This window comes from Panicum virgatum, chromosome 7N (assembly GCF_016808335.1).
Source record: "Panicum virgatum strain AP13 chromosome 7N, P.virgatum_v5, whole genome shotgun sequence".
NCBI lineage: Eukaryota > Viridiplantae > Streptophyta > Magnoliopsida > Poales > Poaceae > Panicum > Panicum virgatum.
In genome coordinates, this window is record NC_053151.1 from 32,810,703 (window position 1) to 32,947,958 (window position 137,256).

Genomic DNA, 137,256 nt, shown 5'->3' on the forward strand with positions numbered 1-137,256 from the left:
ACACTGTCAGGCGATGCCGCATTGCACGCACAAGGTTGTAGATGGAAGGAAAACATGCGATTCGTACCGGCGAGCATCATCCTCCGCACCCGGGTGGTCAGGTTTTCGCCCACGATGCTGAAGAAGTAGTGCTGGACGAGGTACGCGACAACGGCGTACAGCCCGGTGCCGATGTAAATGAACACGTACTCCCTGGTCTTGCTCTCCATCTTGCTGGGGTTCCGGTAGTAGAACACCTCGATCATGTTGCTCATCACAATGGCGAATGTCGGGCCGATGAACCCGGACAGGATGGACCCGATGGCACCCAGTATGGTGTAGGGCCACTCCGGTGCGTTCAGCTTGAGGAGCTTGAAGAAGTAACCCCTTGGCGCTGGGTACTTCCGGTCATTGTCGGCGTTGGAAACCATCTCAATGCGACCGTCGGCGCCCGTGCTGTATGAGTAGCTCAGGTTCCTCAAGCTTCCTGACCTGAGGCTCAAGGAGCGGGTGGACAGGGAGTTGCTCAAGCGGGATGACCGGGACTTGCGGGTTGATGGGCATGCACGGTTTCTAGATGTCTCTTGAAATCTTATGAGAGCAGCGTAAGCTCCTGAGCTACCCTTGGCGAGGAGTTCATCATGAGTACCGGTCTCCACAACCTGCCCTTGCTGGATCACGGCAATCATGTCGACACACCTTATGGTTGATAACCTGTGTGCAACCACAACGGTAGTCCTGCCGACCATCAAGCGATCAAGCGCTTCCTGAACAATACTCTCTGAACCAGCATCGAGTGCACTAGTGGCCTCATCTAGGAGCAGAATCTTTGGATTCTTCAGCATTGCACGAGCAATGGCAATACGTTGCTTCTGACCACCAGAGAGCTGAAGCCCCCTCTCACCCACCTGTGTTTTAAAAAGAAATAGTTATTGATCATGCATTCAATGCAAGAAGTTTGCATAACTTACATTAATAGAATATCCACAACTATGATGAAAACAACAGAACTAACCGAAACAACTGGTTGTAATTTTAAAAGAAAATTGCAAAGTAGGTTGCATAACAATTAAAGTAGTAGTTTTAAACAAGAAATTATATTACAAGGCAATAAACATATAATTAGATAAAAGTAGAAGTAGAACCCACATGAGTGTTGTAGCCATTAGGAAGCAGAACAATGAAGCTATGGGCATTAGCTGAAGTAGCAGCAGCCTCAACCTCGGCCATTGTAGCATCAGGCTTGCCATAAAGAATATTCTCAAGAATTGTAGTTGCAAAAAGTGCAGGCTCTTGATTCACCAAACCAATCTGATCCCTGAGCCACTTCAATTGCAGCGTCTTGATGTCCACATTGTCCAGCAAAACTTGCCCTGCAGCAACAATCATGATCAGCTAAGGCAAATTAAATAGACTGGCAACAGCATCAGGTGTACGTTTCATCTACTTACCTTGATTAGGATCATAAAACCGCTCAATGAGAGCAACAACGGTGCTCTTTCCAGACCCACTGCCTCCAACAACGGCTGCAGTTTTTCCAGCGGGGAAGAAGAGAGAAAAGTCACGGAAAATCATGACATCCGGGCGGGAAGGATAGCTGAAGGCCACTTCCTTGAATTCTATGTTGCCATGAACTTCTTCGAGGCACCTTCCATCTGCCGTGTCCTGAACTATAGTTGGCCTCTGCCTTATCACTTCCAGCAGCTTGTAGCCGGCAATCTTCCCTTTGCTGAATGCTCCAAGGTTTGAAAATGATTGCCCCAGGCTCCTGCAATCAACAAATAAACGCATCGATTAGAATGGATCAAGCTGTAAAACTATTGGAAAAATACAGAGCGATTTAGTACTGACAGGCCGCCGACGATTGCTGAGAAGATTGCAGTGAAGGCCTTCCCTCCATCTGTCTGACCATTTCGGATGAACACGCCGGCATACCAGAACACCAGTGCCCATGACATACAAGCAATTCCGTAGGTGCAGCCAATGCCAAGCCCCTTGGCCATCCCGGCCTTGTACCCCAGCTTCAGGGTGTTCTGAATCGCCTCCGAGTACGAATTCAGGGCCTTGGTCTCCCCCACATAAGAGTAGACCGTCCTCACCTGGGCGATGGCCTATGCAACAAAAAAGTGGAAACCTCGGCATGAAAATTACTCGAAAAATTGGATCAAAAGGGAGCAAGATGTAGCCTTTCCTACATTTGAGCTTGTCGCCCAAAGAACAGGTAGCCAAGTACAGCATGGGTGAGAAGAGAGCTACTTCATGAAAAGGTGCAAAACGACATGGACCGAGAGATTATCCATCGAAAAGGGCTGATTGGATCTAACAAGAAAGCTTGAAAGTATCCAAAACGACATCACACTGGTGCCATGGCATTGGCATGTGCCCAGCTACCTCCGCTGCATTGGACTCTTTGACCGGGACGAGCTGCTAGAGCCCACACTCCACAGTCGTTCTCTTCCCCACCCAGCCATCTTGATTTGTTGGCATGGAAAGCAGTTTCCAGAAATAGTACGTGCCCGTATCAGTGGTTGGGGAAAGGGGGGGAGTCTACCTGCTCGGCTATGATTCCGGCGTTGGCATACGAGTCCCGGCTCTTGGAGGTGAGGCCGGTGAGCGTGTACGCGTACAGCCCGCCGGCGAAGGCGATGCCCGGGATGACGGCGATGCTGAGCAGCGCCAGCCGCCACGCCGAGACGAAGCCGACGACCAGGCCGGCCAGGAACGTCGCGAGGTAGTGGATGAAGTTGCCGACCTGCACCCATCATCCCATTCCCGTTCCGTCCGTCAGATCTTTGGGCACGCAGGAGACGGACATGAGCCGCCGGCCTGAGGTGGCGGGTTGTTGGTCACCTTCTCGCCAATGGCGTCCTGGACGAGGAGCGTGTCCGTGGAGACGCTGAAGACGACGTCGCCGGTGCGCGCGTCGGTGTCGAAGAAGCCCACGTCCTGCCGCAGCACGGCCTCCAGGTAGCGCCGCCGCAGCGCGCCCACCTGGCGCTCGCCCGTGTACATCCAGCACGCGATCTCTGCGCGGAAACAGAGCACGGGATAAGACCTGGATGCCGCGGCGCCGGCGAGAACGGGCGCGGAGGGGCCGTGCGCGCAGGACGAGATTACCCACCCAGGTACGAGGAGGCGCAGACGACCAGGCCGAGGTAGACGAAGTAGAGCGAGTACTGGAGCGCGTAGAGGAAGTGGAGGCGTAAGAATCAGTATTCACTCATGGCAGCAGCAGCAGCAAGAAATCAAACAGCAAGCGAGGCTGGAACGGGTACGTGCCTTGGACACCTCGTCCGTCATGCCGCGGAGGTTGTGCTGGTTCTTGCCGAAGCCGTTGACGAGCTCGCCGAAGAGGAGGAAGAAGACGGGCATGGCGGCGCCGTGCACCACGGCGCCGGCGCTCCCGGCCGCCATGAGCAGCCAGTCGAGCGGGTCCGCGAAGCCGAACAGCTCGTGGAACGCCACGCTCTGCTCCGGCCGCTTCTTCACCGCCTCGCACCCGCCGCCGCCGCCGCCGCCGCCGCCGCTGCAGCTCCCGGACTCCGCCTTCCCCGCGTCCTCCGCCATTGCCGCGACGCTCCCTCTTCTCCGCTGGCCGAGCTCTTCCCTCGCGACACGGACGAGAGGTGGCGCGCCCTCACCGCCTTGGCATCGGATCTAAACACCCGCGGAGGCCGGCGGCGTGGTAAGCTCGCTTGAGGCTCAAAAGCCGCTCCCCTCTTCTTCCTCCTCGAGCAGCACCCCGCTGCTCGCCTTTGATCTTTATACCGCAGGCGGGCGAGCGCCACTGCCGTCGCAGAGTGCGCGGATTATTTTGGCCGGGCACTTGGCCTGCGCTTGCTTAAATTACGAAGGAAAAAAAAAAAGAGCACGCTCCGTTCTTCGGGGCGAGTGAAGTAGGGGTGGCAGCATAGGAGTTTGTGGTCGAGCTCGAGAGGGGTCAGGTCACGCGCGGCGAGCGTAGGCTGCCGTGCCGACGCGCCCCGGCGTCGGCCGGTCTGAGCAGAGCCCCGGGCCGCTCGTCCGTTCCGGCGGTTTCCGGCGCGGCGCGGTGAGCGGAGCGGCACGGGAGAGAGCGCGGCTCGCTGACATCTCGGGCCCGTTTGTCAGTGAGGGTGGGATTATCCACGGAACGGAACGGAACGGAGAGCCCTCCGACATGTTACGCTGATGTATTGCAACGTGTCAGGTACCGCAGCGGCCGGACGGTGGGCCCTCGTGGCAGTGGCGTTAGCAGGATGCTGGGGCATACGGGTGTCCATGAATGCGTGTGCAGCGTTCGCGGCGGAAGCGGAACAACTGGGTTATTTTGTCGTATACTTGCTTGTACATGTACGCAGTGTACGCGTACGATAGATTACACGTATAGGCAGCGTAGGCTACACGAATGCAATCGATTTTACTTTTCCCCCCACGATTCAAAACAAGGACACGGGTGGCTTGTTTACAGACGGTTAAAAAAAAACGAGGCAGCAGCAGTCTGCGTCTCTCTGAGTCCGCGCCGCACCGCACCCACCGAAAAGTTACCCGCTTCTGTTACGGCCCGCAGAGCGCGGGGACCACGCCTCGGGAGGCAGCGCAGGTGGGGTCCCACGAGCGTGGGCAACAGGTTCCAGAGCGGGTGCAACGGATTTCGTAATTCCGTGTGTTTATCATTTATATGTTTGCTAAAAAAAAGAGAAATCGATTCTAATAGAATTTTTTAATTACACAGTCCAACTTAGATATTTACAACACAAGTACACTCACTCCTATTGGCTATGTTTGATTATCTCTCTTCTCTAGCGCACACGTTTTTCGAGAAGGGAATCTCGCATGTATGGTGGCTTGCTAGTCCCAACTAAAGAAATCACTAGTAGTTTCTATATTTGCCATGTCATATAGACACTAATCATAAAAACTATACCTCCAATGGATAGTTTCTTCAAAAATTATTACTATCCAATTATATCTCTTCTCTCTCATATTCCTCTCCAATCCTCTCTCTTTTTGTCTTGGTTTTCGTGTAGACATAATTTTTTTGCATGAGACTTGATTTCTTCAGATTTTATCTTCACTCCTCATTAACTTTGCTGCCACCTCAGTTTTTTTGCTTACGTGGCAACGTATTTAATGCTATGGAAACCAGCTGAGTTGGAGGGTTGGGACTGCTCTAAATGAAGTCTATTTGCAAAACCTTTTCAGGGATGTGTGTAACTTTTCGCAACGAATCTAATCATTCCTATACCCCTTTTCCGACCGAGCCCTGATCTTTCGAAATTCTTCCGGAAATATTTGCCGTCCCATCCCATTCTTTCCCTCGTTCCGCGCAACGCGCTGCGCGTCGCCGACCGGCGCGCGTGCTCGTCCGGCCACGGTCGCCGCCAAGAATTCCGCCGGCGCGATCTCCCTTTCTCTCTCTCTTTCTTTTTCTTCCCATTTTTTCCTTTTTCTTCCTTTCTTTTTCTCCCTCCTCCTCCTTTCTCCCTTCTTCTTCCTGCTCTGCCGCGCACGGCCACGAGCTGGCTCATTGCCGCCGTGCCCCCCGCGCCGCCCACCCCCCCCCCCACGCGCACCATGCCGCCGTGCCGCTCGCCGCGCCGCTCGTCGTCAAGCCCAGAGCCGCTCATCGCCCTCCCTCCCCTGTCCACGCGTGCGCTATGCTCCCGGCCGTCCCCACGCGCTCTGCGTGCCCGGAAAGCTCGCCTCGCCGCTCGAGCCCGCACTGCTCGAGCCGATCTCGCACAGAGCCGAGCTGTGCCGCTCCACCACGCCACTGCCTGCCAGGACACCTCGGCACGCTCGCCGCGTCAGTGCTGCACCACCCCAACGACGTGACCGCTCCGGCAGTAACCGCCCCCACACCATTAACGCCGCCCTCGGAGCTTGCCCCGCCGGCCGCTGCGTGCACCACTGCCCCTCCCCTCCACCGCCTTCCAATGCCTATAAGTAGGCCCTCACGCGGCCCTCCACCTCCACAACTCGACTGCCGCCGCGCGCCCTCCTCCCCAAGCTCTCTGTGCCGCCGCCAGAGCTTCCTCCGCCCGCCGCCGTCGGTCCTCGTGGCCCGGCCTCCTTGCTCCGCCTCCGTCCGAGGTGAGTGGGGAGATAGGATCTCCTCGCCCTGCGCCCCCTTTTCCCCTAGCTCCGGCCACCGCCAGGCCCTGCAGCGCCGCCGCCAGGCCCTGCAGCGCCGCCGCCGCACCGGCCAAAGCCGGCCGCCGGCCGCCGCCTTGGCGCCCCTCCCTGCGGGCCCCCTTCATTGAAATCGAGGGGGGAATCGAACGCCCGCACCTCCCTGCCCCTTTTCCCCTCCTCCCGGCCGCCCCCGTGGCCCAGGCCGCCGACCCCATGCCTCCCCTCCTCTGTTTTCCGTGGAGGGAGGAGGAAGAAGGTGGTTTTTTGCCAAAAAAAAAACCCCTGCCTTTTTCTCTTTTATATTAAGAACCCCCCTTTCTATGTTCTTTTCTAAAAGAAACCCCTCCTACTTTCCTATTCGCAAATAAACCCTCCACCACATAAGAAATAATTCTGAATATACCCCTGCCCTTTTCAGAATGACCCATGTATTCCCAGAAATTATAACCAATCCCTTGTCATCTCAAAAATAATTACAAAGAGGCCCCTAAACCCCGGTTTAACCCCTAAACCCCCTATTCGACCTATCTTTTCATGCGCCAAAAATCCTCCAATCGCCCCGAAACTTTACCACGCCATTTCTAATATATTTTCAGCCGTGCCATTAGAAAATCTCTCGAAAATATTATTTCTATCTCCGTATCTTAATTTTCTCTGATTCGAGCTCAACGATAAAACCTTTATTTCTGTTTATTTATTATGTGTTCGTTGTGTGCGCCGTAGATACCGGTGTGAACGAGGGAGAACCTGTTGAGGAGTTCGCTGAGCAGTACCGCGAGCCGGAGCCCGAAGAACCGTACCGCGAGCAGGAACTCCCGGAAGGATTCGAAGACGGCAAGTTCAATCTCATCCTTTGATGCATGTTTTGTCCCAGTTTTATAAACACAAACTATTGGCCTGTTTTACAAAACTGCATATGTTTTGCTTACTGAAAACATGGTTGGATAGCCACCCCTTGATTTGTTATAATCATTCCTTGACCACCTAAATTAATATCTGAATATGATTTATTCTATTTGGATGTTAATCGCTGCTAGAACGCTTAGGACCTCGAACCCGGTACAACTTGTTTTATAAAAGGAAAATGTGTGAGTGTGTGGGAAGGGAAAATATGAAATTTTCGAAAAATGAGTTAGATGGAATGGATGGCACTTCTGTGTGAATTGCCGAATGGTGTGCTCGTACCTGTGTGGTTGAGCAAGGAATGGAGATAACCATCTTGTCACAATTAAGGACCGAGTTGGTGTGTCATATTGCCTAGCTCCACTATCGTGCAAACCACTCGACCGTTGTATGCGGCAATGACTTAGCATAAATCCCACTAGTTAGTCTGGTAGCCATCAGGAGAGCTGAGAGCAACGGGTGATCAAGGAGAAGGGATAAGCTCTGTGTGATTTATGCCCCGGTTAAAACCTCTGTGATAGGTCAATGGCCCCTTGGTGGATCTCGTGTTGGCTAGTCAGGTCTAGCTAAGGTGGGTAATAGCTATGTTGGGATCTGCATCGACACTAAGGTGATCGTGCTGTGGTACCCCGCTTGTGGGTAAAGTTGCACACCTCTGCAGAGTTAAAATCTATTCGAATAGCTGTGCCCACGGTACTGAGCGAGTTATGGTTTGGTCACACAACTAGTGTTTTTTCTGGAAATGGATGGGTTGGCGTGAGTTATTTTGGAAAGTGTCCGGCAGTTGAGCCATGTATTACGGCTTATGAGGCGTCCGGTAGCAAATTTAAAACTTGGATCCTGTATGGATCAACCCTACGTGTTACTCGGTGCGAGAAAGTTGCTTTGAAAATATTTTTTCTTTCAAATGAACCCCTGCATAAAAATTAGCTTTCCGCAAATTAAACCCTAGCCTTATCCTTGATTTACTCTGTGCATTATATTCTGTTTATACCCCTCTGTGGTTGGACTTGCTGAGTACGTTTGTACTCACCCATTTCCTAATTTTTACAGAGGAAGATCCAGACTTCGTTCCCGAAGACGTTGAGTAGGGGTTCCGTCCTGCACCCAACTCTGCTTGTGGTGTTGGCCCTGTTCAGGATGCTTTCGCTGGTGCGATACTCTGAGCCCGAGCTGGATCCCGTGTGGGTCGTGCTCTGGTGTATCACCGTAGCCTTTTTACTTTTTGTTATTGTCTGTCTCGAGTGTCCACCTCCTCGGAGGATTGTACAGTAATGTACCATCTGATATAATAAATGTGTATCAGCCTCCTGGGAGTGATATTTGTATCACATTTAAATCACCTCTTATGAGGGGACGCTTCACTAACGCGGGGGTTCTGAGTTGGTTTTGTAAACTTGTTTTATTTGACACCGTAATTAGTGGTCAAAATGTTACTATTCCTTAGCAAGAAATAAACCAAACAAGGTCATTAACGCACGTAAGCAAATCCTACCTCTATGAGAATCTTCAAAAACTGAGCCAGCAAATCCTCAAAATTGATGTCGATGGAACATCGTCTACCACTCAAAGCACAACGCTGTTAAATTCTCGAATATTCTCTCCCACGGGGAGTCGAACCCATGATCTGAGATACTACCGAGGGTTGAGATTGTTTGTAACCATTAAGCTACATGCTCTTTCGCATTAAAAATAGCTAATCTTAAATTCATATTTTTTAAAACTCGTCATTTTAAACGTAAGAGTGAGGGATATATTTCTAGTACCTACATGGTAGAAAAGTTTTGATCAACATTCTAATTGGCGTGTTGAGGAGGTATGTATCAAAGTATGTTATTTCACATGAATCTAGAGTAGGTAGTGAGTGATTGAGAAACCAACGGAAAATTAAAGGTAGGTGATCAAATGAGGGGACATAACTATGAGAACTGATCATCCGGCGTAAAAGCCACCGATAGCCGCAGGTGTGGAGCATGTGGAACTAGAAGGAAAGATCGTGGTGTCACTAATCGAAGATCAATAGCTTCTCGGTGTTTATTGAGATGTTGCTAGCTCTAACCAATAGTGTCTCCCAGATATCGTAATAAGTAAATTTACATTATTCATTCTTTTTAGTACGCATTACCTGTTAGATATTTATATATATCAGCGGCGCTTTAATCGTTGTGCGGGGTAGATTGTGATCTTGAAAAGCAAACATAGAGGGGGGGGGGGCATATGCATTTGGTTTTGGAAGCTCATTGACATTTGTCTCACTGTCTGCATTGAGAAGAAAATACTGTAGGAGTGTTTTTCTTTCCATGTCTGCTATTCACAATGAATGATGGTATCATAAAAACAAAAAAATTGGTTCTAGTATCTTTTAATTCCCATGTCAAACCCATTGTTCTTCTGATTTGGTTCAATACAGTTTTGTTTTAATCAAGTAAGCTAGCACATAATATTTTGTTGGAAGCACATGGCCTCATGAAGATGGACTGATATGTTGTCACTCCACACCCAAGAACTTGATAAGCCATAACCATAAGAGACAACCTTCTTGTTTTGATTTTAACTAGCACAAGCCAGATGAAATGAAATTAGTCAACTAATAGCACTTACCGGCGCTCGCAAGATTAGGGTGCGGACTTGGATAAATAAAACCAAGGTAAGACGAGCTGCACGGCACGTGAGGCTGTGGGAAAAATAACCCAAGAATATAATAGAAAACACACCGATTCAAAACCGTCATCACGCGGGTGCGTGGTTGTCAGATGTAATCGCGCAAGTCAAGCGTATTTTGTAGCGTTGCTGAGTGCAGAGTGTGAAGAAAGAATTTGGATTAGTGGATGGGAGAAAGAAGATTATTTGGGGCGAAATATCAAGGTGCCGCGGTGGCCGGTGGTTGGGGATCAGACTTGTCCTCTTCTTCTTCTCGTTCTTCTTTCCGTTTTACATTAATGAACGATGGATCAGACTTTGCTTTCATCTCTTCTTGATTATAGTTAGTTTTTCCCCGTCGGCGGTCAAAGAATCCTAGGAGCACGAAGCGGAGCCCGCTAAACGCGGCGGAGAGGGAGGGAATCACGGGAACCCCTGCGGTGCCGGTGCGGCGGTGGGGGCGCCGGCGCGGCGCTGGGAGAGGCCCGCCGGCTAGTTCCATGACTCGGTACACGCTGAAAAGGCGTGATCGGACACTGAATGCTTCAGCGTTCGTGCCGCCGTACCCTGCCTGCCACAGTTTCTCAGCTCCGGAGCTCCATCGCCATCGAGCCGCTGGGACTGCCGGACTGGGAGGATAAGGCTTGTACGTAGTACGTGCAGCATCTGCGTCCTCGATCAATGCTGGGCTCGCGCCGCCATTACGAGCACCTCGCCGCCGTCTTTACTCTGGCCTCCGAGCGGGTAGCGACGCCGGCAAAGCGCCAGGCGCGTGGCGCGCGGTGTCGCGTCGACATGAATAAGGAAAGTATGAATCCTCCCCGGCGCCGCATTGAAGAGGGCCAGGAGGACGGTGGGTCGGGACACGGACATGGGGTGCGTGTGGATGCCGAAGAAGGCGGCACATGTCCGCGGGGAAGACGGCCGGAACGGTTCGAAATATTTGGATCCGGTTCGGCTAGTGGCCTGGCCGGCTGGCCGCCGAGGGAGGGGTAGCTACTAGCTCGCCGTTGGAGTGTTGGACGATCCGACCAGCTCGACGCGCGCGCGCATCCTGGCCACCTCCATGCAATGGCTGACCCGTACGTGCAGCTCAGGGACCATCCGGCACCTGCAGCCTGCAAGGCTCCAGGAAGGGATCCGCCACGCCTGCTAACAATGCAAGGTGAAACAGTGGAGGGAAAGAAAAGGCGAGTGCTCGGCCAAGCCGTGGCGGTAGCCTGCAACGTGCTGTGGAAAAAGGTAAGGTCGAGGAAAACAAACAAACAAACAAACTTCCTCTGTCACATAGGAGTAGTACTTTTCATGCTGTACTTAATTACTTCCATGACGCCACCGACTGTCACTCAACCTAGTACTCCTATGTACGATCGTGCATGCAAGCACGCTGCGTTCCACGCAACCATGGGGAATTCATCCGGTACTAACTATAGGGATCCTGCCACGTCACGGCGCGGGCCGTGCCTCGGAGAGGATCCGGTTCGTTACAACGGGGCTGGCGCCCGATGCGGCGCGCAAACGGTTTCCGGCCGGTGCTCGTGGGGCCGGGGGAACAGGATGGCGAGAACGGGGAGCGAGCTCGCCGCACTGCCGCGCTGCTGGTGCCTAGGCTCGCGCGCGCGATTTCTTTTCCGTTTTCCGGCCTGGAGCGAAGCCGGCGCACTGGCCAGCGGCCTCGCTCCACGGCCACGGGCCCAAACTTCGAAGCCGGCCGGGCAGGAGCGCGGTAAACGCCAGCGCGTGAATCTCCAGGCAGAGACCGGCAATGCATAGTATGCTCTTTGCACGACACCGGATTCTTGGCGTCGACTAGCAAGCGCTCCCTCACGGTCACTCCTCTGTTCTCAGCGGGAAAGCGGAGCAGCGAGGGCGAGATGGCGGTCAAAGCGGCTCCGGCCGCGGAGCTCAGGACACGTCGCGTCCAACAGTGGCGTGACTGGGAATCTTCGATCCCGATGAGACGAGGCGACGTGATCCGATCACCTATTCCGTCCTGTTACTAGCAGCTACTAGCTCCCGCTGGCTCGAGCCTGGGAAGCAAAACGGCGAGCTACACTAGCAGCGTGGGGCGCGCCGGCCGTCGCGGTGCCGGTGCTGCGTCGCGCGCATTGGAACCGGGAAACCCTCCCCCCAGCCGTATTCGCATTGCTACTTAACTTTGCTGACAGCCTCCGTAGCCCGCCTCGAAGAAGTTGATCGAGCCGAGGGCGGGCAGCAGGCGCTTCGTCAGCACCTCGGCAAAACTGCGCGCGCCGGAGACCATGCCGCCGGTGGTCGAGCAATGTGAAAACTGCCCTGCGCTCGCGGCCGTCTTCTTCGCGCTCGAGCCGCGTGCTCCCCCCGCGTCGCCAAGTGCACGTTGCCATCGCTACGCCTGACGCGGCCACGCACGCCGATGGGCTGGTGCCCAGCCACTAGAGAGAGATGTACTCCCGCCCTCCAGCTTGGTATATAAACGCCTCGTGCATGCGATCGAGCAGCTGTGCGCACGGGACAGGACAGAGACGGCAGCGTTATTGCTCGACGAGACGATCCATCATTTAGTAACGGCCACGAGAAGCATGAGGGGCTATTAAAAACTACCCCGCCACTGCTGCTCCGGACATGTGGGCTCGTACCCTTCCACGCTGACGCGCTCTGGCGTTGTAACGAGCATGGCACCGTTTATGGCACTATTTACGCTATTTCGAGTGATTTTGGTGATCGTATGACAACGCAATCAATAAGACTAATAATTTTGTTAAGTGAACATTTCTAGATCCCAGGGATGAAGTAAAAAGGCCATACAAAGCAAAACATGAAGAAAGAACTCAAAGAAACGCTGAATTGGACGAGTTCTACTGAAATCAGTAGCACCGGAAGAACTAAGCATCGGTGCATCCGATGGTTGTCGGAAGATCCGACGCCCTGGCATTGGCACAAGTCTGTGCGCCTCTGGAGATCAAGTGAAGAAAGAATGAAGCACCGGTTGAACCGACGGTGTAAAGAGAAGCGCCGGTGCATTCAACGTACTATATTCCAGAGACGTTGTCAAGCGTGCAGCAGCCAAGCTTTCAGCACTTGTTGAACCGGTGGTGCGTCGGAGCAAGGCGTCGGTGCAATGACGTCAGCAAAAACAATGGCTATCTGCGGATCAAGAGTCACCGGAAGAACCGACGCCTAAGCATCGGATCAACCGATGGTCCCTGAAGGTGATGCGGCCGTGTCAGAGAAGGCAACGGCTAGTTCAGAGCGCAGAGTGATCGGAAGAACCGATGCACTATGCACCGGATGTTCCGATGCCTACGCAAAAAGCTGCTGACGGCTACAAATGGCTAGTTCGACTTGGAGCCTATATATATGAGCTCCCCCGGCCATTTGAAGTTTGCTGGAGTCTCAAGACATCTTATACACATCCAAGAACACCTCCAAGCCATCCAAGAGCATAAAGATCAAATCCTTAGTCCTTAGCACAAGCTTTGTGAGTGTTAGTGCTAGGTTAGCTCTTGAGTGAGTGATAAAGTAAGGTTTAGATCCTTGTGCTGTGGTTCTAGAGTGAACCAACATTGTATCTTGGTGCGCCGGCCATCCTTAGAGCTTTGGTGGCTCGCCGGCAAGTCAACGACCCTCCGGCGTGGTGTGGAGCGGCGTCGACGACATTGTGCGGGGGACGGAGACCCCTCCTTCGTGGGCAATATCTCTTAGTGAAGATCGGGATCAAGGTGACCGTGATTGTGTTCACGGAAGAGACTTGATTGCCGGGAAGCGATACTCTTCGTGAGTGCTTCAACAACGTGGATGTAGGGGCGTCTTTGTGGCAATCCGAACCACGGGATAAATCCTCGTGTCGAGAGTTCGCATTATCTCATCCCTCCCTTTAAGCTTCCGCATTTCATATTACAACTTGTGTGCCTTTACTTTCTTAGTGTAGTATCTTGCTAGGATTGGCTATAGGTTGCAAAACTCTTTTGGGATGAGGGTTTCACACTAAGGTGAATCGTAGTTGCACATCTAGAGAGCTTGATCTAGTTTAAGTTTTGTGCAAACTAGTTGGAGCCATAGGTTAAGATTTTATAGTGCCTAATTCACCCCCTCCTCCTCTTAGTCTAGAGCACCCGATCGCTTTCAGGCGTACAGGTGCTACGTGCTACTAGGACCTCAGAGGCCGGCGTACTCGGGGCCCTGTTTGGTTGCTTCACGCGCTATAATTTTTTTTATGTATGGAGTATTAAATAAAGTTTATTTGTAATTTTTTTCATGGATAGGTGTAACATTGCGCGACGAATTTAATGACGGTAATTAATTTATGATTGGCTACAGTGATGCTACAGTAACCATCCTCTAATCGTGCGGTCACAGGTTTCATTAGATTCGTCTCGCAAAGTAGTACAGGGGTTATGGAGTTAATTTTATAAATTGACTTTATTTTTATTTAGTACTTCTAATTATTGGTCAAAGTTTGTCCTGTACTAACTATTTAGTACTACTTGTGCAAACAGGCCCCGGTCCCGGGTCGGATGGACATGCCGTGTCGATGCCACGCACGTATTGTATAGTAGTAGACTAGCTAGGCAAAAGTACACAGGAGGGTGTAGGTACGTACTGCCCTTTATGGACTAGCCAGTGACAAAATTGACAAGAAAGGAGCTAGCTGAGGGGGTGTTTAGATTGAGGGACTTCAAAAAAGTCCTAAGGACTTTTTAGTATTTAGAAGTATTAAATAAATATTAATTATAAAACTAACTGCAGAACCCTGGGGCTAAACTGCGAGACGAATCTAATGATGTATCTTAATCTATGATTAGCGAATGGTTACTGTAGCATCACTGTAGCCAATCATCGATTAATTAGGCTCATTAGATTCGTCTCGCGAAAAAGCACTCAGCTGTCAAAAAACATTTATAAACAGATTTTATTTAATAATATAAAATAGTAAGATTTTTTTTGATGTGATAGGGACTTTTGGAAAAAGTCCTGGAGCCAAACAGGCCCTCAGCGCGATGAGCATCTGCCGCTGCATGGATGGAGCCGTCCAGCCGGGCGACGGGAAGGCATGCGTGGATACGCGCAGCCGCGCACGCCTGCTGATCGAGCCATGAATCCATGATAGCCGCCACGGGGGCTAACAGCGGCCGGTCAGTCACGCGACCATGTAGTCCACGGTAGGGGGGCCGGCCCGGGTGGGGATAGCGCCAGCGGCCGCGTCGGGTCCGATGGAGCCCGGCCGGCGACGCCAGCTGCAGGGCCGGTCCCATGGTGGCACGGCAGGGGCAGGCAGGCGAGCGTGGTGGCAGGCCCTCACATGTGCCGGCTCTTTGCTCCTCCTTCTCCTCCAACCCTGCGCCCCGTCACGTGGGCGTATGGCATTGGCATGGCAGCAAGGCCCGGGGCGGCTGCATGCGTAGCTCGCGCACGGCCGAGGCAGCGGCTGCGGCTGCGGCTGCGTCTGCGTGTCGAGGCCGCCGCGCGCCGCTCCGTTCACACGCCCACGGGCGCGCCGGGCATGGGGTTCTGATGCCCGGCACCGCCAGCGTGGAATGTGGTCTGTCGTCGGGCGTTGCGTGGAACGGCAACCCGTTCGAATTCGCGCGGGCCGGAGGCTTTGCGGCGCCTCAGTTCCAGAAAGATTCCGGCGTTAAAAACTCCGGGGGGCACATGCGATGATGCCAAGGCTGTAGCCTGTAGGCGCGTCCAGATACAATAGTGTTTCGAGGACTTTGCATAGGGTTGAAAACGGACGGGAATATTCCGGTTCCGACCCGTTTCGTTTTCTATTTTTGTCCGTCCGTTTCCATATTTATGGGATCCCGTTTTTGTATTTACGGAAGTAGAAATGAGGTTTCTCCGTCCGTTTCCGAAAAAATCCTGTTTTTACATGGAATCGACCCGTATTTATTCCGTTTTTCATCCAGTTTTTAATCTACATAAGATATGCCTAAAAATTGATATGTTCAAAAACATACCAATCACTAAGTATGTATGTTAACATGTTAACACATGGCATACTAGTGAATATTAGACTAATAACTTCGTACGTGTATATTATTTTGTGACTTTGTTAATGTATACTCGAGAATATTTGATCGCGTTATTCTTTCCGGCTCAACGTCCGTATTGGTTCGCCGTACCCATATTTTCCGAACCCGATCCCGTTTCCGCCAAAAAAATATAAAAACGAAAGTAGAAATGAGATTTTTCCGTCCTTTTTCATAACTAGACTTGCAACAAGTTGCTGCATGCTTTGCTTTCCCAGACTATTCTACTCGTCTCCGTGAGCGGTAAACGGTGCGTTCGAACCGTATCCGCTTGCAGCTTCGCTATTAGTGCTTCTTTTTATTTTTATTTTTGTTGCGATGATCCTTTTTATATTTACTAACTAGTACACCAGTGTCTATAGATCTGCTGGGCTTGCCTTTCTCTGCGAGGCAGTGGTTCCAAGTCCGGTTACTACCAGTATACATCCCTGCTTGTGCTTCGTTAAGATTGAGAAAGTTTTCCTCGATAAAAAGTTTGAGAGAGAGAGAGAAAAAACAGAGCAGGGTGACATGCACGGCACGTGTCGGGCCCGTTTCGTTCGTCACGTCGCCCGGGCCGATGCACGCCGACTGGGCTGACGGCACACGCACCAGACGTACGCGCTCGGCAGGCCAGGCCGACCCATGTTCTTTGTGGGCTTGCCGTGCGGCTCACGGCCTGGTATGTGTCTGTGGGCGGAGCAGCCTGGAGAATGTTGGCGGCCTTGCTTGCGCGCACGGAAGCAACAGGCTTCCGAGCAGCAGCATTTGATTCTGAATTTCTGATACCACAACTTGATCCTTGTTTAGTTACATCTAAAATTCCAAAATTTTACAAGATTTTCTATTACATCAAATCTTTGAACGCATACATGAAGTATTAAATGTAGCTAAACAAAATAACTAATTATACAGTTTGTCTGTAATTTGCAAAACGAATCTTTTAAGCCTAATTAACCCATGATCGAATAATAATTACCAAATACAAACGAAAGTGCTACAATACTAAAATTTCAAAAAATTTTGCAACTAAACAAGGGCTTGGGATTGCAGCCCAACTCTGGATCTCCCTTGATCTCAGAGCAGGCCAACCTACAGCTTCCTAGTAGCAGGCAGGCAAGCAGCAGGCAGAGAGCGACGCTTGCCCGCACGCACACCCGAGAACTGGAGGTCAGCTCGCGCCGCGTCGGCCACAGCTCAGAAAAATCACACGACCACCTCACAAAATCGGGAGGCAGCTGGCCAGTAGCCCACCCAATCGCGCAGGCTCCGCGGAATCCAACGACGAATATCCATCCAACGGGGACGGGAGGCACCGGTTGTACCAGTATATGCTTCGTTGAAGTTTGAGAGAAAAATCAGCGGAATCTATTTATCACGCTCGTTACTGCGCGCGGTAGTATCTGCAGAAGGGCGGAAGGTTGTGTTCATCTTCTTCCTCGAGTCGAGAGAGGGAGAGCGGTCGCCACGAGCTAGGGGAGGGAGGAGGAGGTGGAGCGCGGCCTTGGCGAGAGGTGAGAGGGTGGGGGGAGGGCCGCCGCCGGCCGAGGTGGTGGTCGAGGCAGCGGAGCTTACAATTCAGGAGCTCCTATGGCCATCGGCTCTAGAGACTGGAGCAGGGGTGGGCACACTTGGTATGCAGGGTATTTCTTTAATACCCATTGTTTTTGCTAACTATAGTATTTAAAAGTATAACCAAATATATATGCTAATAACAGGTATAAAACAGTCATTCTGCTTTGCCTTTTGTATTTTTGAATACCCAACCTTCAAATCCTGGACCCGCCTTTGGACTGGAGGCATTTTTTTTTCTTTGAGAACGCGCCTGAAGGCAATGTACTTAGCCTAACACACCGCCACGAGCAAGTGCACTTATCAATGTTGGTGGTGGAAGCAAGCGGCGCGAGCTCGGGACGTAACGCGACAAGCTCCAAAGCGCCAAGCAGACAGAGAGCGACGCTTGCCCACATACCCTACCGGGAAAAAGAAAAGATCCCGAGAACTGGAGGTCAGTTCGCGCCGCGTCGGTCTAGCCGCGCGCTTAACAGGCAGGGCGGCATTGCCGAAAGGCCAGCGCGGATGGCCACAATTCAGAAAGTCCCAGCTCCTCACGCTCTTGCCATCCTGTCGACGAGCACGACCGCCTCACAAAATCGGGGGGCAACTGGCCATCAATCGGCGTGCGTTGCTTTCAGGTTCAGAGCCTCGTTTCAGCACCTTGAGGCCTGGAAGAAGCTCCGGCCCAGCAGCACAGCTCCTGCTCCCCGGCCGTAACAAAACTTCCTCATTCCTTACCGGCTTACCGCTCGCTACTTGTACCAGCAACACGCCGCGACAGAGAAAAAAGGCCACGCATTTTGATGGAGCGGCGGCACAGTGAAGGAAGGGTGTGGCTGGGTGCCGCCGCGGTCATCGGCGACCATACGTTGGGGCTATCCGAAATCTGATCCCCCGGCCAATGGGGGCCTCACGATCCCGCGCCGCGCCCCCGCGCACCACAAACGCGGCCACCCCAATCCGCCTACCCGTATATACGCCGTCCGCCTCCACCTTGCTGGCTGCCATCCTCGTCAGCTTTGATCCCGCCGCCCCTGCTGCTCCGTGGCCGCCATGGCGTCGCCCATGCTCTCCGCAACCACCGTCCCGCTCCAGGGCGCCGGCCTCGGCGAGTTCACCGGCCTCCGGAGCTCCGCGTCGCTGCCGCTGCGCCGCGGTAATGCCGCCGCCTCCGACGACTTCATGTCCGCCGTCTCCTTCAGGACCAACGCGGTACGCGCGCCCTGCTCTCCCGCACCCGGCTTTGGGGACGGATGAATGACCAGCACGCTCACTCACTCTCACTTGGCTGCGCGCGCGTGCAGGTCGCCACCAGCGGCGGGCCGCGGCGGGCGCCGGCGGAGGCGAAGCTCAAGGTGGCGATCAACGGGTTCGGGCGCATCGGGCGCAACTTCCTGCGCTGCTGGCACGGGCGCGACGACTCGCCGCTCGACGTCATCGCCATCAACGACACCGGGGGCGTCAAGCAGGCGTCGCACCTGCTCAAGTACGACTCCACGCTCGGCACCTTCGACGCCGACGTCAAGCCCGTGGGCGACAACGGCATCTCCGTCGACGGCAAGGTCATCAAGGTCGTGTCGGACCGCAACCCCAGCAACCTGCCCTGGGGGGACCTCGGCATCGACCTCGTCATCGAGGGGACGGGGGTCTTCGTCGACCGCGAGGGCGCCGGGAAGCACATCCAGGCGGGCGCCAAGAAGGTGCTCATCACCGCGCCGGGCAAGGGCGACATCCCCACCTACGTCGTCGGCGTCAATGCCGACCAGTACAACCCCGACGAGCCCATCATCAGCAACGCCTCCTGCACCACCAACTGCCTCGCGCCGTTCGTCAAGGTCCTCGACCAGAAGTTCGGTGCGTGCGTGCTCCTTTCTGCAAGCATGCAATCCGTATAATCAATTATTAAGCCACCAAGTTCCGCTCGGATCTAGCTAGCTCATCGATCATGTAACTAACTAATGGTGCGCGCATGCATGCAGGCATCATCAAGGGCACCATGACCACCACCCACTCCTACACCGGTGACCAGAGGCTGCTGGACGCCAGCCACCGCGACCTGCGCCGCGCCCGCGCCGCCGCGCTCAACATCGTGCCCACCTCCACCGGCGCGGCCAAGGCCGTCGCCCTGGTGCTCCCCAACCTCAAGGGCAAGCTCAACGGGATCGCGCTCCGGGTGCCCACCCCGAACGTCTCCGTCGTCGACCTCGTCGTGCAGGTCTCCAAGAAGACCCTCGCCGAGGAGGTCAACCAGGCGTTCCGCGACAGCGCCGCCACCGAGCTCAGCGGCATCCTCGAGGTCTGCGACGTGCCGCTCGTCTCCGTCGACTTCAGGTGCTCCGACGTCTCCTCCACCATCGACGCCTCGCTCACCATGGTCATGGGCGACGACATGGTCAAGGTCATCGCCTGGTACGACAACGAGTGGGGCTACTCCCAGAGGGTCGTCGACCTAGCTGACATCGTCGCCAACAAGTGGAAGTGAAGCGTTGATGCATTGTAACTCATCATCCTCGAATTCAAAATTTTCCCCAGGCTCTTCCCTGATGATAATTTGTAATGAGAAATCGAGGCCCCAAACTCCCCAACAGTTTCTCCCCCCCCCCCCCCCCCCTCCCCCCTTCTCTCTGATTTTTCATTGTCGAGGGACGGATTATAATCGAGTTCCGGCAAAGGAAATCGCAACGCTGTATAATGTGGATTTGTAATATATACTATCGGCTGCAAGAATAAGATCCTCTTGTAGATCTCAAATCCTTTGTTCAAATTCAAAGACGTTCAAATAAAGATGGCAATTTCGGAACCAGTTTTCTTTGAGGTGTTCACAACACTCAGATCGAAGCAGATCAATCCAACTGCAGTCATCGTACAACTCAACAACTGAAATGTTGCGGTGCTAGCATGATATACCACATGTTCAACTAACGAATAGCAGGCTGCACATCTTGTTCTATGAATGAACTTGGTGTGAAAGGAGCCAGAAACCAACCTGTCGACGATAAATCTCCAAACAGATTGGAGGCGTCAATAGGAAGTAGTGAAGCATCAGTCTAAATGTGCGACGAAATGATCCAACCAACCAGTATCGACCCAGTTTGTCATTTGGCAATTGGCATTTCCCAATTCCCACATACTTCATAGTTCACATGTTCGTCATCCTGGATCCTTGGTGCAGGGTGCAGGGTGCAGTGAGCGATCAGTGACCGATCAAGAGTATATGGTATCATGTAGGACAAAAATTGTCAGACCATACAATGAAATGCAAGGTACGTTGACATCTTTCCCTTCTTTGTCAGACCATACAATGAAATGCAAGGTACGTTGACATCTTTCCCTTCTCAAACATCCAGCAAAACTTAAAAGCATCATCTCCCTTACAATTTTGATAGGTCTCACATCGGATATCTCAATTCAAATGCCCCACGTTTAGCACAAAAGACAGATTTGGCTCCACTGATCAAGCAGGTTCAGTTGACTACATTCTACTCCAATTTAGCTGACAAATTCTACTGATGCCAGGATGAATGTCCATAGGGGCGTTTGTAAGACACTACCTAGTACTAGATCTAAAACAAGAAAACAGCTACTTCAAGGGCCTCCATTGAAAAGGCTCCAATCATGCACATTGAAATTCATCACGGCAACTTTGAAGATCTCAGACATCAGTAAGCATCCAGCTTGTTCAGCAGGTATGGCTGGACCAGCAGCAACTGCAGCAGCGCTTTCACTCAAGGGGCTGAAATAAAATCAGACAGAATAAACCAATTAGGGGGCAACAAACACAAATCCCTCATTTTACTAAATAAATAGCACAGCTCATGTTTTGAACCTTTAGGACCATCATATTTCTTGCAGTATCTTAGAATGCTGTTACATCTCCATTTATTAAATTATATGGTTTTTGATATTTTGCATCTCCCAATTCTACTGCACTAGCATTCACTGTGCAAACGTAACAAAGCTGAAATAAGTTTTTATAGGGGGCCAGAGGATATAGCCCCTTGTGTCATCTGGACACTAGGCACCGGGGCACTCTATCCCCGGCTGGACCGCCCTCCACCCTACCTGAAATAGGTTCTCCTATCTGAACATAAGGGTATTCCATAGTGTGAAGCTGACAGTGACTTGCAAAAAAAGGTATGTTTAAGAATTAAGAAGAAGAACATCCAGCCATTTACTAAATTAATGTCCTGTTTCAACATTATTGACCCTCATTTTAACATGTCAAGATGTATTATGCAAGGATGCAGAACAATATACTAATATAATTTCATACACAGGCAAACAAATGCCAGTAGCTGGTAATTGTGTTATTTTTAAAATCAGAACAAGCTTTTCAGCCTTGAGGAAACATGAAACGGTTTAAAATATTTTGTTCAAGAATAGTACAAAATACCCATTAATAGCAGGAAATATGCGATACAATCTACAGGACTTACTTTATCAAAAGTGGCTCGTATGCGGTGATAAGTACATCAGTTGCTGCATTCTCGAGACGTATGTTTGCCAGGTAAAGCTGTAAAGGGAACACATGATTCAATTTGAAGAGCCAATATATCAAATGTTCATAACAATACTCATCAAGGGTGGTACTCACTCGAACAATGTTCTGTGCTTCTCTGCCCTGCCTCCCTTTTGAGACGGCCTACATAGACAACAAAAAGAGGGCATGAGATCCTACCATGCATTTTTCTGACACTACTTACTCAGTTCTATTTCTCTACCATTTGAATGGATATCAAGAAACTGAAATATAAATGCCAACAATCATCCATGTGCAGTTGAACATATGTTTCATAAAGCACAACATTTCCTGGATAGCCACTTCTCCTAATTGAAGGCTAAAAAGCCTTTTTTCTCTCTCCCACTCTACTTTTTTTGTTACCATGAAAAATGAGAAGGATGTACTTCAACATGCCTTCATATCTAAATTCTGAAGGTGCGGTCACCATATGAGAATACTTGAGCAAACCAAACTCCTCATAATGTCTGCCTGACTTAGATTCACAGTTGTTTCTTAAGGATGTTTAATCCCTAATGAAAATTTGTATATTTTCCTTAATATGAACAAGAGGATTACACTACACTTCTACAACACTAGAAATCTTTTTATCATCTAATCCAAGGAAGCACGAACAGAAACCAATAGACGAGACACAGATTGATCAGGGTGGCAGTGTGGCACACGATACTGATATCGGTAGAGTAAATAAGCTTACCAGTTGGGCAACTGAAGTTTCAGCCACTGCAGGTGCTTCTCCGAGACGCAAACCAGCTAGCTCGAGTGTCCCAGAATGCTCAACCACCTAGCGAACAGACAAGCAATAATTTACCAACACGTCTTTTACGTTAATCTAGTTCAATCAGGTAGCATTGCCATCCAACCTAATAGCACACTGGGAATTTGGCAAATGAGTCTGACACATGGCTTAGTGGCACTAATTAAACTTGTTGATTTTTGTTTACCAAGTTGTCCCCGGCGTCTTGCTCGTTGGCGATGTCGCGCAGGAACCAGAGGGCGCTGCCGGCGTCGTCCACCTCGCCCTTGAGGTCGAGCAGCTCGAAGATGAGGCTCTCGTCGCGGGCTGGATCAACAAAAACCTCCTGCGCGGCACAGCCCGTCAAACAGAGAGCAAACAAATTTCTCCAAACGCACGCAAACACATCCTACAGAATCGGAACTGCAATGCGAGAACAGCACGAACCTGATGGTCGGGGACCTCAAAGAACAAAAAAACGAAGCTCAAAACAAAGCGTAAGCGCCACGCGCACGCAGAAGAGGAAGGTAAACCTCGGGGGCCAAGGAGGAGGGTGCGGGGGGAAGGCGGAGAGCGTCCAGCCTCGTACCTGGAAGCGGGAGGGGAGGGCGGTGGAGATGGCGCCGCCGAACAGGGGCCGCGGGACGCAGCTCTCGCCGGCCATCTCCCGACCAGCTCTTCTCTCGGTCTCGGCTCTCCGGAAAGGGGGGACAGCTTCCAGAGCGTGGTGGAAGGCGGGCGCGGGGGGAGGAGGGGCCCGGCGGCGATTCGGGCGCCGGTTATATAGGCGGCGGCGTGGTGGGGGCGGAGTCGCCGCGCGTAGCAACGGCACCGCGTGGAGGCTACGCACGCCGAGGTGTCCCCGCCGCGGCCGGTTTCGTTGGTAGCTAAGGGCTGGCCTGGTTCCAGGGATTTTTTTAGGCTCTGTAATTTTTTTATATTTAGAAGTATTAAATAAAAGTTAATTATAAAATTAACTGCAGAACCATAGGACTAAATTGCAAGACGAATCTAATGAGATATATTAATTTATAATTAGCAGATAATTACTGTAGCATCACTATAGCAAATTATGAATTAATTAGGCTCATTAGATTCATCTCGCGAATTAGCACTCAGCTGTCAAAAAATATTTATAAATAGATTTTATTTAATATTATAAAATAGTAAAAAATTTTTTGATGTGATAGAGATTTATGAAAAAAGTCTGGAACCCTCGTCTTTGCTCGCGGCGGTAGGGAGGCGGGCAGGCTGTGTGGGCCGAACTTCCGCCACGAGCGGTACGCCGTCTGAGCGGCAGGTGTATAAAATTATTATAAAACTAAAAATATATATTTTTAAAAAATATAAAAAAAAACCGAGGGAGACAGGACGAGGCCCACAATTGCTGTGGGCTGCCTACCAATACCAGCCCATGGGCCATTTTGACAAGCACATACCTTAAACATAACCTATTCACTTCAGAACAACACAATTAGCAGGCCGCAGACTTTTGGCCTGTTCGGTTGGGCTATAAGCCAGCGCTGGCTGGGCTGAAACGTACTGTAGCTACAGTAGATGCGAGAGATAATGGTAATAAGCCAGCACTGTATAACGGTCGTCAGCCCAGCAAAAAATTGTCCAGCCGAACAGGGCGTTTGCTAAAAAAAAAGCAGGTCGCAGACAAGGAAAGAAGACCAAATAAATAAGAACTCGAAAGACCCGCGGCTTTGCCGCACCGGCTCATATCCCACGTTGATGCGAAGTTTAGTTGATACATATAGTAGTTTTTCTAAGCAACGTAGTTAACATAAATCCGCAGCTTTGTTATTCTCATGTAGGTGGCCTAGTCTACAGCCCGCGGTTGCACTTGGTATATATTTTTGGCATTTTATTATTGTGATGCTATTGTTTAAATAGCATATATTTTGGGTATCGAAATAGGACTACGACATTTGTTGTTGTATTTATTGTGGTGAAAGAAATGGGTAAAATAATTTATTAGGTAGGGTGGAGCACAATTAATAAACGTGTTATATTTTTTAAGGAAGTAGTGGTTATATTAAACTATGACTCGTTATTGTGGAGGTAGTATGAGGGCCCATATAAGAACAATGGTATGATATTATGTTGTTAGCAAAATAAGATATTATGTTGAACGAATTACAAAAATGATTTGAATTTATAAAACTTTGCTATAGTAAAGTTGTAGGTTTTGAAACCTAGGCAACTTTTGTGTTGACTATTTTTTTATTTGAAAATATTTTGGTGTCTAAATCGTAGGTATAACGGGTTGTATGTAAGCATTTGTGCAAACAAATTGTGAAAGTGTTTGAATTTTAAAATTCACTCTATAATAAAGTTTGAATTCTTGATCAAATTCTATGTTGAGCAACTTTCGATTCGAACACGTTTTGGAGTCCAAATTGTACGTATAATGTTGCTTGTGTAGAAGTAACGGATGAAACGCGTCGTGGTTTAATTTAATTAAAATTCGAGGGTTCTTCTAAGAAAATCATAAAAGAGGACTAGAGTGGGGTTTGATTTTATATAAAAAAATAAGGTTCTTATTGCAAATTTGCCTTAATCTGGAATGTTCAATTGTGGGTTGATTTCAAGAAAAATTGAGGGTTTTTTTCAAAAAAGTTCATGAGAGAGGAGGTCGAACCACAGGTTGATTTCTCCAAAGTTTGAGGGCCTTTTTGCAAAATGACCGAAAAGCGCACGATCTGGACTGTCCACCTGCCCGATCCAACGGCCGTGAATTGCAGGTGACGTGCCACATCCCCTGCTCTTCTTTTGGTGCAGAAATCATATTGCAAGATTAGGAGTAGAGCCTCGAAAAAAAGAATTAGTTTCTCGATAAAAAAAGAATTAGGAGTAGAGTGCACATCCCACCGCTTAAACACAGTCCAGTCCAAAACATGGAATTCATTTCCATCAGCAAAGTCCATAGGGAGCAAGGCCTATCTGTTATGGTCCTATACCTCCAAATCACAGTATGAAGAAAACTTAGGTATTCTAGGTACAAATTTGGAAAAGAATCGAAAAGATTGGGTACGGAATAGCAAGAACTAGGGATAAGGATCAAAAACAGCAAGACAACAGAGGGACAGTCTTGAGGAGCAAGATGATGTCGCTATCATGTCCGATGATCGTTGAAGTCCATGATGTGTCTTTATGTATTGCTGCCTCTGCCTCCTTCCAGTCCATAAGCCGGGCCGTTCACCTGGCGAGCCCACACATCGGCCCATCAGATAGCCACTGATAGCCTGGACCATGACTCCTCCCTTGGAAATCGGCTTGCCCCCAAGCCGATATCAAGTAATTCTTGGAGTTACGCTTTACACTACCTGGATCCCACGATCCTTTCACATCTCCGATCATGGTTGCCGTATCAATGTAACTAAATCTGAGCTCCACCCAACATGCATGTGTGCCGTCGAGCGCAGCTATCATGATGCCAACTAGAAAATAAGGTAGTTGATCACATGGATCATCAATTGGTTCATAGCATGCAAGCTGAAAGATTGAATTTGAGAAGTAAATGAGGCTTCCCCAAAAGCATGCACCTAACTGAAACCGATCCATCCTCTTCGAGAGGGCGTCGATGGAGGCATACTACGGGTTGCCAACGGTGAGAACGGGTAGAGCCATGGCACTCTCAAATTCAGCAGCGTTTGGATCTAATTTTGGGAAAAAATTTGGTGGATTCCGAAGAACAAGACTCTAATTACCAATTGCTATGATCCTAGACCTCCAAATCACGGTATGAAGAGAACTTAAGTATTCTGGGTACAAATTTGGAGCAGAATCGAAGAGATTGGGTAGGGAATAGCAAGGACTAGAGATAAGGATCAAGAACAGCAAGACAATAGAGGGGCAGTCTTGAGGAGAAAGTTGACGTCGCTATCATGTTCGATGATCTTAAGTCCATGATATGTCTTTATGTATTGCTGCCTCTGCCTACTTCCGGTCCATAAACCGGCCCATTCACCTGGCGAGCCCACACATCGGCCCACCGGATAGCCACTGATAGCCTAGGTCGTGACACTATCCAAACAGGTTGGAAATGTGAGTTCGGCGCAAGCAAGCAGGTGACGCTTTGCATCAACAAAAGACCATCACACGAGATGGGATTAACAAGTGCAAACCATGAAACAGCTAGTGCCAAAATGACGAGTTTGGAGATAGACTAAACAAGCAAAGAGTAGCTCGGTTAATGTGACGTGCTATCAGATTTGTCATTTGTGACACCCATAGCCATAATTGGGACCCCGTGGCTTGCGTAGGCTGCAATGGCGGTCCAAATCCCGGCTATTAGGGCCGGTGGCGGTTGGAGGAGATGGATGCCAAGGGAACGGATGGAGGATAGCGGGGAAGGCGGCAAGTAGGACAAGCAGGATGCCGGGACATGGCGCTCTAGGGTCGGCGGGCTATTCTCGTTCAAAATATAGCGCCAACCATCAACTGGATTAGCATTCCAACGACCCGCGCGTACAGTCACCAGCAGGCATGAAGATCACCGTGCACTCGTCCAAGGCCGTCCGGCCCGCCTACGGCGCCGGCCGCGTCCCGTTCGCGGCGGCGGGCGCCGTCCCGCTCACGGTGTTCGACAAGGCCAGCTTCGACCAGTACATCTCCGGCATAAGCTTCTTCCGCCCGCCGGCCCCGCCGAACGCCGCCCTCGAGGCGGGGCTGGCCAGGGCGCTCGCCGAGTACCGCGAGTGGGCCGGCCGGCTCGGCGCGGACGCCCGGGGCGCCCGCGCGATCCTGCTCGACGACGCGGGCGCGCGGTTCGTCGAGGCGACGGCCGACGTCGCGCTCGCCGCCGTCATGCCGGCGCTGGAGGAGCCGGCGCCCGCGGCGGCGGGGCTGCACCCGAGCGCCCCCGGCGACGGCGGGGAGCTGCTGATGGTCCAGGTCACGCAGTTCGCGTGCGGGTCGCTCGCCGTCGGCCACACCATGAGCCACGTCGTGGCCGACGGGCGGGCCGCCTGCAACTTCCTGCTCGCGTGGGGCCAGGCCACCCGCGGGGTCCCCGTAGACCCGGCGCCGGTGCACGACCGGGCGTCGCTCTTCCTGCCCCGGGACCCGCCGCGGGTCGAGTTCGAGCACCGCGGCGTCGAGTTCAGCCCGCCCCGCCGCCCTCACCCTCGCGGCAGGAGCAGCGACGCCGATGACGTGGTGGTCGTGCACCGGGCGCACTTCAGCCGGGAGCTGGTCTCCGAGCTCAGGTCGCGGGCGTCGGCACGGGCGCCGCGGCCCTACGGCACGACGCTGTGCCTGGTGGCGCACCTGTGGCGGTGCATCACGAGGGCGCGCGGGCTCGACGGGGGCGCGGTCACCGCGCTGCGCGTCGCCGTGAACGGGCGGGCGCGGATGACCAGCGCCCCGCGGGTGCCCGAGGGGTACACGGGCAACGTCGTGCTCTGGGCGCGCCCGGCCGCCGCGGCGCGGGAGCTGGTGGACGGGCCGCTGTGGCGCGCCGCGGAGCTCGTGGCCCGGGCGGTGGCCCGCGTCGACGACGGCTACTTCCGGTCGTTCGTCGACTTCGCGTGCTCCGGGGCGGTGGAGCGGGAGGGGCTGGTCCCGACGGCCGACGCCGCGGAGAAGGTGCTCAGCCCGGACGTCGAGGTGGACAGCCTGCTGCACGCCGCGTTCTGCGACCTGGACTTCGGCGGCGGCCGGCCCTTCTTCTTCATGCCCGGCTACCTGCCGGACGAGGGCTCCGTCTTCCTCGTGCGGTCTTTCTCCGGTGACGGGGGCGTCAGCGCCTACGTGCCCCTCTTCAGCCGCGCCATGGAAAGCTTCAAGAGATGCTGCTACTCGCTGGGAACCGTGGACGCACGTCTTTAGAATTTAGATCCATGTCTGCTCTCTTTGGCCTTTGCTCGTGCTTGTTGTAATCCAATATCTGCCCTCTTGAACTAATTCAAAACCTTTGCAAATAGAATGATGCATGCTAAAATGTCTCACATATTTCATGCAGCTTCGGTCGAGTGACTTATCCTTCAATCATGAATCACCTTCTTTCTTTTGCGCATGACAACGGTGACGCTGTTCACTGTTTTTTATTTTATTTCCTTTTTTTCCCCATCTCTGGACTTATCCTTCAATCATGAATCCACCAAAGCTCTACCATTTTTGATGGTGCAAATTTAGTCTGGAAAACATGGGCACCGTTAAAGATTAAGTTGTTTCTCTGGCTTCCCTTTAAGGGATGCCTCTGAACTGCAGAGCGACGACGGCGCCACGGCCTTGTAGCTGCCGCAGCATGCCACCTCTGTAATCTGTTCGTCTCTTGCACATTCACCTCGCAGGTTTGGGAGACGATTTGGGGGAACAACTCCATTCAAGATCACTGGAGACACGTACGGCTTTAGTTTCCGGCAAGTGTTCGGGAAGGCGCGGGTACACTCTTTGTGTAGGTAAAAGAGCGGAATGGCCGCCTGTTCCGAGGTAACTCACGAGAGACACGCACATGGCTTTAGTTTCCGGCAAGCGCGGTTATACTCTTTGTGTTGGTAACTTGACAAGTCTGGAAAGAGCGGAATGCCTGCCTGTTCCGAGGTAACTCACAAGACCATCAACATCTGCTGAAGATCAAAGCCGAAGCTGACCTGTGGATTGCAGCAGGAGCAAAGAACCTTTGGTAGTCTCTTTGGCGGGTAATCCAATAACATCTGGACTCTACTCTACTCTACTCTAGTTCCTATTTAGGCCTAGGAGTAGTGGTGTGAACGCGTTCGAGGGTTGTAACAAACTTTCTAACTCTTCTTCCTTAATGCAGGTTGTAACAAACTTTCTAACTCTTCTTCCTTAATGCAATGATGCACATTCCTCCTGCGCATTCTAAAAAAAAAAGGGCATACTGGGTCAAGAACGCAAGAGTCTGAAGCTGACCACATTCACGGACGGCAATTTGATAGACCGAGCCCGCCATCAAAGGTGCGCAGCAAAGGGCTGAACTTGCATTGTGCACAGATACTACATGTACGAGTAGCTATGATGTTTTGCAGTACAAGCTATCAATACTTTCTGCAACGCTAAGCACAGCAAATAATTTGCAGGCCAAGTACAGAAATCTTATACAGTAGAGCAAAGAGTTGCTTCTCGACCGATAAACTGAAGTTGTGAAAATAGCTCCTAAACCTCCAACTAAGGCAAAGCACTAAAACACCGCAAAAGGGGACGCCTCGGTTTCATCAGCCCTTTGGAGGGCCCAGTCTCACGCATTCTGCAGACATAAGTTATCAGACCCAATTGGAACAGGAGGGCTCAGGTCTCCTCTTCAGCCCCCTCATCTTCATGTCATCTTTGGCTTCCTCATCAGATCCCTAAAAACATTACAGGAGAATGGTCAATACAATGGATACGGTGAAGCAACAGTTCTCAATGTCTCCAATCTGCATATGCAAATAATAGACACATATTGACTGATATAACAAGCATGACTAAATGATATATTAACCACGATACATGACATGACAGCAGTATGATTAACCTAACAGCCAGGTGCAACAGAATAAAATGGGTAGCTAGGGACAGAGAAAGGATGCAATGCCCGTTTGCTTAAGGAATACAATCACACAAAAAAGGATTAAATTACCTCTTCATCACTCTCTTGTTCAAACTCACTTTCTAGCTCCTGCATTGAGATATTTCAGCACAAGATATATAAGGAAAAAGAAAAAAGAAAACGAACAAAATCACTTCAAAAGAACCACTAACATTGTTGAAATACTTCAAAGGATTAGGCCACAAGTCTTCCTTGATGATATCTGCCACCTATGTAATGGAGGTTATCAGAGAACATCCTCATCTGGAACATGTTATGTATTTTAAATATTTTTTAGGCCTCAATCTCAACGGTAAGACCTGGAAATTGTTATACCTGATCCATCTCACCATGAGCAAAACTTTCATTCTCTGCACCATTGAACCAAGTGAAGAAGCTGCAAAATAAACGGAAGACAACTTTACACTATCTCCAACTTGCAACTCAACTGATATAGACATCACTATACTGAATAAAAGATATAATGCAAAAACCAGGTAAAAAAAAGAAGAAAAAGAGAAGATTTCGAAGCACACAGACTGACGATCTTGCAAATAGCAACAAAAAAATATTGGATACAGGAGTATTGATGCTTCTCTATTTTGAAAGAAAACCAATGCATACAGATACATCAGGAGGAACAACCTTGTGAGGGATTCTCCAATAAACCACACAAGTATATTGGATTAAGAGTGTTTTGTATGCCAAATCACAAGACCAAGCAGCCACTAAACCTATAGGCACTAGTATAAAACATATTTTCATGAATATTTTCAACTATTTCATGAACTGTTGGCAAGACAACACGGAAATGGAAATGTGCTTGATTGTAGAATCCCAATGGAGCCTACAGAATAAACAGAGTAACATATACACATCTTGACTACACTGTAGAATCTCAATGGCAGAAAGAATGCTATCCTCTTGGAGGCTTGGACAATATTGACATAAGAAAGAAACTCCATGCATAGATTGTTTAATTATGTAATTGTGCATCACTTACAAGATACTAACAATGGGAAAATTTTGTGCTCAAATCGAAACTAGATACCTTTGATCAACCAGTAGTCGCTTTTCACCCTTCTTGGTGCATGCCTTTCCGTTGACAATATCCTAATGTATAAGTATAAATTAGATACATTCTCTTGGCAGGAACTTGGTATGTTAAACATATAGTTTGATTGTCAAGGCACAATACCATTCCTGCCTTCCACTTAATGGAGGTAGCCTTTACTGTGACTGTTCCATCATCACTCATGGAATATGTCTTTGTAAGCTTTTTATCTTCAAAATACGGATTTGAAGAAAAGGTCTTCCAGTTCAAGGTAGTTAGTAAAAACAAAGTTTAACAGAAAAATTAAAATTAAATTGTAGAAGGTCCAAAAGAAGCTTACAAGAGTAATAGAGCAGCCCGATTTAATATCCTCTGACTCGTCCACAAAAACGGACTCCAAGTGTTTGCAAATCTACAACAGAATGAACAATGAAAATTCCTGAGTAAATAAAATGCTTCAATTTGCCGACTGGTTTCAGAGAGTTTTATAATACACAGTGTACTGAACTACTGATTATTTGATTTTATTACTCTGCTAATTTATACTAACAAATATCCAAAGAGCTAAAAGCATGCCAAGCAAGCAAGGGTACCTGTTGATCATCCTCGGTTAAAAGATCACCAAGCACAGGATGGCTAAGGAACTGCAAGTCAGCACACAGAAGTGTCACAATTAAATACTTAAAAGAAGAGCCTGTAAGCACTTCCAGTAAACGAGAGGAAGTAACATAAACCATAATAGAAGGATATTACAGACCGCTGTCAGCCAGAAGTCTGGAATCTTCTGGATAATTTCATTGCATTGAACATAAACTGGTCTGCGAATTTTATTGTATTTCTGTTCCACCTCTAAAACCTTATCGCTTGCTTCCTCATTTACCTGTAACAAATTGATGCCATTAGAGAGGCCTGCTGCTAGAAATACATTTAAACAGCCATTATAAAAAAAAATTGCATACGAACTAGCATTTCGTCATATACATGGGGGTAATGCAGATTTAGCCAGTGTGTTTCTCCGATCGCATCCAACATAAAATTTTAATTTCCTAAAGTATTCAGCAATTACAACAATGATTGGTTTTCTAAATCATAAGCCAAGCTAAAGCTATGCAATTGCAGGCTTCTACACTTGCCTATGCTCACAAGCAAGTAAATCCCGACTTCAGAGCCTGCTGACATTAAACCTGAAGGCACGTGCCTTTTGTGCCTAATTTTTCATGATTCCACTAAAGCACAGAAAGTTTCCAATGCTTCCTCGCACTAAACGCGTAGAGAGAAAACCCTCCATACCCTCTCCCCCAAACAAATTTGTCGTGGTTTACAGACCCACAGCCGGGTGGCGGAATGCACCCGCCTAATCCTAACTGTAGGATGTGCTTGGGGGCAGTCAAGGAGTGCTCGATCTAGAGGCGTAAGAACACGATGAACACAGTAGGTTTAGAGTGATTCGGGCCGCCGGAGCGTAATACCCTATGTCCACTGTGTGTTGTATTGCTTGTGCTCTCAAGAGGTTGAGAACGGGATTGCTTGGAGTGAATCCGAGCTTGTGTTGTGTCTGGCTTCGTGTCTGTGTGAACCTGTGTTCTAGCGGGCGTGCTCTCCCTTTTATATGTCCAAGGGGAGCACGTACACCAAGCGGGGCCCCGACAGGTGGGCCCGGCGATGTATTATAAACTACATTTTGGCCTTCAATGCCTCAGATCTGGAGATCTTGTCGTCGGCTTTCGTGCGTATCTTCTGACCAGGAATGGTCTTGAGCTGTCTTGTCGGAGTAGAGTCTAGCCTTTGCAGCCGCGCGTCGAGGTCATGATGAAGCGCCGAACTACTGACTCAGTCCACTGTAGCAGCGTGCACTGTTGCTCCAGTCAGTAGCTGGTCATCATGACTCGTCGCCCATGCGCGCGGCGCTGAGTCTTTAATGCTTGCCTTGATAACTGACGAGCCGCCTCGGTAACTGGCGATCCACAGTGTGGACTGACAAAAGCTGCCCCGTGCCCAGCGGCAGCAGAGCACGCCTCAACCACTCGCACTTAATGCGGGTGGGTGAGGGAGCTTCCAGCGAAAGGCTTGCGCCCGCGCCCGCGCCTGCGTGACACGTGGCGGCTCCGGACCCCTCCCGAGCAGCTAGCTGAGCCGATAGCTCACGGGGTCCGGATAGGCATGTGGAGGTCCCGGACCCATCTGCGGGAGTCCTGATGGCACGTGGAGGTCCCGGACCCACCTGTGGGGGTCCGGGTCCGCGGCCACAGGTACTGAGCATTTCCACCTCTGGGACACGTGGGGACACCGGACCCGTCCCCGAGCGGGAAGCGGGTCCGGGACAGTTGGTCCGATGAGATGGAGTCGGACCCCAGGGGTCCGGCTGCTCAGCTCCTTAGGGCGTAGTCTTAGCACAGTAGGAGTGGATACTCCAGTTGCAGGGTACCGACAAAATTCTTCCACCCAGGCCACAATCAACTAATCAATCACCCAAAGCTGAGCCACAGCGGAACCTCCACCAAATCTCCCGCTGCAAACCGCTGCTGGAAAGACGAAAAAAATTCCAACAACAACCTAACCCATCGAGCCGAATTCCAGTGACTGAGCGATCACAATTCACAGCGTGCCACTGCCAAATGAGGCGGGTAAAAAATCCCAATCGACCTTGGGAAACAAAGCGACTCACCTTCTCGATCTCGTCCTGGACCTCCTGGAGCTTCTCGATGGAGAGCAGGAGGGCGCGGTCGATGGGCTCTCCCCCGTCGCCCTCGGCGCCGTCGGTCCTCGCCCTCTTGCCCTTCTCCTCGGCGGTCCGCATGGCGAGCGAGGCGAAGAGACCCTTTCGCGAGGGGCTCTAGGGTTTTAGCACCCTCCTCGGAGAGGGGAGGCTGCCTGCCGCTGCCGCGCGCCGTGGGGAGAAAAGGGAGGAAACCGAAGGACTGGAGGCGGGTGGTGCGGCCAGGGCTTTGGACGGTTACCTGCGGGGTTTTTATACCGCCGGTTTGAGTACGGTTGGGCTGGGCCGTGTGAGTCGTCGTAACTTACCAATGCTTTGAGCAGGCCTAACGAACAGGGCCGTATTGTCGTCTCAGAAAATTTCAGCGAATGGAAATCTCTAAAGAATGTCTCCCCTAAACAAGATACCTCTAAAACCTTATTACAGCCTTGCTTGGTTAATCCCCAAGTCCGGAGATTACTGTGCCAAGCAAAAATGTCGCAAGTTACTGTGCTCTCCAAAGAGTACAGGCAGTACAAGGAGCGTCAGGGTAACTAAAAAGCCACAAAAATAGTGTAGCATACCACAAAGTAACTAATTTAACTGCAGTTAACTTCCTGACCCTTTCCTTGCCGTGCGATCTACTATTGCACAGCAAATACTCAGCTGGTTGTCCCGAGGTGGCTGGTGCCATTGGAATAGGGGCATGTTGATGCAAATGTTGCAGCACAACTGGTAGGCTTCAGTTTCGTTCTAGGATAACAAATTTGAGCTCCAAAAGAAAATAGCCATGGCATGCCATAGGCAAGCAGTTGGAGTTGTACGAGCTGTCCCAACTTGGCTCAACAGGTTCTTTTTGTAGCATCCGTCTGATCAGCCCATGAGAATTTCAAGCAGCAAAGTTCAAGGGAGGAGAGTTCTGGTTAAACTTATCTTGCCATTTCCTGCAAAAAGAAAGAAAGCATAGGTAACTGAGATATCCCGATGAAAACATACAAGGGAAAACTCCTCAACTGGTGCAACAAAATTCTGAGGCACCTACCTCTAGTCTGGGAAGTATTTCTCTCAAACCAATGATCATGGGAAATGGGTAATGAAGGTTATCCTTTTGGGAAGTGATCAGGAAATTTTTGTTATCTTAGTCATCACAACCCGGTTTATTAAATGTTGGCTGTTTCATTGATTGGTGCACACTGAAAAGAGTCAAGTGTATATAGGATAGGGAATTTGGCATACTGCAATTTGTTTAACCTACCAAAACTTGCATAAGAGCATGGTACTTGTACAAAAACCACCGAGTTCCAGATATGAAAATGATATAACAATATAAGTTCACCAGTTAACTGAAAAGCTAATGCTACTTACTGATGGAATTTACAAACCATGAGCAATTAATGTTTACCAAAGTAACAGTTTCTCAAAAGATTTTTCAACCAGATGCATCATAGATACATGGCAAATATTTTCTGGTTGTTAGCAACTTCTCCTTGAATGGTAACATCTCAATTAGCTCCAATCAACAGAGTACAAAAGAACACTAAGCACATCTTGCAGTTAGCAGCTTAGCGCAATAGCAACTTGAAGCTTGACAACGGTGTATGGGCATAATATTTCAGTTTGAACTCGTCCACTGAACCTCTTTTCAGCATTGATATGCCCCATTGATGTCACACAATATGCATTTTACCATAACAAACTCATGATCAATATCAGCAACAAATGTACTTCAGGGCATCAGGTAAACTCATTTATCTAAGGATGGACACAAAATTATTATTAGTGCTTGTTTTCTGGGACTAGAGCACTAAGCAACCTCACAGGCAAGAATCATACAAAGAACAAGCTCTGAACATATTGTAAATCAAAGAACAATTTCCAGAGATAAATCAGGATGGGGAACAGGAAAGTTGGCTAAGAACACACCAGATCAGAACTATAGATACAGATACTAGATAGTTCATATTTCAGATCCTCCAACCAAGGGGAGGCAAAGAACAAAATCCATAATATCTGAAAGTTAAGTTCCAAGTATTCTTCCTTATTGATTTACTTGGCAAGCCACTTGCAAAAGCTGGATTAGTTAGGAAGATGGGTTGGAGCTATTACCTCATGATTGTCTTAGCAAGTGCCTTTGGGCGTTCATAACCATCTTTAGAAATATCTTCGGCACTGTCATTTGATACCTGTTCCTCATTGCGCTCATCCTTGTTTTCTCGTTGCTGCTTAGGTTGTTGTCTTGATTCAGGCTTCCAGCATGCTTTTGCAAGTGATTTTCCAAGTAAATCAGCAATACTTATTGCCATTTGCTCAGCTTGCTGCACCTGAGGAAAGTTATCTTCCTCAAAATGGTGAGAGAGCCACAAATACATTGATAGGACCTGGTGCTTTGTCTCAAGGTCCAGAAGCTCAGTGTCATTTCTTGCAGAGTCCCTTGGCACTCCCATTGCAATGCTAACACGACGTTTTTGGCTATAGTGAGTGGCAAATCTCAGAAGATGGTACATGGCTTTTGGATCCCTTATATTAACTGGAGCAAAAATAAAATTGTAGCGATCCTTGAGGGATAGCCCCTGGACTCTCTCAAGCATATTAGCAACCTTCTTGATACTTTCCTGCTGGCACATAAAATATGTCTTATCAATGCGACAATTATCACGAAATTTATCCAACAGGTCATTGAAAGTAAGGTCTGGGAATTGGCTGGCAAACATTTCCACTTGCTCAAAGCAAGGAAAAAGACCAACTTTCTGTGCCTCCTCAAACGGCTGCTGCAGGCACTGGATCAAATAATCCAAATCGTCCTTCAAGAACGTTGTTGTGAGTCCATCTGGGTAAACACTGCCCCTCCGACCAGCACGACCAGCAATCTGCTTTACTTGTGAGGCAGGAACTGGTACCATCCTGTCCCCATTGTATTTGGCCAAGCTATAGAATACAACTCTCCTAATGTTAAGGTTCAGCCCCATGCCAACTGCATCACTTGCTACAAGCACATCATACTCATTACCCTGCTCATTGAACAGCTTTGCTTGTTGTCGTCGTGTCTCTGGTGGCAGAGCACCATAAATAACACAACACTTGTGCTTTGTAAACTTCTCAATTGCCAGCCTCACCTCAAATATCTCCCTTCGTGAGAAAGCAACAATGCAATCACCAGAGCGAACATTCTTGAGGTCCCCAAGAAGTGTCTTCGCCTCAACAACAAGCGGCTTAAATCGCTCATACTGATGCACCTCCAAATTATCTCCAGTATCTGCACAAATCCTCTGGACAATCTTGAGCACGCTAGGGTCACCACAGAGGTGTATCTCGTCTGCCTTGAGCCCAAGCACCGCGCGTGTCCATGCAAAGCCCCTGACGGGGTCAGCCATCATCTGTATCTCATCAACCACGGCAACTTCGTAGAGCTCCTCGGTGGACACCATCTCAATAGTACAGGCGACATGGTTGGCGAAAGGCACTTCCTTGACCTCCTGGCCGGTGCGGAGGGTGCAGTAGACACCGAGGGCATTAACCTTGTCGAAGACTTCCATGGCAAGGAGCCGGAGCGGGCTGCAGTAGACCCCGGACTTGGCGGTGGCGAAGCGGGTGAGTGCGTTGTGCGTCTTGCCGCTATTGGTGGGGCCGCAGTGGTACACGATCCGGCGGCGCATGGCACGCGCGAAGGGGTACCAGGTGTGCGGCGCCGTGAGGTCGGCGGCGGTCATCACCGACCTGTGCTGCTTCAGCTCGTCCGCGAAGTTGGCGATGCAGAACTCGGCGAAGGCCGGGAGGAGGAGCGCGTGCGCCTCCTCGGCAGGGAGGGAGAGGAGATGCGCCGCTGAGTCCCGGGAGAGGCGCGGGAGGAGGAACGCGCGGAATTGGCGGACGTAGGTTGGGAAGGTGGAGGAGGGAACGTAGAGCGCGAGCGCCTGGTCGCACATGGCCGGGCTCTTGGCGAAGCCGCGGACGAGGGCCACCACGGCGTCCCACGTGGCCTTCGGGAGGCGGGAAGAGCCGGCGTCGGGGTCCCAGGCGGAGAGCTCGCTCCATAGCTTCTTCGGGTCAAGGGGCGGCGGTTTCGGGTTGGGATCACCGGCCGTGTCGGCGGAAGAGAAGAAGCGATGCCGGGGCGGGAGCCATGGGAACGGGGGTTGCGGCGAGGGGCGGTGGAGGTGGGAGAGGAGCGGGAGGATGATTCGGCGGTGCGGGGAGGTGGTGGAGCGGCGGAGCAGCGCCGCGGCGACGGCGGCGGCGGCCATTGGGTTGGTTTGGTTAGGCCGGCGACATGGCGGCGCGGCGGAGGAAGAAGGGAAAGGGAGAGGCGGCGCGCGAGTGGCGGGCCTGGTGGGCCGTAGTGGGCCGGTGCTCTGAAACGGAAGGACTAGTTCACAAATATAGAACTCCTTGTGGACTTGAGTGCGAAAGGCCACTCTCCCTCCATCCCCAACCGCGCAATTCCGATCACTTGCAGCTCAGTCGCCACACACGGAAACACCCCCCCCCCCCTCTGGAAGTGGAAACCCAGGCCTCTCTCGGATGCGGTGCCAGCCCTGCGCCGCGTCCACCACCGCGCCGGCCGCGGGCGCCGCTGTCCGGAGCGTCAGCCGCCGGAGGGTTGTCGTCGAGGGCGCCGCCTCGGCAACTCACGGCGGCGAGGAAGCGCCTCCGAGGTTTGGCTATATCTTTCCGCACACTAGGATTTGATTTTTCCGGAGACATGACATTGGATGACAATCAAGTAGCGCTCGGTTGCTACATGCTTTCCTCGTGTCAGTAGTTGGTGGTTCGGCCTTTATCCCAACATCCATTTTTTTGTTCGTCTCAGTCAGTGTAATGGGTGCTGGTTCAGTGGTTCGTACAATGCGTTTAACTTGTGGCACCTAGGAGTCCCTTTGGCTCTCATAAGTGCAAGATAAGAGTTTAATTACAATTCACGTTAGTTAACAACTGGCGCCTCAGTAGAGCAAGTGACGGTGCTCTGCGTCCTTCATGTTTTGTAATAAGGAATTAATGATACACAAGTACCTCTGTGTACCTGCATCTAGTCACTCTGTGTACCTGCATTAGGTGTTGCTAGCGGATTGGATAAGTTTTAGTTTTTTTTAATCCTTTTCTTTTGCTTATGAGTTATGAGTTGGATGCTCACTGTTCACCAATTTTCTTCCTATTTTGGTTTCATGAATCTTTTAGGTCATCGAGGGCAACATGTGATCTTGGTCAAATGTCAAGCAAAACCTTATTGCTTGTGTCAAAGAGGCAGCTTATCACCTTGTCAGCCTTTTGTTTTAGCTTACATTATTCTTCAAGGTACTTATCAGGTTCGGACTAAGTGACATAGTAATTTAGGTGTTCATAGAACTTTATTTGGCACCTTTTACCTGACCACACGTTTTTTTTGTAGCATGTTACTTTGCAATTGTTCATGGTTGGGATCTTTTAATTTGACATTTTTTACTACAGCACTTGCTTTGGGTGAACCATCTGTCAAAATTGAGGATGTGACTCCTAAGATTTTCCCATCTGGTCCATTATTTCCAACTGAGGTCAGTGCTCAGTTGAACCTACTTCCTTCCTTTATCCTATAAGCATGTTCTCAAAGATATTTACACCTCTTTGGGTCATCTTCCTGAATGGCAGAAACGGATCGCTGAACTTTTTGAAACAAATACTTACTCAGTCGTCAATATTTTTGATGCAACACTACGGCCACAGCTTAATGTAACTGGCGTTGTGGAGGTAAACTAAAAGCATTTTCATGTCCCAACTTCAGACTCAAGAGTATTAGTTAATTGTTGCATGTTCCCTAGAAGCACTAGAATCATGTACATTATCGTTTCTTCTACTTATAATTTGATGAAGCTAAAACTAGAGTATAGACAAAACTTTCTGATTTGTTGTTTCATTATTGTTGGTATATTTTGTAGATAGTGTTTAAATGACATATTGTTAATACTAATAAAGGTTTGATAAGCTCTTGTTTGAATGAAACTTCTTATCCATTTTAGATCCCTGAAGGAAATGGTTCTGGTGTAGTGTGGGATGATTCTGGACATATTGTTACAAATTATCATGGTATATTAATCTGAGACAATCACACCTCCACAGTCCACTGTATATGAGGCTATGAGCAATATGACTCCAATTTTTCTGTGCTTCACAGTGGTTGGCAGTGCTCTTTCAAAAAACCCCAAGCCTGGTGAAGTTGTTGCACGTGTCAACATTCTTGCTGCTGAAGGGTAAATACTTACTTAACTGCACTGGCTTGGATACATTTTGTTAATTAAATATGATGAAGGTACCAGCATTCTTGTTTATGGAAAACAACTAATAGCCTTCTGTATCTACTTGAAAGGATACAAAAAAGTTTCGAAGGCAAATTGGTTGGTGCTGATCGTGCTAAAGATCTTGCTGTTCTTAAGGTAAGATGTATTTTGACTAATGCTGTGTTCTGTAGAAATATAGTCTACAAGTATTGTCACCATATCTCATTCTAACCTCACTTTCAATGTATGGCATCATAAAGAGAGCATAAAAAGGCCATATTGTTCCCCACCTTTTCACCCTAGGATCAGAAATTTAGGCCCTTCTCTTTCCTTGTGTTTGGAAATTAAAACCCAGAACTTAACTAGATGAGGAGCTATGTTTTAGGATATGGTTTATACTTTTTACTTTTTTCTTGTTGGTGGGATTTTGAATATTTTTATACTCTGCAATATAATTCTCAATTGATTTCATATACCATTTCAGTCTTCTAAATGTGTCTCAACCAATTGTTTCTGTCGTTAACCATTGAATTATCTGTCTAGTAATTTAGTTCTTTAGATGACTCAGATGGCATATGGCGCAGACCAATAATCTTTGAAAAAAATAGAAATACTTGAGAGCCTTTATTTCCACAAAGTTGCATCTCTCATTTGCCAACCAATTTAATCACACTCCTTTTGTGATTCTCACCCGAGTTTGATAATTGTTTATTAATTGGAAAAACTATTGCCAAACATTTTCTTTCAGTACCTAATACATGGACATGTAATAGGTCGATGCTCCTACAGATCTCTTGAAGCCAATTAATGTGGGGCAGTCATCAGCCCTAAGAGTTGGTCAGCAATGCTTAGCAATTGGAAATCCTTTTGGTTTTGACCATACTCTAACTGTTGGTGTCATCAGTGGTTTAAATCGAGACATTTTCAGTCAAGCTGGAGTGACGATTGGGGGTGGAATTCAAACAGATGCAGCTATTAACCCTGGTAACAGGTTTGTGGATATGTTTCAAAGTGATTTCTATACTGATTATCTTCTTCAGACGAAAATTGCAGTTTCGATTTGCAACACTTTAGAAACTATTGTTCTGCACTAATGCTAGTACCCAGCATTCTTCAGTACTGATTTATGTTTCAGTTATAACTGGTTTTTATTTTTTGTTATTCTGAGCCTAGCACTTAGACAATCCTAAGCATACCCATCAGTAGTTTTCCACCTAACTTTCATATGGTTTCTACTCGATACCACTTTACACAATGCTTCTAGAGGATTTTTATCTATTGCCAAAGTGACTATACAAATGAGGAAGTGCTACTCACTTAAGTGACTAGCATTATGTACCATGATGCAAACATTACGAGCCAAATTCCTGCTCTAACAGTTACCATAATGATTGTATAAGTGGCTAGCATGTTACTCTGAAACTTTGTAACATCATGGTCAAGTTGTGAGACTGACAAACTTTAATTCTAATATCTTTGTGAAAGCTATTCAGTTAACTATTTCTCTGTACTTGATGTTTTGGCATTTTAGTCTACAACATTTGATATACATGCTTGATCTTTTTTAAAAGAACTGCATACATATGCTTGATCATTTGATATACATGCTTGATCATTATTTATACCCTTGTTTTAATATCCATTACAGTTTACCTAAGTTGAGCACGTATGCAATTGGGGATTTGTATACATTAGGTCTTGCTATATCAAGAACCTGTACTGTGTTACTGTATTTCTTCATTAAATCTCAGGCACTATGCTTTCTTCAACACAAGGTATTACAAAACAGGTTGCTAACCATGTATTTTGATGAACCTCATGCAGTGGTGGTCCTTTGCTTGACTCAAAGGGGCATATGATTGGTATTAACACAGCAATTTTTACACAGACAGGTAAGTTTGTTGCATTGCTCAAAACTGTGCTAGCAAAACATGATCAGGTACCTTAATCCATAAAGTAGTCCTTACGATTAGATGTTTGTTTCTATCAGATGTTTGTTCTTTGTATGCACATAGCTCAGCATCTATACTCTTTAGTTAATAGCAGTGAGAAAAGCATATGGAACAGTAGTCTCACAACTGTTGCTTTCATGATCTTAACTAGCTGATACGAAGTTTAGCTACATATATTTCTGTTTCATTTTCTAGATTATTTGTTCATTGTACTGACGGTTGTTGTGACAATATTGAATGACTTGCATTTTGTAGTTTGACATTGGCTTAGACACCTAGAGGCCAGGAGTTTTTTTTATCTGTTACTATTCTATTAGAAAAATAAGACAATATATAATTGTATATTCTGCGAATCCTAGCTGCTAACTAGACCATAAGTTTATTTTTTCCCCTTCTTGTGTTGACCTGGTAGTGCGTAATCACATTCCACTATATTTAATTTAACCTACGCTTATGTAGTTTCAAGGGTTAGCCTAAGATACCCACTGTTTTCTCGATGTTGCAGGAACATCTGCAGGTGTTGGCTTTGCCATCCCATCGTCCACTGTACTTAAAATTGCTCCTCAACTAATTCAGTTTGGAAAAGTATGTTGCCTGCATATCTTTCAGTTACATTATCAACTTCATACTCCAAAGTTTTCTGAACTTGGCCTTGCAATTACCTGCTAGCTGTGATACCACATGTCAGACAAGCTTTCTGTCATGCATAAAACATTGTCCTTCAGTGAGACATATCTATCAACAAACTGTTGCCACTTAAGATGTTTGCATGCAATTTTTTATGTTCCAAAAGTCCCCAATACACAATTATTTCCCTAGCAAGTTTATTTTCTTTTTTTCTTCCTTTTTTTAAAACTAAGGTATGGAAAGTTGTCCATTAAGGAGGAAGTTCAGCTGGTCAGGTCTTTGAACAGTATAGTAACCTTTTCAATGACACTGAAATTGTTTTGGTCTGAGTTTTTCCTAACTACTAAAACCAATTATACTGGCTAGATTCTGCCATGCCTTGTACTGTATATATTCACTTGTACTAACCACTCGTAGTGTATATAATTCTGCCATGCCTTGAAGGGTCTTCTAAATTAACTTGTTTTCTTATTCGATCATTTGTGTCTGTTCATTGTTGAGGCATATGCTTAGTTTCTTTCATTTGCTTCTGTCTAAGTTTTGTTTTGTTTTTCTACATCTATCTCTTAAGGTCCGCCGTGCTGGCTTGAATGTGGACTTCGCTCCGGATCCAATTGCATATCAGCTTAATGTTCGCAACGGAGCTCTTATACTGAAGGTAGAGTGAAGCCGCTGCACTCGTCTGTTCTGTCTGCCAAATCAGCAATGCAGCCAATGTTTCATTTGCACTGCTACTCTTTGGTACCGCCTGATGCCGTCAGATCTCTCTCTTTAGGTTCCTGCGGGCAGCGCTGCAGCCAAAGCAGGCCTAGCTCCTACCGGCAGGGGTTTTGCTGGCAACATTGTTCTTGGAGATGTCATCACCGCGGTGGACGGCAAACCTGTAAGCGCCTCTCGATGAAGTTCTGTTTCTGTAGTCTCACGGGAACAGTTTTATGAATCCCTTCTTCTGATCCTGCTTGTAACGTCATCTATGGAAAAGGTGAAGGGCAAATCCGACCTGCTGAGGGTTCTGGACGACTACGGCGTCGGAGATCAGGTGACTTTGACGGTCCGGCGAGGCGACGAAACCCTAGAGGTAACCTTGCCCTTAGAAGAGGCAAACCTCTGACGCGTTTCTGAGGACAGAAAAGAAGTCCATGCATCCAATTCCAACCCAAGCTGTCGCGGTGTAACTTGTAAGTTTGTAGCACGGACCACCAAGCTGGGCACGCGCCCATCTGAAGCGATCTGGCTAGGAACGAGCTAGTCGATTCAATTCAGGGCTCCTCTTCGCCATAGGCACATGTGTATTTATGTTCTGATGCATGAGCTTCACTTCCCCACGCCTGCTTTCTTAGCATGATGCCGCGATCAGCCTGGTGCTTCTGAGCCCGCGGGAGCGTCGTGTGCGAGCTGCGATCAGTCTGTTGTGTTCATCTTACGGGTCGCCATCGATCGAGGTTCCGTTCCGCTGCTGCTGCTCTCTCTCTTTCTCGGCTGGACAAGAGACCGTGGTCTTGTTTGGTTAGGCGCGCTAGGATTCCAGCGTGCTATTCTAGTCTCCGCGTGAAAGACTAAATCAAGTCTATTTGCAAAATTATTTTAGGAATGGGTGTAATTTTTCGCGACGAATCTAACGACGGTAATTAATCGATGATTTGCTACAGTAATGTTACAGTAACTATTCTCTAATCGCGCGTCAAAGGCATCATTAGATTCTTCAGGGTCGCTAGCGCGGGGGTTCTGAAGTTGGTTTTGTAAACTGATTTTGTTTGACATTATAATTAACAGTCAAACTGTCACTATTCACTAACATGCTGCAAATCAAACGGGCCTGTGTCACGCCGCGCGGGTAAGTTGCCGCGGCGGGGCACCTGCTCGCCGCCCCGGAGAGGCAGAGACAGGCAGGCGAGATGCCGGGAGCACGCACGACGCCACGGCTCTTTTAGGCCCTGTTTGTTTCCGCTTATTTCTCGATTCTGGATGGAAACAATCCAAAATCCCACCCAAACGCCCTGCTTATTTCTCGATTCTGGGTGCCGCGGCTTCTCCCGGAATCGAGAATACAACGTGAGAGAGGATTCTCCCCACCGCGTCGTGCGAGTCGCGCATCCCAGAAGCGAGGCGATTTTCCTCCCCCTACCCCCGATACCCCTTCGGTCCCGAGCGCCCCCTCCCCTATCGAGCGACCCGCGGGAGCAACACGCCGGCGCCGTGGCACCCCTGCGCCGCCGCCCCGCTCCTCGTGCTGCCGCGCCGCCCTCCCTCCCTCCTCCCTTCTCGGAGGCCGCTCGCCGCCCACGCGCCCACGCACGCCCTGGCCGCTCGCCGCGCCGCCATGGAGCCGATGCCGGAGGCCGGCGAGACGGCGGCGAGCGCGTCCGTAGCTCCGCCTCGCCGGCTGAGGGAGCAGGGGAGGGGGTCGCTCCGCCCTGCCGCGGGATCCGCCCAGCCGCGCATCGCCGCCGACGCTCCGTCGCGGGATCTGCCCAGCCGCACGTCGCCGCCGATGCCCCGTCGCGGGATCCACCCAGCCGCGCGAGCGAGCGCCACCGCGGCCGCCCCGCCGCGGGATCTGGCCAGCGCGTGAGCGCACGCGCCGCCGACGCCCCGCGCGCGCCCCCACACCGCGGCGAGCTGGTGGGCGGCGCGGCCCACGGTGAGCAGGCGGGCGAGCCTTGCGGCGAGCGGGCGGGCGGCGAGCCTCGCGGCGAGCGTGGCGGCCAGGCTGGCGGGCGCGCAGGCCGGCTGCGGAGCGCGGGCCAGCTACGCCCACGGCCGGCGAGCGTGCTCTGGAGGCGACCGCCCGAGAAGGGAGGAGGGAGGGAGCAGAGGGCGGTGGGGGAGGAGGAGAGGGCGGCGGTGGAAGAGATAAGGATGATAGAGTAGGAAAAGAAAGTAGGAAGGGTATTTCAGACATTTTACTATTCAACTCAGAGAATCGGATCAAAATAATCAGGATTGCCAAACACCCTGCTTATTCAGACAGCCGATTCTTCAGGCAGCTGGCTTATCTCAGAATCCTGATTCTCAGAAAAGCGAGATTCAAAAAAGCGGAAACAAACAGGGCCTAAGTTGAACCAGCCACAGCCAAAAGCAAGCTAAAGAGGTGGAGGGGGGAGTAGGAAGGAAGGGGAATGAATGTCCCAGCGGCCAGCGCGCGGCAAGGTAGGCAGTTGTGCAGTGTGGCAGCAGGGCCCTTTCGCCGCCGCGCGGCGTGGGCGTGGCGGGCTCTCCGCTTCCGCTTTGGATCTTTGAACGGGACAGGCTTTCGGCCTCGGACCCACCCACAATCCAATCCAAGAGCCTCCAGCACAGGCAGGAGGAGGAGGCAGTGCTGCCTGCCTGCCTTTGCCCCTCTCGTCTGTTTGCCGCGCTGTTCTCGCGTGGGGAAGGGCGCTCCGCTTGCTTGCTTTGCTAGGGAAGCTTCCAAAGTAGTACTCGCGGTGGCGCGAAAGCGGCAGTTTGGATTGGATTTGGATGATCCGCGGCCGAACCAAGAGGAAACAAAAGAAGTGTAGGCGAGCCCCCCCCCCCCCCCCCCCCCGCGGCTTTGTTTCCCACCTGGCGGAATCTTCCAAAACAGCGCTCGGTGAGTGATCCGCACCCACAACTGCATGCGCTTTTCTCATCTTTCTTTTCCTTTTTTTTTCTCTTCGCGGCCTGCGGGCACGCCCCCGCTTCCCTTTCCTTCATCCCCTGCGATCCAAGCGCTAATCCTTCAGAATTTCATTTTTTACCCGCCGGTTAACACTGCCCCGTACTCTGCTTCTGTTTCTTAGCACCAAGCCGAGCCACGGGCCGGGTTTGCAGGCAGATGCACAGCAGCACAACCTCACAAGCAATGCAAGCCCTCACAACCACAAGTGAAGTATAGTACGAACTACCAAGGAACCAAAAATAAAAGTAGCGTGTTGCCTTGATGGGTGTTCATCCCTTTGGGCTTTACGCTTTTGGACCGGCCGAGATCTCCACCTCCTCACCCCGTCGCTCGTACAGACGCCGGCCTAGACGAGAGGACACTGGACGCCCCCTATATCACCGGAGTAAAAGCGCGCACGGCGGCGGCGGGGCATTGTGGAACAGCTTAGCGGAGATGCATGCCACGGTACGGTAGCCGGAGCTTTCCTTCCGCATCGCCATTGTTCTCATGTCGCGAGGCTAGGCTCCGGCATGCAGTAGCGCGCCGCAGCTAGCAATCCGCTTGGAGCATCCATCGCCCCCGGCCGCCGGTTGTTGCAGGAGTGAGTTCGATCGAGGAGAGAATGGGAGTCCTTAGCCTCGCGGCGCTGGCGGTTCTTGTCCTCGCCGCGCTCCTGAGCTCCGGCCCTACCGAGGTCCGCGGCGTCCCGGTGCCGGCGGCCGCTCCCGCCGCCGGCCGGACGGGAGACGGAGACCGGGGCGCCTTGCCGCCAGAGCAGCGACGACCAAGGAGGAGCGGCGGCCGCACTGCCGCTGCTGCTAGCGGCGCGCGCGCCAGGCTCGACGCGTCCAGCGGGGAGGCCGCGGCGGGCGGCGGGTCCCCCGCCTCCGCGGTGTTCGACCCCGACAGGATGAGCAAGCGCCGGGTCCGGAGAGGCTCCGACCCCATACACAACAAGTGCTGATCGCTGCCCCTCGTCGACACCAGAGCTTCCAAGTGTCGATTCTCTTGGTTTTCTTCTGATTTTTTTTCTCTTCTCGAACTTTTTCCCTCTCGATCCCCCCGCCCCCCCCCCCCCCCCCCCGCCCCCATTTAGCACTCGTTTTTTTATCTCTAAGGCTTCAAGAGCTCTTCTGCCTAGGGTGTGCAAACGATTTTGCCACAAAATGTAATACTAGCTTGTACAGAGAATGCATCATGCCAATCAAAGACGAGTGGGCACGTTGAGATCCACCTCTTGCATTGTATGTAACCTCGTGTCTAGCTTGAGTTGCTTGGCGAATGTGTAACCGAGCTCCAAATAAAAGTTCATAGGAGTAGGACACGCGCAGTTTTTTTATATGAAGAGAACTCTATTACTCTTCTGTCACAGCTAAATCGCTGGACAGTGGACACCAAACCCTCAAGAGTTTGAGGTACAGAGTCCCAGATGGTAAAAGTTTCCACCTGGTAAATTACATCCCAAGGCAGCAAGTTCATGCGCTAGCCTATTACAAGTTCGCGAACAATAAAAAATATTCACAGGATGCAAACTCCATAGCCTTCAGTATTTTGATCTCTGTGACAATGCCCCCCATAGCGGAGAGTCTATAGTCTTCCCCTTCGATTGCTGCCTTCACCATTAACTCGTCCGACTCCATCACAACATTGGCCATCCCCAAACTGGCTACTGCCCTGAGATCCTCCCTGCATGCAAGTGGCTCTGCGTGGAAGGCGCTCTGTAATGCTTCTTCGCTGCCTGCACCCGCATTTCGCACAACCCCTTGGCCATCTCTAATCACATACCCTCAGCCGTCCGCACCAGTTAGCTGAGAAAATGCGCCGTCAACATCAATCTTCAGTTTGCCTTCAGTCGGCTTGCTCCACTTCTCCCCCTGATGAACATCCGACAACAGAGCTGGGTCAGTCATGCTATCAGCGCGGGCCGCCACAGCATACACCATTTGTTCCTCTCATTCCACCAGAGCCACAATAACGTAACCACAGTCATTTGTTGCTCCTCTGGAAGTTTCAGGATCTTTATCATTATTTGTATTGGGGACATGGAAAAAAATTTCGGACGGTAAATCCGGTTTACCGGGAAATTTACCGTTACCGGTTGTGTTCGAGAAACGAATTTCGGTGTAATTTCGCATTTACCGGTTTTAAATTTGAAAATTTCAAAAAAAATATATATAATAGGATAAAAATCTGATAAAAAACTAGACATTTTTATGAGCATTTTGGACTAATATTTTTTTGAAATGTAACCTCATATGTTGTGTAAAAAAAAAGAAACGGACATTTTACTGTTGTAGCACTCACCTTATCCATTTGCACACCCCGAGCTGCCGGCCATCCTCCCCATTTCTCCTCCTCCCACGCCCGAGCTGCTCCCTCCTTGTCTCCCGGCGATTTCCGACTGGATCCCACCAGTTTCCACGCTCCTGGAGGCGGTTTCCGACCGGCAGAAGCGGTTTCCGGGCGGGCGCGGGCGCCGGTGCCGCTGCCGGCCGCTCCCTCCATTTCTCGAACCCTACCCGGCGGCAACGGCAGCAGCAGGAGCTAGGGGTGGCGGCCGGCCACCGGGGCGCTAGGCAAGCAGGCTGCAAGCGGCGGTGTCTTGCTGGTGGGCAGGCTTGGCGGGGCGCGCACGGCACGAGGAGGGCACAGGGCAGCTGAGCAGCGGCCGTCGCGGGCGGCGGGTCGGAGCTGAAGCCAGCCGCGGCTGCCGCGCGGGGAGACGAGAGCGGAGCGCCGGGGCGGCCTGCAGCGGCGCGGCGCAGCAGCAGCGGGCAGTGGCGTAGGGCGGCACTGCGACACCGGGCACGGGCGCACGGCGACCGCGGCACCGCAGCAGGCAGCTCGCGCGTAGCCTCTGCTCAAAATTGGACCATTGCTAAGGTCAATTTCTCTGAACACAAATTGTTATTTTCTACCGTGGTCAACATTTTTCGGTACTTACGCAGAGAATTCCACCGAAAATACAACAGAAACCGGTCGGTATAGCCGGTAAACCGTGATTTCAAATTTGAATTCTTTTACCGGCCGGTATATCCGGTAAACTGGCGGTTTTCGGTGATTTACCGTTACCGGTAACACCCGGTAAATGACTTACCGCCGGTAAGTTTTTCCCTGATTGGGGAGCATTCCTCTATCAGGTCGAGCCGGACATCCTCCAGGTTGAGCTCGCGCCAAAGTTCCTTGACCTCCTTGCATCTCAACATCAGGTGTGCACCATCCTCATCAAGCCACCCACACATGCAGCAGCGTGTATCTAGCTTCATTCCCCTCCGTTTCAGTATAGCCCTTACAGTTACAGCCAGTGTGTTATTGCACATCCTCCACAGGAAATGTTTGATCTTCAGCTGATATTGGATACCCCACATAGTTTTCTCCAGAAGGGATCATCGCCCTGGCTTGTGCCAGCTCCTCCCGGCATGCTAGCAAATTGGGCCATGTATGCCGATTTAACTGAAAATTTCCCTTTGCTATCATAATGCCAACCCACAATATCTTCCAGCTCCACATGGATCGGCAGGGGCTTGATAATTTTGACATCCTCTTCCCAGAAAGTCTAGTTCAGAAGCTGGTCGTCCCATTTTTCAGAGGCTGGGGCGATCAGGTCTGCAACTCTTCTCAGCAAAGTTCGGCCTTTTGGAGTGATCGGCCTACGTGTCACCTCTTGATGCCTTGACCATTGCCCACTCACCAAATAATTCCCTCCTTCAGAACTTCAACTCCCAACATAATGCTCAATAATTTACCGGTTTTGATTTTGTTTGTATAAAAAATACATGGGGGTTCAATGATGCTTGATTTGGCTATTGTCATGATGATTTGTTTAATATTTTCAGGCTACAAATTTCAGAGTATCTGTAAGGTATGTTTCACTCAGTGTGATAGTACAGTTAGGTCTAGGAATGGAATGATGAGCAGTTGATTCAATACTTAAAATGGGTCCGCGTCAGGAATTTCTTACACATGCTTCCTGAAAACAACTTCTGAGTATATGTTTACAAAAACTGAGAAGCTGATATACGTATAGTTGATGGAATCAGTGGGCATCCTGCTAGCATCCCCACATAGTATCCAGCACTTCTTGGCACTAAAAAAGCAATTGTTTTACACTGACCACATCCTGGTAGAACAAACAGTTAATGTGAATTGTTGGAGTGCATTTGTTGATTCATAGTTGTAGGTTGGTTCGTGCCAAACTACTAATAACGGTGCAGAGGTTGGTGAGGCAGATTGTGACACAGCACTTCTCCAGAAAATCCCATGGGCAAACACCAGAGTACATGATGTTGATAAATAAATAAATTGATTGCGAAATGTCTGGAGTGACCTGGGAAAAGACAGTATTTGGTGAGGGCCACGGGCTTGTCACAAGAACAACTGAATTTTCAGCATGCTCTGTGAAGGTCTTCTGAAAAAAAAATAAAGAACTTTGTTGTATATGGTAGATATGTGATGTATCACCAGATAAGAAATAACTATTTAGACTGGGTGCATATTGTTATGTTATGGGCTTATAAAAGAAAACAAATGCATCGTCCAATGATCGAGTTCACTAGCCGGTGACTTGCGATGAAAAATTACTGTACACACATAATTCTAAGCAAATTAGGGTTCTGATCATCCCTTCCAAAGTTCCCTAAATCATTTGAACTCCAAACATCAATCAATTCCTTTGAAATTCTAATGTTTTTCCAAACCTCTGTTTTATCATCCACCCTTCTATTCCTTCCTTTTTCTTCCATTCCTATATTTTTATTTCCAGACTACTGTCCAACCCAACAACACCCCCGCTCTCTCTATCCGACCCTGCTCTGCCCTGCTCCCCCTACCCGACCCGGACGCATTGGCTGTGTTTGGTTTTCTAGAAAGGAATCTAGAATGCATCTTCTAGACTCCACATAAAAGTCTCAATGAAATCTATTTGTTAAACTTTTTCAATGATAGATGTAACCTTTCACAACAAATCTAATAATAATAATTAATTGATGATTACCCACAGTAATACTATAATAACCATTTTTAATCACGCGGTCAAAAATCTCATTAGATTAGTCTCATGCTAAAGTACTTCATTCTGGAGTTGGTTTTTTAAACTGAAACACCATAATTAGCGGTTAAAGTTTTATTATTCCTGCAATTCCAGTTAACCAAACAAGCCCACTGCGCCGCCACCCACGTGCCTGCCACCCCGCCCGCACTACCGCCGCCGGAGGACGCACCTGTGCCGCGGCCCGCCGGCGAAGGACCTCCATCACCGGCACACCCGCGACGATCTACAGCTCCGACGTGCCTGCAAGGCTACAAGGGTGCTCTGCGGCTCTGCCACAGTGCCACGCCTGCGGTGGTGACTCAGCAGCAGCCCGGCGACCTCCAGTGAGTTCCTTCCCCTTCGACTTGTTCGGCGGCCGGCGGCCCTAACCTCTATCGATCTAGTCTTTTTAATCTTGTTCTTCGATTCGGTTCTTGAATAGGTCCTTCGGTCCTAAACACCCCCTTCTTGTTTGTTTTTCCTTGCTCCTTCGGTCCTCCATGATCTTCCCCCAATCTGCCGATTGTTGATTAGGTCCGCAGAGACGATCAATCAACTGTATACTTGTTTTAACTGTTATTTATTTATTTAAAAAATGTGATGAAACGTATCCACGTTTTTTTTTTGGAAAAATGCCGTGTTCGCGTGTCCATATCCGTGCTGGATCCGATCCGGCCAAGAAGCACATCTTTGCTGATGTTTGGCAAGTGCTTCTGGTGGTTGTTATCAGTGTCCTGAGAGGTCAGTGGTTCTGCTGTTCTGCTCCTGGGTTCTGTAGTGACCCCAGTGGCATAGCTAACATCCACGGCAGGAGTGGAAGCCTATGAATATACGGTACTCTATTGTCTCTTACTCTCTTCTATACCACAGCATAGTTATTAGGACCGGACCGGACCGGAGATTGAACCGGTTAGGCCGTCGGTTCACTGGTCCAACAGTTTAGAACCTGTTGAACCACTGGTTCGATTATTTTGTCACTAATACTTTGAACTGGTATAGAAATACCATATGAACAAACATTATGTACAGCTAATGAGAAAGAAAGTTTCACAAGAGCTACAATAATTGACAGCTTAACACCCATATTTTGATCAGATAATTGAATCATGATTCTACAACTACCATGACGCTGCGTGGAATTGTTTTAGGCTAACATGATCAGATAATTGAATCATGATTCTACAATCTCATCTCTACGTTTGATATGATAACTCACATCATATAGAAAGTATTTAGTATGGATTTATCATGAAATCATGCTGTTACAGTTACTTAGCTCAAACAGGGGATTGAGCCCCTAGCATATTAGTAGTAAGGACTGCACAAATAGCTGCCAATTTTCAGTGATCACATATGGGTGAACAATGAACACACTTTATTGAATCCTCCACCACAACACCCACACTCCATCTCATCGATGCTTATTTCATTCTCTTTTACTTGTTTCTGAGAAAAATTGATTTTTTTTATTTTATTTTCACAGTGCAGATAGAAGTGGGGCTTGTGTGGATATGAAGGAATAAGTGGCCATCTTAAGAGAATTTGGAACAACAGAGGGCATGGAAAACCTGCTACCTGAAGATGTACTCACCAACATCATCCACCTTCTCGCACCATGCTACCTTGCCATATCCCGTTGCGTCTGCAAGGCCTGGTGTACCATCATTGATGCCCACAACCTGCTGCGTATGGACCTCCTCCCACGGTCGTTGTGTGGAATCTTCATTAACTTTAATGAGTTAAGTATGTCAGAGTTCTTCTCCCGCCCCTCAAAAGGCCCAATGGTATCTGGCAACTTTGACTATTTGCCTCTCAGCTCCCGCATCATAGGCCACTGCAATGGGCTTCTCTTATTTCACAAGTATGTGGTTAACCCAGCCACACGACAGTCGGCGCCACTGCCCCCATGCCCAAGCCCAAATATGGTCGTAGAGCACTTTTTCCACAGGAAGTACCTTGTCTTCGACCCCACATTGTCACCGCATTATGAGGTATTCATGATCCCTAAGATCCAACAACCCAATGTGAGGTATAACATGTTGAATTCAGATGACAAGTTAGACCCTGCAATAGAGGAATTAGATTGGCCACCATCGCCTTGCATCCTGAATGTGTTCTCATCAAGGACAAAGGTGTGGGAGGAGAGGTCATTTGTTTGAGAAGGGGAGGCTGCAGGGAATGTTGCTGACATGCTTTTGGATCACCCATATGTTCCAGACACTTCTGTCTCTTGGCGGGGAGTACTTTATGTATATTGCCAAAACAAGTTTGTTATGAGGTAAATACTCACTTCATTGGCATTGGCATTCATCTTTGTACCTAGTAATGAAATGAAAATTCAAAAGTCGTTTATTAATATTTCTCAAATATTTGATTCTTGTAGAATATCATTATCCAATGGGAAATATCAAGTAATCAAGCCACCTTTAGATTACGAGGGGATGTCATACACAAATCTTTATTTGGGAAAATCAGTGAAAGGGGTGTACTGTGCTGTGCATCACTTGACATCCCATTTTGTGATATATATTCTTGATGAATCGAGTGGCAAAATGGAGTGGGTATTCAAGGATTCGTGTAGTATTGAGCCATGTCAAATAATTGACGGGCCTGGACCCTGGACTTTACAAGATATTAACAATCAGGAGCAGGGATTTGAGTATGAAGATGGTAACAATGAGGCAGTGGAAGAGGACAGGTTTGAATGGGACTCAGACAATGATAATGTTATTGAGAGCAACAGTAGGGGCAAGTATAACTCTGGTGGTTATATTAATTTTCTTGAAAGGTGGGGCAGCTATAACTCTGGTGGTTATATTGATTTTCTTGGATTTCACCCTTAAGGAGGTTATCTTCTTGAGTCATACGTTGAGAAGAGGATTGGCCTACCACTTAAATAGCTCAAAGATTCAAGACTTGGGCAACCTCCATCCAACAAATTATGGAACAGAGGTGGGCATTCAGCCATTTATAGAAGAGTCTTTTCCATACACACCTTGGATGGGATGGTTTCCAGAGGACAATTAATTTCGTCTGGAAGATTACGATGTAGTATTGCATATGAGGCATTGGTCACTACTACAGAACCCTCAATTTGTCTCGGTTGGAAAACTCCTGTTGTCCTGGTTTCCCAACCGGGACTGCTAGGTCGGGACAAAAGGGGTTTTTTTTTTGTCCCGGGTCTGGCAACCGGAATCAAAGGGTCTGCCACCGCCCACGTGGCGGGAGCACCCTTTGGTCCTGGTTGGTGTTAACAACCGGGACCAAAGGTCCTTTTTCTTTTTCCTGTCATCCTTTTCTCATTTCTTTTTCATTTCAATTCAATTATACTTTTCATTTCAATTATATATATATGTGTGAATTCCTTTACGTATGGAAATTATTCAGGACAAATTATATAGACAAATATCTATGTGTGTGTGTGTGGCGCGCGCAAAAGTGGAAATATTAATTGCAACTCTTTTCAAAATGAGTTCAAACATTGACAAAGGTTTTTACTTACTTCTAGCTCTCAATCAGCATATGCCTCCCAAGGACCTCTCATAGCATGAATGTTCTCGCAAACATAGTATCCGCATAAATTATTGCCTTGTGCCTGCCTCCGACACTTTAAGATAAAAGAAGTCATCAGGTATCTATATGAATATATAATAAAAGTATTGAAATGTACAAAGCAGCATCTCGTATGTACTAGAAAGTCTGTCTTCCATTTTAGTTCGTTCTGAAATTACCTTTATGGTTTTTAACGAATTTATTCCAAATCGTGCACGTGATTGAGAACAATTAAATTGAAGTAATGAATGATTTCAAAGTAATGGTGATTGAGGGAGTAGTACTAGAATTAGTTTTTCAACATGTCACGCATGTCTTTGTATTGGCCTGGATCTCTCCTCAATAAATCCATAACTATCACTAAGCTCATGTTAGGAAGTATGACAATCAGTATCCAGTGATCACTACAAGATTATATGGAGGTGGTCGTTGTTAGGGTTTAGTCTATACTCAATTATACGGAATTAGAAAGAGTTACACGGCAGAAAACACTCACGCAAAGTTGTACGGAAACAATATTTTCTACTTGTCGTGATGAACAGATATGTACTTGTATAAGCTTCGGAATATTTCATCAGGTTTCTCACGTAGATTCTTGCAATTCACAACGATTGGGTCAACGAAGCCGAGGTGGGAGTACCCTTTTTCTGCAAGTTTGAGTCTCCATCTACATGATACAAAATAGAACAAGAGATCAGAAGATTGAGGTCCTGCAATAATATACGTTACTTATATTTGTTAACGACGTAAAACTTAAAGAACACCACTTACAGAACCCATAAGACGAGCATAGAGATGTCGAGGGCATCCTGATGGTATAGTTAGTACACTTCTTCCCAATTTATCCATATAATGGCCTCCCCACAAAGGAACTCTTCATCTTTAATCTTTGTGCCCTGCATGAAGACGCATTGCGACATCGCAAGCATGTACAGGTCATGTAGCCTTTGCGTTTGCGTTGGCAGCGCAGCCACGATTTGGGGAGGGAGTGGGGGGAGGGGACAAGAAACTTCCCCAGCTCATAGTGACATCTAGTCACTTTGGCCATTGGAATTTTCGTTTGCCCTGCAACCTCAGCCGTCGTGAGCTTCGATGTTTGCAAAAAGGAATAAGTCTATTTTTGACCCCTTAATTATTGGGTTTGTCCAACTTTAACCCCCAACTACGAAACCGGACACAATGGACACCCTAAGTTGTAATACCGTGCAACTTTGGCACCTGTGCTCATTTTCAGTGGTTTTGCGCTGATGTGGCGGCGGTTTTGGACACGTGGCGCTGACGTGGCGGATAGAGGGAGAGACTCAGAGAGAGAGAGAGCAGAGCAGAGCCATTGCCGCCGCCGCCGCGTCCGCCGCCCGCACGCTCGCGCCACCGCCGTCGAGGCCGGCTCCTGTAGCTCCTCCCCGGTCTGCCCGGCCTCTGCTCCTGCTCCCGAGCGTCGCGCGCCTCCAGCCGTGTGCAAGCCTGAGCGCCCGCACCTGGTCCTCCTCCTGCACGCCGTCGTACGCGCCGCCGCCACGCGTCCTGCACACGCCCGTGCGCCACCGCGCCTGGCAGTGCTGCTGGCTACCGCGCCGCTGGGCCCCAGGCCCCTGCTGCAGAGCACGCAGCAAGCCTGGCCATCTTGGGCGGCGCCTCGGCGGTCGGCGGCGGCAAGAGGACATGATCTAGGTGCGCCCAATACAGGCGTCCTTCCCCTTCACCGCCTTGGTTCGCACCCACACCAGAGCATGCCGCGGCGGAGCGTGCGCGTGCCAGCAGCGAGCGCGGCGCGGCGTGGACGCCCTCAAGCCCAGCACTCCTACCGTGGCGGACCCCAAGCCCGCTGCCACTGCTGCCGGACAGACCGGGGAGGAGCGCGAGGAGGAGGACCCGCCGACGCGCCCGCCCGAGGCGGCCAGCGCCACAGCGTGCGGCCCGGCGGACGCCGCCGCGGCGAGCAGCGCGCCGGCCAGGAGGAACGCGAGCGCAGGCTGCTTGAGCACCGCGAGCGCGTTGAGCACGGACCTCCTGAGCGCGTTGAGGGCGATGAGCGGCTGGGTACGCGCCAGCTCGCCTTCCTCCTGCCTCGTGGCGGGTGGCGGGAGGCGGCGGTGGGCGCGGAGGGCGGGTAGGCGCACGGGCCTGAGGAGGAGGAGGAGGAGGAGGAGGCCGGGGCGGGGCGGGAGGGGGGCGGGCGCGGGAGCAGGGAGGAAGGAGGCGCGTGGCCTCGAGGAGGGAGGTGGCGGCCATCATCGGCGGCGCGCGGCGTTCGGCGAGCATGGCGGGGCCTCGTCGGCCGCAGGGGCGGCGCGCGCGAGGAGGCAACATGCTCTGCTCCCTCTCTTTGAGTCTCTCCCTCTCTCCCCCCCCACTATGGCACGTGGGCCTCAGGCCCCACCTGACGGCCACCTCAGCGCCACGTGTCCAAAACCGCCACCACGTCACCTCAAAACCACTGAAAACGAGCCCGGGTGCCAAAGTTGCACGGTATTACAACTTAGGGTGTCTATTGTGGCTGGTTTTGTAGTTGGGGGTTAAAGTTGGACAAACCCAATAGTTGAGGGGTTAAAAATGGACTTTTTCCTTGCAAAAAAGCAATTAAGTCTTGTTTTTCCGGCTGTTGCAGTCTGAGGGGCTCTATTGATTGCTTCTTTTGGGCTCCGAACTGTGGAACCTCGGATGACGACGACTTTGATTTCTTCTTCTTATCATAAGACTTCATAATCTACCAGTCGTAGTCTGAAGGCCGTTCTGGCGGAATGAATTTTTTCTTATTTGCTTCGGACATTTGAATAAAAAATTTCTAATCTGCTGGATTTATTTGTTTTTCCTTCTTCTCTGGCTTCTTCGGTTTTAAGAGCTCTTAACCCTTTCAGCAGTGCCCTTCTCGCATTCTTTAATACGAGTCTCCTTTGTTTTTTTCTTCGGTTGCTTCTTCTTCGGAGGCTCCTTAACCAATGCTTGCTTCTTCGGTGGCAGTTTTTGCTTCTTTGACGGTGGCAGTGGAGGTGAGCATGGAGGCGACGGTGACGCTTGAGTGTTCATCGGCTGCCCATGAGATGATGGTGATGGAGAATGTTCCGGTGAATCTCGTAGAGACGGTGGTGCCCTTTGAGAGGGTTGCGGAGATGCCAGCCTTGTTGTCCGATCATCGGACTTGAGGATGATGTAGAGCTTATCCCATAGGATGTAGCTATGAATGGCCTCTGCTAGTGTCCTCTCCCCGTCGCCTCCAGGAATATCAAGCTCGAGCGTCCCCCAACCCTCGCACTCCTACTCCACGCCGACTCTTGCGTATCCAGACGGAATCTCCTGCCCATGGTGCATGTCGCCTGGTTGGGTTGGCATAGCGGTACCGTACGCAACCATGAACGTTAAGTTCTTGACGGCACTCTGCAGGTCACAAGGTGTTCGCTGGGTGATTTCATCCACTAGATAGCGCTGCTGGGCCGTCGCTTCAACTGCGGGGATTGCCTTCGTATCGACAGGGACGTCAGTTTAAGCGCAGTTGCTTTTCCGCTGAGATAGATCTGTGGTGACATTAGGCTCTAGAGGCGCTGCATGTGCTTGCTGTTGGTGGTCATTGCTAAGGCCACTGCGCGTTGAACCTCATCCGCCAGTCTTGCATCATGTGAGAGGACCTGTTCCTCTAGCCTTCGCAAGTGCTCTCGCTTCTCATTCTTTCTTCTTTGCTGATTTCTATATAATTCTGTGTAATCCCTGAACCCATACTTCCATGGAACCAAGACTTTGCCTCATGTGTGCCCAGGATGTTCAGGATTCTCAAGGGCGTAAGTCAACTTATCCCTTTCTCTATCAGGCTGGAATGTTCCCTGGGCAACTGCTTGTATGGCCTCCTATAGTATCTGGGATGCGCGCTAAATTTTTTGGCCATAACTGCAGGCCCCAGTCATTGGGTCCAAGCTTCCGCCATGATCATAAAACTAGGTCCTTGACCGTTCAGGCCAGTTTATGGTCGCAGGTGTGATACCTCTGTCAAGCAGATCCTGCTCCATCTTGTCTCATTTTGATTTAGTGAGCTTGTAGGCTCCTTGCCCTAGAGTGTGATGGTATACTTTCTTCGATGTATTATTTTTGGGCTTTTGCACCTTCTGAATCCTAAACTCGGACACTTGTATTGCGCAAATGCTTCCCAGTGGGTGCTCAGGACAAGCTGTGAGGTGCAACTTGAGAGTTCATACCAGCTGAGTTTCTCAAGTTATTCATTGTATCCACTAAGATACTATTTGATGTTAGACTACAGAACATGTGACCTGTTTGCTGTTACTGTTACATGAGCTCCTGCTATTTTCTGCTTCCGTAGTTCCGTATGCTTGCTACGATGGAAGTTATAAATCAACAGTTATGGTCATTCTCATGAAGAAGAACGTCCCATTCATGATGTGCGATAAGTCCCGTACTCAAATAACAGTTGACCATGGCAGTGTTCAAGTTTCTAATCCCACGTTTAGCTACGTAATGTGAAATACTTAATTTTTATTTACAGGAAACAAAGCTGAGCACTATTGACCAGTTCACAGCCTCCTACCTGGGAGGCCATCGCCTCAATAGCTTCATTTACAAGCCTGCAAGTGGGCCTAGTGGCACACGTGGTGGGATTCTTTTGCTTTGGGATGATAACTTTGCTGACTTATGTGATGTTGTCATTGGGGAATTTCTTATTTCTGCTACGGTCAAACTGCGGGAGAATGCAATTTCCTTCCTCCTCACTACTGTCTATGGGCCATCTAGGTGTACAAGGAAACAAGCTTTCCTCCAGGAGCTATCCAACGCCAAACCGGCAGGAGGAATTCAATGGCTAATCCTAGGAGACTTCAATTTGATTTTGAAGGCAAGCGACAAGAATAACCGCATTTTAAATCGCAGGCTCATGAGACAATTCCGCGACACGCTTGACGACTGTGAACTTAAAGAAATCAGCCTACAAAATCGCAAGTTTACCTGGAGCAATGAGAGGACAAATCCCAGCTTGGCAAAGTTAGATCATGTATACTGCAATGCCGAGTGGGATACAGTTTTCGACAAGCATGTACTACACGCTCTGTCCACTTCTCTTTCAGATCATTGTCCAATTCTCCTCTCCAACCAAAGCGGTCCACGCCGGCCACGCTCTTTCAAGTTTGAGAATTTCTGGACCAAATTGCCGGGCTTCCATGAAACGGTGGCAGCGGCGGAAGGAAAGTAATTCAGACCACTACGAGCCGTTTCACGTACTATATCACAGATTGGGGGAAACTGCTAAAGCACTGAGAAAATGGAGTAACTCGCTTATTTCAGATGCAAAGCTGCAGCTACATATGGCTCTTGAGATTATTTTAAGGCTAGACAGCACAAGAACACCGCCAACTGTCCGAAGAAGAACTACAGTTGAGAAAGAAACTGAAAGTTCGGGTCTTGGGCCTAGCGGCAGTTGAAAGAGCTAGGAAAAAGCAGGTGTCAAGAATAACAAATCTCAAACTAGGTGATGCCAACACAAAAAAATTTCACAGGAGGGCAAATGCAAGACGAAGGAAAAATTACATTCAGAGACTACAAAATGGGAGAGGCTGGGCAGTTACACATGATGAGAAGGTCGCGGTGGCCCAAACACACTTCGGCGAAATAATGGGACGACCACCTCAGCGATCCACTGATTTGAATTGGGATGCCATCGACATTACACAGCATGATCTGAGAGGTTTAGACACACCATTCACAGAACAACAACAACATAGCATTTTTTCCCAAGCAAGTTGGGGTAGGCTAGAGATGAAACCCGAAAGAAAAAAGTTCAAGGTTCAGGCACATTGATAGCTAGTCTCCAAGCGCTCCTATCCAAAGCTATCTCTTTAGAGATATTCCAATTCTTAAGGTCTCTCTTAACCAACTCATCCCACGTCAGTTTAGGTCTACCTCTACCCCTCTTTACATTATCGACCCGCTCAAGAACCCCATTACGCACCGGCGCCTCAGGAGGCCTTCGTTGGACATGTCCAAACCATCTCAGCCGATGCTGAGTAAGTTTCTCCTCAATTGGTGCCACCCCGACCATATCCCGAATAACTTCGTTCCGGACTCTATCACTCCTTGTACGCCCGCCATCAACCATTCACAGAAGAAGAGTTAAAAAATGCAATCAACCAAATGCCATCCGACAAAGCACCGGGGCCGGATGGATTTACAGGGGCCTTCCTAAAGTCGTGCTGGGACATCATAAAAGATGTCATCATTGCTGCAGCAAACTCTTTCCACTCCCTCCGATGCTCCAGCCTGCAAATTATCAACTCCGCCAACATTGTTTTGCTGCCAAAAAAAGAGGGTGCAGCTGCTATAACTGACTTCCGGCCAATTAGCTTGATTCATTCCTTTGTCAGATAATCACAAAGGCACTTGCTCTGCGCCTTGCCCCTTTCATGAACAGCATCGTTTCAACGAATCAAAGCACCTTTATCAAGAAGAGAAGCATACATGACAACTACCTGGCAGTGAGGAATATGGCAAGGCGTTTCCATAGAAATCGAAGCCCAACCCTTTTCTTCAAGCTTGATATTGCCAAGGCTTTCGACTCCGTACGATGGGATTATCTGCTAACTTTGCTGCAGAAACTGGGTTTCCCTGTTAGATGGAGAGAAATGATTGCACACCTACTATCAACATCGTGCTCACAAATCCTACTCAATGGGGTTCCAACCCGGCCAATTCAGCATGGCCGCGGCCTGCGTCAAGGCGACCCCCTCTCACCGCTTTTATTCGTCATTGCTATTGACCCCTTGCAAAAGCTCCTCAACCTAGCAACTGAAAGGGGGATTTTCAGCAAAGTAAGAGGCAGTGCACCAGGAATTCGAGTCTCCTTGTATGCGGATGATGCCGCACTCTTCCTTGCCCCAGCTAAGAAGGAAGTATCCTCCCTTGCAGCGCTACTCACTTTATTTGGAGAAGCAACTGGACTGAAGACAAATTTTCACAAATCTACAGTGGTGCCCATACATTGCAATGGTCTAAATTTGAGACACGTGTTAGCTGAGTTAGCTGCAAAGAGCGCACACTTTCCGATCAAGTATTTGGGCCTCCCTCTGACCACTGGCGCGCTTGCGGAGGGTTGATTTCCAGCCTCTTCTTGACAAGACAGTGGCAAAGCTTAACAGTTGGAATGGAAGAAATTTGAACTACACTGGAAGGTTAACTCTGGTCAAATAGGTCCTCACTTCACAGGTTGTTTACTTCCTGACGGCTTTACGTGCACCAAAGGCAACCTTGCAGGATATTGATGCAAGGCGCAAACAGTTTCTTTGGGCCGGCACAGAGAGAACTACGGGGGCCAAGTGCAAGGTAAATTGGACAAGGGCTGCACGATCGAAGAAGAATGGAGGTCTAGGTATCGTACACCTCGGCAAATTTGTGAGAGCTCTCAGTCTTCGTTGGCTTTGGCGTGACTAGAATCCAGAGGGCAAACCTTGGGTCGGCAATGAGCTTCGTTGCAACAAAACAGATAAGCATCTGTTTGCGGCAGCAACCACCATCAAAATTGGGAATGGGAAGAAAATAGCCTTTTGGAATAGTGCTTGGATGCAGGGCATACGTCCAAGGGACCTAGCACCATCAGTATACACTATCTCCAAGAAAAAAACAGAATGCTACATGAAGCACTCGCTACAAACACTTGGATAAAGGATTTGGACCTGTTACATTCATCCTTCTCCGTGCAACTCATCATAGAATTTGTGCAACTCTAGAAAATAGTCCAACAGGTGAACCTCACACCGCACATCCAAGATGAAATTTGCTGGGAATTCAACGAGTCGGGCCAGTTTTGAACAAGCTCCGCCTACTACGCACAGTTCCTTGGGTCAATGAGCACCAACTTCAACCAGATCATTTGGTCGGCCTGGGCACCCCCAAAATGCAAATTTTTTAGCTGTCTAGCGGTACAAGATAGAATTTGGACGGCAGATAGATTGAGCGCATGGGGTTGGCCACATAACCCAACATGTTCTTTTTGCCGTAGCTGTCCGGAGACAGGAAATCACCTTTCTGTCGACTGCAGGTTCACCAGGCGCATTTGGGCTGCCTTATCATCTTGGATTGGGGATCTGTCTCTGCACCCGGCAAACTGGACATGCACAAACTCGGTCCATGAGTGGTGGTCGAAGATGGCTGCGATAAGAGGAGTTTCGCGCAAGGGTTTAAAATCTCTTATCATTCTAGTTTGCTGGGAGATTTGGAATGAGCGTAATGCACGTATCTTTGACAGTACAGAAGCGCCTTCATTTACAGTGGCAAGGAAGATTAAGGGAGAGGCTTCGGCTTGGATTTTGGCTGGGGCGAAACACCTGGCGTGTCTAATTAGTGGAGCTTGAGTTTTCCTCTAGCGAGCTCGAATGCGGGCCTCTCTTTGTATAGTGTAAAGTTTTGTTGCTTGTTCTAGTTTTGTACTCTGGCTTTGGCCCTTCCTTTTTAATACAACAGGCAGCTCTCCTGCCGGTTACGTTTCAAAAAAAAAAGAAATAGTTAAATCCATCGTTTCATTATTGGATGGTCTTGCTTCTTTTTTCACTTCCATTTTCACTTTACTTTTATGCTCCTCTTAATGTAATAATGTGCAGATATTGTGTGTTTTTTTAGAAAAAAAATGAATCTAAGTGTCATAAAACAAGAAGAAAAATATGGTTTTTTCATGAAAAATCGAACTGATGAGAATCGCTCTGTTCGGTTTGGCTTCTTTCGGCTTATTTTCTCTCACAGAATACTATTGAACCTGTCAAAATCCAACCTGCCGAACGCTATGAATCAATTTGCCAGAGATGCATGCTCTAGGCTTACAAAAGCAATCCACACAGCCACGATATGGATTTGACTTGAGCATCATTTTTCTCTATTTCTAGCCATAGTTCCGCCAAATAATTATCGATCCCTTGCTGATTCAAGTTCCAGCATAACGAAAATTCAAACAAGGCTATATATACTCCACAGCTCCCTCCTGCTATGTTTTATTTTGTGTCAATTTTATATGTATGAGTGTATATTAGATTTTGTTTGTACTAATTTATATCTTATTTGTGTGGCAACACATGCGTATAATAGATTCTATTTTTTACAAATTTTTATTTAAATATGTGACAACTTTTATTTTCCGACAATTTGTATATAAACTTATGTGTACAACAACTTACTCCTTTTTTCTACTAATGTGTATGGCATCTTATGTTTGTGTAAACTTTGGTATATGACTTGTTTTATTTTTATGACAAATTATGCTTGTAACAGAATATTGGGATGGATGCAACCTACCAAGTACCAAATCTGATGGAGTTTGACGAGTTAAAGCTAAGGAAGCAAGTTCTTGTGGAATGGTTCAAAGCGCAGCCAACAAGATATAATATAAGAGTGCTTTTCATCTTCAAGGGAAAGGCAAAGATGGCACAACACTAGGCAAGAGGAAGAGTGGGTGAAGGGTGGAGGTGGCAATGCATTTTTGATGATGTAATGAATGATTTTGACCATCATAAATACCGAAGTATCCCGCTGTAATATAAAAAGATGGTCATGGCTCCTACATATGTTTTTATCTTTTTTTGTAATATATGGGAATCTTGTGTGCACACTAGCAACTTGTGCAATATATAGATGAGTCAAAGTAGCAACATGTGTGTATTTTCTTTTTGAAATAGCAACTTGTGTACCTCACATTTGCATATGTTCCTGACAACTTACGGATTAATAAATTACCACATCATAAATTTTGGATAGAATCAAGTTGCTCAATCGTGGTTTAATAAATTAAAAATGAAAAAATTGTTGGTTGCATTTCTAACACATTATCCATGCAGCAGCAAACCTGTTTAGTTATCCATCTAAGAGCTTTTTTTTCTATGCTTCCTAGCTGGCTTGGCTGGGCGAGGTGATGTGGCATGTTCAGCACAACTACAATAGCCACACGATGTTTTCTTTGGCGGAAGAAACCCTCCTGCTTCTTTTGTTAATGGTGGGTCTTCAATCTAAGCACCAGCAACATGCGAGCCTGGAACAAGTTGCTAGTCACAATAAGTTCAAGTTGCTAGAAATAATTAATATAGCTTGCTAGGACTAAACAGTACAAGCTGCTATCTGCAGCTATGACTGTATGATTTTTTTTTTTAAAAAAACTATTTGTACCACTAAGCTATTGAGCCACATTAGGATCCCCAACTCATGGATGATGAGCTTGCTTTCTTGCACATTGGGATCCCCCAAACCTTCAATAGTGGCAGCACGACACACCATCTCTCTTAAACTTGCAACAAATGCAACTATATAAGAACTTGTTGGGGAGAGCTACTGCTAGGCACTTGCAGACCATCACCGATACTACGCACTGACGGCAAAGTTGTATCAAGAACTTGTTGGGACTCCAGAACTAAAGGCACCATAAGAAAATCTTGCTCTTCGAACAAGGAATGACTTACAAGATCTACATCCGGCACAGCAAGAGCACCTATTGGTTGATTCTGATAAAAAACCGAAAAGATATTTTGAACTTGTAAAGGATAAATATTAGACAGAAGTTTTGAATTTTTTATGCAACAATATAAAAAATTGCTACACCATAAAATACACAAGTTCCAGTAATAACCAGGACAACTTATATTTATTATTGCTACACGTATATAAGTTGCTACAATAATGAACACAAGTCATCAAACGAGAACAAACTTAATACATATAAGTTGCCATCTCAGGACAACAATCTATACACAGATGGGGAATTCCAACAATAAGAACACAAATTACTATGCACACAAGTTGTTAGCAATTTTTTTTGTCAAACAGCAATAAAAAGAGTTGGGGGATGGATTTATTGATGAATTACCTCCAATTCGAAGCACCTAGAAAAGATTTACGAATATGGAAGGGGAATAGATCATTTTTCCCACGCAGATCAAGGGAGGAGGACTAGAGGCACAGAAGGGAACCAAGGAGGACGAGGGAAGGTGCAGATTGGAGGATTGGGACCATGAGGGGGATGCAGATTGCGAGGAAGGAGAGGAAGAGGAGGAGGAGAAAGAGGAGGCAATTTTTTGGCAGGTTGGACATGAGGCGAGATCCTGTGGTGGTTTGTAGTGGTTGCGGCTGCTATGCGGTGCGTTCATGGAGTTGCATCTCGGAGGAGAAGAAGATTTGCCGGGGGGGTGCAGCCACAGCAGGGGCAGCGCACTCTCCTCCCCCTCAAGCACGCGGACTACTGTCGGGAGGAAACAGGGGTCGCGCGCTGGCCTATCGTGCGATAGGTCGTGCGTTATCCCGATCCTTTTTACAAGGCTACCTCGGTGGCATTCGTTTTTTAAGAAAAAGGAGACTCTTTGGCCTCTGCAACTACATACAGATAAGCTTTTACAATATTCTTAGCACACAAGCTGGCAAAATAGAGAAAAGTGTACACATTGAAGGAATTAAAAGCAAAGTTTATTATTGCTTCTTCATCCATTCTTGGTAAAAATATCCAAGACGACAATCTCCAATAACTTACTCACCAAATATGCGGTCTTCCTTATATCTTCAAGTATTCATGCCTTTTAAAATGGCTAGCTGGCTAGCTGAAACAGAATATAAATAAATAAGCCGACGGGAAGGAGAAATAAATTTTGGGAGATTTTACTTGATGACACTCCAAGCATGCTTGAACTGCAGCAAAAAAGTAAGAGTGCATTCAAAGTTTTTATAGCTGATTCTCTCGTTTTTTTAGAGAGAAGTGATTCTCTGCAGATTCTGTGAAATGATTCTCTAAAATAAACTAAGGGATGAAGCTGAAATAAGTAGCTTTCCGCGAAGTAAATCTCCAGCCTATCTTAAGGATTTATGTTAAATAATAAAAAAATCACTAACATAAAATCGTTTCTCTTCAGATAATCAAAATCAGATAAAGCAAACAACATGTCCTAACAACATGTGGGCCAGGGGCAGCAGGGTGCTCCACTTGGTAGCGCTAAGAACAACTCCAACAGCTTGATTTTCCCCTATCCCCTTTCCACTTTTTCTCAATATAGGGAATTGATGCTAAAAAAACTCCTCCAACAGATTGATTTTCCATCTCTCTTTCCCCTTTATTTTTTCTCAATCCCCAATATTACATCTCCAATCCCCAATAGAAAGAGAACAAACCGCATCTCCCTTTCCTCCCGACCGCCCCCCGCCGTCGCCTCCCGGGGGCCGCCAGGGCCGCGCTCCCCGGCACCACCGCGCCCAGCGCCGCCAGGGCAGCGCCCGCCGCCGCCGACGAGCCTCAAGCCTCCGCCCGTCTCGTCCCCCTCCACCGATGCTTCAGTGGAGACCGCCGCCCATGGAGGCCGGACCGCCGCCCTTGGAGGCCGCCGGGACGGTGCGCTGGCCCGACCTCTCCCAGGTCGCGGCCATAGGCATGGTCCCAATGGAGGGGTGGCTGGCTGCGTCGCCCATGGGCATGCCCTCCATGGAGGGGTCGCCGGCCATGCCGCCCATGGGCATGCCCGGCGCAGCGCCCCTTCTTGGGCCAAGGGCACCGTGGGCGGTCGCTCCACCTGCTGCGACAAGCTTGGTGCCCCCAAGGCCGAACGCCCCACGACAACCCAAGAAAACTACCACCGGCTTGCCAAAGGCAGCGAGGAAGAAGCCGGGCCCGAAGAAGAAGATGCCTTCTTCAACTCTGGTGGCCTCTGCTTCAACACCGACAACAAATTCTTCAGCGTCGGCAAGCATCGCAGCTCCCAATTGTGGCACCGAGGAAGACACTCATGTTGCCAACAACGTGTTTGATGGAATGTCTGCAAGATATGATATATCAGTTGCGTTCTCATTTCTACTCAAGAGATACTACAACAGTGAAAATGATATGGAATTATTGCAGACATATAGTTCATTCTATCATATGTGCATGACACATTGACACTTGATGAGGTTGCACCGCGGTCACCTTTCTGGAAACATTGAAAATTTCTGTATTTAACTGGTCCTAGAAAAAAAGGAGCTTTAATGTGGTCAAACAGGCTCACTTCTTTAGTTGTGTTAGTTTTCTGTTCAGACATGCTGTTAGCTGACAGGCTCGATCTAGATGTTGGCTTGGTTATGAATGAGTTATTTCTGTAAGCATGATGTTTCTGCATGGTTATGGATGTTGGCTTGTGTGCTCAAGCATACTTGTTCAGGTTTTTTTCAAGCTTCACACACTGCCTGCTTTCAGTTCTGGTAAGTGCACAGAATGAGGGTGCAGACCAATATATTGGTTTAAATTCAGTCTCAATGGTTGTTCACTGGTAGTTGCAACAGAATTTCAGTATTCAGTCATTTCATATGAATGATTGAAGATGCCATGTATTGGTTTAAATTCAGTCTCAAATAATCTTATTTGAATCTTAGGTTTCTGTTGTTATTTACTGAATATCAACTCAGCTTCTTGAACCTTTGCAAAGTGTGCTGTCTTGTTATTGCTTGGGTTTCTAATTGTCTTGACAAAGATGGACCATGAGGGATAAATGCCATCTGCGAGATAGTAGCCCATAGTGTAATCATGGCCATTGACTTGAAAGTTCACAGGTGGAGCCTTCCCAGCAGCAAGCCTTGCAAACAGAGGAGATCTATGGAGGACATTGATGTCATTGTGAGAACCAGGCATCCCAAAGTATGCATGCCTAATCCATAGATCATGTGATGCGACTGCTTCCAAAATGATTGTAGGATCATGGCAATGCCCGGTGAATTGCCCATGCCATGCTGTAGGACAATTCTTCCACTGCCAGTGCATGCAATCTATGCATCCAAGCATCCCAGGGAAGCCTCTAGCGGCACCCATTTGCATAAGTCTTGCGGTGTCCTCCTCATTTGGTGCTCGCAGGTATTGCTCCCCAAAAACCTCAACCACAGCTTTGACAAACTCCCTTAGGCTCTCAATTATGGTGCTCTCTGCGATGTAAAGTGTCTCATCAAGAGAATCAGTAGGAACCCCATAAGCAAGCATGCGCAATGCTGCAGTGATCTTCTTCAAAGCACTATGGCCAAGATCCCCGGCTGCATTCCTCCTTTGCTGAAAATATGGACATTGTGCTTCTACAGCACCTGCAATGCGCAAGAACAACTCCTTTGACATTCTAAACTGCCGTCTAAATGTAACCGGACCAAACACAGGTTCTTCTGCAAAGTAGTCATCAAAGAGCTTTGCATCTCCTTTCTGCTTGTTTCGACGAACCACCTCATGCCCTTGCACAGAATCACCATGTTTGGGCTGCTCATTCTTTGCAAGATCAGCGAGCATTATAGCCGCCACATCATAGTCCTCATCCGATGACGAGTCATCTTCAACTTCAAGCAACCTCAGGAGCAATGAGTCCATCTGCACATAACCCACAGAAAAATAAGTTGTCTGGTAAATATGAGCAACATATCATTGATACATACATTGATACATCCTTATTGTCTAACAATGCTCAAATTCAGACAACCTTCGTGAATGAATAATACAAAAGGCATGTAAAAGTACCTGTACTATAATATCATGTTCTGCACATAAATTTCCTGCACCAACTACTAGTTGTTCCGAATTCCATAAGTGTCAGATATTAGTGGCATCTCCTATTCATGTTTCAGATTTAGCTCAGGATCATAGCATAGGAACTCACATCAGAAATTTGGCAGGACGAGGGCAGCTCAGCAAATACAAAGACTGAACCTTGTGGATTGAAGCTGATGTGAAAGCCAAAATCTTTCAGCAGCTGAAGGATGAAGTCTCTTCTCACCTCATAGTCCTTACCAAAGTAAATACAGTTATATAGTGAGAGAATTCAATTTGAAATACTCATGGTAAATTGGTAAACGTTAGAGGTGTGAAGGCTCACTTTTTTCAGGGACGAATAGAAGTCCGGTGTGCTGGAATGGTACAGTGCAGCTTCTTGGAATGGTACAGGAGCTGAATCCTCTGCTGGCCCGGCTGGAGCTGCGGCAGGAAACAAGAATATCTGAATATCTGGCGCAGGAAGGGCGGCCCGGCAATGGCGTACTGCTGGTCCTCTGCTCTGCAGTCCGCGCCTCGGCTCGCCGCCGGAACGGGCGCTGGCCCGCCGCCGCGTTGCGGAGCAAGAAGGGCGGCCCGGCACTGCTCTGCAGCGCGCTGCCGGCGCTGGCCGTCGTCACCAGGTGCCGACGGGGCGCGCGCGCTCACCCTGGCCCCGCTGGCGGACGCTCACCCTGCTGTTTTCCGATGAAGGAGGGCGCCGGCGGCGGACCGCTGCTGTATTCCGATGAAAGAGGGCGCCGGCGGCGGCTCACACTGCTGGCCACAACACGAGGGCGCCGGCGGCGGCTCCCTACTCGCGACGGGGAGAGGAGCACGAGGGGAGGGGAGGGGAAAGGAAACGAAGGAGATGAGACAATGACAAGCTGACCTCACCTGACAGGAGTGGGGGGGGAGAGAAAAGACAAAAATTAAGCTTGTGAAGCAGCTCTCCTCTAAAAATTGAAAGTTGGAAAGAAAATTTCCCTATATATTACTAGTAAGGTGCCCGTGCTAACGCCACGAGTAAATTTCAAACGTACACAAAACAATACATGTTGTAGCTTCTGCTTTTGCCGAATCCCATCCAAGCATACCGCAGCTTTTGCTTCCTCAACATCCCTGCAATGGGACACAGAACACGTCATCCAGTTAATTTGGTTGCCCATCTCTTATCTCGGATAGTTAGCTTGCCTGTGCTATCGCTATGGGTGACACTTCATCCATACACATCAAAACAATGAAAAGAGAAAATATATATGTTTCATTCGATTTAGACAGTATGTTCTTACGATACTCTCAGGCCTTTAGAAGTATAGATGAACTCGCAGATCGTATAAAAACAAAATCAGGAGCTAGCTACCTTGTACAGCAGGAAGCAAATTTCCTTTTCCGCTCTTCCTATTCTGATGGAGAAGCTCATTTCTGCTCTCTTCGCTCTCAAGCAACTCACACAGCAAGAAGCAACCTGGCTCTTTGCTTGGCTATATTCTTATCCAGTAGCTACCTTGTGTATCACTACCAGAATCCAGAGGTATCTGATTCATCAAATCCAAAAAAATGGGAGGCACATTAAATTCAGCTGTACACACATCCTACTTGACCATAATCATCAGATAATTTCGTGTATACATCATATCAGTAAAAAGCAATATAATGCTAAGAACTATCTGTAAATGAAGGATCTCAGAATGGTGAGAAGCATGTTACCAGCGGATTAAAAAACATGTTGGCATATCCATGATGCAGTGTGGCTGAAAAAAACATGTCTAAGATTTGGGATAACACAAATCATAATTGTATAATTGTTGCTCCGCATCAACAAACACCTAAATAACACTTGTGTTTATGCTAGAGCATACCAGAAAGATGCACATCACCAAATAACTTTTCAAAGGTATTAAATTTAGATTACAAGTTCTACAGCTGTTCCGAATGAGAGAATGATTTACCACCTCTCAATTGCACAATTGCATCCCATTCTTTGACGATCTCATCTATCTTGTCGCCAAAAAGTGTATCACTCTGAAGGAAGTGCTCAGCATCTTCAAGGTCAACGGTTTGGCCTGCCTCTGTCAAGGTGGAAAGTAAGGGTAAGCGGATAGCAGAAGGTTCAAACCAGTGCTCTAGTAAGTAAAGTTCCAAAATCGTACACACATGTAGAAAATGTAAGGCACAGGTAACAAGGGGGCAAGCACATGCAAGGGCCAATTCTTTGGCTTCAGCATACTCCTTTGACAATTTCTTGATGCTATCAAGCTGCCCCTGAAGTTATGATGTTATATTTCCAACCCATTAACACAGCATAACAATTCTCGAATCAGGCCTTAAGGAAATTAAGAGGAAGCAAAGGTCCATCTTAATGAGATTATGTTCAAATAAAACTGGAAGGATCATAACCTCACAGGAAGTGTGTAAACTGCAAATCATGAAGTAGTGTAAATGCAGTGTCTCACTGAGTGTGCATCAGTGAGGTGAAAAATATGTCACCAATCTTATTTATGTATCCATAGGTGCAAATTACTTGAAACACCAACACAAGGATAAAAAACCATACTAAAAACTCATGTTGTTGTGTCAATAATCTAAGTACTCTTTGGTGCAATATACTGAAAATACAAATGCTAATGCTTGACTTCACACTGGCAAAAATCACATACTTGTCACAGGCAAATTTGACTCGTTTATTCTGCAATGCAGTCAAGCCCTTGACCTGCTTCTCACTGCCATCACACCCAGCAAATTCATGTAGCCAAACAAAAACATGCCTTTATCCAGCATCCTTTTGACAAGGGCTGGCACGAGTTGCACTCCATTTTGCTTACCCTTAATGACAACGTTTCAACAGAGAAAAAGTTTCATGTATTAACATTCCATTTCAGAAGCACCAAATTATTGGCCTAAAAATATATGCCACAAACATGTTGTGCCCATAAGAACATCCCCTCAGAAGCATTTCCTAAAACATAATGTGCCCATAAGAATGTGAAATCACACTAATCAGAGTAGGGGCCTCCACCTCTCGAGAGCCATAGACAGCAACAATGACCCAGGTGTTGCCCATCTCAACCAGCGCCGACCAAAAATACCATGGATAGCTGAAAAAACACCATTGCCATGTATACATGAACAGACTATAGGCATGGACATATACCAAAAGGAAGGAAAAGGGAAGAGCTCACCTAGGCAGCAGCAAGCTTGTTGAGGTGTCACTGGTAGACTGTGGAAGTTAATTTTGTTACCGCTGCGAGCAAATCAAATCATAAAGTACTGCATATGAGTCCAGTAGTGTAAGAGAACGCGAACCAGGTCCATAGCAATGTGGGCATCATGTTTTGCTCGTGGGAGTTAGCAAGAACTTGATCTTTTATATGGTAGCTTACCATTGGAGCTTGATAACATGTCATGGCATCATCTTGTGATTCTTCTACCTTGCAGTTTACCGTCGATCTTGACCTTGATGCTGTTAGAAGACAATGCCCCAGAAAATCGCAGTTAGCTTGATTATGTGATTTACCTTGCCCCCAAAGTTTCTTTCTTTTTTACAATCACCTCAGTGGTGCTCTACAAATCTGATTGGAACAGGAGGAAAAGACATACTGTGAACGCCATATGAGGAACCAATTCCATTTGTATGCATATACATATACTGGATTTATTAGGCAATAAGCAAATGATGATCCATTGCAAATTAGTTCTCTAATTTTTAAATTACTTACCATAGACTGTTGCATTTCATACCCACACACAAAATGAAATCAGCCCATGTGCAGGTTCAGATGAAAAAGAAACCGTACCTCTTGATCAGGTAAGAGCTCTATTAGCTTCTTTACTCTTTGTGGGATTTGCCATATCTCACGAACTATGGGCTTCATTGTGGAAGTTACTTCTCCAATGCTTATGGTAATGCCTTGCTGCTGAAATAGTTGACTCTTCTCAGCTCTATTCAAGAAGAATGCCCTACAGGACACATGAAACAGAAACACTTTAAGAAAGGTGGTGACTAATCAACATGCATACAAATGATGCTGCCAGCTAGTTTCCTAAATACAAAATAGAAAACCTGAAAACTTATGCTTGGTCAGCAGAATATAAAATCTGCCACTCCATCCAGCATTGCAAATTGCAATCAAAATATTTGCATTGTCTATGACGGAACAATTCGATAACATTGGCCACCATTGTAACTATCTTGTGCAAGAAAAAAAAAGTAAAAGACAATTAGACTCAGAACCTACAGACTGGCACGCACACATTTGGTACATATCTTCACATCTAAACATATGCTATTATTAGTCAGTCAATCGTTGGTTAGTATTTTGCATAATCATCTATTCACCTGTCTGCAGTCTTGGTACTGGAGCTCCAGCCTACCTGCTCTGTGTTTCGATCGGCAAATCCATAGAACTCATGGGAAACTACCACTCAAAAGGAGGCATCACTACAGCACTACCACAACAGCAAGAATCAGCATCGCTGCAGATCCAGTCAAAAAAAAAACATCGCTGCAGGTGAAATCGAGCAAGTCCCATCTACTCACCTTCAGCTCTCTTCAGGGCGTTCGATGGGTGCACCTCCTTTTGAGTGGTAGTCGGATCCTGCGCCTGCGCGCGTGCTGGCGACGGCGGCCGAACCCGCGCGCGTGCCGGCAGCCGCGGCCGAGCCCGCCTGCGGGCCACGGCATCGGCGGACGAACCTGCTCGCGGCCGTGCCCCTCCCTCGCCAGCGCCTCATTCCGCCCCTCCTTCACGGTTCCCCGGCGCTCGTGTCGCCGTCCCCCTCCTTCCGCGACGCGTCGGACCCGGAGGCGGACCCGGAGGCGGCCGCGGCCACGGCCGGACACGGCCACGGGCGAGGCCCGAGGCTTCAGGCCGGCGCAGGAGGCGGCCGCGTCGGACCCGGAGGCCGCCGCGGCCACGGGCAGAGGAGGCGCAGGCGTAGGCGGCCACGGGTGGAGGCCACGGCCGGACTCGGCGCAGGGTGCGGTTCGCGACGGCCGGAGGCGGCGTAGGGGCCGGCTGTGGGCGAGGCGGAGCCGCGGAGGTGGGCGCTGGAATTGGAAGCCGGCGCGCGGGATCCCGCCGGGAGGAAGAAGAAGCGCCACTACTTTTGGTAGGAAATCGAACGCGGGGCGCGGGGGGCAGAGGGGCGGGCGACGCGCGGGCTCAACGCGATTCCGCTTCAACGCGTTGAAGCCAACGATCCAGGGCCGTTGGATTGGAGGCAGGAGTGTTTGGAAGCGTTGATCTTTACAGAGTTGTGTTTTCTGGGTACAATTTAGTTGGTGAACTGGGTTGTGTGCATGTCAGCGAGGGCCGCGAGGACGGGTGGTCCTAGCCTAATTCAATCCGTCCCTTATAGGATGGAAAAAAGAGGAGGTGAAAAAATCAAGCAGTTCGATTGGAGTTGATCTAACCCCAGCTATCGCGGCCACCCGTACAGACCCTTGGATCAAGCTATCCGCAGCCGTCCGATCTAGGTCAGCTTCCGGATCCCTCCCTTTTATCCGCTCCCCGCCTCATCCCAACAAGTTTACTCGCCCCAGCGTTTCAGCCGCCGCCGCCGCCGCGCCCCGAGCAGAGACTGAGAGAGGGAGGGGGAGAGAGAGGTCGACGCCATGGTGCAGCGGCTCACGTACCGGAAGCGGCACAGCTACGCCACCAAGTCCAACCAGACCAGGGTCGTCAAGACCCCAGGTGAGAGATCCCCCTCCGCCCGGCCCCGATTTCCCTTGCTGCGATTCGAGTTCCTCCGCCGTTCGCGTACCTGACTGCCACGCGACTGCCGCAGGAGGGAGGCTCGTGTACCAGTACACCAAAAAGAGGGCGAGCGGGCCCAAGTGCCCGGTCACCGGCAAGAAGATCCAGGGGGTAATAAGCCGCCCCTCTCCCTTCCAATTGGAAACCGTAGAGCTAGTGTGGCTTTGAATTAGCCTACCAGCTTTCTGGGATTGGATTAGTCTTTGGTGATAATGTGAATCAGGTGCCCAATTTTTTAGTTACCGGCCTATTTGACATGGTATGAAAACCTATGCACCAGGTCTGTCTTACTGAATGATAGATTGCACCTGGTGTTTCATGAATGCGTCAGTGGTGACCGAGGCTTCAATTTGTGTTGATTTACAATAGTAGTAGACATGGTTACCAATGCAAATCAAGTTGGTTATACAAACAACGGAGTGGTGCTAACTATGGTCTTTAAATCTTCTGTTGAGAAGGTGTCTTTGTAATCAACAAACACATAATCCACAGTATCGGATATAGGAAGTAGCCCCTCATGGTTTTGTTGCCAGCCTTCTTGGACTTTATGTCCTGATGTTAGTTGGTCACATCCATGTGTTTAAATCCTTCAATTTTATTGTTTGTTCGTTTGTTCCGGTCATACATACTTGCAAAGTGATCAGATAATGCATTGATATGACAGATTGACTTAATTGTTTGCTGCTTCCTCATGTCTGTATCAGTCACTGGTGCAGCAGTAATAGGATGCTGGCTGTTTTACATGTCGTGGGAATATTCTTGTAGCAGTAGAGCTTGTAGTTGCAGTTTCATAGAATGTCTCTTGCTACTGTAATAATAATGCCCAGCAAGGAATACATTGCTTGATGGTACAAATTTGGTTCATGCTGTGTATTGTTATCGAACTTGTTCGTGTATATAAGTTGTAACCAATGTTTGGTTTGATATCTTGTAGATACCTCACCTAAGGCCTGCTGAGTACAAGAGATCCAGATTATCCAGGAACAGGAGGACCGTGAACCGTCCTTATGGTGGTGTTCTGTCTGGTCAGGCTGTTAGGGAAAGGTTAGTATGCTATCATGGTTTTATCTGTTGATGCTGACTAGCATAGTAGCGTTGCATATCTTCTGTCCGTTCCCCATCTCCTAACATTCCCATATTACAGGATCATCCGCGCTTTCCTGGTTGAGGAGCAAAAGATCGTGAAGAAGGTTCTAAAGATCCAAAAGACCAAGGAGAAGACAACTTCAAAATGAGGCAGCCAAAGCTCTCTACACCCTTGAGGACTTTTTGGAGGACGATGGTGATGGATGTTTAGTAAAAAAATCTCTATCTGTATGCTAGGCTGGTGGTTTCTGAATTTGAATCTAGCTAGAGATTGCGATCAATTTTCCATGTTGTCGAGTTGGAAGTCTAGACGTCTTCCATGTTCCTTGTGGTTGGCTACTCTAAATTATATATCCACAGATTTTCTCTGTCTGGGCATTATTTGTGTCATGTTGCTCTTGAAAGGGAATGTTCATGCCAGTTGGTGTGGTTTTCTTTTTTTGAGGGAGTTGCTGTGGTTTTCTGGTTGGTCTATCCGTGAAACTTCTTGTGAGCATCGTGATGTTTGGATTTAGGCCACGCCAAATGAAGAGGTTGAAAGGCACAGGGATATATGACTTTTTTATTCTATCTCGATGCCTGTGGCGATTTGTTGATATTTTGCCTGTCATTTTGCTGCTGTCAGTGGGCTGAACCCTTTCGTTAGGACTGATCGAGTCAGCATGTTTATTCAGATGCACAGACAATTTGTATTGGATTTATAACTTCCGAGTGCATAATCCCTTCCAAACACCGTGTTGCATAGCAAAGCCTAGTTACGGTTACTGTGATGTAAAAGTCCGATCACATGTGGATGCAGTATAGCACTGCAACTGCAAGTTCACAGTCTACACATTTTCTTTCTTTTCCTTTGTCTTTGAGAATAGTTAGGAGAGCTAGTGCATATCTTTCCAGCAAGAAGATAACGTCTACTGAGCAGAGTTCATAAAACTGCACCTAACTGCAGTGTAAAAAGGGTTCGTACGGACGCATTTCATTCTGTTTCCTCGTGCAAAATGAAACGAATCTGTAGTTGCAAGTTTGCAACTAGCAAACTGCAATGAGCCCCATGGACCATGGTTGGACTCCGCCATCAGAGTTGGAGTGCGCTGGGTTGCCTCTGCAGCAGGGTTGGAGGTCGCCAGGATCGCAGCTCTCGCGTCGCGTTTGGAGCCGGGGAGCTCGTGCGTGGCGAAAGAAACATATGACGACGCCGTCGCCCTGGAGGAAGAGGAACTCACGTCGCCAAACCGAACAGGGTCACGTCCATGGACGGGCAAGGGGCAACCCACCCAGGATGGCACTGGCATTTGGCATCCAGCCGCGGCGCCGCCGATGGCGTCTTGAACTCCTGGCGAGGCCTCACCGGGCAGCCGCAATGGCGAGGTCGTCGCTCGGTCGGAACGTCGTCTTGGTCAGGGCGCAGGCCATCGAGGCGCGCCGCGCGGCGGCGTCTGGGCGGGGTGGCAACACGTCTGCGTGGCTGCTCGGCGGGGACCAAAGCCACCGTGACGGCGTCCTTCGCGGACCTTGCTGCGGCGGCGCATCCCTTGGTCGCTGCAAGCCGGGGGCTGGGCGGGAAGGCGGCGACGGCCCTTCCCCTGCGAGGCGCCGCCCGCGCGGAGCAGAGAGGACGCGGCGGCGCAGGGGGTGGACGGTATTTCATTTACCGTCCCCCCCTTGGGTCCCTGGTGTCCGTACGATAGGCCACGGACGGTCCGGATTCGGTATGATAGGCATAGGCATCTGACGAGGCTGTCTCCTGGCTCGGGAGCCGGGGGATGGCGCAGCGCTGAAGCTCCGTGGTGATCGCGCTGCTCGAGGCCGACGCTGCTTTCGCCTCCAAGCTAGCCGTGGTGGCGCGCGGTGATGCCGTCGGACGCCGAGCAGCTGCAGGAACCCGGCCGACTGCTCGGGCCGGCGGGGCAGTATCCGCGAACGCGACGTCGACGGCTGGCCTGGCCGGAGCGCGCGGCGAGCCGGCGAGGCCTTGTCCCTCAGGGTACCTGGTGCGTGGCCGCGGCCACCGGCGCCACGACGGCGTCCGTGCCTGCACAGACGCAGGTGTTCTCTCATCTGCCGTCCACCCCCTTGATCCTTCACAGCCGTCGGATCCAACACGAACGGTCCAGGTTTTAAATGAAAGCACTCTGACTTGGTCGTTTTCCTGCCTCGACGGCATGGATCGCGCGACGGCGCTGCTGGAGGGCGCCCGCGGTCCCGCCGCCGGCTTCTGGGGCTTCGGTGGCGGGCGGCGATTCCAACAAGGCCCTCGCTCGGTCGGTGCTGATGACCACCCCGCCGGAATTTGGAGCGACCGTCTCGCCGTCTCCCGTCGATGTCGCGGAGGAAGTCGAGCGGCGCCGGTGCTCGGGGCCGAACGCGCGCAGCTGATGGCGTTGTGGCCCAGGAGCTCGACCTGCCGGGGCGCGGGTCAAGGAATGGGGGCGTCTGAGGCTGCACGATGAAGTATGGCATGACGCTCAGAGAAGGCAGCAGGCAGCAGCTACGGGCACGCCGATCTTCGAACGTGGCGCTGATCTGGGCATGATGCATCAGTGTAACTAGCGGTGGTAGTCAAGGAAGGACCCCTGATGTGGATTGGTTCCTCTTGATGACGAGCAGACGAGCTTGCAGCTCTGAAGAAGCACACCATGTGACGACAGGCAACTTTGAATGGCAGTGACATTCGAACCAACTGCCGGAGAACAAGCCTCGGCTCTCCTGATGCCCAATGGTTCATTCTCTGTATAGATGGCCAACTAGGCTGCCCGGGCACGGCACGGCCCGAGCACGGCCGGCACTGGCACGGCGAGGCACGGCACGCCGGGGGCACAGCGGCGCCGCTGTGCTGGTATCCCGGCCCGTGCACGGCCCGACGAGGGCGCCGGCGTGCCGTGCCGTGCCGTGCCCCTGGGCACGCCAGCACGACCGGGCGCGGGGGCGGCCACGGCGCAGGCGACGGGTGGGGGCGACGGCGGCCCTTGGCAGGCGCTGTAGAGCGGGAGGAGGTGGGAGGAGTTGAGGCGGGCAAGGACGAGCTCGCACGCCGGCGGCGCCCCGGCCCTCGTGGCGGCCGCCGCGGCCAAGGCGAGGAGGGCGAGCAGAGCTGCGCCGCGAGGCTGCGGAGGCGGCGTCCGGGACTCCCGGGGCGCGGCGGTGGACCAGCGGCGGCCGGGGCGGCGGCACGAGGAGGGAGTGGGTAGAGGAACTGAGCAACGAGTGAGTTAGGGTAAGTCAGATGGGCTTTATTAGGATGTTGAACGGGCTTTTATCGTGCCGGCCCCCGGGCCGTGCCGCGGGCCGCTTCGCCGGCTCAGGCACGGCCCGGCGCCTAGCACAGGCACGGCACGATTGGCCACGGGCCGGGCCATTCTCGGGGCCGTGCCCATGCTGGCCTAGCGGGCCTGGCCCATCTGGCCAACTATAATTTTCTATTGCCACTCATGGCAGAGGCCACTCCAGTAAAAAAGACAAAAGACAAAAATTATTGTCAAGAATCGGAATCGAACTCATACCCTTTCTGGGCCGGTACGACTTAAGCTTTGTTTAGTTGCGCGTGTAAAATTTTTGAAATAGAATCATTGCATATTTGAAGTGTTAAATATAGATTAATCACAAAACTAATTACAATTTTCGTCTGTAAATATAGAGTATTCATTAGCACATATGTACTGTAGTAGTTACTGTAACAGTTTAGTGTCTAATCGTAGTCTAATTAGACTCATTAGATTCATCTCACAATTTATAAGTAAAGTATGCAATTCGTTTTTTATTTTATTTAAATTTAATACTATATGCACATAAGATTTCTTTTCGATAGTATAGTTTTGGAATTTTAAATTTTGCAACTAAACAAGTCCGGACAAACTCGGCCATCTTGACCCATGTCCGTATCTTTAACCAAGGTTATAAATTGTTTAGTAGTTACGCATTATGCAAAACACAAAACCGCTCCAAAAGGCGCAACCCAAAGTCCCAAACGCTAAACCCACCACCGGCAAAACCAAAATGGCGGCTCTCCTAAACCCTACGTCCCGGCGACTTGCCACCGCTGCCTGCCGCCGGATCTCGACGCCGGCGGCAGCGGATCCCCTTGTGTCTCACCGGAAGTTCCAAGGTTTGCCCCCTTGCCCATCCCTTGTTCATGTACCTGGAAGCCAATGCGCGGGACTTTCGATTCGGGTGCTTTACAAATCCCCTCTTTTCATTAATTTTTTTGCGATTAGAAACCAAGAGTTGGTGGTGGCCGCTAAATCCTTGTCTTTTAATGTTTTATTGTGCGGGGAGGTTCTAAATATTAGATTTTGTGGGGTCCCATCAATTTCATCGTGCCTGGGACTCTCGCTTCAGAAATGATTTACTAATTTAGAACCCGAGATTGGCCCCCCTGAATTTGAAGGAAAACGCTGACTATGCCCCTGCTGAAACCTTTGACAGAGAGATGCAGTTCCAGTCTGGTGGATGTGAGTGGCAGGTTCAGTGAGATGCTTGATGCTACGCAAAGGTACTACGTGGTTGGAGGCAAGGGCGGTGTTGGGAAGACCAGCATGGCAGCGGCACTTGCTGTGAAGTTTGCCAACCAAGGAGAACCAACACTCATCGTCTCCACGAACCCAACACGATCACTGGGTGATTCATTTGAACAAGTATATGAAGGCCTACCTTGTGCACATGCTACTTGAATTGAGTTTTTATTATCTTTGTTACATGTATTGCTTATGCTGTTTATAGGACATGAGCGACAGCAAAGCTGTACGTATTGATGGATTTGACTCCCTTTTTGCAACCGAGGTAGGGAAAATTATGCAAAAATGTCTACTTTATTCTTTATTCTCTGAGCTACTGTGATTAAGCAGGTGCTGTCCAGTTGGAAAATAAACACCTTGGATTGTGTTGATGGTAACCCATTTCGTATTTTTAGCTCACTGGCCATTTGCTGGACTTTTAGTCATAATTTTAGCAACAAATCCAATGAATATAACTGCTGTCTTTTTTTGGAAATGTAGTGTGTGCAAGTTGTGTATTCAAGAATAGGTTGGATCTTTCAAGTACATTTTTTATAGATATTAACATTTCCACGATGTTGACAAATTACTTCTGAATGACCCTAGAAATCATATGGAACAACCATGTGTTTCGTGACTCGTTGCTGTAAAACAAATGCTTAGTTTTGTTTCTTTGCTCAAAGTTGATCCAGAACATTTCACTATCGGCCAGACTGCTCCCAAGGGGTGATGATGCATTTGCATTTTCTGGGTCACAGATCTCTTTCTTGTGATGGTAGTTTTCGCTTTAACTATCTGTTATATTGTTTGGAACATGTTCTTTTACAGATTAGCCGTGTGAAGTTAGAGGGGGGACCAGGTGTTGGATCTTTTATCAACAGTTTGATGGGAAGTATGGGGCTTGGAACACTTGCTGATCTGGTATAAACCACCTAGAAAATTCGCACTTTCCTTCTCCAGTTGTTTTTGTTTAATGGCCCTCCAATATATTGTTAAATCACAACACTAGATGAATGTAGTAACTGTAAAGTTTCAAGTTATAGTTCTTTTCTGGCTAAGTGTATATTAATTGAGCACTGATCTTCTCTTTATTGGAGTTGTGCCCTGAGGTAAGGAGATGCTCAAGTTTTTTTAGGGGAGTTTCATATGCTTGTTTTTGTTCTTTAGCTTGTATCATTGTATCAGGTCTTCAGCATTGTAGTTTAGTGGTCAATTGCCACAAACAAAACCTTTGTTTGCTCAAGAAGAGAAGATTATTTCTTTTAGTTTCTTGCTAGATCACATTACTTATGCATACATCTGTCTTTCCTTTCATGGTTGCAAAGTCTATGCTCAATGAGACGCTGAGTAGATTCCCCCCGGGACTTGAAGAAGCATATGCACTATCAGAGGTATCAATCAAAATTTACATGATTTATTATTTTCTCACGCATTTTCCAAAATACCCATCACTTGATGCGTATCCTCTGCAGCTGATAAAATCAATCGAATTGCAAGGGACTGATAAATTTAGGCGTATAGTGCTGGATGCTCCGTCCACTGTTCGTCCCCGCTCACCTCAATATTTGCAATCAAACTATACTATTCATCTTTTTTTTTCTCCATCCACCGACAATTATTTGACTAAACATTTATTTCACAGGGACATACACTTAAGCTTTTGTCAGCTAATAATTGGATTGAAAAATTCCTCGGTATAGCCATTAAGGTGAGCTTTAATGCAACTAGTAATCTTATCTCTTATAACTCAATGCTATCTTCATAAAACTCATTTGCATGAGTATATGTTTGAACTTGTTACTTTTTTTTTCATTTTTCTTGTCATTATTAGGTAATTTGGACTAGGGATATTTGTTTTATTTTTGAGATTTAATTATATATGTCTGATTGTATGTAAATTGTAACACCAATCTATTTTTCTGGGTTTCCCTATTTTGAGTCATTTGGTGTTGGAGTACAGAGTAAATGTGTTGGTTCTGTTTCACCAATACCTATGTAGACATGCTGATGTGAAATAGATGGCAATAAATTCTATGCAGCAAAGTCAAATGTCACAATATAATGGACTGCCTCAGTGTGGCATAACTGTAGGCTGTACTATACTTCTGTTGCAAATGCATGTTGGTGGTATCGAATTGTTTAAGCAGAGAAGTGGTGCAGATACTAAGCGTTAAAGGGCGCAAGTACTACAAGATGCAGAATTGGAAATTTTTCTGGCAACATGCATTCTTCTCTTTTTTTGCCCAAAGTTTTCCTGAGACCTTGAAAACAGTCTTTTGGTTATGCAAATGTGTAATGCATTTTACTGCACATTGTAATTTCAGGGTGTAAATGCCGCTTCATCCATGCCAATCTTCAAATCGTCTCTTGAGAAATGGCAAGAAATTGTAAGTGTGCAATAGTTCCCAGTTTATTTATATTAATGTGGGCTTAAAGCAAATTACAAGCTTATCATCTTCCTTGTTTCAAGTCTTCGGGGCTAGAGAAACTAAGGCAGCAGATTGCCAGAGTGCATGAGCTTTTGGTTGATCCACGATCAACGGAATTCATCATTGTCACAATTCCAACGGTAAAAGCTACCACCCATTTTTTACACTGCTACCACCATTTTTGCTATTTTGGCTGGAGTCATGTTTACTCCTGTATGTGTGGACTCCCATGAGAAATATAAATTATGTTGTTGGGTACATTCACAGTCTGATTCGAAGTCAAGAAAAACAATTCTGTCTTGACATGAGGTTATGAAATAAATATGGGGCTAGCTGCAGATGAGGAGTCAGCTTAATCTTACTTGTGGGTGCTTGTTTTCTCAGATGATGGCAGTTAGCGAGTCATCAAGATTCCACTCATCTTTAAAGAAGTATGGTGCACACACAAGAAGGCTTGTCGTAAATCAAGTGCTACCACCGTCTGCATCCGACTGCAGATTCTGTGCTGCAAAACGGAGGGTAAGCAAACTTCTTCCATTCTCGCAAAACCGCAGCAGATTTCCCATGTCTTCTAGCACTTGATATGGACAGGATGAATCCATGCACTTAAAGTTTACTGCTTTTGAATGGATATATAGTGCGGCATATAGGCTTGCTCTCGAATGGCGCATCGCTTGTACTACAGCTTTTGAATCAGGGTGCAAGTGTCTGTGTGGAAACTTGACAATTAATTTCAGGAACAAGCACGCGCCTTCAGTGCGATAAGGGAGGACCGCGAACTCAGGGGCTTGAAGCTGATCCAGGCTCCGCTCCTTGATGTGGAGTTGAAAGGCGTCCCTGCACTTCGATTCCTGAGCGATTCAGTGTGGAAATAGCTGACACCTTAGAAACCTTTTTCATCGGCATTTCTTCTTCTGAATTTCATCTTACTGGTACCTACTACTATGGCCCACTTGTGACGCACAAAAGTATGGTTAAGCCTGGACACCAGAAGATATGCACACCAGAATCACATTGTTCAGGTTGTAGAGCTGTAGACGCTTGCGTACCAGCAGAGAACCCAGGCTTGCTTAACACACGTTTGTTACCAGTGTTTGTTCCCAGAAACCTGAAGGGGATAAGATTGAACGACCCAGCAGCGGGCCTTTTGTCTGCCAGTTACGCTCTCACAAAAATCATGTGCATTGTGCTCCATTTTTTCCTTTTTTTTTTTTTGAAAGATGGTAGTGGGACGCAAGTCCATTTTTTTTCTGACGCAACGCTTGCCAGTCGTGTACTGTCAGTTGGACCAACTGCGACTCCGGAACAATCCACACATCGCTGCGTCCTGTCTTAGAGGCTCTGCCCCCAATCCTCATCTGTCATCTCTCCCCCAAGACTGATCGACGCGAACTTGCATGGCAATGCTCGATCTCTTCCTAGTTCCTAAGGCAATCACCAGTTTTCCTGGAAACCGTGAGCGGAAGAACTCCGCACGTGGCCATTGTCAAAGTTGAAGCAAAAGTTCCCTTGGTGTGTCGCTCGGACCAGCGGCGGATGCACAGGGGGGCTGGGGGGCTCCAACCCCCCCTAAACCAAATAATTACACTCAAAATACTGTAGCAAAACATTAATTCACCATTAAAAATCCATCTCAATCTCTAACTCCATTGATTCAGCCCCTCTTATCCCCAATCCTACCTCCGCCACTGGCTCGGACCTGTCATCTCTGCATCTCCGTTCCTAGGCAGAGAATGCCAAGAGCACGCTCTGCACCGCAAGAGCTGGCCTAGCTTCGACTTTCGCGTCGACCTCCTGTTTATCGCTGCCCACTGCTTGGCATGCAGTAGCTTCAGGTGATCGAGCACCGCTCGAGCACGCGGTGGCTGGCAGGCAGTTGGGGTTGGAGAACGGCGGCGGGGCTGCCGGCGGCCAAACGTAAAGCGAAGTGTCCTTTCGAAGCGTAAGGAGATACGCCATGGCGGTTGGTAGATCGATCTGTCCTCCAGAATACGTCGTCGTGCCGGTGGGCCACGACGAGCCGCTCCTCGGGCGCTACGCGGCCGGGGACGACGACGACGGCGACGCCAGCTTCGTGCAGACTTGCCTCTGGTTCTCGATTCGTACAAACCCCTTTTGATTTTTTGACGTGACGGCGCGCGCCGCTGCTGGTCAGGGGTTGGGCTGCTGTCGGTGCCCTACGCGCTCTCGGAGGGCGGCTGGCTGAGCCTGGCGCAGCTGGCCGCCGTGGCCGCCATCTGCTGGTACACCGGCCTGCTCCTCCAGCGCTGCATGGCCGCCGACCCCGCCGTCCGGACGTACCCGGACATCGGTGAGCGCGCCTTCGGCCGCGGCGGCCGTCTCCTCGTCTCGGCCTTCATGCACGCCGAGCTCTACCTCGTCGCCGTCGGCTTCCTCATCCTCGACGGGCCGGGACAACCTCGCCAATCTCTTCCCGGGCGCCAGCGTCGGCCTGGGGCCCGCGACGCTCGCCGGGAGGCGCCTGTTCGTCGTGCTCGTCGCGCTCGCGGTCGTGCCCACCACGTGGCTGCGCAGCCTCGGCGTGCTGGCCTGTGGCCTCCGCGACGGGCGTGTTCGCGTCGGCCCTCGTCGTGCTCAGCGTGCTCTGGGCCGCCGCCGTCGACGGCGTCGGGTTCTCCGCGCCGGGGACGGCCGCGCTGCGGCCCGCGGGGCTCCCTCCCCACGGCGCTCGGGCTGTACACCTTCTGCTACTGCGGGCACGCCGTGTTCCCGACGCTCTACACCTCCATGAAGGAGAAGTCTCGGTTCCCGAAGGTATGATGAAAACAATGGCGTTGCAACAGCAATGAAGAACTCACCGGTCAATAATCCATATCTGGAATCTTGACAAGCAGATGCTGGCGATATGCTTCGTGCTGTGCACGCTCAAGTACGGGTCGATGGCCGTGCTCGGGTACCTCATGTACGGCGACGGCGTGCAGTCCCAGGTCACGCTGAACCTCCCCGAGGCGCGGCTGAGCTCCAGGATCGCCATCTTCACCACGCTGATCAACCCGCTGTCCAAGTACGCGCTGTGGTGGTCACGCCGATCGCGACGGCCGTCGAGGGCAGGATCGGCTCGTCGGGTCCGGCCGTGCCGGTGGCGGTGAGGACGCTGCTGGTGCTCAGCACGGCGGCCGTGGCGCTCGCGGTGCCCTTCTTCGCGTACCTGATGGCGCTGGTGGGGTCACTGCTCAGCCTCGGCGCGTGCATGCTTCTACCGTGCGCCTGCTACGTCAGGGTGTTCGGGCCGCCGCGCCGCGCCGCGGAGGCGGCGGCGATCGTGGCGATCCTGGCGCTGGGCTCGCTGGTTGTGGTCGCCGGGACGTACTAGCTCGTCGGTGGTGCACATTGTCCACGAGCTGTTCTGACAAAATTGGTGCTGCGCGCGGCATGCAGACAAAACCGGATTTCAGGGTTTCTTTACACCGCATTTCTTCTTAATGAAAAAAAAGCAGTGGGAATGCTCTTAATTCCACCGGTGTAATTTTATTATAATGAATATTTTTTTGCATATTTTTTATTTTACAAAAGTGGTTGTCAATTTTCAAAATCAATAAATAGTCTTATGTCTTTCAATCCTAACTAGTGTATCATTTTTAGAAATCATCCATGCACAGTGCCTTCTTTATTTTGCGTTGCTCCACGTAGGAAGCCACAAATTGTATTAAAATCATAGAAAAAATTTATACATGCCAAACAAATTGTTCAACCGAACAAATATTTAAACACCTGTGACAAATTATACAAACTCAAGGCAACAATTTGACACCTGTGACAAATTATACAAACTCAAGGCAAAAATTTGTATCCCTGCTGAAATATAAATTTTAAAGGTAAACAAAATATTAGTTTACCCGTACACTTCCGTGAAACACGGTTACCCGCACACTTCGGCCCCATGGAGCGGCGTGCGCGGGCATTTTCAATTCGTAGACAAGGCGCACGCACCGTGTGCCGGACACAGGAAAAAAAAAGGCCTCGGCGGCTCGGCGCTCAGTCAGGGTGGGGCGATCGCGACGAAACGGGATGATTCGTGGGACGGCCAATCGGGCAATTCTATTCATCGCATATGCTATCAGGGGCCGAGCTGTCGCACAAGGGGACTGGAGGGAGAGCCACGGATCACGCCCATGTACCTTCAGCTATTTTTTCATTGGCCGATTTCTTTTTTCTTCTTTGGTTTCCTGCGCTAGCAGCCAACTTTGTCCAAAGTTGCTGTCAAATTTATTCTGCTATACTTCAATGATATTATTCTAAAATATGTTTATTCATTCCAGAACAATTTATTTCTCCAAAACATTTTATCTTGTTCTCGGAACATTTTATTTTGTTCTCAGAACAAGTTCTATTGTTGATAGAATACATTCGGATTAATTTTTTATGTGGAACTTTTTTTCCATTTGATTCAAAATAATTTATGTTTTTAAGGATATTGAAATTGTTCTAGTTTCATCATCAAATTGTTCCAAATAACTAAAAAATGACTTAAAAATGGGAACATTTGGGAACAATCTTGAAATTTGTCCAGAATAATTTTGAAATGTTCCCAGAACAAATCTGAATGTTTTCGGCATAAACTGAAAGTTTCGGAACATTCTGATAATAGGACAATCTACTAAACTAGTCAGAATGTTTCAGAACACTTTTGAAAATGTTTTAATATTTTAAAACATTTTTTGAAATGTTTTAAAAACAAATCTGAATGTTCCCAGAACCAATCTTAATGTTTCGTAATAAACTGAAAGTTTCGGAACATTATGAAAATAGGACAATCTACTAAGCAAGTCAGAATGTTTCGGAACACTTTTGAAAACGTCTAAATACTTCGAAACACTTTTGAAATGTCCCAGAAACAAATCTGAACATTTTTTGAACAATCTTGAAAATTTTCCAGAATATTTTCTAGTACAATCTTGAATTGTCCCCAGAACAAATTTGAATGTTTCGGAGTAAACTGAAAGTTTCGGAACATTTTAAAAACGTCATAATGTTCCGCAACATTTTTGAAATGTTCCCAGAACAAATCTGAATGTTTCGAAATAAACTATAAGTATCAGAACATTCCAAAAATAGAACAATCTACTAAACAAGTCAGAATGTTTTGGAACACTTTTGTAACGTCCCGAAAACAAATTTGAACATTTCAGAACAATCTTGAAAATTGCCCAGAACATTTTTGAAATGTTCCCAGAACGCTAAATGTTTCGGAATAAACTGAAAGTTCCAGAACATTCTGAAAACAGGACAATCTACTGAACTAGTTAGAATATTTCAGAACAAAGTGTTTTCTATTTGCTTTTTAGAATATCTTTTGCTGAACATTTTCATTTGTTTCGAAACAATAGCTTGAATTTGTAACATTTGTTCCTCTTAGAGTTATAGTAGTTTCCGCTTCACCAACAAATTATTCCAACTAAAGAAGTATTTAAATATACTGATGTTTATGAATGTTTCAAGCATTTTTTTCGACTGAATGTTTCAAACATTTTGAAATGGATTTACAACTTTTTTGAACAGTTTGAAACATTCTAAAATGTTTGAAACATTTATAAATGTTATGAGCCTATTTATATATGTTTAAAACAATCTGGAATGCTAAACAACTCTTTTGAATATTTTGGAACATTTAGAAATATTTTAAACATTTTGAAATAGGTTCAGAACTTTTTTAAGACTACAACATTTTTTTGGATAGTGATCGAAACATTCTGAAATTGTTATATAATTTTTTTTGAATATTTTGGAACATTTATAAATCTTTCAAATGATCTGAAATGGATCCGGGCTATATTTTATGTAAAATATAATATTAATATTTTTCAAATGAATTTAAATTTCCGTTCGTCCCTATGTTCAGATTGTTGATCATGCCTCATGCGCTCGTTGGCCTATTGAAGATGAATATACGATCAGACCATTTTACTAGTGAGAGACTTGGTGAATCAATAATGGGCCTCGAGTTTTGGCCCGTGAGGTCCGCCTGCAGGCTGCCCGATGCTTCTGCGATGCATCAACGCAAATTCGCTCGCGCTACATATAGACGTCCCGGGCCATGCTAGTCCGCGCGCGCCCCCCAGGAGGCTTCCTGGCGCGCGATCTCCGACAGCAGCGATCTTTCCTTTTTTGGAAAGTTTTTTTCTGCATTTTTCTATTTTTGGAAATTTATAATTTGTAAATATAAATTTTTAGTATAATTTTTGCGCGCCTTCAGTGGAGAATAATCATCATAATTTTTTATGATATACATAACTTTTACGTATAACTTTTTTCTAGCAACTTGAGGAATAATTTTTTAGTACAATTTGTACTTAACTTTTAGCATAACTTGTAGAATGTTATCTTTATCAGGGAGACTTCTCGTACAAATTCTTTTACACAAGTTCATCATACAACTTTTTACGCATGAAATTCATCATACAACTTTTGAGTACAAATAGTCAACAATTTTTATAAAAAAAAGTCGTCAAGAGAACTTCAACACATAATAGAACATAAAAAAAAGAGAACAACTGAAAAGGAAAAATTCTCATCATAACTTTTTATGGTGTACATAACTTTTACATACAACTCTTTCGTAATAACTTGAAATACAATTTTTAGCACAACTTTCATGATACATATATAACTTAATGTATACTTTTATAAATATAACTTACAGAGGACAATATTTTAGCATAAATTGTATAAAGATGTTATCTGGAAGATTTCTCGTATAACTTTTTACGCTCAAATTTATCATACAATTTCGGAACACAAGTCTCCGTATAATCTTTTAGTATGATTTTCATGCAAAAGTTGTCAATGGAATGTGAAGGAAAAAAATAGAAATGAAAAAAGAAAATAAATACCTGTGTCGCTCCCTCCCACCGAGTCTAAAGAGGAGGACAAAGATAAATGGTGAAGAGAAAAAAAAAGAGATAATGTACCTTGCTTGATCACGTGGACTCATGAAAGGAAAGAAATTAAAGTCACGAAATGCTATACACGCAACAGACGGGAGTCACGCAGGGCCGCGGTCGGAAAATCGAGCGCGAGGACGCTCCCTGGCGCTCGCGTGCTGGATTGGAATCGCGAGACGTCCCCCGGCCAATCCGGCCCGTGGATCTGGACGTCGCCGCACATGGCCGGGCCGCACCCGAACGGCAAGCACGGATTGGCGACGTCGTCCGCGCCCCTTGTTGGTCCTTGGCCCTCTCTCTCCTTATCGTCAAACAAAGGCTGAAGCTTTATCCTTCCAGATCACCTCAGCGTCAGGGCCGTAGCAAATGCCAAACGGGAAGCTTGCCGAACCATCGTACCTGTACCTGTACCTGAAGCTCGCTCTCAGCCGTCGCTCCGCCGCTCGTCACGTACCGGTCCCGTCGTTATTCATGCCTCCTAACCTCGGCGAGGCGACGCCGGACTTCCACGGCCCGCTAGCAGGGGACGGAATGGGCGGCCGGAGATGAGTTGCGCCTGTGAAAAACTGAGAACTTCTGTTTCGTCCGATCGAGCAGCATCTTTCTTACAAGTTCAGTGTTCGGAGAGCGAGCGCTCCAAATACTGTGGAAGGCTTTGAGCTCACGTGGCCCGGTCTGGCACCGTGGATCTCGACTCTCGAGCGCCGGCCGCGGCAGCGAGCCAGCGAGCCAGCGGCCTGCTCGAGTCGCGCAGTCCCGGTCGCCAACTCGGCGTGCTCCTCCGCCGCGCGCTCAAAACCATCGCGGATTCCTCGGTCTCTCACGTCCGGTCCGGTCCCGTCTCGTCCTGCCTGCCCACGGGCGGGGAAGAAAACACAACGCGGCCTTCGCTTATCTACGGCTCGTGCTCCGCGCTCTGTTTTCTTCCGTTCCGGCCCATCGCGTGCGTCCCAGCTGCTCAGCCGCGGCCGGAAACGCAAGGAAGAAGATGGCCATTAGCGGGGCGGCGTCGCGTGGCGCTGCCGACGGCGGCGGCTCGGCGGCCTCGCTGCCGGGCCTCGAGCACCCACTCCTCCACGCCTACGAGGCGCGCAAGGACCCCGCGGCGGCGGCCGACCGCGAGGCGCTGTGCTTCGGCCCGGACGCCGCCGGCGGCGCGAGCTTCGTGCGCACCTGCTTCAACGGCCTCAACGCCCTCTCCGGTGAGTGAGCGTTCTTGCTTGCTGCAATCCGGCGGCGTTCGTGCCAGTTCGCTCGCTCTACCGGGGCACGGAGTACAGGGGGTTGCTCGCTAAGCTTCTGCTCCTTTTTTTTCTTTTTTCTTCAGGCGTCGGGCTGCTGTCCATCCCGTACGCGCTGTCGGAGGGCGGGTGGCTGAGCCTGGCGCTCCTGCTCGTCGTCGCGGCGGCCTGCTGCTACACGGGCCTGCTCCTGCAGCGGTGCATGGACGCGTCCCCGGCCGCGCGGGGGTACCCGGAGATCGGCGAGCTCGCGTTCGGCCGCGGCGGCCGCCTCGCCGCGTCCGCGTTCCTCTACGCCGAGCTCTACCTCGTCGCCGTCGGCTTCCTCATCCTCGAGGGGGACAACCTGGACAAGCTGTTCCCGGGCGCCAGCCTCGGCCTCGCGCTCGCCGGGGGCCGCCGCCTCGTCGTCGTCTCCGGGAAGCACCTCTTCGTCGTGCTCGTCGCCCTCGTCATCCTGCCCACCACGTGGCTCCGGAGCCTGGGTGTGCTCGCCTACGTGTCGGCCAGCGGCGTCCTCGCGTCGGCCGTCGTGGTCGTCTGCGTGCTGTGGACCGCGGTGGCCGACGGCGTCGGGTTCCGGGCGCAGGGGAGGATGCTCAATGTCGGTGGCCTGCCAACGGCTCTCGGCCTGTACACCTTCTGCTACTGCGGCCATGCCATCTTCCCAACGCTCTGCAACTCCATGAGGGAAAAGAAGAAGTTCTCCCAGGTGAGTGGCAACCCTGATTCTGATGTCTTCTTCAGTACTCCCCATCTCCAAAGCTTAATTTTGATTGATTTTTTATTTTTATAAAAATATTTATCACAAAGTGATATATTTATATTTTATGAAAATATTTTTCAGAACAAATCTATCCATATGATTTTTGTATTTTAAAACTTAACAATTTAAAAAATATTCATTATTTATATTTTCAATATTCTACCTAAATCTTATCCTGAACGACTTTCTTCATACTCCTGAACGACTTTCTCTACGAGTATGAAGTAAGTAACACATACATAAATGATACCTGGAAACAAAATACTGATCTTTTTCTTTTCTTCTTGTTACCTCTGCATTTTTTATTTGCGTAGAATATGATTTTCTTTAGTATTGAAATAAAAAATGTGAATATGTCCTAAAAAATGATATTTTCTGGCAAGAGTTTCAGGTACCACAATAAGGAAAAAAAATGTAACTATGTTGCAGTGTTTGACCATCATTTAATCAACTATTCCACGTTCAATCAGTCTGATCCATACTAGCCCTAATTGCGAAACAATTTTCACTGGCTTGGCTTGTTTAATTTTTTTAGGAAAAAACAGCTTTCGGTACTACTAAGGCTGTCTCCAACAACGAGTAGGCAAACACGAGACCCATTCTTGGGTTTGGGTCATGCACAGTGAAATCGAGGGAATGCATATTCTACTCGTCTCCAACAACAGCACCCATCCTCCGCTAGCTATCCCCATCTCCATGCCGGCACCGCCGTCTCCTACCCGTGCCGCGACGGCCCGGCTCCTCCCCGGCGACGACGACGATGGGATCTCGCAGTCGCCTCCTCGCGGCCCCTGCTGCCTCTATGGATGGCGGTGCGCGGAGAGGCGAGGTGCGGCCTCCAACTCCGGCGATCGGCGGCCCGCAGTGGCACTGAGGCGAGCAGCAGCAGCACGGCGGCGGGAGCGGTGGCAGCGCGAGCGGCAAAGCGCGGTGGCGGGTCCGACGTGGAGCCTGCAGTGGGGCGGCTCGATTCGGCGCGGTCTGGTGGAGTGAGGCTCCCTCTCCAGCAGCTCGAGGCGGCTCCAACGGCGGCGCGCGAGGCCTGGTGGTGCGGTGCTCGAGGCTGCTCCAGCGGCGGAGCAAGGGCGCGATCGGGCCTCACGACAGCGGCTTCTGATGGTCCTCTCCTGCACAGCCGCTCGCTCGCCCTCCCCTCGCCCCCGCGTGCGCAGTGGCCGTGCCCAGGGCGGCTCGGCGAGCTGGTGGTCCCCGCCGAGGCGGCGGACCGGCTGCTGTCGTCGGCCGCAGACTCGGTCATCATCGCGCTCGCCTCCGCGGCGCTGATCCCTCGGCTGGGGAGGAGGCGTCGGGACCCCATCCGCCCCGCCGCCGCGCGAATCCATGGCGCAGAGGGAGGAGCTCGGGCGTGGATGCGGCGGCTGTCTCGAGCCGAGGGGAGCTCGGGCGGGTGGATGCGAGAGACGGAGCTGAGTGGAGCTCGAGCTCGGAGCAGGCGAAGGAGGCCATCGCGCGCGCGGAGGGAGGGGAGCGCGCCAGAGGAATGGGTTGCAGTGGGGAGGCGACGCAACTTTGCGTTGCGCCTCGCAGGCGACGCAAAATGGGTCCCTTGTTTGGGTTGTCTGTTGGAGCGCGGTTTTGATACCCAAATATACTATGCGGAACCTATTTTGGGTATAGGTCGCCCTTTGGGTCATCTGTTAGAGTCAGCCTAACATCTGTCCTGCACATCGCATTACCATTTATATAATAATCCACGTAGCCCCTCGGAAACATACCATTTGCCATTTTTTTTCGTAGGTAGGAAATTGACGTGTCTTCTGTTTTGTTGTCTTTCACAATAGTGCAATTCTAGTGTTATAGTAGTATACATGAAACACATCACAGAATCAAAAGGGTACTACTGAAGTAGCTAATAGTTTTTCTCCTGCATTTCGTTAAACAAATGTTATTGTTTGGCGGTAACTCCGACATGTGATGCTGCATAGTGCCTCGGAGTCAGCTGCACTGTCGCCTTATCGTTCGGTAGCAAAAAAATTGTGTCGATTGTTTTGTCTTGTACGATGGTTGTTTAACATTGAACAGCAGAAGGGGGGAAATATCTGATAGTGATTTGAACAGTACCATTTTACTGCCCCTGACGAACTGAAATTACTACTCTGCATTCGGCTTGCGTAGGTGCTTGCCATATGCTTCGCCGCCTGCACCCTGAACTACGGATCCATGGCGATCCTCGGCTACCTTATGTACGGCGACGACGTCAAGTCCCAGGTGACGCTGAACCTGCCGGAGGGGAGGATCAGCTCGAAGCTGGCCATCTACACGACGCTCATCAACCCGTTCTCCAAGTACGCCCTGATGGTGACGCCGCTGGCGGCGGCGGTCGAGGAGAGGCTGCTCACCGCCGGCACCAAGAGCAAGAGGTCCTTCAGCGTAGCGATCAGGACCCTCCTCGTCGGCAGCACGGTCGCCGTCGCGCTCGCCGTGCCCTTCTTCGGCCACCTGATGGCGCTCGTGGGCTCGCTCCTCAGCGTCATGGCCTCGATGCTGCTCCCCTGCGTCTTCTACCTCAGGATCTTCGGCGTGGCGCGGTGCGGCAGGGCGGAGGTCGCGCTGATCGCCGCGATCCTCGTTCTTGGCTCCCTGGTCGCCGCCACGGGGACGTACTCTTCTCTGAAGAAGATTGTTCACGAGTTCTGAAGAAGACGTGAGTGTTTCAGCAGATGTGTCTCAGACAATAATTGCAAGATGTTGTCGATGAGGCAGGGGAACATGGATGATCTGCTGACGAGACACAAGACGAGCAGGGAGTCTGCTAGATATGGGCATGTGTTGCTATCCCATCTTGAGGCATGTACTTCTTTTGTAAGAGAAGCATGTAGTCATTTGCCATTGTAGGAGGCTAGGAGCCTTATTAGGTGGACACTCAACGAAATCTGCTCCAAGAAGCAAGTAAAATGAGGAACTTGTTTCATTTGTTTAGTTGTCAGAAGAGCAGCGTTCGCTTACTACTTTCAGAAGTCCAGGCCAACGTGCTCATACGGGACCGATTTCCGTCTTACAGAGTCACTAGTGGAGAAACCGAATTAGAATCTTTCTCTGAGACTAATTTTCGCATTTCAATCAGTTTAATGTCGTAACTGTATATGAAACAGAGCTGAATTGGCGCACTGAAGTGTCAGCACTAAAGAAGAAACAAGGGCAGCAGGCGCAAGCGCAACACATAATCAGACATCTGATTAGCTAAAGAAGCTTCAAGAAATCGATCGTCATACAACACGCATCGATTCCGACACAACGGAGCGACAACAACCATCCGTGTCACATGGCTAAACCAAGCGCTACAGGGAAAAGTTATTACAGTGTTTTCCAGGGGAAAAAAAAGAGGAGCACAGGCAGCGGCAGCTGCAGAAGGAACAGAAGCAGGAAGGAATACGAGCAGCGGAAAGCAGAGGGAACGAAGGGCGATGGCGCCTCAAGCGCATGCGCATCAGAGGGAGATCAAGCCCTCCTTGACGCCGAGGGCGAAGAGGAGGATGACGAAGCCCGCGGCGATGCACTGCGTGCTGGTCACCACCGTCTGGTTGTACGCCAGCAGCGTGACGGCGGCGCCCACGCACCCGATGAGGAACCCGCTCAGGTTCCGGTCCATGCCGCCGCCGCCGACGCTCCTTGCCTCGGCACCTCGCTCCCGGTCGCTGCTCCGCTTCGTGCTTGGAAGCTGTTGCGTGTGGTGTGGACCGTGGACGAGATGAGGGGTGGATGGGGAAGAAGAAGGGGAGTTAAGGCGGCAAAGTCAACGGCTTCGGTTCGGTGGTGATAAGGGGCCACGGGGTCAGCTTATGGAGGGCGCGGAAGGCCGCAGCCCGCAGGTGGCGCCTTCAGGCCTGGGAAGCGCCGATCCGGGATGTCACTTGGCAACTCCCTTGTAGGATTATCTTGCAGAGCTTGCCGACTGGTCTAACCACTTTGTTCCTCAACAGTTCAACACGCTCACAGGTGACATTCAGATGGTCAAATTGCACCGATCTTTTTTTTTTTTAAAAAAAGTAGAAGTTGTTCATTTGAACGAACATTTTTAGAAAATGATTTCATGTGCGACCAGAAGCCGCCGCATCGTGTTAGTTCAGAATCTTTGATCCTGTTTCGTCTCTGAAAACTGAAGAATAGGATTCGTGTGTCAAGGCTTCTGAGTTCTACTGGTCCGGACGGCCTCGGAGTCGGAGGAGAAAGACTGGGCTGCTAGGTCCAGTTCCCTAATGGGCTGAAATATAGTGGGCCTTTGTGGTGGGTTGGAATCCGATGCAGCCCAGTACAGTGTAGTGGCTTCTCGGCCCAGCCTGGAGACTTCAGGCCTTTCTAGTCCATCCGTGACGCCAGATTGGCAGTCGAGATTTCCCTGAAAACAAAAGGAGAGATTGCCAGTTGTGAGAATATACTCCATCCGTCCAAAAAAAAATGTAAATCTCGCTTCCCGAGAAATTAAATATTTTTAATTTTAAATAAATTTATACAAAAAATTACTAATATTTGTGTCTCCAAATTGATATAGTATAGAAATATGTTACATGATTAATTTAAAAATACTTATGTTGTAATATATATATTAGTACTATTTTGTATAAATTCGGTCAAAGTTGGAATTGTTTGAGCCCTCGGTAAATGAGATTTATATTTTTTTAGGACGGAGGGAGTATGCGGCAAGTCCTGTACTCCCGGAAAGTAATGGTTCTTTGTAGTTTGTACAGAGCATTCCATTGGTGCGATCCTGAACTGCTACAACAATGATAGTAGAATTATATCATATCCTATGTTGGTTCAACTCTCCCCCCATAATCAATGTGGGACTAATCCCAACAATCACACATTGGTCAGTGCCCACACCACACTCCACCAGTGACCGGCTCCACACACAAGCACATATGAGCCTCACACCCGCAAGTCCACCACAAGGAGATTGCGGACCCAACCCTGATACCAATTGTTGGCCCAAAACTAGGAGAGTTGGCCCAACCGGGTGCACACCTGGAGGAAGTCCTGCTACACCCAAAAACTAGCCCAAGAGGTGAGAGACTCCCCCACTTTTATATTGGTTCAACTCTCCCTCCACAATCAATGTGGGACTAATCCCAACAACTATCACACTACACTACAAAGCCTTTATTCTAATCAAATAAAAGGCTGCTGCATAATTCAACGCGGAGAAGCCGGTCAGGACGTACGGAAGCCCAACAAAGCTCAATGCAAAGAGCACACTGCACTACCGGAAGGAACACAGGCTGGGCTGGGGACAGAGACACTGGAGTTTGGGTTCGGCAACGTGCTAGAGATCATGCCCTGTTCTGTTCAGACTTCATACATGAGAGTATCTGCAACCTGCCGGCCTCGTTGAGCAAGTGAGGGCAGGTGCGGGGTCAACCAATGCCGAGGCGAGGTTTAGTTGATGTTCTTCAGGACGATCCGTTGTCAAAGCCACCTAAATCACCACCTTTGTTTGCTCAGCATGATTGACTGAACGATCGAGCTGTTGGTTTGATTGGGCGCAGGAGCTCCAGGCTGCAGCTCATCCCAATGGAAACCCTTTGCATATATAGCAAGGTCTGACCAGTGGTGCCAGCCATCTCATCCCGAGCAAACAACCAGAGCAGCAAGGCACGCTCGCATCTGCAAGCAAGAATCAGAACCTAGCCCAATTGGTTGCGCCAGGACCTAATCGATCCAAGGCGATGACGAAGGACGTGGTGGTCGAGCACGGGGAGAGCTCCAAGGCGCCCCTGGTGGCGCCGGTGGCGTCGGGCGTCGGCCGCGCCGCGTCCGTCGCCGACGTCTTCCTCCGGTTCCTCGCCATCGTCGGCACCATCGGCAGCGCCATCGCCATGGGCACCACCAACGAGACGCTCCCCTTCTTCACGCAGTTCATCCAGTTCGAGGCCAAGTACAGCGACCTGCCGTCCTTCACGTAAGTCGCTGCCGTTGCTGCCTGCTGTTCGCTCGTTGCGGCGTCGCTAGAGCCATCTGACGCATGTCGCCGGCGATCGAGCGCCCCCCGCAGGTTCTTCGTGGCGGCGAACGCGGTGGTGTGCACGTACCTGGTGCTGTCCATCCCGCTCTCCATCGTGCACATCGTCAGGCCCAGGGCGCGATACAGCCGCCTGGTCCTCGTCTTCTTCGACGCGGTAATGAATCAAGCCCATCGCAATTGGGTTGAGAAATAGAGAGCAGTAGCTTGCTGATAGCAAACTGGTAACTAATGGGCGCGGTGGTCTGAATGAATGACTAGGTGATGCTGACCCTGCTGACGGCCGGCGCGTCGGCGGCGGCGGCGATCGTGTACCTGGCGCACAAGGGCAACGTGCGGGCCAACTGGTTCGCCATCTGCCAGCAGTTCGACTCCTTCTGCGAGCGCATCTCGGGCTCCCTCATCGGCTCCTTCGCCGCCATGGTCCTGCTCATAATGCTCATCCTCCTCTCCGCCTTCGCGCTCGCCAGGCGCCACTGATCCACCGAGCACCGCGCATCAGCAGGGGCCATCCCTATGAAGATGAAGGGCCCGGGCTCGATCTATTCTCTTTTCCAGCCCGGCCTGGTCGATTTGATCGTGCAGTGCATGCACCAATACTAAGGCACGCATCTGCTTCTCTTGTGTGGTTTATTTTCCACAACAGTTGTTCTTCGTTTGCTCCTTGCTGGTCTGAATTGCTAGCTCTCTATGTATGTAATCTGTTCCTCCGGTTCGAAAATGTGATGATGATGCCCGATAAGAAAAAGAGATTTGTGAATTATACAGTGCAAGATGCATCTTTTATCCCCGAGGCATTTACTGTTGTGTCGGGCTCAATCTTCATAGGAGACGACATCACAGTAACAAACAGGGGGTGAGTCTATACATCACTTAAGACGACAACTGCAGAAAAAAGATATATTAAGTGGGCCGTAATTAGTCCAACTGCGCGACTATTTCCACATGTAACGCTACCTGATGATTCCATCTAAAGAGGAGAGAGATTATATACATGCAAATAGGATAAAGATGATTACATCATCCACATGCATGCAGGTCCAAATTTTTTTAAAAAAACTATAAGTATAAAACTGAGTGTCCAAATTAAATTTGATTTGCACCATCTTTTGATTTATGAAAAAATCTTCAAAACAAGACAACACTTGTCTATATTTGCACAAAATTTATAAAAAAACATTTTTTAAAATAATAATTAATTAGTTTTTTGCTACTAGGGATAAATATTTTAACAACACGAATAAATGAATATTTTTTATGAATAAAAAGTTAAATATGACGAACAAATAATAATGTCCTGCAAACAAAACATTAAACATCACGAACATTTAATTGTATAGGATAGATAATAAAAAATAAATATCACGAACAAACGAATCAACATGGCCGAACAATATAATATACAAAATGAACAAATAAATTATACGTCTCGAACAACTACAACATAGACACGAAATAAATATTACTATCTGAATATGAATGAATAGATAGGAATAACAAACTAAATATAATAAGGATAAACATACTAGTAAATAGAAATGCCAAGAATTAATATATTGATATCACTCACACACTTAAAACATTGAAAATACAAAGGAGTGACAGTATGAAGAAAAGGAGGAAGAAATAAATAGAAAAGGAAACAGACTAAACAGATTAGCAGAATTGGAAGAAAAGAAAAGAAAGTGGTAGTAGGAAGAAAACAGAAGATAAAAATAAAGTACCAGAAACTGAATGAAACCAACGTACAAAGAAGAAATAGAAAAAAATTTGAGAATTGTGTCCGCCATGCATGTGAAAGTCACACGCATGCACCAACCAACAGAGATTGCAAAAAGAATAAAACAAAACAGCAAAAAACAACGATATGGAGGCTTCGAGCACCCACAAGATGAATATATGGGATAAGAAACACCGTACATTGGGCCGAATTAGAATTCTCAATCCACATAAGTTCTTTCAGGCGATGGATCCTTATTTTATAGCTCGAGCGATATATAGTTGCTGAGAACAAACAAGGTGACCGGTTCCCCCTCCATTTTGCACAACAACTGAACTAGATCCAAAGTGGGCTGGATGTGTTGGAGACCGTGGGTAGGACAACACGTCGAGGGGACCTCATCTGATGAGCGAGGAAAGTGTGGTGCGGATGAGTATGGTTGCATGGAGGCTGCTAGCGATGCAGCCCCTCCTTGCCAATGGGCGATGTGTGCCGACGGCGACTCATCGATGAAGGGGGTGGATGAGGCCGGACCGTGAGCGAGGCGGCATCTGAAAGGGGGCTTCGGTCAGGGCGTGAAGCGCTAAGAGCATCTCCAAGAGACTCTTTATATCTTTCCTAACTTACGGAATAGAGATTTTGGTGAGAAAATGCCCTCCAACAGCCTTTTCAATTGGATATCTAAATATAAACATCCTCTATTCCGGATTTCTCGCTATCCAAAGATGGAGAGCGAAAATGACTCTCTAGACTACATACAAGATATAGAAAAGCTGTTGGAAACTACAAGGATATAGAAAATGATTTTTACTCAAATGACACTCTAAATGATGATTTAGAGAGTAGATTTTAGAAAAGCTCTTGGAGATACTCTAAGGGCGTCCGCAATGGTTAGCTATTTGACTAGCTAGATCTGATGTGGCAACAAAAAAAATAGGAAAGAGAATAGTCACTAGTGACGAGCAAATAACTGATCTATTTCACGTAGCCTAAGAACATGTGAGAGGAGGGTGTGGGTCCAATAGTATTAAATAGTCTTTTCTCTTCTCTCTCACCTCCACATCAGCTGACCAAATACCTAGTACTAGCTATTACCATTGCGGACGCCCTAAAGGGCGGCAAACTTTGTCGAGACTCGAGCGGCAGCGGTGATTGGAGAGAGAGAAAAGTGGAGGCGACGGTGGCGTACCAGGGACGTGGTATGGGTGGCGGCGGCGGCGGCTCAGGTGTTGTGTTCGAGAGGACGACGCACGGGCTAATCATAGTGGGTGGGGGGGGGGGGGGGCTCATCCAATCTGAGCGGCCCGAGGCTAATGAAACGGCTAAAATTCATAAGCGGTGGGATGATGCGGGGTGGAAGGCGACGGTGCCGTCGCTTCTTTTCGAAACTGGTTGGTTTATATTAACAGGATATTACATCCCAAACTTACAAAGAGACCCTTGCAAACATAAGAAATTACAACCAGGTCCACATGAGGAATTTCATGTTGTTCTTCTCCGCCGTCATCTCCTGCAGCTCCAAATCCTTCCGCCGCCACCTCGGAGGCATGAAGCAGAGAGTGCAGAAAACAGAGAGAGAAGACTTCTTCCCAACCGATGAAGAGGCCCCAACCCATGGATGAGCCGCAAAAGACAGTACGCCGAAGCTCATATCGATACACATGAACTCGATGAAAGACCATCGGCGACGTCCATACCAGTGAAGAAGAAGAGCTCCGCTGTCTTGAGACTGAAATCCATCGACGTGGAAGAAGCAAAACCCAAAACTGGATGCAACACCACCAACCCAAACACATCGAGTTGAGGTAAACATACCTCACCGACAGGCTGTCGGACCGGACGGCGCTGACGCCAACAACAAAGACCATTATGAGGAAAAGAAGCCACCATGGATCGAACATCGCCGCCGCCGCCGCCCACGCCAACACCACTAGCAAACCCTAGCCTACTATCACGAACTTAGCCTAATACTAGTAGCCAAAACTACTCCTGACGTTGATCCTCCCAATTCCCTCCACGCTCCGTCGCCGGAGCGGTCGCAGGAGGAGGGAATCGATCGGATCGATGCTGGAGGAGACGGTCGCCTTTGTTCACCTCTTTGGGTTACTGTAGCGAGTGGAAAAGTGCGAAGGGCGGAAACTGGAGAGGGACCGTTAGTTGGTATACAGTTACTGTAAACTGGAAAACAGACACAAGTATTTGTTTTGCGCAAAACAAACTGCGTATGCAGATTTTGCTTTGAATATATACCATGTGGAGGAAATGTCCTACATTGTGCACCATTTGTGATAGATATATATTGAGAAAGACAATGTTTAATCTGGCCGTTACTCGTGGACAGCTTCGGTGTCATATGCTCAGTGACATCTGATACATCCAGCACCACGCATCAGCAGTGGACATCCCAATGACGATGAAGGGCCCGGGGCTCTGTCCTCTTTTCCACCCCTGGTCGATTTGATTCGTGCAGTGCATGCACCAATGCTAATGCACGCATCTGCTTTCTCTTGTGTGGTTTCTTTCCCACAGTTGTTCTTCGTTTGCTCCTTGCTGGTCTGAACTCTGAACTGCTAGCACTCTATGTAACTCTCTGTTCCTCCTGTTCGAAAATGTGACGATGATGTTCGATAAGAAAGAGAAGCAAGTAGCAAGTCTAAAAAATTCTCCAAGGGCAAGACTGGCTTTGAAATAAAAAGGGCGTGACCGGCATGGGCTCCCATCCCATGCGCAACTGCCGGTTCATCTCCGAGCTAGGCAAGAGAGCACGCAAAGGCAACCTAGAGAAACCCGAAAAAAACGTCGTGCCGTTTCTCTGCAGAAAACTCGAACGCCACGTCGCCCCAGCAGCCACGGAATCGCTGATATATACACACACAGTGGCGGCGCCGCGGTGGCGCATACATACACTCGTCCGGCGCGATCGATCGAGCCGTGAAGAGCAGCAGCTCGAGCTCGTACGCGGCCGGCGATCGTCTGTCGGGGAGGCGCATGAGCTTCTAACGGAAATCTCGATCGGAACCTCCGGCCGTCTCCTGAGTCCTGACAGAGAGTCAGAGACAGCCCGATCGCGATGGACGTGGAGATGGGGGCCAGAGCGGCGGCGGCGCCGCCGGCCGCGGACACGGAGGCGGCGTGGAAGGCTCCGGCGGCGATGGTGCTGGTGCAGCTGTTCAACACGGGGATGGTGCTGCTGTCCAAGGTGTCCATCGGCGGCGGCATGTTCGTCCTCGCGCTCCTCGCCTACCGCAGCCTCTTCGGCGCCGCCATCATCCTCCCCGTCGCGCTCCTCCGGGAGAGGTGCGTCGTCGCGTCCGTCCGGCAGGTCGCTAATACTCCATCAGTAATTTGGTGAAAAAAAAACGGAAAGCCCTAGTAATTTTGCTCCTGTAGATCACTGCACTGTAAACAAAGATAGGTTCAACAATCTTGGAGTTAAAACGCTTCTGTTTTTCCTAGTTTCAAACAGCTTTAATTATTTTTAATTTGCATCTTTGTTTAGGGGGAAGTGGAAAGAGATGGACTGGCATGCCGCTGGATGGATCTTCCTTAATGCATTCATCGGGTATATATATAACTGTTCAAGTTATTCTGAGGCTCCGAATTCGTGTCATCAACTCTTTTTAAAGTCATCACCTGTTAACTTCTGTTCGAGTTTATCAAACTATAAAAGATTGTAAAATTATAATGTTAGAAAAATCACATGGAGGCACACCTTTTCTCGAATACATGGAGGCACACCTACGCAACTTCTTTTCATAGTCAATTCGAACCGTCATGTTTCAAAGAGTTGTTGGTACTTGGTAGTACATAAAAGCTTAAGTCTTTAGAGGCATCAATCTGGACATCACCAGTGTTGATCTACTTGTACCTTAATGTGATGATGCAGGTATGCCGTACCAATGAGCCTATACTACTATGGCCTGCACGACACAACGGCATCCTACGCCATCATATTCCTGAACATAATTCCTCTGACAACCTTCATCCTCTCCTTCGTCCTCAGGTAGAGTCTCTCTAATTTTGTATCACGTACATGGTCTCCCATGCTAGTGTGTAGATCTCAATTTTCGATATTGCATCGGATCATCTATATTTTACATTTACATACCTTGCACGTCTTTGTTTCCTAATAGCAACGCTGACACTCAATTTCATGGCTAGCGCTATGTCCACCTCGACACTGTAATTCAGACTTCAGACGCAAATAACTGCATAATTTGCTACAAACAAACAAATATATAAACTCTGACCTGAAAGAGAGATGCCTGTATATATTGTTCTTGCATTAGAATGGAGGCACTGCACATCAGAAGCATGGCAGGATTGCTCAAGGTCGCGGGAGTTTTGCTCTCTGTCGGCGGCACAATGATCATCAGTCTCTACAAGGGAGAGATTCTGCATCTCTGGAACCCTATCCTTCACCATCCCAATGAAGAGCATGTGGATGTCGCAAGTCACCAGCTGCGTGGAACGTTCTTGTTGGCAGGCAGCAGCTTCATGTTTGCTTGCTGGTATCTAATTCAGGTAATGTTGCCGGTCACTCTGTCCATGTTTAATTTTGGAGTCCATTTGGCTGACAAAATATTTTGCTTTTCTGATATTCGGTCACCTACAGTCCAAGGTTCTCAACGTGTATCCATACAAGTACTGGTCATCCATGGCGACTTGCTTGGTTGGAGGGTTTCAGACTGCACTTGCAGGAGTTATAGTGAGGAGGGACAAGGACGCCTGGAAGATAGGATGGGACATAAACCTTCTGACCATTGTGTACTCGGTAACTGATCTAAACTTTTGTCAGAAACCCAGATGATAATTTGGGGTGCAGACTAATGCGTTCACTTCTCTTTGAAGGTTTTGAATTAGCTAGGATTAGTTGACTCTGCTGGAGCTTATTTAAGTGATGACAAAATGCAATGCATTAAACCAGTTCTAAGGAAAATAATATTACACTATACCACTTGGTGCAGGGGGCACTCGCAACTGCTGGAAAATATAGCTTGAACTCGTGGGCTGTGGCTAAGAAAGGCCCTTCATATCCTCCCATGTTCAACCCATTATCGGTGGTCTTTACTGTTGTGCTAGGCTCCATGTTTATAGGTGATGACATCACTGTGGGAAGGTCAGTTCTCTGTTGCTTTTCTAATTTTTCTCACTCTCATTCTCCATCTACATGTTCTACATTTTTTTCTCGCTAATCTTGAAACAACCTAATTAATTAGCGCAATGGATTATCTGTTTTGATGGCATATTGTCACGACTGGTTGTATTGTGTTGCCCTTCTTAATATCTTCTGACAATGCAGCCTCATTGGGACAACTCTAGTGATTGTTGGGACCTACGTCTTCCTCTGGGCCAAAGCACGCGAGCTACCTGAAAAGTAGAGTTGTGACGGTACGAAGTTATCGAAATCACAGAAACAGATATACTGTTTGTTTCAATGGCGGATGCAGCAACTTCAACGAATATGGACGCATCAGTTCTAGTACATCTCTACCCATGGTGTTAGCTGACAACTAGAGTACAGATATTGAAGAAGCTAATGGAATCAGCGGCAGGAGAGCCTGGGCGGACGCCCAGGGTCACTGGGGCCTAGGTTTGCCCCTTGTTTGTATTGTGCATCATTTGTTTTTTTTCTCACTGTGGGCTGCGCCCGAATTTCATTTATTACCAAAAAGTAACGAAACAAGTCTAGAAGGGTTCTCCAGAGCAAACGCTTAAGAGCACTCGAAACACGACTAACCGAGACACCAACCTGTGGCTAAGTCCCCCACCCCCACCCCCCACCCCCCACCCCCCACCCCCCAGACCAAACCTGCCTTTTTTATCGAACACGTTAAAGCATTGCGCATCTTTATAATTATGGTCGAAGAAAGTAATCATACGGACAACTCGCTTATGGAAAACGTCCTAGGGGGTCAATAAGAATAGCTGGAGCTGCCAGACCATCCTAGCATAGAATTCGATATTACACAAGATGTACAACCGAAACATGCGCAGCGAGGCAAATCTGCTTCTCTTTCACAGCAAAATAAAACGGAAGCAAAAGGTTAGGCATAGGAATGTCTAAATAAGGGTATGTTTGGTTAGTCTTCAAACTTGCTTTTACTTCTTAGAAAAGCTAAGCCACAGCCAAAAAGTGTGTTTTTGTAGTTCAATCTTCACATCATCTTGTCTCTTGCTTTTCTTGGATGTAAGAGGTAACTTTTGCTCAAAATTACTCATCCCATTAAAAACTTACCCATTCGATTCTGTTTTTTTCTTTCCCCATCGAACCCCTCTATCTCCCCTATCCCTGACATCTTCCATCGCAAAAAAAAAAACGGGTGATTGGGATCGCCATATGGTGTAGGCGGTGTTTTGGGAAGAGGATTGGAAACGTATTCTCAGCATACCCATCAAGCATGGAATGGAGGACTTGCTAGCGTGGCACTTTGATAGCAAGGGTAATTTCTCTGTCAAGTCAGCTTATCATGTCTTCGATGACTGCAGAGAAAGAAATGCTAGTAGGCATCATGGTGAAGGCAGCTCAAGTGCTAGCCAAAGTTCAGCTAATGGTTTCAGATGGAAGCAGATTTGAAGATTACATTGCCCACCTAAAGTGAGACATTTCTTTTGGAGATTCACGCTGAAGTGCATCTAGGCCGATAGATGTAATGGTAAGTTTCGGTGATTAATGACAACCGTATGCGACTAACGTATGTTTTGAAGGAAAAATTAGTGATTGAGTTAGTCCCATATGAAATGTGAAAAGAGACCCCTCAATTCGGAACAATCATGCGAGCCAAGGACTCAATTTCAAAGATTAAGGACCTTTCTAGTCTCAAGTGTCACAAGGAGATGAAGGACACTTGATTTAGATAGGGTTTATAGTTTTTAGTTCTTGACCGTACTATTAAGAGGGGTTCATGAGTTAGTAGCTTGATCAAACTTGAGTTGGCCTTAGAAATCTTGCACACTCGCTCAAAAACAGCTCAAGATAGTCAATAGAAGTTAACACAACACTTGGAAGAAGAAACAATCGAAGTAACATTGAAATCCAAGCCAATTCAGCTAAAAACCAGGAAAAACAGCAGCACCGGTTGAACCGGTGCCCTAGCGTCGGAGCATCCGATGCTTGCCGGAAGGACCGATGCCCTGTCGGTCTATCTTCTCTGGATAAAGGCTGAAATCAAGTATAGCACCGGTTGAACCGATGGTCAGAAAAGTAAGCACCGGTGCAATGAAAGTTCTTTGTTCCAGAGAGCATGTTTTGGTGGATTTCAACTTCTCTTCAGCACCGGTTGAACCGACGCTTCGGAATCAAAGCACCGGTGCATTGAGCGTCCTATGTTCCAGAGAGCTTGTTTGGATTGATCAGTAAAACTCTTCAGCACCGGTTGAACCGACGCACCTACGGAGCATACACCGGTGCATTGAAGCAAGCCTTGACACTGTGTCAGGACCCCAACGGCTACAATTTGGACACAGAGAGACCGGTTGAACCGACGCCCCAAAACTGACACCCATCGGTTCTTCCGGTGCTCACGGTTTTTCTGCAGTGGACTTCCAACGGCTATGTAACCACTTCCACTCTATAAAAGGGCACCCCATGGCTCATTTCAGTCGCCTTTGACACCCTGAATACTTGAGGCCACCCTTGAGAAGAAAAGAAAGTGCTTTGAGCAAACAAGAGAAGATCTAGCATTTAGTTTGTGCTTCAACCTTGAAGAATCCATCCTTTGCAAGTGTAGCAAGTGTGCTTGAGCTAGGGCCAACTGAGTGTAGGTCAAGTGAAGGCTTAGGAGCTTGTTACTCTTGGTGTTTGACGGCACCTAGCCGGTCTTGGTGATCGGGAGGTTCTTGGTGAGCTCTTGGTGTTTGTGGGAGCCCCAAGACAAGAAGATTGTATACGGTGTGAAGCTCGCCGTTCCGGAGATGGAGAAAGAGCATTCTTAGTGATCACTTGCTTCTTGGTGGAGCAAGGGAGCTACACCCTTGTGTGGGTGCTCCAACGTGGATTAGGGGGGAGCGTCAACTCCTCGATACCACGGGAAAAAATCCGGTTGTCTCGTGTCCTTTACTTTTACTTCAAGCATTTAAATCCTTTTGTTACTTTTCTTGCTTGTAGTTTGACTAGGACAACTTGCTTGGTAGAGTGAGCTTTATCTTAGGATTTGATCTTGCTAGTGTGCATCCATCTAGGCAATATGATCATGATAGTGTGTTTACCTACCTAAGGACCCTTTGCTAGCGTGCTCTAGTAATTAGGTTTCGAATTTATAGATTGGGCAATACTAGTTTAGGTTAAGGACTGATTAGAAATTCGAAAAAGTCCCAATTCAACCCCCCCTTCTTGGGCCACGATCCTTTCAATTGGTATCAGAGCTAGGGCTCTATTTGTAGGCTTCAAATCCTAGAGAATGGCCGGGGGAAGTGGTGGTCCACCCAAGCTCGATGGGAGAAACTATGCTTATTGGAAAGCTCGCATGGCGGGTTACCTTGAGGCTATAAATCCCATCGCTTGGGCGGTCACGGAAAAACCTATTGTTGGTCCGTGGAATGAGGATCAAGTCAAATATGGTGCTAGAGCGAAGAATGCTTTATTTGATGCTCTTAGTGAGGAGATCTTTGCTCGTGTTCATAGCAAGAAGACCTCTCATGAAATTTGGGAAGCACTTGAAGCTATCTATGTTGGTTCTAAAAAGCTTCGTGAAGAAAAATATCAAGTGCTTAAGGAAAAACTTAATGAATTCAAAATGCTTCCAAATGAGTTGGTTGAACAAATGTTTGCTCGGTTAAATGTGCTTATTGAAGACATTAATGCTCTTGAAATTTCTCCTTTGTCTAACAGTGACATCATACGGAAGATCCTACATTGTCTACACAAGCCCAAGTACAACATCGTCACCTCATTGCTCTATGAGAAGGATCTTGAAACGCTTGAAGTGAGTGATGTTGTTGGGAAGATTCGGTCTCATGAGATGTTCCTCTTGGGAGAAGTTGATCCACCGCAAGACAAGAGAGATCTTGCACTCAAAGCTAAGGGTGATCACAAGTCCAAGAAAAAGAACAAGTGCAAAGTTCCATCACCAAGCTCAAGCGAAGATGAAGCTAATGAAGATTCAAGTGATGAAGATGGTGATGTTGAGCTAGCACTTCTCATGAGAAAGACCTCCAAGATGATGTCAAGGTTGAACAAGAGAGGGTACAACTATGACCCTAAGAAAAACAAGTTTCGTACCCGGAAGAGCAAAGACAATGTCAAGAAAGTTTGTTACAATTGTGGCAAATATGGTCATCTCTCATATGATTGTCCGGAGCCTTCAAAGCTCAACAAGAAACAAGAAGATGGTGACAATCAATACAAGACTTCAAAGAAAAATCATGAGAAGAAGGACCACAAGAAGAAAGGGTCTTTCACAAGAAAAGAAAAGGTCAAGGCTTTCCTTGGAGAATGGATCACGGATGGTGAATCCTCAAATGATGACTCAAGTGATGAAGAATCAAATAAAAAGATTGTGGGGATTGCCATGCATAATGATGAAGATGATGGTGATGAGGCACCTCTACCTCCACCACCCATGTGTTTCATGGCAAGAGGTAACTCCAAGGTAAGTGATAATGATGACTCCTCTAGTGATGAAAGTGAACATTGCTTATCTCCTATTGAAGTGCAAAACATCCTAGAAGAGTACCAACAAGTGATCAAGAAGTACAAATCAAAATGTAAAGTTCTTGAAAATGAATATGCCAAGCTTAAGGCCTCAAATAATGAGTTAATTGTTAGGCACAATGAGATAATAGAAACTCATGATACAAGCATTGTTCCTAGCAAACAACTTAGAGAGGAGCATGACAAGCTACTTGTTAAGCATGATGAATTAAATGTTAAATATGAGGAAGTAGTTGTGCTTAACAAGTCACTTACTTCATGCAACAAAAAGCTTAAGCTTGATTATGCTAATTTAAATATGAAGTATCAAGAACTTGACCTTGCCTTTGATGCTTTGGATGAAGAACTAAAAGAAACTCAAACAAAAGTCATCAAAGTCAATATAGCTACTTCTTGTGATGATCTTGTGAAGTTGCCTCACCCTACTACTTGTCATCATGCTTCTCCTTCTTGTTCAAAGACTAACCATGATAGGGAGAAACAACTTGAGGAAGAACTTGAAAGCATGAGCAAATGCATGTTCAATGTGACAAGAGGAGAATACTTGCATAAAGAAATTCTCTTCCACAATGCAAGGCACTATGGGACAAATGGACTTGGATCATTTCCCAACCCTCCGGAAAATTGTCCCAAGTCGCCGGAGCTCATGGCATGTTTCAACAAGGAAGTTGGCTCTTATTGTCAACATTGTCAAGTCACCGGGCATCACACAAGGGAGTGTCCAATTCCTACACGTCCACCTCCTACCTTGCCTCCTAATTACAAGTCTCAATTCAATGAAAATCATTTCTTGTTAAGCAAACTTAAAAGTGGCAAGGTTAAGGCAAAGTTTATTGGCACTCAAATTAAGGGAAAGCTACCACGCCAACTATGGGTTCCTAAAGCTTTAGTAACTCATGTCAAAGGACCCAAACTTGCATGGGTTCCCAAACCTCAAAAGTAATTCACTTGTGTGTAGGTGAACTACAAAGCCGGTGGCAAGCATTGGGTGCTTGATAGCGGATGTACACAACACATGACCGGCTATGTAAAGATGTTCACCTCACTAGATGAAGATGTGGGCGATTATGAACATGTCACCTTTGGTGACAACTCAAAAGGAAAAGTGGTAGGTTTGGGTAAGGTAGCCATAACCAAGGATCTCTCTATCTCTAATGTGTTGCTTGTTGAGTCGGTTAGTTTCAATTTGTTATCTATTGCCCAACTTTGTGATTTAGGACTAATATGCACCTTTAGTGATAGTGAGGTTGTAGTGACAAGCAAGGAGGACAAGAGCTTAATATTCAAAGGATTTCGACATGGTAACATCTACCTTGTTGACTTCTCATCTAATGATGCAAGCTTGGCAACATGTCTCTTCTCCAAAAACTCCATGGGTTGGCTTTGGCATCGCCGCATTGCTCATATTGGCATGAGTCAACTCAAGAAGGCCTTCAAACGAGGTATGGTGGTTGGTATTAAAGATGTTACATTTGACAAAAACAAATTGTGTAGTGCTTGTCAAGCCGGGAAGCAATTTGCATCATCACATCCCATGAAAGCTTATTTGTCAACATCAAGAAGCTTGGAGCTACTACACATGGATCTCTTTGGGCCAACCACCTACAAAAGTCTTGGCGGTAATCTCTATTGTCTTGTAATTGTTGATGATTATTCTAGATATACTTGGACTTTCTTTTTAGAGGACAAAAGCAAGACTATGGGGATCTTCAAGATTTTTGTCAAGCAAGCTCAAAATGAATTTGAGTCAAGTGTTGTGAAGGTCCGGAGTGACAATGGCACGGAGTTTAGAAACACTCAAGTAGAAGAGCTTTGCAACGACTTGGGGATCAAACATGAGTTTTCATCAACATACACACCCCAACAAAATGGAGTGGTGGAGAGGAAGAACAAGACATTGATCACTCTTGCAAGAGCAATGTTGGATGACTATGGCATCTCACAAAGATTTTGTTCGGAAGCCATCAACACCGCATGCCATGCGTCCAACCGAGTTTATCTTCACCGCTTCTTGGGAAAGACACCCTATGAGCTTCTCATTGGGAGGAAGCCCAACATCTCCTACTTCCGGGTGTTTGGTTGCAAGTGCTACATTTTCAAGAAAAGGAAGCACCTAGGCAAGTTTGAAAGTAGATGTGATGTTGGCTTTCTTATTGGTTATTCATCAAACTCCAAAGCATATCGAGTATTCAATAGTGCTACAAGCAAAATTGAAGAAACTTGTGATGTGGAGTTTGATGAGACTAATGGCTCCCAAGGGGAAGTTTTCTCTTGTGATGATGTAGGTGATGAACCACTTCGAAAAGTCATGAAGAACATCGCTATTGGGCAAGTCAAGCCAAAGGAGGAAGTAGAAGAGCTACAAGCCTCATCCACTCAAGTGGAAGTCACTTCCAAGGATGACTCAAAGGATGAAGACAAGTCTACATCATCACATCACCATGATGAGTCATCCGATGAAGAAGATGATGCCTCACCTCCTTTCCAAGATGCCCAAGATGAACAAGTGGTTGAAGAACAACTTCCATTTGATGACATGCACATCACAAGTGAACAAGTCCAAGCTCAAGATCAAGATGATGAATCACTAGAAGAATTAACGTCTCAAGCACAAGAGAGGCATACAAGAACTTCAAGGAATCATCCCATTGACTTGGTCATGGGTAACCCCTCTAGTGGAGTAAGAACTCGTAGACGTCAATATGCCTCTTTTTGTGAACATTACTCGTTTGTTTCTTGCCTGGAACCCACAAATATAGATGAAGCTCTTGAGGACCCGGATTGGGTGATGGCCATGCAAGAAGAGCTCAACAACTTCACCCGCAATGAAGTTTGGGTTCTTGAAGAACGTCCTCAAGACAAGAATATCATTGGTACTAAGTGGGTCTTCCGCAACAAACAAGATGAGCATGGTGTAGTGATTCGCAACAAGGCAAGACTTGTGGCAAAGGGTTTTGCACAAGTTGAAGGATTGGACTTTGGTGAAACTTTTGCCCCCGTTGCAAGACTTGAAGCCATTCGTATCCTTTTAGCGTACGCTTCACATCATAACATGAAACTCTTTCAAATGGATGTGAAGAGTGCGTTCTTAAATGGCTTGATTAATGAGTTGGTGTTTGTTGAACAACCTCCCGGGTTTGAGGACCCTAGATATCCTAATCATGTTTATAGGTTGCACAAGGCGCTCTACGGGCTCAAGCAAGCGCCAAGGGCTTGGTATGAACGCCTTCGTGACTTCCTCATCAACAAGGGCTTCAAGATCGGGAGGGTGGATACAACTCTATTCACAAAAATCATCAATGAAGAGCTATTTGTATGTCAAATTTATGTTGATGATATCATTTTTGGTTCAACTAACCCCACTCTTTGCAAAGATTTTGGAGAAATAATGGCTAGGGAATTTGAGATGTCCATGATCGGTGAGCTCAATTTCTTCCTTGGGTTTCAAATCAAGCAATTGAAGGAAGGGACATTCATCCATCAAGAAAAGTATACAAAGGATATTCTCAAGAAATTCAAGATGGATGATTGCAAGCCGATCAAGACTCCAATGCCAACTAATGGACATCTTGACTTGGATGAGGGAGGTAAATCGGTTGACCAAACTCTCTATCGTTCTATGATTGGGTCACTTCTTTACCTAACCGCATCTAGGCCCGATATCATGTTTAGCGTATGCATGTGTGCCCGCTTTCAAGCTAATCCTAAGGAATCACACATTAGTGCCGTTAAGAGGATCCTTAGATATCTCAAGCATACGCCGAGCATAGGCTTGTGGTACCCCAAAGGCGCTAGTTTTACACTTTTGGGATACTCGGATTCGGACTTTGCCGGATGCCGTGTGGATCGCAAGAGTACATCCGGTGGGTGCCACTTGCTAGGGCGTTCTTTAGTCTCATGGTCGTCAAAGAAACAAAATTCCGTGGCCTTGTCAACCGCGGAGGCGGAATATATTGCCGCCGGGGCTTGTTGTGCTCAAATCCTCTACTTGAAGCAAAGCCTCTTGGACTATGGTGTAGTATTAGATAGGATCCCGCTCCTTTGTGATAACGAGAGTGCCGTTAAAATTGCTAATAACCCGGTTCAACACTCTCGCACCAAGCACATAGATATTCGCCATCACTTTCTAAGAGATCATGTGGCAAGGAATGATATACTACTTTGTGGTGTTCGTTCCGAAGATCAATTGGCGGATATCTTCACCAAACCTCTAGATGAGAGCACCTTTTGTAGGTTGCGAAGTGAGCTTAACGTTTTAGATGCTTCTAACGTCATATAATTGCCTTGTCATATAGATGCATTTCATATGTACATGTGCTAGGGGCTTGTCTAACCTTGTCAAGATAGTGATGAACATGGGTCTTGCATGAGCCGGTGGTCTTGGTTTCGCTCATGGCATGAAGAATGGTTCATTATGAAGAAGCTTGACGAGGGTTCAAACTTGACAAGATAGTTTCAAATTTTGCAATGCATGTGCTTGTCATATAGAATGCATCCATGTTTAATTTCTCGCTTTGCATTGGCTTTGCATCATGTTAGTAGCATCACAAGGGAGCAAATCACACTTCGAGAAAGATATTCATGCGAAATATGATATATCATCTCCACAAGAGTGATAAGATCAATATTGTGCTTTCATGCCTATTGAGTCACGTCCTATCGAACTTAAAGTTTCAATCTCTAAGTTCATAGGCAAAGTGGCTCATACATTTGGTTTTTGAGTTTAAACCTCGCTTGGATCTTAATTTGCCTAAGTTTATATAAAAGCTTGCGAGCACTTAGTATGAGTGTTTGAGGGGTGAGGTTGTCTCTCGAAAATGGTCCAAATTGAGTGTTTAAGGCTTTGGTTTTGAAAATTTGGATCAAAAGGAGAGTTTGTAGTTCAGCAGAAATCTTCCTTAACCACCGGTTCAACCGACGCCTGGTTTTTCTCTGCATCGGTTCAACCGGTGCTTAAAGTCTTCGTGGCTCGGTTTCTGCATCGCCTCTGGAACAACCTCCGACCATTACACCGATGGCCACCGGTGCTTCCGATGGTTGGCGGATGAACCGACGCCTAAGCATCGGTTCAACCGGTGCTACTGCGTGGAGTAAATGGCCATTGCATAGCCTCTGGACCTTACTCCTGCAGATGCACCGACGCCCGTCGGATGTTCCGGTGCCTCAGTGGCGGATCTTCCGGTGCCCCTTTTGACCACGTTTCAATCTCGTCCAGATCCGGTCAATTTTACACCGGTGGATACACCGATGCCTTTTTTACCGAACCATCGGACCTTCCGGTGCTTTAGGGTTGGCGGGCCCGCACGTCCTGTTTCTCTTAACCGTTCCGCGGGCCCCGCGAGTTAGTCTCACGCGCACCTCCCTTCTTCCTCGCGAACCGCCGCCTGTGCCCTCGCTCCGCCGCCACGCGCCCACTCGCCGCCGCTGCTCCACACGCTCCGCCCCTGCGCCACCGCACGCGCCTAGCTCCTCCTCGCCCGCGCCTCGCCCGCGCCTCGCCCGCTCCGCGCCTACGCCGCCTGCTTCACGCCCTCGCCGCGCCTGTGCACCTGCGCCGCCCGCACCGCGCGCCGCCGCCTCCCACGTGCAGCGCCGCCGCTTCGCAGCACCTCCTCACGCGCGTTCCTCTGCTCTTTTGCCCTACTCGAGCCGCAGCAAGGGCTCTGTCCCACTCCCTACACCCCTTGATCAGGCGCACTCAAGGTGCTCGAGGAATTGCCTCTTAGGTTTTTTCTTCGATTTCTTCCCTGATTTGCAAGGGTATGACCTTTACATCCTGTAGCAAAGTGAAATTTCCTTTGTATATCATCCTTTGCACATGTGTTTACATTTATCATTCCCTTGATCACACACATAAGAATCTTGTCACCTATCTTTGCACATGCTCACATAGTTAAATCCTTTAGCATGTCATCGATATCAAGGCTGCTATCCACTATATTTCATGTCATAGGCTCAAATCAAAACTTTGTTTTGACTCTCTATGTCAGATGGCTGGTGATAAGAAGGGCAAGAGCAAGATGGTTGTGCAGAAAAAGAAGAAGCGCACCCGTGAGGACCGCGAGCGAGAGCAGGCCGAGGCAGTGGCAGATGCAGCTGACAGGCAGGGCTCACTCAGGATCAGAGAGCCTCAGGCTCAAGGGGAGCCACAGCAGCAGTTACGTCGCTCAGGACGTACTCAGACGGCTCAGGCCACACCTGAGTCCCGCTCACGTCCACGGACTCGAGGTGGTGGCACACAGAGGGGAGCAGGTCATGCACCGCAGCAGCACACCATCAGTCAGACTCAGTCAGGAGGTCAGGACAGTGGTGAGGAGCTGCCCGAGGTTGAGTTGTTCGATCTCAGGGGTATTCCAGGACCTAGGGTCAAGAGATTGCGTTATGTGACCCCAGAGCAGTGGTTTCCCGAGCAGAGGGATGTCGGAGTTGATCGTCGTTTTTACACTCTGCTTCAGGAGTCTTTTTACCACACCTACTGCCAGTTGGACATCAAGATTAGTGAGCACAAGATGCTCCACTGGGTAGCTATGCGTGTAGCAGCAGGTGGGACTCCAGTGCTTCCTCTCTTTGAGAGATATGTTGGATTGCCTGCTCTACTCAGTGAGAGGTCCAGGTATATTCGAGAGTGGGTTCGAGTCTTCTACGCCACTCTGTTTATTGAGGAGGACCGGCAGTTTATAGACTTCATGTTTCAGGAGAGGCACTATCGTTTGACCCGAGCACGACTGGCTACCTTTCTAGGAGTTCAGATTGCCGAGGAGCCACACTTCATTCACTATCAGGCCTATGGCAGCACGGTACCTCCTCGACGTCCTCATGAGTCTCACGTTCCATCTGACGAGGAGATCAGTGTTCTCTTCCAGCAGCCCTTCCTGCCTGGCACACCGAGGACTCCGGACAGGCTGACTCACGTGGCACACTCTGTTCACCTAGCTTTGAGGAAGAGTCTGTTGTTCCGGATTGGATACAACGAGGGGATTACAGCTCTGCAGCAGTGGCTCTTATTGTATATCATGACAGGACGAGATTTTGACCTCGTAGACTTCTTTATCTGCGAGCTTGAGGATGTGATTCTGGATGGGATGACAGTTCACCGTCGCCATCCATTTGCTCATTGGATCTGCTGGATTCTGGCTCAGCTAAGTCAGAATGAGCACATGGATGAGCTGGAGCACTCGAGGACACACTTCAGTTTTTACTCACCTGCTACTCCTCGAGACGGTCGTCGTGGCTCGAGAGGACAGCGCCGAGCTCAGCGGGTTCTTGATGAGCGTGTCTTGGCTGAGGGCCGAATTGCAGACGATCCGACAGCAGCCGAGGACGCTTCACTAGCAGCAGCAGAGGCCCAGCTCCCACACTACCTAATCACAGACTCGGAGGACTCGGAGGATGACGAGGATTTCATTCCTACTGTTACCGTCCCTCGAGGAGCTCATGATGATGAGGCAGGATCCTCTGGTGCAGCACGAGCCCCTGCTCCTCCAGTCACCACTGCTCAGGTCACTCAGCCCGATGCACTTGCTGCCATTCTTACTCGGCTTTCAGACCAGCAGGACAGATTTGCTGCAGCTCAGCTGAGCATGCAGGCCGAGCAGGCTCGTCAGCAGGAGGCCCAGACACTTGTACTTGAGGGCATTCGGCAGCAGCAGGAGGCCATGAGGCTACAGCTACAGCAGCAGTCCCAGATACAGCAGCAGATGTTCACATTCTTCTCGGGATGCTTCGGTCAGCTGTATCGTCACACTGGACTACCTGAGCCTCAGCTCCCTACACCCCAGCAGCTCCAGTTTGACCCTACTGCTCCCGCTCCTCCTGTTGGCGGATTTGTGCAGACACCCTTATCATCTTTCCCGTTGTCACCATTTCTTCAGACCGGGTTGTTTGCCAGTCCTGTACCTACTGCTGCTCCGGCCCCTGCTCCACAGCCTAGTGTTTGGACTGCCGAGCAGCGTGCAGAATTTCATAGACAGCAGCAGATCTTACACCAGCTCCAGCACCCTTCGGCTCAGTCACTCACGTTCGAGTCACCTACACAGCCTGAGGTGCTCCGTCCGTCTGTCGTGCGCGTCACTCAGCCAGACCTGACTCCCGTCACGTCTGCTCCTCCGACGGACTCCACGATCGTCGCCGCGCCAGCTTCTACCGCTGCTCCAGCTACTTCTGCTGCTCCGACGTCTCCGGTCGCGCAGAAGTCCTCTTCGGTCGACGACGACTGGACAGACGACGACGCCGACGACTCCGCCGCTCAGTATTCCACCGGACCCAGCAAGAAGACTCCGCCTTCTCCAGCTCAGGATTAGATCGCCTTTCTTTTTGGTGCTTTGTTGCCAAAGGGGGAGATAGATAGGGGGAGTAGAGATAGGGGGAGCTTGGTGGTTTGTGGCGTGTTTGGATCTTCATGGATTTTGTGTATGGACATGTTATTTGGATATTGTGTATGCTCTGTGTTGACATGTCCCTACATGTGTTTTTTTTTAAAGTAATGCATGCTTGTTTATCGCTTTCAATTTCTTATCTTGTGTATCTCTACTTTTGTGTTGTCATCAATCACCAAAAAGGGGGAGATTGAAGTGCATCTAGGCCGATAGATGTAATGGTAAGTTTCGGTGATTAATGACAACCGTATGCGACTAACGTATGTTTTGAAGGAAAAATTAGTGATTGAGTTAGTCCCATATGAAATGTGAAAAGAGACCCCTCAATTCGGAACAATCATGCGAGCCAAGGACTCAATTTCAAAGATTAAGGACCTTTCTAGTCTCAAGTGTCACAAGGAGATGAAGGACACTTGATTTAGATAGGGTTTATAGTTTTTAGTTCTTGACCGTACTATTAAGAGGGGTTCATGAGTTAGTAGCTTGATCAAACTTGAGTTGGCCTTAGAAATCTTGCACACTCGCTCAAAAACAGCTCAAGATAGTCAATAGAAGTTAACACAACACTTGGAAGAAGAAACAATCGAAGTAACATTGAAATCCAAGCCAATTCAGCTAAAAACCAGGAAAAACAGCAGCACCGGTTGAACCGGTGCCCTAGCGTCGGAGCATCCGATGCTTGCCGGAAGGACCGATGCCCTGTCGGTCTATCTTCTCTGGATAAAGGCTGAAATCAAGTATAGCACCGGTTGAACCGATGGTCAGAAAAGTAAGCACCGGTGCAATGAAAGTTCTTTGTTCCAGAGAGCATGTTTTGGTGGATTTCAACTTCTCTTCAGCACCGGTTGAACCGACGCTTCGGAATCAAAGCACCGGTGCATTGAGCGTCCTATGTTCCAGAGAGCTTGTTTGGATTGATCAGTAAAACTCTTCAGCACCGGTTGAACCGACGCACCTACGGAGCATACACCGGTGCATTGAAGCAAGCCTGGACACTGTGTCAGGACCCCAACGGCTACAATTTGGACACAGAGAGACCGGTTGAACCGACGCCCCAAAACTGACACCCATCGGTTCTTCCGGTGCTCACGGTTTTTCTGCAGTGGACTTCCAACGGCTATGTAACCACTTCCACTCTATAAAAGGGCACCCCATGGCTCATTTCAGTCGCCTTTGACACCCTGAATACTTGAGGCCACCCTTGAGAAGAAAAGAAAGTGCTTTGAGCAAACAAGAGAAGATCTAGCATTTAGTTTGTGCTTCAACCTTGAAGAATCCATCCTTTGCAAGTGTAGCAAGTGTGCTTGAGCTAGGGCCAACTGAGTGTAGGTCAAGTGAAGGCTTAGGAGCTTGTTACTCTTGGTGTTTGACGGCACCTAGCCGGTCTTGGTGATCGGGAGGTTCTTGGTGAGCTCTTGGTGTTTGTGGGAGCCCCAAGACAAGAAGATTGTATACGGTGTGAAGCTCGCCGTTCCGGAGATGGAGAAAGAGCATTCTTAGTGATCACTTGCTTCTTGGTGGAGCAAGGGAGCTACACCCTTGTGTGGGTGCTCCAACGTGGATTAGGGGGGAGCGTCAACTCCTCGATACCACGGGAAAAAATCCGGTTGTCTCGTGTCCTTTACTTTTACTTCAAGCATTTAAATCCTTTTGTTACTTTTCTTGCTTGTAGTTTGACTAGGACAACTTGCTTGGTAGAGTGAGCTTTATCTTAGGATTTGATCTTGCTAGTGTGCATCCATCTAGGCAATATGATCATGATAGTGTGTTTACCTACCTAAGGACCCTTTGCTAGCGTGCTCTAGTAATTAGGTTTCGAATTTATAGATTGGCAATACTAGTTTAGGTTAAGGACTGATTAGAAATTCGAAAAAGTCCCAATTCAACCCCCCCTTCTTGGGCCACGATCCTTTCACACGCATAACAGTCTGCCGGTTAGACGCAATATCAACAGACGGGGAATGGACATTGATACTCGATGTCCGGTGTGCTAGAGATTGGATGAGGATGGTGGTCATTGTTTTCTAAAGTGCAAATATGTTAAAGAATGTTGGCGGGCTCTCAATCTGGAAGAAGACCGGATCATGCTGACTGATTTGTCTTCAGCTATGCAAGTGTCAGCCCATGTCCTTCCCTTATCTGAAGAAAATGAGCTCCTGATTGTCGGACTCATCTGGTCCTGGTGGGATGCCCGTAACAAAGCTAACGCGGGTGAGCCACGGAGGACTACCGAGGAGGTGATATATAGAGCTCGAGTGGTGACACAACAGCTCTCAAATGCGACCACTGCCGAGGATATGCAAATGGTGAGGACATGTGCTCCACGATGGACACCGCCGCCACCTGATATATGGAAGATAAATGTGGATGCAGCTTGTTGGGCTAAAGAGATGGATGGGGCGTGGGGTTTTGTGATTCGTGATCACCATGGCAGCGCTGTTCTGGCAGGAGCTGGTAGGCTTGAAGTGGTGTGTGATGCTCTTTGTGCTGAGTCCCATGCTTGCATCGAAGCACTTCAGGTCGCAGCAGACCATGGTATGCAGCGTGTTGTCGTGGAGACTGATTCTCAGACCTTGGTGAAGGCGTTACAATCAGATGTGATGGATGATGGATCGGGCACCATCAGGGGTACTGTTCAGAGAGGCAAAGTTCATTATGGCGACTTCGTTTACCTCTGTGGAGATTTTGTATGTTCTCCGTTCCTGTAATTTTGTAGCTCATGGCTTGACGCGAGTTGGTCGCAGAAGGGACCTGGGTTATCCGGCTCTGTGGATGAACCCTCTCCCGGCGCTTGTAAATGACTTGTTGGTTCGCGAACTAGCTGAATCGCAGGTGCATGAATAAAGTGACGCAAGCTATTCTAAAAAAAAAAAGCGGCGGACTAGGGTGTGCGCCAGAAGATGTCGGAATGAGCGGTCCGCCAAGGTTGGAGCCTCCAGCTCGACTCTGTGCGTCGCATCGGGGATTATTCCGTAAAGAGGTACCAGGTTGGGTTGGTGTGTACGGGTGTGGGTGCTCGGTAGGCGCATTTGAGATTTCTCGGTAGTCCCCCTGCGTTCGAGGGTAAGGTCGACACGAGTGTCACATTGAGTTCTTAACATAATTTCGTAGTGCTCGTGGCTCGTGGGTGTTTTCAAAAAAAAATCTCGGGGCAGCAATTCCGGCCTCCCAACAAGCCCTCTCCAGCCGCGCCCCCTTTGTCCCGCCCTTGTCTCACCCGTCTCCGCCGTCTCCGACGCCCCACCTCCGACACCGACCTTCAGTCTGACCGTGCCCCCTTTGTCCTCGCCCTCGTCGCACCCGTCTCCGCCCTCTCCGACGCCAACCCACCTCCGACACCAACCTCGAGTCTGGTCGTGCCCCGCCACCGACATCGACCCCCACTCCGACGTCCCTGCGCAGACGCCCCTCTCCAGTCGGCCCAGCGCAGCCACCTGCCTCCCTCCCGGCATCAACAGCAGGTACGTTTCCCTCTGCCTTCCTCTCTTGATTTTGGCTTTTAGGCCTCTGTTTGTTTTACTTGTGCTACTTGCGCTACAAAAATAATCTTGCATGCATAAAGTGCTAAACAAAGTTTTTTTGCAAAACTTTTCGAGGATGGGTGCAACTTTACACGGCGAATCTAATGATAGTAATTAATCCATGATTGGCTACAGTAATGCTATAGTAATTATCCTCTAATCGTGCAGTCAAAGACCTCATTAGATTCGTCTCGCGAAGTAGCGTAGGGATTGTGAAGTTAGTTTTGCAAACTGACTTTAATAGTTCTAATTAATGGTCAAAGTTTACTACAGTAGCTTGTGCTACTTAAACCAAACAGGCTCTAGGTTGTCTCAAACAGACCAACATTCAAGCAGGTATAGCCTATACCGTACGATCTCCTCGCAAAAAAATAGAAAAAAAGGAAAAGAAAAACTACACTGCTTCAGCCTCATACCTAGCTGGGCTGACCATCCCTTATGTCCTCTGTGCGGCCCATTCCACATTCCGCTCGCCTTGCCGTCGTCTCACCCCGTCCTCGCAGCATCCCCCGCAGTGCCCCCACCGACCAGCCGCTAGGCGGAACCTTGCCCACTCTCCCTCGCCGATCCGCCCGCCCGGCCGCTGCCATAACACAGCGCCGCGACGCTGTGCCCGCCCAGTTACTGGCTGGTACTTCAACGCGTCGCGGGCGCTCGACGGAAATCGGCGGCGCGCGGAAAAACTGCAGCCCGCGCGGAAGAAGCCGTTCCCGCGCGGAAGATCCTGCCTTCCGCCTGCTGAGCGCGAGTGGAATGGAAGGCAGAGAGAACGAGCGGGAAAGGAGTCGCCGCCGCCTGATCTGGATCTAGAGCCGCCGCCCGCTGCATTTCCGCCCTTCCCTGCGCGCATTCCGCCTCCCGCCGCTCGCTGCAGTTCTCCCTGGCGGATTCCGGCACCCCGCGTCTCAATCTCGTCGTGCGCAGCTCGATTGAACCAGACAGGGATTGAATCCCGGCATCCGGCCACGCCGGCGCCGCGCAGCTCGATTGGAGGCTTCGACGCGAGGAACCAGCAGCTACTCTGCTCCGCCCCTGCATCCCATCCCAAGGGCAGCCTCCTTCCCGCCAGCCTCCACCAGCAGCTACTCTGCTCCGCCCCTGCATCCCATCCCAGGAGCAGCCTCCTTGCCGCCGGCCGCCTGCAACCAGAGGTATGTGTGACGGAACCGCCAAATTAAAACTCTAATTAAGTGAAATGGCCATCATTTGAACACATCGGGCGCATTAGCTTAACAGCTTAATTTGGCGATCCTTTCCCAACCCAATGCCCGATCGAAACAACACCGGTAGTCCCACGCGAAGGTGGGCGCAGATGGTACAAGTATGGTACATTACTTGAAAATAGGTTCACAACGAAGACGAAACAATAAGTTTTACAAGCCCAGTTCAAATATACATATACATATAATGTACAAAAGTAACAATAGACGTTCTGAAGTTCGAGAAATGAAATATTTTTTACAACTGCTCCAGCTTCCTTCAGCTTTGCTACACCACGACCGGTCGGACCGGTCGGCACCTCACTGCTGACTCCACCGGTCAGACCGGTCCAACAGACCGGTCAGACCGGTCTACGCAAAACAGAAATGTTGCACACTCAGCCCACGAGTGTACAACTCAACTGCGCCCTAACCTAAGGGTCCCGCACCTCGACCTGCTACCCCTCTGCATCCTGGCGGATGAACTTGACACAACAGGGGCAAAAGTCGACGTCCAGGTGTCCTGTAATAAAAATGTTGGCAACAAACCCTGAGTATACTAATACTCAGCAAGGCTTACCCGACCAGTGGGTATTACTTAGCCCACATATCTAGACATGCAAGGTTTTCTGGCTAGTAGTTGGTTTTGCAAAAAAGCACTAGAAGTGAGTCCTTCTTTCCAAATTTTATCTCCCATTTATATCGATAGATCCACTAATAATCTAGGATTTTGCAATTCTACAACAATCAAGGTGAGCAATACATTAACTAAATAACAGCAGCCCTCATTGCATCTCATCTCACTATATTATATTTCCTTTCTACGATGTGACCAAGAGATCAAGGCTCTCATGACCGCGAAACACGGCGAATCGATCCGATTTAACCTTGCAAGGTGGACCTAACCAACACGGCGCGCAAAAGCCCCGTCGGACCCCGCGCACCAACCTTTCCCCTCCCCGCCTCGAACTACAGGAACCAGCCCAACGACATATGGTCAGCCGAGCTCAACGTGAGACCACCAAAAGTAAACATAAGCATCCCAATTCTCCGCGACTACTCGACTCGCCCCAGGAGTTGGGTGCGGGTTCCTGTACTTTCGAAGTAAAGCAGTACTCGGGTTACCGGTTTCGACTACATCCTACTCCCGGTATGCGGTTAGTACAATTCAATCCCCGATCAACACAGCCAACAACGGAACGGTCCTTAATCGACACGGATGCGGCTACTCTTTCCCACATCCGGCCTCCCTTCCCATCTCTTTCCCCTGGAATACAGTACCTCATATAATGTAATATAGAAACAACCTATCTCTCGCGAGTGATAGCATTATCACTCGACTTCTATCGAGCCCTATTAAGCATAGCAGTGCTAGCGACCTATTCATACTAGTAAAAGGCCCAGGAAAACCTAGGGATCATGCAACTAAGGTTTCAAACAATTCCTATACCTAATGCACAATTATTAGAGACATATATAGGTGACATAATTTAAAAATAGTAGGATGTGCACCGGGGGTTGCCTTGCGTCTGCTGCTCAGTACTAGGGTGAGATGGGCCTTGTGCCGGCTCCTCGCGACCCTCCTGCTGCGGGGCTTGCCCCTGGGGCCCCTGTGGCTCCGCAACCACCTCGTACACGACCTCCTCCGCCGCGGCTGCTACACGTGTGCATATGCATATGACATGAGAATGCATGCATGAGTTATAAAAATTATAAGTAACTAGTAGCCAAAATAATTTCTATCGAATTGTACCAACTACCCCGACTTTCACCTTCTCATCCCACACCCCACCGGTCAGACCGGTCCTACTGAACCTACCATGACACCAGTCAGGCCGGTCTCCAACCGGTCAGACCGGTCCTACCCAGTGAAAACCTAGGATTCCTTGGCGCGGCGAAAATCGCCCACCAATTCCAAATACCTTCTAGGATCTAGTTCAAGGGTTCATGGGGACGCTTTTGACCAGAGAACACCACCTAAAACCTTCTAGAACAAGAGATCGATCCAACTCCTAAATTTACCTTGAATGGCTCCTTCCCCCACGAAGAACTCGCGAATCCCGCGTCACCCCATGGAGGAGAACTTGGAGGAGATGATCCTTGACCGATTTGAAGCTCTCCCCGCCCTTGGAATCCAATGGAGAGGATGGCTTTGGGAGTGAGGGTTTGAGGGAGGGGGAGCTCGGGAGAGGGAGGAACGGGGCGCTGAGGGGATGAGTGGGTCGTTGGGAGAGAGAGAGAGGAGAGCGATTTAAATGCTGTGGGGCCCAAAACCGTCAACTCGGGTTCGACCAGTCAGACCGGTCGCCCATACCGGTCAGACCGGTCCGGGTCAATCTGCCAGCAGAAGTTCTTGGTCTAGGTTTTGATCGTGCCAATTTACACTAGTGGTCGTGGTTAGTGTAAATTATGGTGATTAACACCTGAGTGTTACAGTCCTTCCCCTAAAAAAATCTCGTCCCGAGATTTAATGGAGTGCTAAATTGAAAAGATAGGAATTGGGGAGTACCTTGATAGGCTTGTAATAATTCCGGATATTTGGATTTGAGAAACTCTTCAGTCTCCCATGTGGCTTCTCGCTCGGAATGGTTACTCCACTGAACCTTATAGAAATTGCTGGTCTGATTCCGAGTGACCCTGGTCTTGTGATCAACAATTCTCACCGGGTGCTCTGGATAAATGAGATCGGGCTCCAACTATAAATTCTTCGTATCTACAACCTCAGTCGGAACTTGAAGACACTTCCTGAGCTGGGACACATGAAAGATATTGTGGACCGCCGACAAATGCGGGGGAAGCTCCACTCGATATGCCACCGGCCCACAACGCTCAGTGATAGGAAAAGGCCCAACATAATGGGGTGCTAATTTGCCCCTCATTCCAAACTGCTGCACGCCCTTCATCGGAGACACCCGAAGGTAAACATGATCACCAACTTCAAAAATCAGAGGCCAGCGCCTCTTATCTGCATAGCTCTTTTGGCGGGCCTGGGCGGCCTTTAAATTTGCCTGTATAAGACGAACCTGGTCCTCAGCCTCGCCAACCAATTCGGGCCCAAAGAAATTCCGCTCACCGGCTTCCGACCAATTTAGTGGAGTCCTGCATCTCCGCCCATACAAGGCTTCAAAGGGTGCCATTTTGATACTCTCTTGATAGCTATTATTGTAAGAGAATTCAGCGAGCGGCAGACACTCATCCCATTTCTTACTATATGAAAGTACACAGGCCCACAGCATATCTTCCAGAATTTGATTAACTCTCTCAGTTTGACCATCGGTCTGTGGATGATAAGCTGAACTATGGATCAATCGTGTACCCAAAGCGGCATGGAATTGTTCCCAGAACCGTGCAATAAACTGTGCACCCCGATCCAAAATAATGGTTTTAGGAATTCCATGGAGGCTCACAATACGATCCAGGTACAACTGAGCATATTGTCTCGCCGTATAAGAAGTCTTTACTGGAAGAAAATGGGCTACCTTCGTAAATTGATCGACTATTACCCAAATGGAATCATACCCTTTTGAGGTGTTGGGTAAGCCGACAATGAAATCCATACTGACATCCTCCCATTTACCTGATGGAATACTCAAGGGTTGAAGCATACCGGCGGGCTTCAGATGGCTTGCCTTAACCCTTCTGCAGGTGTCACACTCGGACACATATTTAGCAATTTCTCGCTTCATCCTCGTCCACCAAAACCTCTGTTTCAAATCTTGGTACATTTTATTACTGCCTGGATGGATTAAGTATCTAGAAATGTGGGCCTCATCAAGAATCCGCTTCCGAAGCTCCAAATTTTTAGGTATCACTAACCGATTCTTGAACCATAGAACCCCCTCCTTATCTTGATGAAAACACTGAACTCTGGGATCATTTTCACTGAGCCTCTGTCTAATCTTATCCATTCCCACATCACTTTTCTGAGCAACAATAATCTGATCTCGAAGTGTAGGAATAAGGGTAACATTAGCAAGGGTGCCTTCAGATACAATAGCCAAATTCATCTTCTCCATTTCTTGACACAAAGTCTCTTGCAGAACTGTAGCTAAGACACAGCTGCAACTCGCCTTGAGACTCAGTGCATCGGCAACAACATTAGCCTTGCCGGGATGATAATGAATCTCTAGATCATTGTCCTTGATCAATTCTAACCACCGCCTCTGGCGCAAATTTAGCTCACTCTGGGTAAACATATACTTGAGACTCTTGTGGTCTGAGTATATATGCATCGGATTACCCAAAAGATAATGGCACCAGATCTTTAATGCATGTACAACTGCTGCCAGCTCCAGATCATGGGTAGCATAATTCTCCTCATGTCGCCTGAGGGCTCTGGAAGCATAAGCAATCACTCGCTGATCCTGCATAAGGACGCAGCCTAGGCCCGTACCTGATGCATTACAACAATTATTAATGGCTGAATATTATCCGGCAAAGATAAACAGGGATGAGACTGTAGCCAAGACCCGTACCTGATGCATCACAGTATACATCAAAAGGCCGGGTAATATCCGGCTGAGCGAGGACAGGGGCAGACGTCAGAAGTCTTCTCAGAGTCTGAAAAGTCTGCTCACACTTGTTGTCCCAATTAAATCTCACCCCTTTCTTGAGTAGTTCAGTCATGGGTCTAGCAATTTTTGAGAAGTCCGGAACAAATCGCCGGTAATACCCTGCTAGCCCAAGGAAACTCCGGATCTCTAAAACAGACTCTGGAGTCTTCCAACTCAGGACATCCTGAATCTTGCTAGGATCAACAGAAATTCCCTTGTCTGAGATGATGTGGCCCAAGAACTGGACTTTCTTGAGCCAGAAATCACATTTGCTAAATTTGGCATACAGCTTGTGCTCCCGCAGGCGCTGAAGCACAATGCGGAGATGCTCTGCATGCTCCTCCTCATTCTTGGAAAATATCAGAATGTCGTCAATGAAAATCACGACGAACTTATCTAGCTCGGGCATGAACACCGAGTTCATGAGATACATGAAATGAGCAGGGGCATTTGTTAGCCCGAAAGACATGACCAGATATTTAAAAAGTCCGTATCTGGTGGAAAAAGCCGTCTTGGGAATATTCTCAGCTCTAATCTTTATCTGATAGTAGCCAGAGCGGAGATCAATCTTGGAAAATACTTTGGCCCCGAATAGCTGATCAAACAGAATATCAATCCGGGGAAGGGGATATTTATTTTTGATAGTGACGGCATTCAAAAGTCTGTAGTCCACACACAACCTGAGGCTTTCATCTTTCTTTTTCACAAAGAGTGCAGGACAGCCCCAAGGTGACATGCTAGGACGGATATAGCCCTTATCAAGCAATTCCTGCAATTGTTTCTTTAACTCCGCCAGTTCATTGGGTGGCATCCTGTAAGGCCTCCTAGAAATCAGTGCCGTACCCGGTTGTAATTCAATGGTAAACTCAACATCATGATCATGTGGCATTCCAGGCAAATCATCCAGAAAGATGTCCGGATATTCACACACCACTGGTATATCTACTAGCTTTTTACCCTCAACTTGATTCACCGTAGGTGTCAAAGACATATGATCTTTCAAATGTAAAGTCATACACCCATGAATGGAAGATTTGATGTGCACAGATTGTGAGGTCGTGTCCAGACTAACTCCCTGACCCTCCATCCAGTTCATACCCAATATAATATCTACTCTTTGGGTTGGTAACATTATCAGGGCCGTAGGAAAAATTTTCCCTTGCAACTGTAGGGGTACATGCTTAACGAACTGATTGGTGATTAACTTTCCCCCAGGTGAATGAATATGGTATGGCTTGGGCATGCTTTCAATTTTTAACCCCGGTCTAATAACACACCCCTCACTAATAAAGGTATGAGACGCCCCTGAATCAAATAACACTGTAACGGATTGTTCATTTACTAAGAACGTACCCGCCATCACTGGAGCTCCCTCAGGAATACCCTCGAGGGTGGTGTAGTGCACCTGTCCTGGCTTGAAGTGAGCCACTTGCTGCTTCTGACCCTGCTGGCTCGACTGCTGGCTTTGCTTGGGTGGCAGTTGACAGTTCCGTGCAAAGTGACCAAGCTGTCCACAGTTGTAGCACGAAAACAAATTGGGGCGCATCCCCGGCTGCTGCACCCACACCTTCTGCTCAGTCTGCTAAGGAACAGGAGGCCTAACTGTCCCTTATGGCTGAGTGTACTGAGGGGGCATGTATCCCCACTGCTGCGGCGGCTGGTGTTGAAAGGGGCCTCTCTGTGGGCCCGACTGCACCAAGCGAAACCTCTGAGGGGCACTGCTAGAAGATCCCGCTGCCGGCGCCTTTCTCTTCTTTTCTGCCTTGTGAGCTAGGTGGGCGTCCTCCTGAATGATAGCCCCATTGACCAGCTCACTGAAACTGTCAAACTTAACCATTGCCAAGCGATCCTGGAGCTTACTACTGAGCCCCTGCCTGAAGCAAGCCTGCTTCTTCTCATCGGTGTCTACATGGTACCCGGCATACTGCGATAGAGTGTTGAAGGCCAGGGAATACTGTAGCACACTGTCATTGCCCTGCTTCAGGGCCAAGAACTCTGTGAGCTTCCTTCTAATCACCCCCGCAGGAATGTGATGTGCCCTGAAGGCTTCCTTGAACTGTGCCCAAGTGAACCAGGTGTCCGCGGAGAACATTGCCACATGATTGTCCCACCATGTGCGTGCTGGGCCCCTAAGCTGCTGAGCAGCAAATCCTGCCTTGTCCCCATCATTGTATGGGTGCAGGGTGAATTTGGACTCGATAGTCCGAAGCCAACTGTCTGCCTCCAGTGGTTCATCCGCCTTATGGAAGAGCGGTGGTTGAGTAGCCAGGAACTCCGGATATCCAGGAGCAGGCGGCTGGTGGTGATGCTCAGGCCGCGGCGCTCTGCCCTGCGCCACAAGCTCACGGAGGAGTGCCGTCTGCTCATCGCGCCCAGTGAGCATGGCCACGATGGCCTGGGCCAACTCAGGAGGGTTTGGTGGCTCTCCCATTCTGCATTCAACCATGACTGGGTTAGTTCCATTTTTCTGATTACTTAAGAAAAATCTTGACTGCAACTAATATCCGAATCATGGAAGGGATCGCCGAAAATCAATCATTCGAACACAACTTAGGGGTCTCTGTCTGCGCTCAACCGGTCAGACCGGTACAACAGACCGGTCAGACCGGTCTGCATGGATCTGCATGGGCTCGACGTCGATCAACCGGTCAGACCGGTGGCCAAGACCGGTCAGACCGGTACCCAGCAGAAATAAAATTCTAAGCCCTAACTGTGCACCAACCCTTAAACCAAAATACTAACTGAAATTCGAAAACCATAATGCACTGATGCACGATTAATACATGAACTACCGTGCCAAACTTTCACATGCTACCAAAAATTTTAAATGCCATGATGCATGATGCATGAGCGTCTTACGTTTCTCTCTCACCCAAAACTAACAACTAGGTACGCCTCGAGTAAGGACTATATAGGGCTATTTCGAGTAATATTCGAGTAATCCCACCCACACTACTAAACTATTTTCATCCTACATCAGAAATCCTTTTTTTTCATTTGCAATATCTGAAAATTAGTCATGCTCGTACCACTCCTGATGCGTTTCAGCTCTGATACCAGCTGTGACGGAACCGCCAAATTAAAACTCTAATTAAGCGTAATGGCCGTCATTTGAATACATCGGGCGCATTAGCTTAACGGCTTAATTTGGCGATCCTTTCCCAACCCAATGCCCGATCGAAACAACACCGGTAGTCCCACGCGAAGGTGGGCGCAGATGGTCCAAGCATGGTACATTACTTGAAAATAGGTTCACAACGAAGACGAAACAATAAGTTTTACAAGCCCAATTCAAATATATATACATATAATGTACAAAAGTAACAATAGACGTTCTGAAGTTCGAGAAACGAAATATTTTTTACAACTGCTCCAGCTTCCTTCAGCTCTGCTACACCATGACCGGTCGGACCGGTTCACCCAACCGGTCAGACCGGTCGGCACCTCACTGCCGACTCCACCGGTCAGACCGGTCCAACACACCGGTCAGACCGGTCTACGCAAAACAGAAAGGTTGCACATTCAGCCCACGAGTGTACAACTCAACCGCGCCCTAACCTAAGGGTCCCGCACCTCGATCTGCCACCCCTCTGCATCCCGGCGGATGAACTTGACACAACAGGGGCAAAAGTCGACGTCCAGGTGTCCTGTAATAAAAATGTTGGCAACAAACCCTGAGTATACTAATACTCAGCAAGGCTTACCCGACCAGTGGGTATTACTTAGCCCACATATCTAGACATGCAAGGTTTTCTGGCTAGTAGTTGGTTTTGCAAAAAAGCACTAGAAGTGAGTCCTTCTTTCCAAATTTTATCTCCCATTTATATCGATAGATCCACTAATAATCTAGGATTTTGCAATTCTACAACAATCAAGGTGAGCAATACATTAACTAAATAACAGCAGCCCTCATTGCATCTCATCTCACTATATTACATTTCCTTTCTACGATGTGACCAAGAGATCAAGGCTCTCATGACCGCGAAACACGGCGAATCGATCCGATTTAACCTTGCAAGGTGGACCTAACCAACACGACGCGCAAAAGCCCCGTCGGACCCCGCGCACCAACCTTTCCCCTCCCCGCCTCGAACTACAGGAACCAGCCCAACGACATATGGTCAGCCGAGCTCAACGTGAGACCACCAAAAGTAAACATAAGCATCCCAATTCTCCGCGACTACTCGACTCGCCCCAGGAGTTGGGTGCGGGTTCCTGTACTTTCGAAGTAAAGCAGTACTCGTGTTACCGGTTTCGACTACCTCCTACTCCCGGTATGCGGTTAGTACAATTCAATCCCCGATCAGCACAGCCAACAACGGAACGGTCCTTAATCGACACGGATGCGGCTACTCTTTCCCACATCCGGCCTCCCTTCCCATCTCTTTCCCCTGGAATACAGTACCTCATATAATGTAATATAGAAACAACCTATCTCTCGCGAGTGATAGCATTATCACTCGACTTCTATCGAGCCCTATTAAGCATAGCAGTGCTAGCGACCTATTCATACTAGTAAAAGGCCCAGGAAAACCTAGGGATCATGCAACTAAGGTTTCAAACAATTCCTATACCTAATGCACAATTATTAGAGACATATATAGGTGACATAATTTAAAAATAGTAGGATGTGCACCGGGGGTTGCCTTGCGTCTGCTGCTCAGTACTAGGGTGAGATGGGCCTTGTGCCGGCTCCTCGCGACCCTCCTGCTGCGGGGCTTGCCCCTGGGGCCCCTGTGGCTCCGCAATCACCTCGTACACGACCTCCTCCGCCGCGGCTGCTACACGTGTGCATATGCATATGACATGAGAATGCATGCATGAGTTATAAAAATTATAAGTAACTAGTAGCCAAAATAATTTCTATCGAATTGTACCAACTACCCCGACTTTCACCTTCTCATCCCACACCCCACCGGTCAAACCGGTCCTACTGAACCTACCGTGACACCAGTCAGGCCGGTCTCTCCAACCGGTCAGACTGGTCCTACCCAGTGAAAACCTAGGATTCCTTGGCGCGGCGAAAATCGCCCACCAATTCCAAATACCTTCTAGGATCTAGTTCAAGGGTTCATGGGGACGCTTTTGACCAGAGAACACCACCTAAAACCTTCTAGAACAAGAGATCGATCCAACTCCTAAATTTACCTTGAATGGCTCCTTCCCCCACGAAGAACTCGCGAATCCCGCGTCACCCCATGGAGGAGAACTTGGAGGAGATGATCCTTGACCGATTTGAAGCTCTCCCCGCCCTTGGAATCCAATGGAGAGGATGGCTTTGGGAGTGAGGGTTTGAGGGAGGGGGAGCTCGGGAGAGGGAGGAACGGGGCGCTGAGGGGATGAGTGGGTCGTTGGGAGAGAGAGAGGAGAGCGATTTAAATGCTGTGGGGCTCAAAACCGTCAACTCGGGTTCGACCGGTCAGACCGGTCGCCCATACCGGTCAGACCGGTCCGGGCCAATCTGCCAGCAGAAGTTCTTGGTCTAGGTTTTGATCGTGCCAATTTACACTAGTGGTCGTGGTTAGTGTAAATTATGGTGATTAACACCTGGGTGTTACAGTATGCCTCTCGAACACTCCTTTATCCCCTTCCTCTGTCTAGACTCTAGACTGCTACACAAAAAACTGGATGGAATATGGGCACAACAACTGGCATCAGTAAGGTATGTATATACTTGCACACTGGTCCTAAAGTCTAGGCTAGGAAGTTTGTAAGGCATCGCCTCGCCTCGCGCCTTAAGCGCGTAGGCGGCTGAGCAGTGGCCCATCGCCTCGCTTGCCTTACTGCTTTAAAAACCTGACACGGTTCCAGGCCAAGAAAGAATATTTGTTCCACTCATCCGCTGCTGTAGATACCCATACCCTCAATGCCAAGAGTTCTGAAATTCTACTGTTAATGTTTGATCTGACCCATAAGAGCCTAATTTCATCAGAGCGCCACCACTCATGGAATGTCAATCGGTCTGACTCCCAGGATTTAGCTCTAGGATCTAAGCTGGAAATGTTCCAAAGATGACGGTCTTTGGTAGCTTACTTGAGTTGCCTCTGCCTCACGACTTGGAGCCTTGGCTCTCGAACAGTCGAACTAGAATGAAATGCTCGTCCAGTTAAAACAAATTATCAAAATCTCGCCTAAAACTCTTGATAGACTATGCTCGGTCAGTTTCCAGATTCGCTAGATAGATGTGCATTTTAACGCGTGCTAGGCTATTGGACAGAAAACCGTGTAACACGCTCGAATTAGTAGTTGGTTGTGACATGTTCTGCTTGGAATTGCTGTTTACGGAGAGAGTAAGCAACAAAGCATTTTTGTTTCCTTTGCAGAAGGGTGTGTTTATGATGTCCATCTTCCACTCCGTCCTCCCAAGAGTAACAAGATCTAATGGCTGGAGATGCTTTTCCACCAGGATTCCTTACGATAATATAGCAGAGCTAAACAAGGTTAGGCATTTTAATATCCTTTTTGGATGTTGCCTTTCACTAATATTATTTCTCCTGTTGCCTGGATATCTTACTGAAATTAGGACATCGTATGTAGGTGCATTCTAACATAATCTCGGATTGGTCACTCTAGGTTGCAGACCTGAAATTACAGTTTCTGTTGGGATATATCTGAGGAGTTAGCTTTGGATAGGAGCGCTTGGAGACTAGCTATCAACGTACCTGAACCATAACCTTTGTGTCTTTTGGGTTTCATCTCTAGCCTACTCCAACTCGCTTGGGACAAAAGGCTATGTTGTTGTTGTTGAAATTGGAAGTTTACCTAAATAGACAATTGTCTATGATGTTCCCCACGGGACACAGGATTATATTTGATATCTCCCCAAAAATAACATATGCACGATTTCTCCATGTTGTCAACCAAAAGTCAGGACACAATTAAGTTACAAGTAGAAACATTATTCATATCATTTCCATGTGTGCTTGAATTTTGTTCAATCCTTGTCTACATTTTGGTAGGCTTTACAAGTACTGTTCACAAATTAGCATTTGTCACTAAAATTTTCAATATTACACCCAGCCTTAGGTGCTGAATTATAGCATTCTGTGGAAGTTTACTATTGATGCTATACGTACAGAAGCTTGATATTGGCTTTCAACTTAATCATGTGCGACCATAGCAGCGGAGTGTTCAAAGGAATGACTATTAATAATTATCTAAAAATTTGCAATCATAGGAAATGGAATCAATATTTGGTGAATCTCCATCACCCAGTCCTTTAGGCTCAAGTCCTCCCCAGCAACCTGTCCAGCCTGCTTATAAAGCTGAGGATTCACAGCCAGTGCTTACACATACTGATAGCAGCAGGCAGGCAAAGATGGTTGACGTCTCACCCAAAGAAGACAGTAAGAGAGTTGCTATTGCTAGTTGCAGGGTCTTACTAGGCCAAAGGGTGTTTAATTTGGTTGCATCAAATGAGATCGCAAAAGGAGATGTCCTTACTGTTGCAAAGATTGCTGGAATAACTGGAGCAAAGCAAACTAGCAACCTTATACCCTTGTGCCACAACATTAATCTTTCCCATGTTCGTGTTGATCTTACTCTCAATGAAGAGGATTCTAGTGTCGTGATAGAAGGGGAAGCCACAACCAGCAGAAAGACAGGGGTTGAGATGGAAGCAATGACTGCAGTAGCCATTGCCGGCCTCACAGTTTATGACATGTGCAAAGCCGCTTCAAAGGACATTTGTATAACAGATATCTGTCTGCAGCACAAATCTGGGGGAAAGAGTGGAAGTTGGTCCAGGAATTGAAAGGTTCATTATTGGTCTGAGCATATGAACTACAAGCATGATTCAGATAGCAGGACAATTGAGTCTTTGTGCCAAATTGTTTTGATTTGGCTTTGAATGCAGGCCCCTGTGTTGTAGATTTCTAGTCCTTGAGACATCATTTGAATCTCTGTACTCCTGAGTTGTAGATATATTGTTCATGGCTTCAGAATAGATGGTCATGTCAACTTATTTTTAGATCTATATCTCTTCCTTGGTGCATTGTCTACTCTAATAATGTTTTGTATTGTGCATCATTCCTTGGCATTCAAAATAAAACCATACTGAAATCAGAATAGAAATTACTGTAATGTATGGTAAATATGGCTTCCCATATTGTTTTTAATTCTAACATCAGAAAACAGTTTTATTGAACTGGAACAACAAAAAAAAAGCAGATGTACCAAAGTTATCTTTCACTACCTTATGAGCAACTCTTACTCTATTGTCATTCTGGTGTCCAACTATACTCTGTTCATGATATTTCGAGCTGAAATTTAATTTTTAAAATGATATCTGATCTCATTTACTCCCTTCTTTTAGGCATATTTACTGAATCAAATTTCTGTGCACATACTGACAAAAGATAGATGCAAGTAAAGAATAATCATGTTGAAATATTTCCTCTGTCTGTATTGAAAGAGCTGGAGTGCAGAAACAATATTTATTCCTGAAGTTTACAGTAACTGTAACGCCCACATCAACAAAGTATATAGATGATATCTTCACAGCTGTAGCTCAAACCTATCAATATTGTTGATAACAGTATTCATCTGACTGAATGTGATTGTTTGCAGGAAATTGCTTTCCTGCATAGATTTCAGACAAGTGAACGACTTAATGGGCAGTATCCTGTTCTGCTTCTCATCCTGTATCCATTTGAGTTTAGTCTGTGCATGCCACTTCAATGTCTTCGGGGGTGGCCATGTTTTTATGGGCTCAAAGTCTTGTGATCTTTTCATACAAACATGGGGAAAATGAAATGATCAAGGGATTATTATTTTGGTTTCATCCAGCTACTTTCTGATAATGTGGCAAGCGGATGAAGATGTTCAGAACTTTTCAGTTTAGTTCATATCGACACAATAGACTTATTTGCAGGTAATGACAAATTTTAATCCTAACATTGCCTAGCTACTGTGACTTGGTGCATAACCAACCACATATACCATTTTCTTTCTTTAGTTGGTATTGCGTTTGCTTTCTTCCTGGCCATCGAGGACTTGTTCCGACGCTATTACTTTCTGATGATGCAGGAAAATATATGTATATTGATGTGCCCAAACGTGGCATTGTTTAACACGTTGGCCGAACACGCTGGAGATGAGATAGCGTCTCAGAGAAGAAGCTACAGCAGCATTAGCCCACATCATAATCATATTAGGTGATACTTCATATTTGCCCCACCTTCGTTATCTGTGGTGAGTGGTGACATGATTCATCGCATCTGTTTTCACTTTTCATTGCAGGAGCTGACACAATCCAATGAGTATTTGAACGCGGGAGTACAAATATGCTACACATGTAACCTCTGTCAGGTTGCCTGTCTCCTTGTTCCTTTGAAGTTGGTTACTTTGCTGTCAGGCCCTGTTTAGTTCCCAAAATTTTTTCTACAGTACCCATCACATCGAATCTTCGGACACATGCATGGAGCATTAAATGCAGTTGAAAAAATAACTAATTACACAGTTCAACTGTAAATGACGAGACAAAATTTTTAAGGCTAATTAGTTCATAATTAAATATTAATTGCCAAATAACAACGAAAGTGCTACAATACCCAAACCCAAAAAATTTCCCGAACTAAACAGGGCCTCAGTTACTTTCTGCTGATATGTGATACCCTTTTCAGTAGTAGCTGCCTGCTCCGCGCACTGCGCTAGAAAGAAGCATTAGGCTGCATCTACACAGAGCCGGCCAAAAGCACTCCATGGGCCATGGCATGACAGCAGCGATGACCACTGCAAATCTGAAGTAGTTGGGATGGATCCTCGCATCTGACTATGTGCCATCATTCTCTTCGTGGCAAATGAACACCTGCATTGAACATTTCCGTGTCCGTTGATCTGCATTATCTGTATGTATATATATATTGAGCTGAGATATCGGGTGACATGCAGGTTTTCGCGCTTGTCCTGCAATGCGGCCACCGCATCGACGACTTGGAACCGACGCCGCAGAAATACGCCTGGTGATCCAATTCTTTATCCCATCTGAAGATGTCAAATTTCTGCAAGGCGTTGTCCCAGCCACTCAGAAACAAAGAGAGCGAGCAACTATTAAGCCTTGAGAAAATGCTGCCTCACCTCACCAGCAGATTTCGGTCAATGCTCTGCATCCTGACTGATCGCTATTTGACTGGCATTTTATTATGAGAAGTTATTACATTTTGTGTTTCTATATGCAGTGTGCTGTATGGTGGCATGCATGGACGGTGTTGCCACCGCATCTTCCGGATGGGTGCACATTGTGCTGGCCTGCCGGCTGCACAAATGTGGAAACTCCGAGCGAAGAGCATCAGGTTTAGGGGTAGAAAAGATGCTCGATCTCGAAAGCATGGAGACAAGTTTTTTTAGATGATG

General features: G+C 48.3%; 15 protein-coding genes, 1 long non-coding RNA gene and 2 pseudogenes across 23 annotated transcripts in view; 12 read left to right on the top strand and 6 right to left on the bottom strand.

Annotated features, from left to right (window-relative positions):
* The window catches only part of LOC120681846 (ABC transporter B family member 19-like), a 6,821-nt gene extending 2,951 nt beyond the window's left edge, over positions 1-3,870 (bottom strand). The window contains exons 1-8 of the mRNA XM_039963482.1: positions 3,259-3,870; positions 3,101-3,155; positions 2,830-3,005; positions 2,531-2,731; positions 1,831-2,090; positions 1,431-1,747; positions 1,129-1,352; positions 68-887 (exon numbers count right to left, since the gene is read on the bottom strand). Of these exons, the coding sequence (XP_039819416.1) occupies positions 68-887; positions 1,129-1,352; positions 1,431-1,747; positions 1,831-2,090; positions 2,531-2,731; positions 2,830-3,005; positions 3,101-3,155; positions 3,259-3,546 (2,341 nt within the window). The 5' untranslated portion in view covers positions 3,547-3,870. The remainder of the gene's footprint in view (positions 1-67; positions 888-1,128; positions 1,353-1,430; positions 1,748-1,830; positions 2,091-2,530; positions 2,732-2,829; positions 3,006-3,100; positions 3,156-3,258) is intronic.
* Positions 3,871-17,995: 14,125 nt separating this feature from the next.
* On the top strand, positions 17,996-19,940 carry LOC120681642 (glyceraldehyde-3-phosphate dehydrogenase A, chloroplastic-like). Its single transcript, XM_039963233.1, has 3 exons — positions 17,996-18,401; positions 18,494-19,043; positions 19,169-19,940. The coding sequence occupies exons 1-3, from the start codon at positions 18,243-18,245 to the stop codon at positions 19,669-19,671; spliced, it is 1,212 nt and encodes a 403-aa protein (XP_039819167.1). The 5' UTR covers positions 17,996-18,242; the 3' UTR covers positions 19,672-19,940.
* A 551-nt stretch (positions 19,941-20,491) lies between these two features.
* Positions 20,492-23,290, bottom strand: LOC120683585 (ran guanine nucleotide release factor-like). Of its 2 annotated transcripts, none has more exons than XM_039965672.1 (6): positions 23,034-23,290; positions 22,653-22,790; positions 22,406-22,492; positions 21,784-21,831; positions 21,626-21,702; positions 20,492-20,922 (listed from the first exon to the last, which is right to left on the bottom strand). In XM_039965672.1, exons 1-6 carry the CDS (start codon positions 23,106-23,108, stop codon positions 20,775-20,777), a joined length of 573 nt encoding a protein of 190 aa, XP_039821606.1. In that variant the 5' UTR covers positions 23,109-23,290; the 3' UTR covers positions 20,492-20,774. The 2 variants fall into 2 exon arrangements, with proteins under 2 accessions (XP_039821606.1, XP_039821607.1); XM_039965673.1 differs by lacking the exon at positions 20,492-20,922 and adding an exon at positions 21,140-21,251 and having other exon boundaries at positions 23,034-23,284.
* A 3,648-nt stretch (positions 23,291-26,938) lies between these two features.
* LOC120683671 (agmatine coumaroyltransferase-2-like) lies at positions 26,939-28,311 on the top strand. Its single transcript, XM_039965762.1, has one exon. The coding sequence runs from the start codon at positions 26,939-26,941 to the stop codon at positions 28,280-28,282; it is 1,344 nt and encodes a 447-aa protein (XP_039821696.1). The 3' UTR covers positions 28,283-28,311.
* Positions 28,312-29,325: 1,014 nt separating this feature from the next.
* LOC120682606 (NAP1-related protein 1-like) lies at positions 29,326-33,982 on the bottom strand. Its single transcript, XM_039964577.1, has 10 exons — positions 33,704-33,982; positions 31,796-31,918; positions 31,632-31,682; positions 31,379-31,450; positions 31,183-31,296; positions 31,036-31,097; positions 30,321-30,381; positions 30,158-30,214; positions 30,036-30,074; positions 29,326-29,763 (listed from the first exon to the last, which is right to left on the bottom strand). The coding sequence occupies exons 1-10, from the start codon at positions 33,833-33,835 to the stop codon at positions 29,680-29,682; spliced, it is 795 nt and encodes a 264-aa protein (XP_039820511.1). The 5' UTR covers positions 33,836-33,982; the 3' UTR covers positions 29,326-29,679.
* A 151-nt stretch (positions 33,983-34,133) lies between these two features.
* Positions 34,134-38,054, bottom strand: LOC120682604 (ATP-dependent RNA helicase SUV3L, mitochondrial-like). Its single transcript, XM_039964571.1, has 2 exons — positions 35,840-38,054; positions 34,134-34,677 (listed from the first exon to the last, which is right to left on the bottom strand). The coding sequence occupies exons 1-2, from the start codon at positions 37,972-37,974 to the stop codon at positions 34,623-34,625; spliced, it is 2,190 nt and encodes a 729-aa protein (XP_039820505.1). The 5' UTR covers positions 37,975-38,054; the 3' UTR covers positions 34,134-34,622.
* An 85-nt stretch (positions 38,055-38,139) lies between these two features.
* On the top strand, positions 38,140-43,882 carry LOC120682605 (protease Do-like 8, chloroplastic). 4 transcript variants are annotated; one of them, XM_039964574.1, is made up of 13 exons: positions 38,140-38,385; positions 38,906-39,033; positions 39,176-39,258; positions 39,353-39,451; positions 39,721-39,787; positions 39,876-39,951; positions 40,068-40,134; positions 40,752-40,969; positions 41,803-41,870; positions 42,436-42,515; positions 43,129-43,215; positions 43,333-43,440; positions 43,540-43,882. In XM_039964574.1, exons 1-13 carry the CDS (start codon positions 38,252-38,254, stop codon positions 43,666-43,668), a joined length of 1,344 nt encoding a protein of 447 aa, XP_039820508.1. In that variant the 5' UTR covers positions 38,140-38,251; the 3' UTR covers positions 43,669-43,882. The 4 variants fall into 4 exon arrangements, with proteins under 4 accessions (XP_039820508.1, XP_039820506.1, XP_039820510.1 ...); XM_039964572.1 differs by having other exon boundaries at positions 38,147-38,385; positions 38,906-39,022; positions 39,117-39,258; XM_039964576.1 differs by having other exon boundaries at positions 38,147-38,385; positions 38,906-39,022.
* A 2,411-nt stretch (positions 43,883-46,293) lies between these two features.
* On the top strand, positions 46,294-47,256 carry LOC120683437. Its single transcript, XM_039965520.1, has one exon. It carries the CDS (start codon positions 46,805-46,807, stop codon positions 47,144-47,146), a length of 342 nt encoding a protein of 113 aa, XP_039821454.1. The 5' UTR covers positions 46,294-46,804; the 3' UTR covers positions 47,147-47,256.
* Positions 47,257-51,337: 4,081 nt separating this feature from the next.
* LOC120683855 lies at positions 51,338-54,264 on the top strand (annotated as a pseudogene).
* A 12,773-nt stretch (positions 54,265-67,037) lies between these two features.
* LOC120682573 lies at positions 67,038-69,872 on the bottom strand. Its single transcript, XM_039964534.1, has 4 exons — positions 69,583-69,872; positions 69,367-69,492; positions 68,154-69,080; positions 67,038-67,518 (listed from the first exon to the last, which is right to left on the bottom strand). The coding sequence occupies exons 3-4, from the start codon at positions 69,078-69,080 to the stop codon at positions 67,333-67,335; spliced, it is 1,113 nt and encodes a 370-aa protein (XP_039820468.1). The 5' UTR covers positions 69,367-69,492; positions 69,583-69,872; the 3' UTR covers positions 67,038-67,332.
* A 267-nt stretch (positions 69,873-70,139) lies between these two features.
* LOC120682574 lies at positions 70,140-71,889 on the bottom strand. Of its 2 annotated transcripts, XR_005678489.1 has the most exons (4): positions 71,394-71,889; positions 71,192-71,308; positions 70,600-70,774; positions 70,140-70,358 (listed from the first exon to the last, which is right to left on the bottom strand). It is a non-coding gene; the product is annotated as an uncharacterized LOC120682574 (long non-coding RNA). The 2 variants fall into 2 exon arrangements; XR_005678488.1 differs by having other exon boundaries at positions 71,192-71,889.
* A 2,836-nt stretch (positions 71,890-74,725) lies between these two features.
* LOC120682947 (60S ribosomal protein L34-like) lies at positions 74,726-76,501 on the top strand. Its single transcript, XM_039964955.1, has 4 exons — positions 74,726-74,932; positions 75,027-75,106; positions 75,930-76,039; positions 76,140-76,501. Exons 1-4 carry the CDS (start codon positions 74,854-74,856, stop codon positions 76,228-76,230), a joined length of 360 nt encoding a protein of 119 aa, XP_039820889.1. The 5' UTR covers positions 74,726-74,853; the 3' UTR covers positions 76,231-76,501.
* A 3,516-nt stretch (positions 76,502-80,017) lies between these two features.
* Positions 80,018-84,154, top strand: LOC120683344 (ATPase GET3B-like). Its single transcript, XM_039965419.1, has 11 exons — positions 80,018-80,180; positions 80,501-80,709; positions 80,795-80,854; positions 81,397-81,489; positions 81,894-81,959; positions 82,041-82,109; positions 82,211-82,276; positions 82,893-82,955; positions 83,039-83,137; positions 83,382-83,516; positions 83,735-84,154. The coding sequence occupies exons 1-11, from the start codon at positions 80,072-80,074 to the stop codon at positions 83,870-83,872; spliced, it is 1,107 nt and encodes a 368-aa protein (XP_039821353.1). The 5' UTR covers positions 80,018-80,071; the 3' UTR covers positions 83,873-84,154.
* An 800-nt stretch (positions 84,155-84,954) lies between these two features.
* Positions 84,955-86,408, top strand: LOC120681163 (annotated as a pseudogene).
* Positions 86,409-90,572: 4,164 nt separating this feature from the next.
* On the top strand, positions 90,573-95,239 carry LOC120682553 (amino acid transporter AVT1I-like). Its single transcript, XM_039964513.1, has 3 exons — positions 90,573-91,101; positions 91,227-91,852; positions 94,043-95,239. The coding sequence occupies exons 1-3, from the start codon at positions 90,888-90,890 to the stop codon at positions 94,562-94,564; spliced, it is 1,362 nt and encodes a 453-aa protein (XP_039820447.1). The 5' UTR covers positions 90,573-90,887; the 3' UTR covers positions 94,565-95,239.
* A 1,659-nt stretch (positions 95,240-96,898) lies between these two features.
* LOC120682554 (casparian strip membrane protein 2-like) lies at positions 96,899-98,643 on the top strand. The gene is made up of 3 exons (XM_039964514.1): positions 96,899-97,823; positions 97,917-98,040; positions 98,145-98,643. The coding sequence occupies exons 1-3, from the start codon at positions 97,591-97,593 to the stop codon at positions 98,361-98,363; spliced, it is 576 nt and encodes a 191-aa protein (XP_039820448.1). The 5' UTR covers positions 96,899-97,590; the 3' UTR covers positions 98,364-98,643.
* A 3,697-nt stretch (positions 98,644-102,340) lies between these two features.
* On the top strand, positions 102,341-105,314 carry LOC120680556 (WAT1-related protein At5g64700-like). The gene is made up of 7 exons (XM_039962056.1): positions 102,341-102,900; positions 103,103-103,165; positions 103,490-103,606; positions 103,893-104,127; positions 104,219-104,377; positions 104,571-104,722; positions 104,906-105,314. The coding sequence occupies exons 1-7, from the start codon at positions 102,674-102,676 to the stop codon at positions 104,982-104,984; spliced, it is 1,032 nt and encodes a 343-aa protein (XP_039817990.1). The 5' UTR covers positions 102,341-102,673; the 3' UTR covers positions 104,985-105,314.
* A 16,313-nt stretch (positions 105,315-121,627) lies between these two features.
* Positions 121,628-134,896, top strand: LOC120683503 (cyclic pyranopterin monophosphate synthase, mitochondrial-like). 3 transcript variants are annotated; one of them, XM_039965579.1, is made up of 4 exons: positions 121,628-122,302; positions 132,463-132,565; positions 133,227-133,343; positions 134,081-134,896. In XM_039965579.1, exons 2-4 carry the CDS (start codon positions 132,539-132,541, stop codon positions 134,654-134,656), a joined length of 720 nt encoding a protein of 239 aa, XP_039821513.1. In that variant the 5' UTR covers positions 121,628-122,302; positions 132,463-132,538; the 3' UTR covers positions 134,657-134,896. The 3 variants fall into 3 exon arrangements, with proteins under 3 accessions (XP_039821513.1, XP_039821512.1, XP_039821514.1); XM_039965578.1 differs by lacking the exon at positions 132,463-132,565 and having other exon boundaries at positions 121,631-122,159; positions 122,226-122,302; XM_039965580.1 differs by lacking the exon at positions 132,463-132,565 and having other exon boundaries at positions 122,104-122,188; positions 122,256-122,302.
* Positions 134,897-137,256: the final 2,360 nt, after the last annotated feature.

Bases quoted from the DNA above. Each gene is read 5' to 3' on its own strand.
- LOC120683344 (XM_039965419.1), top strand. From the start codon at position 80,072: ATGGCGGCTCTCCTAAACCCTACGTCCCGGCGACTTGCCACCGCTGCC. The intron at 80,181-80,500 runs GTTTGCCCCCTT...AACCTTTGACAG, and splicing joins GTCTCACCGGAAGTTCCAAG to AGAGATGCAGTTCCAGTCTG. The intron at 81,960-82,040 runs GTATCAATCAAA...TATCCTCTGCAG, and splicing joins AAGCATATGCACTATCAGAG to CTGATAAAATCAATCGAATT.
- LOC120682605 (XM_039964572.1), top strand. From the start codon at position 38,252: ATGCGGTGCCAGCCCTGCGCCGCGTCCACCACCGCGCCGGCCGCGGGC. The intron at 39,259-39,352 runs GTCAGTGCTCAG...CCTGAATGGCAG, and splicing joins GTCCATTATTTCCAACTGAG to AAACGGATCGCTGAACTTTT. The intron at 41,871-42,435 runs GTAAGTTTGTTG...TCGATGTTGCAG, and splicing joins AGCAATTTTTACACAGACAG to GAACATCTGCAGGTGTTGGC.
- LOC120682947 (XM_039964955.1), top strand. From the start codon at position 74,854: ATGGTGCAGCGGCTCACGTACCGGAAGCGGCACAGCTACGCCACCAAG. The intron at 75,107-75,929 runs GTAATAAGCCGC...GATATCTTGTAG, and splicing joins CCGGCAAGAAGATCCAGGGG to ATACCTCACCTAAGGCCTGC. The intron at 76,040-76,139 runs GTTAGTATGCTA...CCCATATTACAG, and splicing joins GGTCAGGCTGTTAGGGAAAG to GATCATCCGCGCTTTCCTGG.
- LOC120682554 (XM_039964514.1), top strand. From the start codon at position 97,591: ATGACGAAGGACGTGGTGGTCGAGCACGGGGAGAGCTCCAAGGCGCCC. The intron at 97,824-97,916 runs GTAAGTCGCTGC...CGCCCCCCGCAG, and splicing joins AGCGACCTGCCGTCCTTCAC to GTTCTTCGTGGCGGCGAACG. The intron at 98,041-98,144 runs GTAATGAATCAA...ATGAATGACTAG, and splicing joins TCCTCGTCTTCTTCGACGCG to GTGATGCTGACCCTGCTGAC.
- LOC120683671 (XM_039965762.1), top strand. From the start codon at position 26,939: ATGAAGATCACCGTGCACTCGTCCAAGGCCGTCCGGCCCGCCTACGGC.
- LOC120682606 (XM_039964577.1), bottom strand. From the start codon at position 33,835: ATGCGGACCGCCGAGGAGAAGGGCAAGAGGGCGAGGACCGACGGCGCC. The intron at 31,683-31,795 runs GTCTGTAATATC...GCTGACTTGCAG, and splicing joins CAGACTTCTGGCTGACAGCG to TTCCTTAGCCATCCTGTGCT. The intron at 30,075-30,157 runs GTTAGTGGTTCT...ATCTCAATGCAG, and splicing joins CTTTGAAGTATTTCAACAAT to GAGCTAGAAAGTGAGTTTGA.
- LOC120682573 (XM_039964534.1), bottom strand. From the start codon at position 69,080: ATGGACTCATTGCTCCTGAGGTTGCTTGAAGTTGAAGATGACTCGTCA. The intron at 67,519-68,153 runs GTTCAAGAAGCT...CATATCTTGCAG, and splicing joins AGACAGCACACTTTGCAAAG to ACATTCCATCAAACACGTTG.
- LOC120683585 (XM_039965672.1), bottom strand. From the start codon at position 23,108: ATGGCCGGCGAGAGCTGCGTCCCGCGGCCCCTGTTCGGCGGCGCCATC. The intron at 21,832-22,405 runs GTAAGCTTATTT...TTGTCTATGTAG, and splicing joins AAACTTCAGTTGCCCAACTG to GCCGTCTCAAAAGGGAGGCA. The intron at 20,923-21,625 runs GTAAGTCCTGTA...ATTTTATTTCAG, and splicing joins TACGAGCCACTTTTGATAAA to CCCCTTGAGTGAAAGCGCTG.
- LOC120683503 (XM_039965579.1), top strand. From the start codon at position 132,539: ATGGGCACAACAACTGGCATCAGTAAG. The intron at 132,566-133,226 runs GTATGTATATAC...TTTCCTTTGCAG, and splicing joins CAACAACTGGCATCAGTAAG to AAGGGTGTGTTTATGATGTC. The intron at 133,344-134,080 runs GTTAGGCATTTT...TTGCAATCATAG, and splicing joins ATATAGCAGAGCTAAACAAG to GAAATGGAATCAATATTTGG.
- LOC120680556 (XM_039962056.1), top strand. From the start codon at position 102,674: ATGGACGTGGAGATGGGGGCCAGAGCGGCGGCGGCGCCGCCGGCCGCG. The intron at 102,901-103,102 runs GTGCGTCGTCGC...ATCTTTGTTTAG, and splicing joins GTCGCGCTCCTCCGGGAGAG to GGGGAAGTGGAAAGAGATGG. The intron at 104,378-104,570 runs GTAACTGATCTA...CACTTGGTGCAG, and splicing joins TTCTGACCATTGTGTACTCG to GGGGCACTCGCAACTGCTGG.
- LOC120683437 (XM_039965520.1), top strand. From the start codon at position 46,805: ATGGGAGTCCTTAGCCTCGCGGCGCTGGCGGTTCTTGTCCTCGCCGCG.
- LOC120682553 (XM_039964513.1), top strand. From the start codon at position 90,888: ATGGCCATTAGCGGGGCGGCGTCGCGTGGCGCTGCCGACGGCGGCGGC. The intron at 91,102-91,226 runs GTGAGTGAGCGT...TTTTTTCTTCAG, and splicing joins CGGCCTCAACGCCCTCTCCG to GCGTCGGGCTGCTGTCCATC. The intron at 91,853-94,042 runs GTGAGTGGCAAC...CGGCTTGCGTAG, and splicing joins AAAAGAAGAAGTTCTCCCAG to GTGCTTGCCATATGCTTCGC.
- LOC120682604 (XM_039964571.1), bottom strand. From the start codon at position 37,974: ATGGCCGCCGCCGCCGTCGCCGCGGCGCTGCTCCGCCGCTCCACCACC. The intron at 34,678-35,839 runs GTAATAGCTCCA...TTCTTTTTGCAG, and splicing joins CTTGCTAAGACAATCATGAG to GAAATGGCAAGATAAGTTTA.
- LOC120681642 (XM_039963233.1), top strand. From the start codon at position 18,243: ATGGCGTCGCCCATGCTCTCCGCAACCACCGTCCCGCTCCAGGGCGCC. The intron at 18,402-18,493 runs GTACGCGCGCCC...GCGCGCGTGCAG, and splicing joins TCTCCTTCAGGACCAACGCG to GTCGCCACCAGCGGCGGGCC. The intron at 19,044-19,168 runs GTGCGTGCGTGC...GCATGCATGCAG, and splicing joins GGTCCTCGACCAGAAGTTCG to GCATCATCAAGGGCACCATG.